Below are 144179 nucleotides of genomic sequence, written 5' to 3'. Positions count from 1 at the left end.
GCTTGATTGCAGATTAATTTAGTCATAGCCTGTTTAAGCTGACTTGAGATCCCTGCTGAAAGGGTAGCTCTAGCTCCCTCGTCTTGTTGCTCCGTGCCTGTTGTTGGCACCAGCACTGCTGCATGGGCTGGCCTGACTCACTGGTAGGTCCCAAAATTAGTCTGAAATGAAAAAGGGTAAGTTTTTTTTGTTGGATCTGCACATCCTGAGGTCACAGGATCATCAGTCACAACTCACAGGAGAAGGCAGAAACCTGCAGTCAGAGGAGCAGGAGAGGGAGATGACTTTCTACCCCTTTAGCAGCTGTTTCCAGTTAGGCTGACATAAGCCAATTTGTGAAACCTTAAGTGATCACCTGCTTCATGGAGAGGACCAGGGGGACCTAGCAAGTGTATTATGCTTTGATAAATATAGCAAGACCTTTCCTTAAATTTTGTATGGTAATGAAATAATTTTGTGTTTTACTTTTGCCAAGATGTTTCTCTGTCCTTAAGAGTGCTTTTGTACACCTAGCAAAGCACAGGTCTCCAGGGACCAGTGAGACTGGGGTGCAAAACTGGGGAACTGCCTGCCCCTGCCCCACCACTTAACAGAAAATGTGGGAATCCAGGACGATTGTAAGCCTCCTCTGCTAAGCGGCAAGGATGAGTTTGTTGAGGAGCTAGTAACACAGGGTGTTAGTTTTGGAAAGATACCTAACACCAGCAAGTGTCCTCACAGGATGGTGAAGGGATCATATGAGTCACAAGGATCTCTGAAACTCTGACATCCATGCTGTTTAGGAAGGCATGTACAGCCTGTGCTGCTTGGGGAGTAAGGGAAGAAAGGGCATCAAAACTACTGATAATGGGTTTGGGTATTCGGGGGGTTTTTGGGGGGTGGGAGCATATATCACCAAGATGAAGAGATGTGTTATAAGTGGTGGAATATAATTAAGAAAAGAAGAAACTGTGAATATGAGTTTTGGGAATAACTTCCTGACTGTGCATCATGTCCTTCTGAAGGGCTGGTTATGTAGCTGGGAGTGCTTGGGCTGCAAAGCTGCCCTGTGCTCACTGTGCTGCAGTGTGTGATTAGAATTAGAAACCATTATAACTGTAATGACTGAAATTGCAGCGTGGTGCATCTAGTCCTTTTGAACTCTGGATGCTGCATTTGCATATTAATATCTGAGAACAATTACCATATGTCTCCTAAGGGAAGTGGTGCCCCATCACCAAGCACCAGTAGGGCCTGATTTTCAGAGGCAGTGAGCAATCACCTATCCCATGAAAAACCAAGATGGAAAATAAACTGCAGATAACAATCAGGTACTGGCAGAGGGATAGGATAGGTGTGACCTATTATGGGTTTTTTTCCATCTCAAAATTTTATGATTTGGTTGTATGTGTTCACCTGATATGCTAGTTAATAAAATAAAAAAAAATAATATTGTGTGATCAACCCACACAGCTCCGTTCCTCAGTCAGTTCCTACACCTTTATTTCCCAGCACATTCAAAGGGCTTGGTTGAAAAAAATCCCTAAAGAAACCACAAGTGGAGTGATCATCACAACACTGCAAAGACTTGGTTACAGACAATTAATTTCTTTAGGCTAGATTATTCCCTGGGTTTATACATCTGTCCAAAGGAAACAGGCAGAATAAAGCATCTCCCACCTAATGCTGAGCAGCAACTACATGTTTGGGTTCAGGTGTGATGCCCGGGCCAGGCATCTGTTCTGCACACATCTTCACAAGAGCAAGGTCAGGTGAAGTCATAGCAGTGCTTCTCTGGCTCAGGCCATGGAAAAGGGAGATGGGAACTGCTCTTGAAAGTAAAAGATGCCACTTGCTTCCAGGAAAAGTCAGGAAAGAAAATATGACTCTCACTGAGTAAATTTGAAGGGTTTTTTTTAAGCAAGATAGCTACAGGTATCCTTTCAATCTAGCTCTACATAAGGAGCTCAAGGTAGTAAGAGGTCTATGGTCCAAATGTTTGTTTAGCAAAAAGTGTCCCTTTTTATAGCTAGGGAGCCTAAGATATTGTGGTAACAGTGTCCATCCTCCTATGCCTGCCACCTTCTCGTGAAAAAGCAGGCAAGTGCACTGAGGGTGCCTTGCAATGGAAAGGGATAGCATTGAAAGAGTTAAAGTTTTACTATTTTAATATGTTCTTGAGTATGTTGTTTTCTATCTACCAAATGCAATACAGCATAAATCATAAATATGACCTGGATCATTACCTGTATGTGAAAATGTACCCATGTGATCACACACAAGTGGTTTCCCAGAAAAAGCCAATTATCTTAACTATGAAGTCCAAACTTGTTAATCACTCCAGCATGCGTCCTCTCATTTTCTCATCAGCAATGTTTGATTTGTTTTCTCCAGCTGTTGTCTTAAGATGATGGAGCTGGAGACTTCATTCTTTTTTCCTTTAGTGTAATTGTAATTGTGTTTCTACTAAATAGATCCTGCTTTTGATAAATGAGGTGTTATGCTCATACCTCTGTGGAGCACTATGTTGTTACTTATTAAGGGACTTGTTATATATACAGGAACATAAAATGTGCTGTATTGGTTTTGATCACTTGGAAACATCTTGCAGTGGATGGTATCAGTCATTTCAGACAGAGACTCTCCTGTCTATCACTGTGCCATGTTGTATTCCAGACACAAATCTTTCTCAGTGCCTCAAGTGATGCAGCTGAAGCACTGCATGCAGAAAGCTGACTTATGACAAATGCATATGTGTGAGATGTGAGAGATCTAGCTGCAACACCTAGTCTTACTAAATTATTTCTGCAGTATGATATGCTTGAAAAGATTATTTCTGCAATTCCTTGAACATAAAATGAATTAATGTTTTTCTGTTTTATTATACACCTTTATTTTCTGCACTAATATGTAGAAAACAATAGTTTGCCAAAGGGAACCAGTATAATCCATGGATGAGGGAGCTCAGGTAGTGGTCTCTGGAGTTGTTTGCTCATAAACCTTTAATGCTACTTTGGGCCTGTTGGTTTTATTTCACTGTGTAGAAATCATAGCCCAGGTACTGAGTACCAAAGACATATAACACAGCTTTTAAATCCTGATACATGTAGCATGGTATGGAAGAGGAAAATTGCTGCTAGTAAGTTTTCCTTAATGTGTGTGCCAGGGAAAAACAGAAAAGAAATACTAATCTTCTTAAATTAATCACAACATTTTTGGGTTGGTGGTTTGTTTTTTTTTTTTTTTTTCCAGAAGTTATGTTACAAATAAGTAAAAGCAGCCATGACTTATAACTTCTAAAGTTTTAACATTTTTTTTAATTTTCTTTAAAGTTTTTTTAAACATGTATTACAATGTAAAAAAAATGTTATTTTTCAGTTTGGAAAAGATTTTTCTTTTTCCTTTTTTTCACTGTCCCCATCTGACTAGTGAGAGCACTTTGAACTTTTGAAACTTTCCCACTAGAAACTTGGTTGGAATTCTGATCACCGTGTCCACACAAATTGGCATCAGCAAAAAAAAGAAATGAGACTTCAGACTGGAAAGGTAAAAGAATATGAGTTAGATGTTTCACATCAGCTGGTCTTTTCAAAATCCATTCAAAACTGCTTAGGAAGGTGGCAGAGGCAATCTTTAAGTTGTTAAAAATGACATTCAAAAAAGAAAAGCAGAGATCTGGTAAACAGAAAAATATAAATACAGAAACTATACTTTAAAAGGGGGTAGTGAGGAGAAGATGACCAAGGCAAATATAGGTCCGGAAGTGTAACTTCAGCTTCTCCAAAATTATGGCTATGAATAATCAATCTATTTGCAAAGCACCTACAAAAGCCACAATGGATTTCCAAGCACCATTCCAACCAATTTTATTCTGTGATAGCATGACAGGCTGACACTTCTTTAGGAATAGGAGAGAGAATATGTTAGGTTCAGTGTGGTAGGCTTTCAACTTCATACTGCTTCGTAGGATACTTTCATAAACAAGGTATGGAAACATGGTCTTGACAAAATTACTCCAAACTGTGTTCAAACTGGTTGCAAAATTGTACTCCAAGAGTGGTTACTAGTGATTCACTGTCAAACTAAGTTGGATTTAATGTGGCTCCACTGTGACCTGTCACGGGCCAAGTACTATTCAATATTTTCATTAATGACTTTGCTCATGAAAAAAGAGAATCAATTTACTGAGTTTGTACATCATGCCAGCTGGGAGATGCAGTAAGCCCTTTGAAAAAAAGGATGAAAATTCAAAATTATGATTACACATCATAGAAGTGATCTGAAATAAGTAAAAGGCCGTTCCAGACAGACAAAAGCAAGACTGGTCGCTCAATACGTTGCACAAATACGCAACAGTTGCACAAATATGAGATGGTACATGACTTGATGGCTATTTTGTAGAAAAAAGGAATGTAACGTTGCAGTGGGTCACAGGTTAAACATGAGTTGGCAGTGCCATGCTGTTGTGAAAAAATAGATGAGAACATATAAATAGGTGTGACAACTGTGAGATAACAGCATTGCCCTTCCAGCCTACTCAGCAGCAGTGAGACTAGCTTTAGCTACAGTATCATGTCCACCTTTGGACACTGTACTTTAAAAAAACAAAACAAAACAAAAAAAATAAAACCAGGAGTCTGGTAGTGTAGCAAGAAGGGCTAGAGATCTAATACATATGTTTTATGAGGAAAGATTAGAAAATCAAGGTTATTTTACAGAAAGATGGTAGCAGTCTTCAAACATGTAAAAAGTTGCCAGAAAGGAGATAAAACTTTCCCCGTTTCCAGTGAGACTAAATGAGAAATAACAAGCCTAAACTATAGCAAATGAAATTCAGGTTAGATGTACGCAAGAGATTTGTGATGGTACAGATAGGAATCCTAACAATAGACATTTATAAGAACAGGTTAGACCAACATCTTTGGGGAATTACATAAGTGCAGCTGATCTTTCCTTTGGGTATGGGATGGACTGGCATGATCTTAGATCTCCTCCAGCTTGGCTTTTCATGACTCTGCAATACATCTTTGCAAGCCATGTAGGCTTTGATGAAACAAGAATGGCTGTATGGAAAATTTTTTTTTTCTAAAATATTTTTTCAAAATCTTTTGTCCAAGCTGCATGCATTAACAGTTCGTAAAGTTGCATTTTGCTAGGGTTTCACTGTTGTGTTTGGTCACTTGTTTCTATATTCTGCAAGAAATTATAGGTGTTTCTGGGACAGAAGAGCAGCACATGGACATACCATTTAAATTAAAATATGTGCAAAATTCAAACTGGCTGCAGAGGACAAGGGGGATAACAGACCACAATGACATACTCTAAGTTATGTTTGAGCCTCACCTATCTAACCTCTAAGGTAATTGTTTACTGTACTGTTTCCCTGCAGGTGAGTGATAAAGCAAGTTCAAGTTTTAAAAGGAATTAAGAGAGGTTGTTGATGTAATTAGATTGTGGGGAGCGCTAACCTAGATTGATCTATACTTCTACACTGGCAGCATCACGTGCTGCAAATAACTGCCCTTCTATCAACAAAAAGATAAGACAAAAATTTTCCTGTATGCATATAATGCTTATATAGCCCATCCTGGTGTAGTATCCTAAAACACCTTTCAATCCTGTCATCAAACTATTGCTGTCAGAAACAGAATTACAATTATCCTCTTTTTACACACCATTTATACACAGAAAATAAAGTCAAGATCTATTTGGTGGTTTTGAGATGCTTATGCACCTGTGTAGACGAGCTGAAGCAACTTCCTCAAAGTCATACAAATAGAGAGATCCTGAATGTGAATGCATCTGCCAGATACAGGCAGCTGCCCTGTGCTGGGATTGTTCTTTCCTTTCATTTAGCTGTCACAAACCACTAAACTGCCTAGTTGAGGCACTCTCATTTCTAGTGAAATGCTTTTGGTTTTGCTGAAAGTATTAAAAAAATAAGGTTTGATTATTTTTGTTTGTTTGTTTAAAAAAAAAAAATCTTATAAAAACTTGCCAGTCTGTGCAAAATGGACTGTGGTAAATGAATAGTGCAAGATTTTAGCAAAACAATAATAAAAAAAGACAAAACCTGAAAAATGCAAAGTAACATAGACATTTCTGGTTTGACAAAAAAGCCCATCCATCCAGTTAATCAGCCTGCCAAGTTGTTTTTTTTTCATGGAAATTTAAAACTTTTAGCCAATCCCATTCTTCTTGTTGATCAGTGGGAGACAAAGGAGTCCCAGTGGAAGGTGGATATGTCGAAGAAACAGTTTCAAAAGAAACAGAATAAGTTAAAGGAGTTTATGTTATTTTTTTTCCTTTTACATACCATGTGTAGATCATCTCTTTTGCAACACTCTCATTCTCTGGTTTCATTCTCTAGTTTCAGTCTTCACTTGAATTCTCAATAAGAACCTAAAGAGAGAAGAAGCTGAGAAATCTTACCCACCACTGAACTTCCATATCACTATCAACAAAGCAACAAGAAAAGGAGACCTAGCCATCCAGAATACAGCTGATACAAAGAAAATACATTAGCATCAATCTTCCGAGCTGAGTAATATGTTTGTTATTTAGGAAGATAGTTACAAAAGGCTGGCTGCAGCCTACTAAGACTAATCAGCTGAGGACTGTCTGTAGTCAATGAAAGTTTTGTGTTTGCATTTGGGTTTGGGTCTTGCAGGATATGTGATGCCTGTGTTGGGAGAGTCAGCAAAGTCATCGTGGGTAAGCAGCACACCCTGCACAGCACTCCAGGAGAAGTAAAAAAACCTATGCAAAGCATACACTGGCTCTGGTGTCAGACCAGATCAGTTTATAGCAACTATAGATAAGTGCTAATGACTAATTTACTTAGTACTACCAAGTTAGTCCTACTACTTAGACAAATCTCTCTCTACCTTGGTGTCTGGAGAATTTCAGCACAAAATCAAAACAGAGAGGATGATCCAAGAGTTAACAAGATGGAAACATCTTACTGAACTTGCCAGACCACAGCAAAAAGGATTTTGGATATCTAAAATTACTTGGCACCTGGTACTGTCATCCTCAGGCACATGAAACGATGTGGGATTTGGATGTGTCAGGAAGCAAGGACTGAGCCTCACGCTCCTATCTTCTAAGGATAACTTCTTCTCTTCCTGATGTCTAATACAAACTGGGATATGCCTAATCAGACCAAACAAAAGATGTAGAGATTAAACTGCACCATTACTATGCAGCAATGAGATGACTGGAGAAGATCTCTCACATGCAACAGCTTCATTTCCATGCTTAAAGGATTTACTTCTTTATTAGGTCCTCTTGAATCAGCATTTCATCCAGGGAAATTAAATGTATGTGGAAGAACAGTTGGCATCTTGACCACAAGCTATGCTATGGATGGAGATTTAAATACACAAGCCTGCAGAGTTAGATATTACTAATGAATGAAATAGAGCAGAAAAAACATTTGCATATGCTTACTCTTGCCAAAAATGTTACAGAACTCCTGAAAGGTAAATGAAGAGTATTTAAAAGATACAAGGAAGCCGAGCAATCATCAAATATAATTTCTCACAGCACTGCTGTTTCACTTCACAAGTAGACTATTGATTTCAGCAGTGTGGGAAAGGTGGCAGAATTATCTGCTTATAATTATGATGCTCACAGCTTTAACACCCTGTTATGTGTTTTCTGACATTCCGGGAAAAAATTTATAGCTTGTGAATTCCCCAGTTCTCTCCTGCTGCAGACCAGAAGCAGTCACGAGTGGTGGTGAATGGAGTCAAATCCAGTTGGTGGCCAGTCACAAGTGGTGCTCCCCAGGGCTCAGTGTTGGGGCCAGTCCTGTTCAATATCTTCATTGATGATCTGGATGAGGGGATTGAGTGCACCCTCAGTAAGGTTGCAGCCGACACCAAGTTGGGTGGAAGTGTTCATCTGCTGGAGGGTAGGAAGGCCCTGCAGAGGGACCTGGACAGGATGGATTGTTGGGTTGGGGCCAACTGTATGAGATTCAACAAGGCTAAGTGCTGGGTCTTGCACTTTGGTCACAACAACCCCATACAACAGTACAGGCTGGGGGAAGAGTGGCTGGAGAGCTGCCTGGCGGAAAAGGACCTAGCGGTGTTGGTTGACAGCCGCCTGAACATGAGCCAGCAGTGTGCGCAGGTGGCCAAGAAGGCCAATGGCATCCTGGCTTCTATCAAGAATAGCGTGGCCAGCAGGACCAGGGAGGTGATAGTGCCCCTGTACTCGGCACTGGTGAGGCTGCACCTTGAGTACTGTGTTCAGTTTTGGGCCCCTCACTACAAGAAGGACATCAAGGTACTAGAGCATGTCCAAAGAAGGGCAACGAAGTTGGTGAAGGGTCTAGAGCACATGTCTTGCGAGGAGCAGCTGAGGGAACTGGGGTTGCTTAGTCTGGAGAAGAGGAGGCTGAGGGGAGACCTTACTACTCTCAACTACCTGAAAGGAGGTTGTAGTGAGGTGGGGGTCAGTCTCTTCTCCCTAGTAACAAGTGATAGGACAAGAGGAAACGGCCTCAAGCTGCGCCAGGGGAGGTTTAGGTTGGATATTAGGAAAAACTTCTTCACCGAGAGGGTAGTCAGGCATTGGAACAGGCTGCCCAGGGAAGTGGTTGAGTCTCCATTCCTGGAGGTATTTAAAAGACGGGTAGACGTGGTGCTTAAGGACATGGTTTAGTGGTGGACTTGGCAGTGCTAGGTTAACGGTTGGACTTGATGACCTTAAGGGTCTTTCCCAAACTTAATGATTCAATGATTCTGTGATACTTTGGCATGAAATGTTCTATTTCTAGACACTGCTAAGGTGAAATTTTGCTTATGATTTCTCTGTAGATTTCATTATCATTTTAAAACCAGCTTCTGCCTCACCCGTCCTCAACTGCAGGAGACAGGAGGAGGGCTGAAGAGATGGTGCTGGAGGCAGCGGTCCTGTTAGGCCCCACCTTTGTGCACCAGGGATGATGGCACTACACTGGCACCATCCAGCAAGAAGTTTTAGTCATACCTAATATGGGCTGTGAATTGGAGTTGACTGCTGCAGATTAAAGACTCTGTATCCCAATTACTCACTGCTAAGGTTTCCAACACACCCAGGGTTTTCAATTTGTAATAAAAACACATTTTGATCTTGATTATCTGGAAAGAAGGCAATTTGTTAACCATGAACTGATAGGATTGCCTCTTGTCATACCAAATAGTTCAGCTGTGTTTTGAGAGCTTTGTAAATTCACTGTGGCACAGAAACTGGAAACATCTCCTGATTAGAGTTTTCCCTTGCATTTGCAGGGAAGTTGCCTGAAATCTAAGATGTGATGTAACTTTTCAGCAAGGATTTCAGTTGAATTGTCAGTGAAATGAAGATGTCAGGAGGAATAATAATTAAGAGGCATTTCAAGTTGGTTATGGGAGAAATCTTCACAAACAGCTATTTGCATTCACATGAAGTGCTTCAGATTAATATTTATTTAATTTTGAGCAGAAAACAGATTTACTTTGCTGTTGTAAAATGAAGTTGTAGAGGCACATGGAGAATCAGTCATCACAACTGACTGAGAAACCTCAAACCCTTCCCAGAAATTGACAAGAAGGGGCACACAGAAAGGCCAGGCAATGCTGTTTGATACTTGAACAAGCTTGTTGAACAACTTGAAGCAAACACCCTGAAATGAGCCCTATAGCTGGTATCTGAGCAACTCATGGCCATCATCACAGCACTCATCATCCATTGAGCCTTGCCTGGTGGAGAACAATGTATTTTACTGAAGACAAATCTGCACGTTTGCACAGGGGAGGACAGGGGCCATCCCGGGCCACACAGGCAGCACCAGTGTGAGGACGTTCCTGTGGTTTGTTTCTCTTAATCTGATACAGTTCTGTTCATCGTATGGAAGAATACAGGCTAAAAAAAACCCTGGCAGATAGGTGAAATTTATGAGGTAGTTCCAACTAGCAGTGGAAGAATTTTATAAATAAATGCAGGTGATCAAACATTTGAGAGGTTTTCACAAGAAAATGTCAGCAAACCACTATTTTTTAAATGCCAGGAGGAAAGATTTGGCAAAGTGAGCGCAGATCACTGGGGAGCTGCCCAGGAATAACATGTGTATCTCTGTGGCCTTTTGGATGCCTCTGAACAAAATCCCAGCAGTGAGTGAGTGCCTGGTGGAGGCTGGGCACTTGCCAGTACCACAGCATTTGCTGCAGAGTCCCTGTAGGTCACTTGTCCCCCTCCCCTGGTGCTTGTTTGGCAATGCTACAGTCACTTTTAAATCAGGTAGCCAAAAATAGCTGAAGTTTTTTCCTGAAGCGACTTTGTTTCTCTTGGTTTATAGGCTGTAGTCTTGCATGTTCTCGGTGGTGACGGGGCACAGCTTTGAGCAGAAGGCGTAGCTGATGGCTTTGCCTTCTCGGTCCCTCGTGTTCAGCCCCTGCATTTCCTTCCACATAAACTATGAAATGTTTGGCTGCTCTATTGGTGGCATAACCCAATGGTTACCTTGAAATATGGGTGCCAGACCACGCGCCTGGGAGGTAAACCTTTATCTCCTAGTAACTGTCCCGTCTAGTTTCTGTATATAAAATGTGATTTTCTTTATATCTGTCATTTTCTTGTCTCTTTATGTTACATGTGATGATGCTAGAGCAAACTTAATGAGGAGATGGTGAAGTTGCAAAAGGCGTCAGTTTATCTGATAGTATTTGTTTTCCCTCACTGTTCTTTGAAAAATAATTATATGTGATTTGCAATATTTGCTGTAGCCTGGCAATGTGTATAGCGGCAACAGATCAGATTCAATCTCAGACGAAGCCATCATCCTCAGCTAATGTGTGTGGGAGAGGCATGAAGACAACATTTTCAGCACATTTATTCAGTTATGTAAAGGCCTTTTAAACATTTTCCATTTATGGTCTCTATTTATTTTACTCTAAGTCACAGTGGTTTAATGTAAATCCAAACCATAACATATACCAGACAGCTCAGCCATAAATCAGACCAACCTTTGGTCTTTGTGCATTTCTTCTTTAATGAAATAACAAAACGTCCATTACCTGCCTTTTAAAATGAGACTTGAGAAAATAAATCATTTTGATTACTGCATAGAACAAACCAGTTCAGGGAGACTAGGTCTTTGCCCATAACAAATGCAGTAAAGGTTTAGAAACACTTCCTTTTAAAAATATTTGTACTCACCTTTTGTGTTATATGGCTTCAGTCGTGATTGAAAGGGAAAACATGGCAGAGAAAATCACTCCTGCAGTATAACTTTCAAACTCTCCAAAGTCAGGAGCACTGGAAGGCTCTTTTTGCAAGATTTCCATGTGTCTCATTAAAGGAGGTTTGGATGGGTGTCTAAATTAGGATATTTACTGAACTAAGCAAAACCTTGGCTCTACTGTAAACAAGTCATAGCATGAGTTTCAGCAGTGTGTGCTTCATCATTTATCTTCACTTTAGCGCTTCACTCTCTGCTCAGCTTTTCCAGTCACCATGTGCCTAACATATCAATCAAGAATTTATCCTTTTTTGTTAAACGTGTCAATGGTGAGTTACGTTATTTGGGCTCCAGCCTTGGATGTCAATGCTTTTCCTTCCTCCCTCTAGGCCCTGCACCAGAGGCACGAATCAGAACACAGACCACGAAGACAGAGCTCTAGGGAATGTAACCCAAACCCTGCGGTTTCCACTGAAGAGAAGCACAGCCCAGTGTGGACTGTGCTGGGTTATGCAGTGCAGTCAGGCCCGTCTGCAAGATGCACTCCATACATCTCCCCCAAAAATGAGCAGAAAAAGTGAGCAAGGAAACTGGTGATGCTGGTAAGAGCTGTGTTTTTAAGACAAGCATTGTGGTGAGCTGAGGCTCCCCCTGTGTCAGACTCAACAGGTTCAGCTTGGGTGTGGCTCAGGGCAGGATACAGCACTGGGGTGCCCTGGGTCATCGTGAGCAGCCAGGCTGGCTGCTGGAAGCAGGCTAGCCACAAAATTAGTACAGCCCCTCTGCTGAACTGCCTATGCACAGTGCCCGGTGCAGCACAAATGCATCCCAGGTGGTTTTACACTTGCTGCCCAGGGCTGTTGTAGCTCCTTAATTAGCAGGGTTCATGTCTTACATCGTTAGGTGGATCATTGCTCTGAGAGTCATGCTGTTTCTGGTGTTTGGATTGGCTTGCACACTTTTGTGTGGTGCTGCCCTTCACTTTGACAAACTGATGCATCTGATCAGATCTTTTGTCACTGTAATGGGACAATAAAAGGCACATGGACAATTACTCCCTAACTTGTCAATGTACGCAACCCATGCTGTAACAGAATATGTCAGCTGGGCATGCAGATGGACCTGCGGTGGCTTTCGTTTAGCCTGCTCAGGTACTGGTGGCATTTGAACTGGGAGTGTGTGGCCAACAGCCAAATTTTCCTGGGAAATGGGATAAACCCCTGGGCAATTAGCCCATGTAGTGCTCTGTGCAACCACAGCTGGACCTGCAAGCTCTGGGTGAAAGCAGCTGGGGTCTGTCTCCACTGCTCTGCCTGCTCTACACTGTTGGGATGCACCCGTGGTATCCTCAGTTCTCCTGGTGCTGACACCCATGGCAGAAAGGCAAGGGACGGCTGCGGCACTGGTGAGCCACTTCACTTTAACACCAATGGCCAGAGCACAGCCCGACCCCCTACAACTGCTCTCCACCTTTCTGCTGCAGTGCACCTCACATTCTTCTTTAACATAGTTCTTCCTCATTAGAAGGGGCACATTAAACCATGGTAAGCCATACAGCAGAAGTTAAGCCTCTGCCAGCTAACTGATTATCCATGTGGGTGCCTCCCTTTTAGCTGCAGGCAGAGCTGGGGACAGAGGTCAGTCCCCTGCTGAAGGTCTCTGGAGAGGTTCTCCCAAGAAACCAAGACACCGCATTGTCCTTCTGCCCAGGGGAGAAGTTGGGCAAGTCCCTTCCATGGCATTTCTAAGGGCTGTGCACTCTGGTGAGAAAAGCACAGATCTTTAAACTCCAAACTCCCAATATTTCAGCCCAAGAGGCTGGTCCCCAGGTCTGTTGAGTAGACTAAGAGCACAGTGCAGAGGGAGAGTGGAACTGCTGGGCCTATTTCTGTGTCAATGAAGACAGACTGAACCCTATATTACTTCTCTGTATTGACTTTATCAGATTGAAATCTGATGGGTCTGGTATATTTGCAAGAGCCTTGTGTGCATTGTTCTGCTGTTTGATTTTGATAAAATGTGGTATTGTACTTGATGTTCTTTAGCTACGTCAAACCTTGCTTCATGGCTAATGCATGGCATTAGTCCATACCACAAGTTGTGCAACACTTCGCAGCAAAAATATTGATGTTTCTTGGGGATTAAAAGTGTTAGTTCAGTGTGAGTTTAATGAAGGAAGGGAAGGCAGAATTGAAGGAAGAATAATTTCACTGCAAAATGAATTTTGGCAGGTTGATTATAAGGAGAAAGCCCCTCTTTCTTTACCCATTCAAGCATTATGCACTCATGTTTCTAGAAGAAAACCTTTTTTTTTTAACTTTTCTTTTCAGTTTTAATTTCAAGATGCAGCAAAACAGTAATGACAAAAAAGCAAAAATTTTTGGCTGGAAGCCCTTCAGAAAGCACATCTAACCAGGGCTAGAGGAGAGAATGAGAAATTTTACAGTAGCCAGTCTCTCTCCCAGTGGGTGTTTTCAGTAAAGTTTCAAGAACTGGGACAGTACCAGCCAGCATGAACTGTGCAGTGTTTCTCTCACCTGACCAAATTCCTATAATTCTGCTGAAATGAATGGGGTGATAGCAGAGGTGGATTTGGTCCATTCTGTACAGAGTTGGCACTTGGACGTAATCACTTGGGGAAGCTCTGATGGGAATAAATGCATATGGCCTCTGTGGCTATATCTGAGCTGCTAAATTAAATAGTGAAGAAACACTCCTCATTTGATCGTTTATGCCATTACACTCTCACAACTTCCCTGGCACATGTTTTGCCACATTCTCAAGCAGCTCCCAGCATTTTTTAGGACTAGCGACTCCCCACTAGCAGCCTGTGTGGGGAAAGGGAGTCTGATGGCCCCAGGGACCTCAGGGTTTATTTTGCCTGCAGGGGCATAGTGGCAGGATCTGCAAACTGAGTGGGCTTCCCAGTCCCAGGGAAGCAGGGGTAACAAAACCGGATGGCAGTTGGGCACCCCAGGATGAAGGCTGCCTTTTTAGCTGAGCCCTTGGTGAGCTTGCAGCACTGGGTTTTTGGTCTTTGGGGCAAGAACGTGAGATTCGTTTCCCCTGCAAAGTGCAAAGCTCGTTCCTACCTTAGCTGTGCCGAATTTATTCTGCTCCTTGTATTTCCTAGATAAGGAGGCTCCCGTGCTCTGGAGAGTAAGGACCAATGCAGATGAAATGGTCCTGCTTATAGAAGAAATGCTGCCTCCATTTCTTTAGGTAAATGCTCTCACATCCACCCTTTGGACTCTGATTCATGAGCTCTACCTATTCATGCTGGGCTGATCAAATAGATTAGCAGCATGATGGGCTGCCACACCTGTCTGCCAGGGGTTATTGCCCTGCAACGGGGGCAATGACAAGGCAGAGTATCAGCTTCTGATGCTCTCTAGGTCATAGGCTGATAAATACCCACAAATTGTTCCTTTGCTTTTGATTTGTATTACTCTGCCTTGAAACGTGGCAGTGTGGCATTGATTCATGAACCCTCAGCTGCAGCTAAGTAACATTTGAAATTTTATTTCCAGTGGAAATTCTTTGAGACTGATTCTGGCTTTTAATTGATTTTTTTTTTTTTTTTCTTTTCACAAAGCCCAGTACCTACTGAAACTAGCAGTTGCTACTCTGATGTTAGCCCTACTACTATTAACCACAATAATAACAACAGCAGTGAGTACCTACATGAACCACACAATGAGTTTATTAGATGCCACAAACACTTTTTATCATGCAATGCAAACGCTTGTGTCATATAGCCTAAATACCTTGACTCCAGCTAAAAAGCAGACCATTAGCTTGCTTCCAGACTATTTCTGAGTATCTGCAGAATAGCTTCAGGGTCAGAGCATTGTATGTCAGCCCAGAGCCGGGCTGTCTGAATTCAGCAGGCCAAAGAGGAATGTTCCACACTTACGCAACAATTTATTCCAGCGAGATCACTCCATCTTGCTCCAAAACCAACACTCATACATATTAGAGGAATCTCTACCCACCAGAGTTTGCATGTGCTTTTTTTCCTTATTAAATTCCCAGGTCCTCAGGTCATCATTTGCATTGTGTGTCTTACTCTCTTGGGCTGACAATGTTGCAGTATGAAAACACTGAGACTAATTGTTCTGCTATTACAAAGGCCTCTTGAAACAAAGCATGTTTGGAGGATAATTCAGAGCAGGAGCTCAGTACATGGGAAGTTCAGTTGTCCGAGTAACAGATACCACACGAGGTTACCAGTATTGGTTATATTAGTCTCTAGACATTTCAAGCCTTCATAAATAGAGAGGCAGCTTAGATAACCTCCATGAGTACCTTCCATATCTAATGCAATGAGCATATCATTAATTTATGTTTTGCATAACTATGCATTTTTTTCTGGAAGTAGGTCTACTGTTAGTATCTTTAGGAACATAAATTCAAAACTGCATTTAAGCACTGTGGATAAGTTGTGTTGAAAAGATGAAGGGAGGAAATCCTGCAAAGTCCAGTAGAAATCTTTTCAAGTCATGCATAAATACTTTTCTTTTTTTTTTTTTTTTATATAGGGTGTTGTAATCCATCCTCCTGAATTTAGAAGAACAATATTGCTGCAGCAGAACTTCATAGATTTTTTTAGGTTTTTACAGAAAGGTTAGCCATGAAATTCTACAGAATTTCCAGGAGGAAAATGAGAATGCCTTTATTATGACTATTTATCCCCAGGCTGTAGTAAGAGAAACAAAAACTTTAACCAGTGAAAGGGGAGAAAGCTGAACATCCCATTGCAGATTCCTTGCAAAACCCATCCTTTTCCTTTAGCTACAACTGTTAATTGGCAGCAAAGAAAAGCAAGCAAGGCTGCAGTGGAGCCAAATATAGCAGCAACCATATAAAGGGCCACTGCATTTTTAAAAGTAACTTCTATATTCATATGCCATAAAGGATTTTTAAACATAAGCTTTGATTTGTTCCAGGGAACTTTGTAGCTGCAATCAAAATGGAACAAATCTAGGAAGGTAAGAAATATTACTATAAATTGCTCAAATACGGAAGCAAAACAAGATGAAAAATAATTGTAGAAATCAATATGAAGTGATTTTAGAGAGTGTTTTTTTGTGCTTACATACATTAAAAATATCTTTTACTTCTCCCTAGTAACGAGTGATAGGATGAGAGGAAACGGCCTCAAACTGTGCCAGGGGAGGTTTAGGTTAGATATTAGGAAAAACTTCTTCACCGAAAGGGTGGTCAAGCATTGGAACAGGCTACCCAGGGAAGTGGCTGAGTCTCCATCCCTAGAGGTATTTAAAGAACGGATAGATGTGGTGCTCGAGGACATGGTATAGATGGACTTGGCAGTGCTAGGTTAATGGTTGGACTTGATGATCTTAAGGGTCTTTTCCAACCTTGACGATTCTATGATTCTATGATTCTTCAATAAAATGTGAGTAACATAGGATGAAGGAAAACTTAACTGTGATGCATCAATTCCAAAATAGATAGTGCAGAAGTTGTGCCATGATTTTACCCTGAAAGAAAAGCTGGAATACCTGTGTTTAAGCTAGTCTGTGAAATTTAGTATTTGATTCAGATGGACATTCCAGGAAAACTACTTCCACATAATACCTGAATAGTTCAACTACAAATGCTCTGGCAACTGTAGCAATATCCAATTCCAGCACTCAATAGTCAAGTAACATTATTTTATGGTAATTACCTTTGATAGCAATTCCTTGGTGTTTGTTTTATGTTTACTTTAAAGCAGGCTTATAATAAAGCATGCTCATAATGGCATGAATTTTTGTAATTACATATATTTACATACTGTACCTCATCAATGAAAAAAAAACGCAAATAACCAAGAGAAATAGTCATACTTAGCAGCAGAATAGGTAGGGGAAATTGAAAAACAAAAAGAAAAGATTTATCAAAAGCACCAAATCACATGGAAATGAACACTTATCTCTCTTCCTGCTGTGATGCCCAGATGAATAAACAAGAATTACTTTCCACTTTTTTCATTAACAGATTGTTTTGCAGAATTATACATGTTTGGTTCATTACTGAATTGTGAGCTGTAATTAAGGATTGCCTAGGTGCTGTGCAATCACCTGGTAATTCGTAGTGTTGTAGTGGCTCTCACATTAACCCCCCCACGTATATATGCTTGTAGTGCAGTCAGTGTTAGCAGCTAACTGATGGAGTAAATGAGCTGCAATTACTGCATGTGAAGATTTAATGAAGAGTTGTTAATACACTCTACAGTCATTACTTAAATTATGTACCTGTGAAGTGGAGCTTTCAGCCCGATCAGAGGATAATTTTGTGCATCATTTCTCTTTTTTAAAGGCCTGTTAATTTAGCATTCCTTAGTTGATAGAGTTGATCTCCATAAAAATACATGGCAAGAATTTGGTAGAAATGATAACTAATTGCATAATGCTTTTGCAATATGCATTTATATTGCACACATCGGTGCCTACTTTCTAACTGCAAGTTAGGAAATATATGTATGTATACATATCTGCCTTATATGAATGGGTGTATTTATTCACGTTTTTGAGAAAATTTTTAGAAAGGAATTCAAATATGTATACTAGTTTTAGGAGCATCAAAAAGTTAGGTTTCTTAATAAACAGCTTGTTTTCTTTCTAGAGGTTATGAATCACATTTTATGTTTCTTAACTACCTAGGAGTAGTTCATGAATAATTGGTCATGCAAAGCTGTGACACTTGGTTAAATAGCTCAGTCCTGGTTTTACCGCTTCAGTCCGTCATATCTTTAATTACCTTTATTTAGCTGATATAAATCACCCTAGAACACATGGTCTCCTAAGCAGCCCTATTTCTGTGTGTATTCTGCAAAGTACTGATTGCATTTCTCGCTGAAGTGCAAAACACAGCAGCTGTATCTCTTTTTCTTTGGCATGGTTACGGAAATCTTTTCCATACTTCTTAAGCCTTTTATCTAGAAAGAACTTGTTCTTTCTCCCCCTGCTCTTTCTTAGATGTATTTCACTGCATTGGTATTCTTGCTCAGTTGCCTTCTCATATAGGTACACACATTTTTGTTTTATGCAAAGTTCTCTGTAAGAATATGTCACCTTTTCCAGCACCTTCACTACTGGAACAAACTTCCTTTGATATGCAGCCCAAAATGCATTAATGCATTCTTCTCCCCTGTTTGCAATTGGATCTGTACTCCTCCATACCTAAAGAGCTTCGACTCCAAAATTGCCCAACACAGCCAGTCTCTAGCTGACAGCAAGATACTCTATATTTGAGAAAGCAATTCACTCAGAAGGGGTTTGATAACTTCAAACATAAACAACATTACAGTCATAATAAATGCCTGGAAAAGCCACTTGGCAACCTAACCTACTCAATCGGGTAGTTGTAATGAAAAAGTGATGATGGGTTAAAGTCATCGTAACTAGAAAAGCCAGTCAATGGCTGCCAAAAACACTCAAAGGGTAATGTGAATGTCACTTTCCATTTATTTTCTCATAATCTATCTGTCACCGTGGACAGACAGATTTGCTACAAAGGCTAGTGTCTGCAGATTAAATGTGATTAATTCTCCAAAATGAAAGGAGTGCACCTTCATGCAAAAAGTTAATTAGGTTCTAAAAATTGTCTTGCAAATCTGCAAAGGAAAGACAGACAAAAAAACAAAGAAGATAAACTAGTCAGATTATTTCAGGATGATAATTTAGCCAGATCTATTACTTCAAATTCTCTCCTCTTTTTTTGAATATGTTTTAACTTCTGTTCAAGGACTACAGCTGATTTTATATATATATATATACATGAATATAAACAAATTACTGTAGCTGAGAAGATGAAATCAGGTGTCCTATATTTCTCATTCTGTAATAGGCTTGTGATCAAGGACAAGGTATTTCATGTTTCTGTGTTTTGGTCTAAGTATATGTGAGGATTCAGACAGGCTTTCTCTCTCACTTCTTCCCTGTCCCCTCAAGCTTTCATCCTGTTTTCAAAATTTTCCCCTGAAACTTCCAGCTTGTGAGTAATATGGCAACATCCATAAAAACAATACCTACGATGAAAATATCTTCTAAGGGATAGCTGCATAATGTCAAACACATCAACAAGTCATTAACACCCTAAGCTTCTGATGCATCATCTGACATCAGCAATGTCTGCAATCAGACTGGCAGAGGCTGCTGTTCTGGCTGGTCTTGCTTTTTCAAATTCCTCTTTGCATGTTCACTGCCAACTGTACAAAACTGATACGCCTTTTTGATGAAACAAAGGAAATATTATTGGACAAGCTGCTGATAACAATATGTTGTTATTTGCATATCTAAATGCTGGCTTGTGAGTAAGTGCTGTAGACCTGGGAATGGGTGGGTTTCTGTTAGAGTGACTCAGACTGTACCTTTGCCGAGTACGGGAGCTTTAGTGAATAATAATCACGAAGTATCCTCCCATTGTATGTACACAGAAAGGTGGGAGCCACTCTTTCCAGTCCATGGAAACGTTCATCACTCAGTACATATAGGGAAAAGCAAGTTTTGCTCTAAAGTGAACTTTTCTTTGTGTTCCATGAAAACATCGATAATTTTCATCACAGAAAGTTCCGTGAAATTTTCACAGAGGTTTTTAACCAGGTTTGGAGTTTCTGATACCCAAAATTGTTAAGACTTATCACCCCACTTGAGTTTGCTTCTTTGATTTTTCTAATGCAAATGTGCCATCTTTTCCAAGCCTCAGACAATGCAGCTAACAAGATCATTTGTGCCCTAATCTGAATATACTACACCTTTCATTGAGATCTAGTTCCAATGTTTTCCCCTTCTTTCTCTTCCCTACCTACTTACTTACCTTACCTGCCTTTTATAGCATTGACCCTCCACCATTTTAGTGATAAATATCAATGTCCCCTCCAGCTTCCCTCCTCCAGTTCCTGTTGTGCTTCCAACATTTGATCTATTTTGCTAACAAGTTGATAAAGCTGCTCTCTTGCACGTTATACCGGGTACACCAGTGCTAATAGTGCAGGGCTATACACCTAGTGCTTATTTATTCCCTCCAAGCTAAAGCATGCACGTGGGAGTCAGCCTGGATAGAACAGCTCCAGGTACCCACCCTTTGAAGGGAAAATCCCAGGTAAAAATCAAAATGCCACAAACTCTTTATGACCTGTAGAACTGTTCCTTGCACAACAGGTGTTTCTGACACTGGAACTTCAGGTGCTTTTTGTACTGCTCCAGGCTTTGGAGATGGTCCAAAGCTGCTCTTGGAAGACCCTGGTGAGACATAGGTGTATCTTGCATGCAATGAACCATCATGTCACTTTTCCGCAGTCTCTCTGAACTCCATCATTTCCTAAAAAAAGACCCCTTTTTTTCCATGCTTCCTTCCAAGTCCTCTGATGGATGAAGATCTTTCTCAAGACATTACAGCTCTCTACCCATGGAAGAAATTAATTTGGAAAATGCAGGCAGTGAGGCATGAGAGAAAACTCTCCTGCCCTGCATTTAGCTGAGGAGCAGATGCTCTCTGTGCCATGCCGGGGCACAGACAGGGGAACACAAGTCCTGTGGCCCCATCATGCCCACACCCCTCCCAGGCTGTGGAACTGGGACATGGTGGTGATATGCAGGGGGCAGCATGTACCTGGGTTTCACCCTGGTGCGAATTTGTATCTGTGTAGCAGTGTCTGTAATTGGATTTGAGGGTTTAGAAGTTCCCTGACTCCCAGTTTGTATATGCATGCTTTACCTCCAGCAAAGCTGTCCAAGTAGTGATGTTATTAAGGAATCCTGGGACAGTGGGGTTGTGCTCATCGTGATGAGTACCAAGCCATGGAGATGACTCACCTGGAACTTTTTAGGAAGCACAAGAAGCAAGAGAGAAAAGGATAAATAAAGAATGGGAGTAAAGGAGCTGTGTGCAAATACTCAAGTCAGTGGCTGGCCCTTCTCCCCTGTGCAGTTCATGCAACACCCAGATCTTTCTACTGGCGTGCTCACTGTAAGAGTGCTAGTGTAAAAATGGACCTGGGTTGTTGTATGAATGCTGCATAGTAGACACATTTATCTGTGGGAGGTGGTTCTTGTCCTTGGTCTAACACATCTAATCATCTACTCATGGTCTATTCAGCACTTCATCTTTCCAAATTGCCATGGCAATTTAGAAAAATCACTATGTGAGCACTTTTACAGATAACCCTACAAAGAAGTGAGAGTATTAGGCAGTTGATGGACATCTCTGTTTAGTAGTGCTATTTTTAAGAAATATTTGAGAGGGAGCTGCTGCGCAGGGGTGGATGTGAAGCAGATGATAGCTCTAACCAGGGGGTGAGTCCTCCAGGCTCCTCCAGTGTGTGTGCTGAATACTAAAGTGTGCTGAGAGCCAAGTACTCCTGAATTCTCTGCTCTGCTGTGATCCAAAGTAGGCCATTTTCATGGTGCCCTGCAGGTCCCACTCTGCTAGGGCTGTGGGAACAACTGTAAAGCTGAGTTTCCAGAGCTATGCAGAGGGCAATCCTACAGGCAGCACCGTAGGTGCACCCATCCTGTTCCCTGGTGAGCTTCTGGAGGGTAGGGTATGAACGCTCTGACCTGGTCTGCAGGCAAGATTGAGTAGGTGGTGATGCCCTCTAGTGACTTCCCAAACAGAAAAAAGCATGGTGCAACTAACAAGGGAATGCTTTTGATCTAGTATAAGACCTCCGATGATAAAGAATTCAGGTCCTCGGTCTTGATTTTTTCTGTCTGACTGAATGCAATTATTGTATTTATTGCCAGCAGCATGTTAAATTGTTCCAACATAAAGAGAGCTTCGTGAAATATTGGGCTTGGTACAGTTTGAGTTTTCTCTCTCAAGCCTTTTTGTTAAAGAATTTAAGTTAAAGAATTTGTTTAAATTTAAATTCTTTGTTAAAGAATTTAAGTTTAAGTTAAAGTTTAATTTTGTTAAAGAATTAAAGAATTTCTTTTTGTTAAAGAATTTTGCTCTGTTAGAATAGGCTTATGCATAAAAGAAAATACATAGCTATACTAGTCCTCTTTAAATAAGGAAGGACCTCTTTATAACACAAGGGTTATGTTTTCATACAAACCTGCTTAGTCATACTACGACTGTTTCCTTGCCATGGGAATATTTGAAATTCAGATTAAAAAATATAGTAAGTGGATTTATTCCCTGCATTCACTTAGTGGACCTTGCTTAACTTTTTGGGATGTCTTCACAATTTCTTTATTTTTTCCAGTTGAGTTATGTGGAATTTGGACCAGACATTTTATAAGAATAGTGTTAGTTACACAGGCAGTGTTTTCGGAATGGAGAAGACGAATCATTTGTGAGGAGTGCAGGAATGCTGGATATAAAAGGTTGACAATCATCAGGTTTTCATTCAAAGGAGCTCTGATCCACTCACCCCTTCCTTTTGCTATGCTCTTAGCTTTTCATGAACCATCCATTCTGCAGAGACAATCATGCTTGCTCCCACATTCCTGTGTCTGTGCAGCTTTTCTTGTTTCCCCTATACATGAGCATTACAATTTTTAAAGCACTGCTTCCATTTGCTTACTACCTCTAAAAGAGCCTCTTCTGTGAGATCTACCACACATACACATACTAGTTAACTATCATTCTTGGATTACAATTGGAGTTTTGCTGTTTGGTACCCCTTCTCTTGAGAAGAGAGCTCTTTGGCAGAAGGACCTTTTTTTTTTTTTGGTGTGTGTTCTTATTACCAAAAATATGTCAATGCTAAATAAAAATTTCCAGATCATTTTGAATTTAAAAACTCTAGTAGTTTCTCTGGTTGTTTCACCATGGTTGTTCATGGCTTTGTTTAGTCTCAGTCTGAGGTGAAGGAGTAGGACAATGAGGAGGGGAAAACATATCCCCTTTGTGTTCGGCAAAGGAGCCACCACCCTACATCTTCAGTGCCTCTTACTTGTTCCCAGAACACATGAAAATGACCAAACTTATAGTAAACATAAATATTTTACCATGTACCAAATCTGCATCCTCCTTGTTTGCTTCACTCCCTGTGTCTTCAAATACTTACTCTGCAAGATCTCTAGGCGAGGACTGTCCTCCTGCTCCATGGGTTATACCCAGCCCAGCATGGCCCTCAGCCTTAGCTGTAGGCTCTAGATCAACTCCATACCAGTGAGTGATGGATTAGGTTGTGAAGGCTGCGTAAAAAGCCTATAGGGAAAGTGAGGAGCAGGTATTATTGGAGATGGGGGAGGTGAGAAGGGATGAAAAAGGGGAAAGGACATAGATGAGAATAGAGGTGATAAATTGAAAAATTTAGTGAAAAGAGAGATATGCATTGAACTTCTAATTCAATCAGGTTCTTTGTATCTCAATACTTCTCCCAAAAGCTGGGAAGCAGAGGGACCATGTTTGCAAGGGGTGAACAGTAAGGAGGGAGATAAGGGCAGAGAGAAACAGAACAAAGAAAAGTGTGTTGGAAATGGGGCAGACAAAAACCAGGTAAGCGTCACAAGGTACCCAAGCATTTTATCTTTGCTGTCACTTGCCAAATGACCATCTGAAATAATCAGAGGGTATTAACTAGATGATTAACAACAAGAATCCAGTGGGTGGAAAAGTGGGACAATCTGCTTATATTACGCGTGTCAGCACATATGACTTCTGTGCTAACTCAAGGCGTCTGTTTTGCCAGTCCTGGGTGTTCCTTCAAGCTGACAGAAAAGTGCTCTGGGTGGAAACAGACGTACTTAATTAGGAGCAACACCAATCCATATTTAATACTTACAGATTTCAATTAGAAGGGGGTTAAAAATGTGCTAGACCATGTACTAATAGGTCCTGTATGAACAGGACATCATGCCTGCAGAACCTCCTGTCTGGGAGGATGAAGTGAGGAGTGAAACACAGGGAGATGTCTCTATTTGATGTTTGGTGTCCTCAAGTAAGACTGTCAGTTATCAAAGTTAGTCTTATGCTTTGATCATGCTTTTTTTGGTGTAGGGGCTGTCTCTTTGTTATGTATACAAACCTTTTAAAAAACTAAGGCCTTGCATTGTTGGTACTACTATAATTCAAATTTTTTAATTAATAGCTTTTTGTGCACGGGTTATTTTTAAATATATATATATATATATGTATATATATATATATATATATGATGTTTCTGAAAAATTGAATGAGTTCATGCAGTCCTGGAAGAGGGGAAAGCAAACCTCTGCTGATGAGTTGGAATGAGCAGGTCTCTTCAGGACATGCGTTGCACAAGCTTAGGACTATTATATGGTCTTACTGGCCTTTCTGTCTGCACTTGTGGACATCCATTCAGCAATCGCTCTGCCTGATTGTCCCCTATGAAAGAGCATTCCTTACGTATGTGCCTCGCCATCAACAGAGGACTGTTCCAATACATTTGTTGTTTTTCCACATACACCGTTATTACAGAGGGTACAGGTGCAGGACCTCACACCTGTATGCCCATGTGGGGTGAGGAAGAAGAAGAAAGGTTTTCTCCGTGTCAGATAGAGTGGTGCAGAAGTAGAAAGACTTTCCTACATATAGGCGAAATATTGGAGCAGGGATTGATAACCAAACTGGGAAATCCTTCAGTGCTATGTCCTTTTTTGGGAAAAAATTATTGAATGAACTAGTAATTGACTTCTATTAGGAATTGTTGGGGAGATGTTGTTTAACTTATCCCAGAATAAGGGTTTACTGTGGACCTGCAAAATTTTATTTCAGAGTGTTCACAGTCCTTGTGTGTTGATGTGGTGGGGGGTTTGTTTCGGGTTTTTTATTACAAAGTAGTCATCTCTGAAACTCACGTCTTTAAAGTATCTCAGTGCAGGCAGTCAAATCACAGGGTTTCCAAGTTCCCTGTTTTTTCTTAGTTTTCTTTTGTTCCTGAATGTTGGGTTTGATGGATGAAAAATCAACCCTCATGTTTTCTTAAAGGCTATCCTACACTGCCTCAGTTAAGTTTTAACCAAAAATGCTGTTCGCTGCAGTTCTAGTGATCAGCTAAGAACCACTCCCAGACCTCAGGTAGGAATTGCTGTTCTAAAATATCCAACAAAAATACTGTAAACTCACCAGATACTGCAAAACAAAACTATAACCTTTGCTGTTCCTGTCATCAGGCTTACCAGAAGTTCAGTCCCTGAGTTACCAGCACAGATTCAGGTCAACTTCTTTTAATAAGGAGCTTTTGTTTTTATTTTTTCCTTCCTTTGGTCCTTTGAATGTCAGGAAAGTAACTCTTTTTTGCATATAGTGATTATTTAATTACTGGTTCTTCACAATTGCATCTTTTTCCCTGTTGTCTATATTGTCAGTATTTTGACTTGCTTACTTTTTGGGTCTTTGCTACTTCCTACACAGGGTAACTTTAATATCAGTTTTAACCTTTAGCATTTTATGCTTTCAGATCTACAGTTATTTTTATTTGTTAAAGTTCCTTTCATTATTTCAGCCAAGTGCTGCACTCAGCCAAGGTAAAATAATATAGGAAATAAACACAAAATTTTGGAAGCTAAGAAAAGTCCAGCTGTCCATATTATTTATATAATACGTGCTTTTTCAGGGCACACTTCACATACCAACTAGTCTGCCAAACACTTCTGTTTTTTTTTTTTAAAAAAAAAGGAAGTTATTTCTTACTGTTCTTGCTTTGGCTATAATGATGGAGAAATACAGAATGATATGATGGTGCTTGCACTAGACAGTTTATATTCTAAGCCTGAGATAAGAAATGCCAGCAGAAGAAGAAAATCACAAGATTCCAGCAATGTAAACATTATTTTCTTCAGTAGGCATTGCAGCTAAGGAAGATAAATGAAATTTTTGTGAATGAATCAATTTTTTATTTATGCTTTTTTTTTCATGCTGTATCTGAAAAAGCAGAATAGATAAGAGGAACGTATCACGTTTCCAAGGGAATCAACACTCAGGAATGGATGGCTTCTACATTTAAGCAAGTTATTCTTTGCCTGTTGTTGATATATCACAGAAAGATTGAAAGGAATAGGTCTGTGCAGGTAGAACCGGGAGCAGAGTTTGACTGGAAAGCCTTGATGACTGGTGAAGGTACACAGAAGGGCAAGGACTTGTGTTGTATTTGCATAACTGACAGTTGAAAAAAACAACACTTTCAATTATAAACTAAAAAGTGCACAAGAAACACTGAGATAGCAATTCCTTTAATCCTACACTTTCAGTCACATGATGGGACAGGACCACACTTTGAAGCAATCTCATTTTCTTCCCATAGATTGAGGATTCTGCTGCAATTCCCTAATTGCTGTGGAATGTTGGTAATAACAAGCAGAGCATTATCACTCCATCTGGATTGTACAGTACTAGAATAGTTTGCATTTCTTTAGTCTCATTTACCATGGGGAATTTAGACGTAACCCGACTGGTGAACCTACATGACTAATATTCCTTTTTTAGGAGTGCAGAAATTGAGACAAATGGTGCTGGGATTTTTTTCCTCCGTGCTGTACAGACTAGGAAAGCCTGAGATTGGAACAGGGTCTTCAAATCCTTAAAGGGTTAATTGCTTTAACCCCTAAACTATATGCACAGCTTGCACAAAAATCTTCATTTTCACCTTCAGTGTCTTGGGCATACTCTGAAGAAATTCATAGTAGAAACTTCTTTAATGGTGTAACACAGAACAAGTTTTCTCAAGCTTTCAAAATATATCGCATTTTTAAGAAATATGTAAGAATTTGTATGAATACTGAGAACATACATAATCTCTTATTCCTGAGACCTGCTTTGTGAATACTCTTATGGCTAGCATGGTTATTTGAGTGGTCAGTTCATAGTTCTACTGTTCCTTCTAGAGTCTACTTCTGTAACACACAGAATTCACATGCTGCTTAGCTGATGGTTTTGACTACATTGTAAGACAGCAAAAGATTTGAACCAAGGCTTATTTGAACCAAGTCAAACTTTTAATGCTATAAAATCTACACAGAGTATTTCTAAATACCACTTTCTTTTGAGCAAAATATACTAGGATCTTTACAACAAAATGCAGGATTTCAGTTTCTCAGAATTAAGATTTGAAAAAGGTCTTGACTTTTCCACTCCTTTAGCAGGTGGGATTTACAATTTAAGTGAAAGTGTGTCATGCTGACTATTTTTAAATGCTTTATTATTTATATCTCCTTTTTTTCCACTCACAACAAAGAAATATATGTAATACAAAAAAGTGGTCTGGATGGTGATTACCAGACAGTGGCAGAGAAAGAACTGAATATGTTAAAGACAAGAGGACCATGTGTGTGGCTTGAATTCTCCCTGTGAGATGCTCTTACCATGTTAAGGTGCAAGGCATTAGAAGCCACATGACAGTCTCTCCCTTGCACGCAAGTGTGCAAACAACTACATACCCTGTGTTTAGGAGGAGAAAATTTCGTAATTACATGAGTATTCTGTTTCCCAGTAGCAATTACCAGTACTTCTAATAGTGCATTATACATTATGACCCTAAAAGTGTGAAATCAGACTCACAAAGAAGTAACTTTTTGTCTGAATTAGCTGGTGAGAGCTCAGGACCCTGGAGGTGCCTATATTTTGTGTGACCCTATCCCCTTCTTGTTATTCTGAAGCATGTGTACTGAAATGACCAGCTCATTTCCCACAATCTATCAGCTGTCTGATGACCGCTACTGACCTTGACTAGAATGGAATGATTATGTAGCTATTTAGCTGTGGGAGATAGATAATGTTAGTCCAAGTTCTTGGCCATACTTCATCAGTTTCCAGGTTAGTGTAGGCAGGCATGATGAACCTATCACAGCTGTGATTTAACGGGTATAAACAATTAAGTAATTATAAATCGATGAGCTCTGTAACTCTGGTATTATAATAATTACATTTTAAAAGGCACTACTTAGTTACAACTCAGGGATTATTTACAGTCAATAATTAAGGTCAAACTGACTTCCTTCTGTTACACAGAATATTTGTATGAGCAGCATGTCAAACAATAACTAATTTAAGGCAAACCTAATTGCCTGGTGTACTGAAGTGTGTCATTATCCTAGAGAGTATGCTCTTGTGTCTATCACTGGTTATATTTTAAAGAGAAAATATGTCTTTTTTTTTGTAAATTTTCTTAATATGTTACTTTTGAGTTAGAATGGTATCATTTCCTTCAGGGTTATTTTTACTCAGCCCACAGGAAAGGGAATAAAGTTACAGCAAAAAGACTATGGCACATTCCATGTATGAAGCAATCCTATGAAGAAAGAATAGATGGGAAAAATTAGTGCAATCATTTTGCAGGATTATTCCCCACAGTATATTTCCCAGTGCTTTGTCTGGTCTAGTTTGCAAAGATGCAAATGATGTCGTTTTTATTGCTTCCCTTAGGGGAGATTATTCCAGTCTAATAACACTCACAGTTAGGAAATTTTACTGATGTTCAAACTGTTTTTCTTCACCTGACTTTACCCCATTGCTCCTAGTTGTAAACTCCCTCAGGCAATTCGGAATAGTTCCTCTCCTTCCTGGGTGTTCTGAGCCAAGCAACACAGAAGTATTTCTTTTAATCTTTCATCGAAGTCTATCTAAATGATGGAAGTTTGGGCCTTGGAGAGCCTCCAAGTTTGAACACAGCCTCTGATCACTGCCCTGTGGCCAGACACACTTGTGTGCAGAGGCACGTGTATGCACAAAATGCTTACCCCAGACAATGCCCCCACGGTACCCACTGACCAATGAAGTATTCTCTTGCAAATGGATTTCTTTTCCAGTTAGAAGAAAAGTCACCTCCAAGGCTAGTAGCCTTGAAGAAAGGTGAAGTCGTAGGGTCAGCACAGAGTCATAAAGGTGGGAAGGGACCCCAGGAAGTCTCTAATCTGACCCCCATTGCAGGGAAGGGTGAACTATGAATGCAGACCATGTTGTACAGGGCTTTGCCCAGTTGGGTCTCGAAAGCCCTCAAGGACACACAATCCCCAGCCTTTCATGGTGACCTGTTTGAACACTCCATTTTCTCATTGAACTATTTTTTCCTCATTGAACTATTTTTCTCATTGAACCCAGTCAGAAACTAATCTTGTACTTGGTAGTCTTCTGGGATTCATTTTACATTTGATGTACACTTTTCAGCAGAAACAGCAGCTGCAAAAGGTGGCAGCATGAAAAGTATCTCATGAGCTTTGAAAGGCAGCACAGACTTCTCCAGTTTCCTGTCAGATGAACATTGTCAAGCTACCTTCCCTCTCAGGGTTTTGCTTTCCTGTCCACTGTTAATTTGTTTAAATGATAAACCTGAAGAAAATAGTCTTTGGAGTAACATCTTGAGAAGGCATGATTAAAGTGGGCTTGTGTTAAAACGCTTTAGTATTTAGTCATATTATGAGAGCCATTTCATAAAACGTTCAAAATTTTGTGCTGTTTGATGAAATACCTAACATTACATGACCATTGGTGATCACACTGTGCAGTCTTTCTGCATTAGCTGTATGAAAAGTGGAATCTTCCACAGGAAATACCTTTCTTCCTGGTCATGATGCCTACATCAGATCACCTCAGTGACATCTCCTAAGGGGATTCACTTTCAGACCCTGGTGGTACAACTAACTTTGTTGGCACGGCCAACATTCCTGCTCAGTGCTCCTCTGTTTTCTCTGCTCTCCTACTGCTGAACAGGCACTGAGCCTGCCTCAGCTCCATATCACTAGTGCAAACCTTCTCCTCTTTTTCATCTCCATTGACACTTGATAATTCAGTCACCTACTGGTGCCCCTCCCTGAAATATATCAATATCTGGCAGTCTTGATTATCACCTTGGAATTGCACTCCTCTCAGCTGGACATGTCACTGATAAAGAGATAATACCTATCCTTTTTGCAACAGCAAGAGCAGTGAACATTTATTTATTTATTTATTTATTTTTAGCTAACAAGGTCTAGCTCTTGCAGTCTTTTGAAGACCCCTGCCCCTTCTTGCTCTCCTCTATGTCACTTCCAGGTGCCATATTTGTTGAAGTGGGGTTCCCAGTCCTAGTCTCAGTATTCCAGCTAAAGTCTTACTAACACTGAAAACTGATATTTCATGTGTCTATCAGGCTGTGCTCTGCTTTACATATCCAAGGATGACGTTAGCCTCTCTCATTTTTTTGTTGTGGCAGCATAATGTTTACTCAAGTGCAGCCTGTCCTTAGATAGATCCCCTGCCTCCATGTACTCAAAACTATTTTCTGGACAGTCATTCCCCATTCTGGTTTTGTACAGTTGAACACATCTGTGTAAGTGTAGCATCTTCCACTTGACCTTGTTATTAAATTTTATTCTATTTTTCTTCCAGTTTCTTGAATTTTCTTATTGATAATTACAGCAGTCAGCACTGTTTTCCGAGCCTGTTCTCTGTATTTTATTCAGAAGTAAGGGTTTAGTAAAATGGAACGTCAGTACTCCAAAAAACAACAGAACAGTTTGATTAACACATGTCATATGTAATTTTGTTTTGTAAAAGTCACAGTATTTGTAGTGGGGAAAATAGGCATTAGTTTAGGAAGAGATACATGTGAAAAGGGAATGAAATAGAATGCTTACTTTGTAAATAGATGCAATGGAAAAATGACACGTCCTTATAATATAAAGTTTCCAAAAACCAAGGATGAAGTATTTCATACAAAGACTGCCTAGGAAGCCATTTCAAAAATAACAAAATGAAAGAGTTAAGTTCCAAAGCAACTGCGTTTTTCTTTCATTTAACAAAAAAAATGGGTTTACAATAAGATTATTTTGTAGACGTCTACAGATACATATAGAACCCAAAATAATAACCAAGGAATACAGTAATATCCTTTAGCAGAAATATTTCAAAGGGGACAGGCTTTCCAAAAAGCTTGGCTTCTTTTTGAGAACCAAAACAACTAGCAGCATTCTTAGAGACTTTTAGCATGCATGGCTTTGAGCATTTCTGAAAATTTGCCTATAGATGTGGATGCTGAGCACCTGAAAAAATTATCCTTGAGCTCTTTGGAAAATCTGGCTACATTTTAGACAAATGCTGGTTCTATGATCTCTTGCCCTTTGATATACCAAAGCTTCACATTGCTATTTGATGAACTGCTTGTTGACAGATACTTATCTGTTTTTAGCTGGCTTAAAAAAAAATAAGGGGGGGAGAGGAAACGTGGATTTTGTAGAGATGTAGCTAAACTTCATATTTAGAGGGAAAGTCAAACAGCCAGCCAAACAATCAATCAAATTTCTCAGTCTCTTGACAGGACCTGGAGCATACAGTCCAAATGCAGGCCTGGAGAGTCTTTCTTGCACTCCAATTCTTAGTTACATCAAGGCTTCATGGTTTTACTAATGTTACTGAGAAATGTTTGCACATATTTTTCCACCATCAAATGGGGAGAAAACACAACAACCTTTTACGCTGATGCAGGGATTGATTAGCCAGTTTGGAAAGTATGTTACAGGTAAGTACCATAACTAATCCCACTGCAGAATAAATTGTTACTAATAAAAGAAATAAGAGTATGTATACTTGGATGTATCCAATATTTCACAAAGAAAGAGCTGATTTTTAAATATTACAGACAATTGCTATATTAATCTAAGTTTAGCATACTAAGGTTTCTGGATGGCATTCATGTTTTTCAGGTATACATTTTGACACAATACATCATTCCTATTTTCAGTCCTGCTAGTGCTAATGTTAACCTGGGAGTTCTTTTCCAGCATCCCACCCTCTGAAGAGCATCTAAAGTGAATGTACAGAATACCCATTCCTGGAAAACTCCTTGTCTATTAATTGACAACTAAAATCTTGTCATGGCTTTCCTGCATTTCTGAACATATAACAGCCAAATTGCAATCTGATGCAAACCCAGATTGGGTCAGCAGGAATATCTTGTTTGGCCTGAAAGTCTCCTAGGTGAAACTGTAAGGCTACCTGTTGAATTATACCCACAACTGTTACATGGGCAGTAGCCAATGCCTGATAGACTGCCTGGAAGAACACTGTTGCATCATTTCTCATCCATGTATATAAGAATGGCCCAGTTTTTTGAAGATATGCCTCTTTTGTTGTACTCATGGATGTTAAATTTACAAAAGTAGTAATTATTTACAGTGCTAGGTGGTTAACTTGTTCTTGTATCAACTACCAGTCCTATCCTGATTAATCAGTATTTAATTCTGCATTCCACATCTCCATTGACCTTTAAAAATATGTTTTGCTACCTAGCAGACAATTGAGTATAGTAGGAATTATTTTAGATCTTATTTGGCTGATTAATTCTTTGTTTTTCAACTTGGTGGGAAGGGTAGACTTGTTCAATGCATTTCTCAAAATTACATGAAAGTAGTTTCTGAGCAATAGAAGTGGCAGAACTGTGCCATGGGTGCAGTAATCTGGGCTTCATGATAGAAGATGACATTAATGCTTCTTTTTAGAAGTCATTTGTTTACTTATTCCCCGTAGCCTCTTTCCAAAGATTGTACAAGAGATACTTAGCTATAGCAGCAAGGTAAAGATATGATTGCATAATAGATGTGGTTTAGGATGAATTTTATTCTTTACTGAATCTTCTCACTAAATAGTGAATGATATGTAGCTGATGGAAGAGATACAGCAAAGAAAGAGCAGCTGGTGTTTGAACTGATTTTATGATATTGTAATTATGTTTCTAAACCTGTGCCAGGAGCTTTAACAACTTTAGCTAGGTTTTATTTTATGTGGATGTAAATAAATATTGTGGTTAATATGCCTGTTTCCTGAAATAAGACTTTATAGGTGTCAGTGAAAACAATGTAATTGAGGCCTAGAAAAAATAGGAGACTTAATTATTGGAACTGTGCATCTAAAGTAATAGGGTGCTTGAGAGGCTGACTGCGTAGCTAGGGAGGAGGTGTTTTAGCAGGCTATTTATAGTCCACCAAAGGGTCTGTATTTGTCTTTTAATAAGGACATGAAAGTCAGGAAAGACCAAATATAGCCTTTGAATACTTATGGCATGAACACATGGTGCAGACAATGATTGGAGCTAGCATGGGTGCATATTGTATGGATAAGTCATTAATCAATTGAAATATGTGTTGCATATTGATGGCAGAAGCCAAGCAGTAGGAAATGCATGGCAAAACGTAAAAGGAACAGATTAGATATAAATAAAGGAGTGGGGGGAGAAGAGATTTGCATACAAATTTTTTGACTCAGCTGCTTGAAATCTTGACCGGCACCATGCTTCATTACTTACTGTGCTACATCAGTAAAGGGAACCTGAGCAACAAATCTGGTCTTGATTTAAGTATGTCGTTAAAGGCGACTGGTGGGTGAAAGTTCCTGACTCGTGGGAGAGGGAGGGTCCTGCCAGGGATGTGGGGCTAATGGATGAACAGTCAAACGTGGAATAGCATCCAGGGACCCTGGAAAGTCAGTGGGAATGGGACATGGAGGGGGAGAAAGGATTTGCAGCTGTCAATGGCACACATATCAATTTTAGGGGAGCTTAATTTTTATAGTCTTAAGATTTTAACTTGATTTAAATCTAGGTGTTTATTTTAGTACAACATAAATCAGATAACATTATTAATAATATGACATTATCAGCTCCCAAATAACTGTTTTTAGCACAGACTGCAATTGTCTCCACTGAAAGCATAAAAGTAAGTGGGAAAGAAACAATCTTGTTCAACCCACAATGGAAAAGACTTGAGATTTTTGTGAAATGCAGTCATATTTTCTATTTCACAAAATACTTTTTGTCCTGTAAGGCTATATGAGATTATAACAAATCTCATAATTTCCCCTTTAAGTCTCCATGATGATGGTTATTGTGCAATTTGCATTTCAACATACAGTTATGCTTTCTGGACTCCAGCCCTACTGGAGCATGATCGACTTCAGGATAAACAACAACAAAGAGAGGGTATAATTATATGTACTCACAGAAGATGAAAACTAAAACTGTTTTCCAGTTCATAGATGTTAAATGGGCTTGAGTCAATTAGAAAAATCATCTTTCACCATAGGTTATAGCAATTAATTTATTAAAGTGAGGGGTGGTCACCTAGTGCAACTTCTTAAGCAGTTGTGCTTCTTTCAGTGATAGGCAGAAGTCTTAAATCTTTTCTCTGCTGCAGTACCTAGCAGCAGAAACTGGTCATTGCCAAAATCCATAAAGCTGATGCCTTATCCTCCTCTAAATCCCTCCTTGAAACCTTTTTCTGCTGTGATGCTCATGAACCACTCCCATCAGTTAGGCAAGTAGTGAGCTGTAGTGCAGTCTGTTTACTTTACAGTTATTCAGTCTTTCCAATCCATTCCCACCTTGTGGTTTTTCTGTTCCATCCGTCACTTTTATCCCAGCCGATAAGAACGCTGTTAGATTTCTGATGCAGGAACTCTTTCTTATTATTGTTTGCAAAACACCTAATTAAATTAAATCCTTTCATTTTGGGTTTCTAGGTGCAACTATAATATAAATAGTAAATAATAACTTTGTAAGATTAGCATTATCTCTAACCCAAAAAATCTGAAAATAAGACTTCAGTAGTAGGTGATTTGCAGTGCACTGGGAGGAACTAGGCAGCAGAGAAGGCACTGGGGTGCCACAACAGAATCTTGTCACCAGACAAATCATGTGCAGTAATATGGAGGAGAGATAACAGATTTAGGGAACTGTGCATGTGTAAGTCTACACAGCTTGCTCTCAAAACACTGTCCAGACTAGGAAGATAGAACAAAAAGTATTTCCATTGTAAGATGATTTTTAGTACAAATAGCAAATTAATTCCTCCATACTTAGGTCTGATTTATTGGTTGTTACTAACCCCTGGTTGACGTCCTGCACACAAAAGGCTTCCCACATTAACGGCGTTTAGGAATAAAATGTAATCTGGGAGTCCTCATGTTTGAACCACAGTAATATATCTTGTTCTGCAGTGAAAAGTGTTTCATCACAGAAGAGATCCTTAGTTAAACGTTACAGGAGAGGTTACAGGTGAAAGTCCTGGGTCATAACCTCAGTGTGACTTGACTTTTAGCATGTCACCTTGGCCATGATATGGATAATTGGGTCAAAACCAGCAATAAAAATGAATACACAGTGCATCACTAAGCCAGAAGGAGAATGTCTTTTGAGACCTCTGTGTAACTGGTCATACCTGTTCTAAAATGAGTACATTCTTTGAGAAGTATTAAAGGAAACTGACCTTACCTTAGTGTCTAATCGTAATAAATGACAGGCTGGGTTAATTATTACTTGGTAATTCTGTATTACAACTTTGTACTAAGGTTCATGTGCAGTATATTCTTTCATGCAGAACATAAAAGATGTAATTGTGTGCAGAGTGGGTGTGGTGTTTCCCTAGGTCAAGTAAGGAATAATTTGTTTATATACTTGCCCTGTATGAAAAAATCCATGCATACTGTATATGAATACTGCCGTTTGTAGGACTGTTTCTACTAGTTGTTTGCACAAATTGAGGACAGTCACTTTCTTAATGCTTGGCGTCACTTTTCTTCCTAGCCTGATATAAGGGAGCAAGATATAGATGTGTTTGCACAGTGCAGCAATAACTTAACAAAACCTCCCAGACCCAGTCTAGATCTTCATCCTTCCCCACTCCATACATCAGTATTTCTAAATTAGCTGGCCTGATTACTGCATCTTGTAGTCTTGTAGGACTTGTTAAAAAGTCAGGGCCCAGACTTTACTTCCAGGCTGTTGATTAGCCTTCCCCAGGGATGAAACAAAAAGTAATTTGTACTGAACCTTTTTTACTCAGCTGACTGAAGCTGATGTTCTGCCTTCAAGAAATCTGTTGTAGACAGTACCTCACTGGATCACTTTTTTGAACCAAAACATATGTGTAGCTTTTTTATGTGTTTTACATGTATAGTTGTAGCACCAAGGAATTTGTGTGAATTAACAGAGGCATTGGACATGTGGAATGAGATATGGACAGATGAAAGTAGAAGTCACTTTGGAAAACGTCAATGTAATTTTTACAAAAAAATACACTATCCTAGAAAGGGGGAATGCTAGGTAATCCTCAAGGATTTTGCTTATTCTTCTGCAAAATAGGATTCTTCTTTTTATTTAATCACCCCTCGTCCTCCCTGCCAAGGGTTCACAGGCACCTACTCTGCTCTTTGGGGATCTCTGCACTGTGGAGCTCTTATTATCTCAGAAAGGTCCAAGACATTTGGCTATACCACAAAGAAATGCAAGCAATTACAGGGGAAAGAAACTTACTCTTCCAGCATGGGGAAAATGGATGGTCTGCCACAGGGTACTCATTGTTTCATGACACAGCCACTGTTTTTTCTGTTATCAGCCATATTTAGAAAGTAAATGTTTTTCTGAGCTCTGCTATTTTTCTGCCCTTTAGATACCTTTGTTCTAAGTCCTTCATCCCATATTTTTTCTAATGTTTTCTTTTTTTTGTGTATGTCTTAATGTCCCCTTGATATCTTTAAGTCTTTGTCATGTTTGATTTTTTTCAATAGGCTTGCTTTTTCCATTTTCATTTCCTTTTTTTCCTTTATTCTCTACTGCATATTCCTCCTCCTTTTTCCCAGTATTATATTTATTTATTAACTGCACTTATGCAGTCTCATTTGAGCATAGAGACCTATTATATCGGTCACAGTCCACAAAGCACAGCAGAAAGGAATATTATCCTCCTTTCACGGATAAGGAAAACATGGCTCTGGCCAGTCAGTGTCTTGACCTAACCCATGTAAGGAAGCCAGATGCTTTCAGGCTTGAGACCATTTAGAATAGAATAGAATAGAATAGAATAGAACAGAACAGAACAGAACAGAACAGAATAGGATAGATTTCAGTTGGAAGAGACCTACAATGACCATCTAGTCCAAACGCCTGACCAATTCAGAGCTGACCAAAAGTTAAACCATATTATTTAAGGGCATTGTCCAAATGCCTCTTAAACACTGACAGGCGTGAGGCATTGACTACCTGTCTAGGAAGCCTGTTCCAGTGTTTGACCACCCTCTCTGTAAAGAAATGTCAAGTTACGTTTTATCTCCCCTGGTGCAGCTTTGAACCATTCCCACGCATCCTATCACTGGATCCCAGGGAGAAGAGAGCAGTACCTCCCTGTCCACTTTCCCTCCTCAGGAAGCTGTAGAGAGCAATGAGGTCACCTCAGCCTCCTTTCCTCCAAATTAGACAAAGCCAAAGTCCTTAGTTGCTCCTCATAGGACATTCCTTCCAGTCCTTTCACCAGGTTTGTTGCCCTCCTCTAGACGCATTCGAGTACCTTAACATTCTTAAATTGTGGGGCCCAGAACTGCACACAGTATTCAAGGTGAGGCTGCACCAATGCTAAATACAGTGGGATAATCGCCTCTTTTAACCGGCTGGTTACACTGTGTTTGATGCATCCCAGAATGTGGTTTACTCTCTTGGCTGCCAGGGCACACTGCTGACTTATATTGAGCCTGCTGTCAACCAGCACCCCCAGATCCCTTTCTGCAGGGCTGCTCTCAAGACACTCCTCTCCCAATTTATACGTGTGCCTGGGATTACTCCATTCCAGGTGCAGAATCCAGCACTTGGACTTGTTAAATTTCATTACATTAATCATTGCCCAGTGCTCCAACCTATCTAGATCTCCCTATAAGGCCTCTTGTCCCTCAAGAGAGTCAACAGCAACTCCCAGTTTCGTATCATCAGCAAACTTGCTAATGGTGCATTCAACTCCTGCATCTAGATCATTGATAAATATATTGAACAGAACTGGTCCTAGAATTGAACCCTGAGGAACACCGCTGGTGACCGGTCGCCAGACAGATGTAGCCCCATTTACTATAACCCTTTGAGCTCTGCCATTCAGCCAGTTCTTCACCCAGCACACCATGAACCTACCCACCTCACAGTTGGACAACTTGTCCAGAAGGATGCTGTGAGGGACAGTATCAAAAGGCTTACTAAAATCCAGAAAAACTGGGGGTTTAATGAGTCCCACTGATACAAGGCTACCAGTCATCTCTCTTTTTTTTTTTTTTTTTTTTAACACACCTTTTCCCTCTGTGTGCTCTCTCTTTTCTCTTTTCTTTCATACTTTTCCAGAGAGAACAGTTTATTCTCTATGGTTACTAACTGTTGGCGACTTTGCTGAGTAGATATCTTTCCACCCAAATCAGTGGCAATGATCTCAGGTTACAGGATGTTTCAACAACTACAGAACACCTGTATTGCATAACACAAGTAAGCTGAACAGTACACCCATCTTGAAATAACACTAGGCACACAAGTTAATTGCATAGTTACTGTGGAAAAAAAAAAAAAAATTATTTGGTGGTAACTAATCAGTGACTCTATCAGCAATGCCAGTAACTTGCTTGTTTAACTTAAGATAACACTTTCAGTGCTTGCTGTTTTCCGGTGATCATGTAATTGACTGGTGTGCAAACAAAATGACATTTTGGAAAAATTCTTGTACATAAAATCCCAAGCTAACACAGCAAGAAGAAGTTACTCCTACCACCTCTATAAACATTACTGACAACTGTTATCATAGCTTATTCAAAAATAAATGGGGAAAAATAGAGTAAGTGCCTTCACTGAATTCCACCCATGTTCTGCTGCAGAGCAATGGGGAAAGATGCACAACTGGGGGACAAGGAGGAAGAAAAAAAGTACTTGACTGACATGTACAAATGAAGATTAAATAGTCTTTTTGGTTTTGTTGTCCTTCTCTGTGGTAAATGATTTGGGTGAGGGAAGGTTATTTGAGTTACATGGTGAAACATATGCTTAGGTCTCTCTCATTTACAAAGCAAAAAGGACTACTGTCCTGTCTCTTTGAGTTATTACTACTTCTAACTCTCCAAACCTAAACTTCTGAGAGCAAGATAGAATCATCATCTGTTAATAGGAATGGAAATTAAATAATCAATGCATCTAATAATTAGATTCTAAGTTTTTAACATGGAAATGAATATTTGGTTGATAAAAGAGAAAACTGAACTTTCTAAAAATTAAAGAAAGAGCCATTTTCATCAATTTTCTTGAAAGCAGTTTTGTATCAATAGGTTTTCCCCAATGTATTTTAGCACCCATGCTTGCATGGGGACAGAAAGAACCATGGTTGATCTACATAAGGATCAACATCAAAATAAAGTAGGGCATGAATAAGAGGTTGTTTATTTAAGTCCTAAAGTGGATACTCCTATTCCAAGATAAATACTTATCAGTGTTAAGTCACTTCTTTGGACTAGAAGGCTCCAACATTTACAATGACGGTGTTACATGGGTACAACAAACTCCCTTCCTCTGATATCACACACTCAAAAGGGCTTTTTCTGCTTTTATTTCAGTTGAGCTTAACCCCTTTCTAGTCTGAACAACGTAGTATTTAATGCAGTAACATTACCATATTCACAAAGGGACAATATAGCTGTGTTACTGTATTGTCTCGAAATCGCATTTACTCATTTGTATGCATGTCAGCATCTGAAGCGGGCTTGTTATCATTTTTCCTGGGTGTTTGGAAGATTGGGATGCAGTGTCTTGAGTGTTAATGTAATACAGAGATCTTGCAGAAATAGTATCTACTAGAAGTTCACAGCAGCTGTTGTTCTGTCTGTATTTCGTTAAGGTGCTTCATTATTAATGGAAATTCTAAGGGAGTTGTTATCCCATATTAATGCATAACAAGAGATTTCAATCTATTATTGAGTCATAATAGCTACTGGCATGGTGCTTTATTCAGTAGTAACTGGTTGGAGAGCTACCTTTGGACATGTTCCTGCAGCAACACCCACTCTTCTAGGGAAAAGGATTATCAATGCAAATTACAGGGGTGTGTTTATTAAAGGTTACTAATTTGAAAAATGAAAAATTTGCCGAGATGGATGATTGGTAAAAGCATCTGTCATCCATTTCAGGACCAAAAGAAGATTATAAGAATTGTGGAAAGCAAAAGAGGTTTTTGTTAAGAGGGAGGCCTGGAAGCTGTAATTGCTCATTTCTTTAGATTAGTTCTAAAGTGCCTATTCAAACCTCCATTTCAAGCATCAAGGACTATTCTCAAGCATCTTAAGTATTTCTGTTAGAGGTATCTAATCCATAGGTTTTTCCCTTGTCCTATAAATTTCTCCTAGAGTTGTGTACAGTAACCAAAAGCCTTGAGTAACCAAGCACCTACATCAAGCCTAAGCACTTAGAACCAGAGTCTTGATATAGCTTTGGAGGGTGTGAGCACATCTCAGTCAGGCTCTGAACAAAATATTTCTCACAACTCAGTGACATGGAAAAGTAGCTTTTTATATCCCATATTATATAAATGACACTCATTCAAAAATCCCCAATACACTTTAATTCCTTCTTCTGCTGGAGAGTCTTTATATCTGCATCTCCCATGACAAAAGCTTTGCTGAGTGACAGTACTTTAACTTCCTTCTGCTGCCTCATCTTTCTCTAGTTCAAGCAAAAAAAAGGTGGGACATAGATTCAAGTATCTATCTATAAATTAAACACAGATTAGAATTCAAGACTTTCCCATGCAAGTGATCTATTGGTTGCTCGAGGTGCCCACTGCTATCTGTTTCTTAGCCAGTGAATAGTTTGATAACATCTTCAACAAGAAGAAATGAGAGCACTCCCTCCAAATTTAGAATAACTGAAGTTTTAGCTCTCTTCATGGAAATGGGAAAAACTTGGTTCGACCTCATTATGAAAAGGTACCAGGTTTTCATCATTCTGAATGAGACCATTCACTGCCTGGGTACAATTTGAAGAACCTGGTACTTCCTTCTCCTCAGGAATAAATTAGTAATCCCTGCTTACATTTTTTTTAGAGACAATGCTTAGGCATCCATCTTTAGGAATGGATTCTAGGCTGAGATTTCTCAAACAGGAGGAGGCTCCTCTCTGCTGTGTTCAGTCTAACACCCAGATATAGTTTAAGATTAAAGACCTACTGTTGTTCATGTTGTTTGCTACTGGTTGCTTATTCTACTTCACATACAGCTTGTATTTTAAAAATGTAAATCTTCTTACACCTTTGATACAAAAGTTTTTACAAGGAAGTCCATTACAAGTATCAGAAATCTACCTCCTTTTTTTGGACGGCACTTTCAAGCTTTAAGTGCTTGAAAGATGCATAAGGAAGTACAAAACCTTTACAGAGCTTAGATGGATCATAGATGAGTCAAAGACTTGATATTACTTCTCTGAACAGGAATTGATTTTTACCCAACCGGCAAATCCCACCTTTATCCTCCAAGAACTCAAGCATGGAAGTCATAGTTTTGGGGAGGATGTTGTGATTTTATAATGCTGTTGTGCTCATTTGAAGATTAAATTACCAAATAGGATATTTTAGATAGATAGTCCCAAGAGACTGTTTGGGTTACAAAAGCTAATTCCCAAGGACATATACAAATCCTGAGGAAGCGTTGTACCCACTGTCTTATCCTGAAATCACTGTCTGGTCTTGAAATCACTGTCTTATGCTCAGCCCCTAATTAATGGTGAAATTATCTCTGGCCTGATCTTAGCCTTTTTGACATTTTAGTCTTTCCACCCAATGTAAAGAACATAAGAAGACAGTGAGAATTTCCTCTGTAGACACTAGTAATATTAAAAAGTACAATTTCAGTGCACAGCTGACAAGGTGTGAAAATAAAACTCATGAAACTATCCTGACTTCAACTCCTCCTGGCTAACAGCATTTCAGTGATCGCTGCTGCACTTCAGCCGTATGTCTTTGATTTATTTCTTTGAAAACAAGTTTCTTCTCTTATTTGCAGAATTTGAGCTCTGTCATTTCCACTGGACTGATACTTCAGGATGAAGTAGGATGAAAACATTCTCTAAAAAAAAATACAGAAAAATAAAAATTATCTGTCTCAGTCAATTGTAATACAAAATAGTAGCTTAAGGATTTTAACAAAACACAAAAATGAGAAATATCCTGAATCAATTATTAGTTTCCTTTTTTAAAGGAGAGGATAATTACAACTGTAACTAAGCTGATGTTTGTGGGATGGACCATAAAGTTCTTGATCTCTCTATTAGCTTCTGAGTACATTAAATCTGCATCTATGTCTGACTGCCTGTTGTGTGATAAACTTAATCCTGTAATGGGAAATCTTCTTTTGACCTAGCTGACATCTGTAGCACAAGGCTAAGTCTGGCCACTTAGCTATTTAACTTTGTCAACTTCATGACACTTCTCCGGAGCTCTTCCTGGCTGCTTTTCTCTAACGGGTGTTTTATCTTTTTTTCATGTGCAAGATTATTTTTATGTTACATTCCCTGGTGTACTACTTTGAATTTCTGGAATTTTAACACCCATTCCCTATGGGTTTTAGCTTTCTCCTTGCTGTTCATCTGCACCGTATTCCTCTGTTCAGGAATCCTGTGCTCATTCCTTGTGCTCATGATGTAAACTTTTTACTGCATATGAATATTCTGTATTCCTTCTTTCATCCTGAAGCAGTTCTCATGTGTGGACACTTTTTCCATGGAGAAATCTTCTCAAAACTATCCCATGTGTTGTTAGGATCAATTTTGAATACGGTATGAGCTAAAAAAAATCAGAGACCTGTAAAGATAGGTAAGGCAGATAGGAATGTTGCAGAGATTTACAGAGCTTTGGAGGATTTCTGGAAGTGAAGCTGTGAATGGCCTATCAATAATAAAGGAACTAAGCAAAGTAATTTCAGGAATTTTTTTTTTTTTGCCCAAGAGGTTAAGCCTTCTGATAAACTTCATATACATTTCTGCATAGATTTCCACATACACAGAAACATGATTAGGGAAAGCTCATGACTTGCATAATGCTGTTATATGGCATAACGCCACAACTTTGGTCTCAGTGTTGCGGGGAACCTTTATCAAGTTAGAGTTAATCATAGAGTATATATTATGGAGAGATATTAAACTTAAATATAGCTGGAATGACTGTCTCCCATCCTTTGTCTCCCTATGGGAACAGGTTGCATGTATTCTCATTTCATTTTATTTGGTAATTAATTTTGTGCAATGTGAGTTTCAGGTTACACTAAGTTATCAAGTATTGTCTACTTGATTGGCCATTGTTATCTTCTGGTCTAATTAGAATTAGTTCCTCATCTTCAGTATGTGATAGTTTGGTTTTTAACATTTCCAAAATTTAGGAGGAATCTGTGTTGTATTAACTACTTAAAATGTCTAGCTCTTCTCTTTCAAATATAGCAGTCTTCCTTATTCAGGACTAGAAATTTCAAACCGGACAATACGTCTTAATGTAGGTTAGTATATGACTTTTTTGTTAATAATATTGGACTAACTATTTAGGCTAACAGGATTGTGCTGTTTTAATCATAGTTAAAGTACAGGAATACATGGTACTATTTTCTAGTGCAGTGAAAGTGTTTTATTAGTGCTTCAACTGCAGTAGACAGTGGGCATCATAGTATTCGTTTAACTGTGCTTATCTACTAAAGTTGCTACCATTGCTACTAAATGCTTTCTTATTTAGGTGTCTGAGACCTTAATTATATTCTCTCTTCTTGCCTTTCCTACAATTAAATAATTTGTTATCATAACCTTTGCCGTTCCCTCAGTTGAAACATTATTCCCCTCTTATGCTGTGGCTTGAGGCTTGATAGACAGAGCTGTCACTGAAATGCTATTGAATGGGTTCTCCTCCCTCTATTGCTTTTCAGAAACAGCAGCTGGTCTCCTCCTACTCCTACACATCTCTTTCTTTGTATCCGCATTCATTTTAACCATGGCAAGCAAGCATGACAGTAGCCTTCGGTTTTGGGCTTTTTTTTTTCTTTTTTTTCTTTTTTTCTGGCAACTGGACTTGCGGGTTCAAATAACTTACTCATCCACATTGAGTAAAAAATAAATAACCTTTCAGACACCTCTACAGCACCTCAGCCATAAGCCTCTAAGCATGTTTACATGGAGGAAGTATCAGGTGACAAGTGTGACGAATTCTTTACTTTGGCAATGGGATTCTCCAAATAAAAATTTAAAGCACACAGCTGGATTTAAAATAGAAGTTGGGGACCTCCAGCCCTGACTAAGTATTAATCTGTTCAGAAACATTTAAGTGCCTTGATTTTTAATTGCTAATGTACTTTCTCTTGAGGCCCTTCTGTTAAACTCCTATGTGGACACTCCTTTATTTATATACAAGTTGAAAAAACTACCTGCATTATGAAATCTCACTGGTTTTGTCTATATTTTTCATAGGTGTCATCCTGAACCCTTGTTTTTGTGGTGCATGCAATAAAATGATGACCCAAGAAGATGTGGTAGCTTGATTTTGAACATGTGACATAAGTCATAAAAGGAATATTTTTTTTTTTTTATTGTATGAATTAAGTTGCAGGGACTGTTAAGTTAAACTTAAAGTAACCCTTTTAAAAGTTGTTAAGGGTAATGAATTAGCCAGGAGGAGTTAGAGCCTGCTGCTGCCAACTAAAGTGCTTGGGGACTTGAGATAGAAGTGAACGATAAGAAGCAGCTTTCATGCATTCAAATAAATTACATGTTAGGCTTGGCTTAGTCCTGGCATCAGAATGATCTCTGGGGTTTTCCCTACATTATCTTAGACTATGATTATGCAAATATCCTTTTAATGTAGTGACTCCTTAACAGGAAATTAGTCTCATACTTGCTCATATGCTCTTGCAACCAACAGACATTTGCTTGCAAAATCCTAGTGTGTCTGAGGTACAAAAGGCACATTAACCCTTTAAGTACCAAAATTTTGCAAACGTGCAAATAACAGAACATGCTTGGATATGTCAGGGATGTAGCAGATGAACCAGGAAGGAGATAAGTTTCCTAACACAAAAATATTCCTGGGTTTGAAAGTTCAACCAGAATGCAAATTGTATTAAGTTTATATTTGGTTTCAAATATAGTAAGGAAAACAGGGGAGGGAGAAATATCTTACAGAAAAGCAGGATTAAAACTGAATGAAACATGGAAATGAGACAAAGCATAAGGACAAAAGAAATGTAATCATTAGTGTTAAATGCATAGCAACCTGCTGAGGCCAGGTAGTCTGCCATCATCATTCATGGATATAGACGTACTTATTGCAGTGATGTTTTTTTCAGGAACTGCACCAAAATGGGGACTGTGAGGGTAACCTGCTTTGTCTGGAGAACAGGAACTTAAGAATGGGAATCAGATGTTTCATGTGGAAAGACAGATGGCTGGTATCCTTTGCAAGGGGTGTGCAAGTCACAAAATTTGTGTTGTGTTACTTGTGGTAGTATTAATGTACATCTCTGAGTAAGCAAGAAAGCTCAGTTTTTTATTTCTTGTTTTTGTAAATCTCTGCTAGGTGAAATTACCTTGGGTAACCTTTTTCTTAAACTAAGGGTTTCTAGTATAACAGGTCATCTTTCTTTTTAGGAAAAAAATACCAGCTAAGCATTTGATGTCAATCTGGTATACACAAGTGGTAAATTGGCAGCTCATACTAGAAGTGCCCCCCACCCCTTTTCTTTTTTACCCCCGACTGAAACACAGACAGCTAAATCCTCGGAGTTACAGGGGAGCCTAATGAAATTAAGCACCTAACTTTCCAATGGGATTTAGGGTAGTATCTGATTCATTTAAGCTCTTTTGAAACTCCCATCAAAGTGAACTGTTCAAGGCATGACCTTAAGGTAACACCTGAATCAGCCACAAAATCTAGACTTCCAGCTCTTTGCTTTAAATCTAAGACCTATTCTTTCTTCTATATCCAGTGTATTCTGTTTGTAATTACCAGAAATTACCATTAGATAAATCGGAGCTAATCTGAAGCTCATTAAGGAGCAAGAATTTATGCCTAACCAAATAAATTCTTGTTGATCTGGTTTCTGGAGATTAAACTCTGTAATTTTATCTGTCATAGATGGGAGAAACTTGCTAGTACAATAGTACAGTAACTTAGAGTAAAAAAACCCAGCACACATACATAAGTACAGAGAGAATGGGTGTTTGCAAATGCTGTTCAGGCGATGTGAATTTCCACGATTGCCCAAAATCCCATCTAGTCAAACACGCTCAGTCCATTTTTAGTAATGAGCACGAGCCAGTCACTAGTTTTTTTCTGACTGCTCTAGCAAAATCTAGCAGATACTTGATTAAGTCTGAAGACATATAGGAAAATTTAAAAAATTACTATTTGGAATTGATTTTGTTTTCAATAGATTGAAATCCTACAAAATAGCCAACTGTTGTGGTACCACTAGAGGCTGCACCTCCAAAAAAATTTTGCAATGGTGCACTCAGTATGCTGAACCACTAGCATTCAAATTTAGTAGAAACAGGTCCCTGTGCTAATGATGTCAACCAAAAAATAGTGAAGTTTTTATTTACCATCTGATTTATGTAGTGAACCCTTGGGTAGTACCAGGATAAATGCCTGAGAGCTCTTTTTCAGACTCAGGGACTTAGACATTCACTCTTTTAAAAATCATGTCAGGTAGCATTCTTCTGGAGTAACATTAAGTGTTTAACATTAAGCTGACTTAAAATTAAACCAAACATACAGATTCACTGACTTCTATGAAAGCTTTGATTAGCTGGTAGCAAAGCGCAGTCACGGGCACCTCTATATTCTCTGTTACAAAAGTCTACCTCAGCTCAGAGGGCTGTCCTTGGACACAACCTGGGTCTGTAAGGCACAACTTTTATTTCACCTTACACGAACAAAACCAAAGCCTGCAAGGATTCACCTCCCCTTATAACAAAAGGGAACAACAAATTCAAAGTGGCTTCAAAAATTAAATATTCTCCTAATTTCTTTATTGCTTATGAATCTGTAGAGTACATGACTGATAACTTCCTTCAGCAGGGATACCTTAACTTATATCAGCTCAGAGGTTTTTAAACGATTTTGAAATTAAGAAGCATTAATATCAAACTATATATTTTCTTCTGTTCCTTGATGCAGAAGTAAGCCATCTAAAGAGCTCTAGATTTTTTTTGCCAGTTTGGCGTCTTCTGTAAAATGGCAAAAAATTGTTACAGACATATTTGCCAAAAACTGTATCAAAAAAGAATTTAGAGGAAGGCTACTGGTTTATTTGTATTGTTCCACTAGTCAGTGGGCTTTTTTAGATGTTAATTTTTAAATGATGATTTCAGAGTTAAAGGAAATAGGATGCAGGTTGTTCAGGCATTACAGCATTCACTAGAGGACCTATATTGCAATCATAACTGCTTACCGTAAGTTAGAGCTCTGTCTCTTAATGTTTCAAGATATTGTATTCTGCAGTTTTATTTCTTTCTTGGAAAGCAAGTAGGATGTTTGCTAGGAAATTACTTTTACTGGGAAATACTGGAACTTAATTAGTATTTTGGACGACCCACTTGAAATGGGAATTATGTCATTTTTACATAAGCCTATCTGGTGATACTAAATCTAGATAATCGGCTTCGATGGAGATCAAGTCTCTGCTGCAAACATATAAAAATATCTAGTTGGCTTATTAGCCTACAATTCACATCAGAAAATGATCTGGACTTAAAAATGATGGGAGTTTAGAAGCTTTAAATCATATGGGAAATTTTCATATTTTTGTTCTACGTAATTGGAGCTGACTGTAAGAGCTTTCTGAACACTGGGAAACACTAATCATTTCACAAGTTTATGAAGCCACCAAAGCTGTGAAGTCATTGATTTCTTTTTGAGAGCTCACACACAAACAGACGTGAGAAGAGTGTATTTAGCTCATTTCCATACCATTGAATGGGACTCTGAGCATCTCGGAATCCTATATGAAGGAACTTAACTACTTAATTACTACTATAGAAATTTGATATTTCACACAGATTTTAGAAAGGCTACAGAGTGGCACATTGTAGCTGGATGAGGAAGTGAGTATTTGTAATTAATGTGACCCCAGAGGAACATATTTGGCAAAAAATACCTCTCCTTGTGAGTGTTCTTTTGCAGTTTGTCATTATACATGCAGAACAAAACAACACCAAGTGTAAAATCATTTTTATCCTTACAAAACATCAGTATTATGGAATGATACAATTATGTCCTATTCTGACAGCATCATCAGAATACCACAGGAATTTACTTTTTGCAGAAATCTAGCAGTTTAAATAAAGAATTAAAGGTCATAATCAACAGGTGGCAACTAGATTTCAAGACTCCATGGATTGTAACATCAAGAAGTATTTTTGTTAGCATGCCCCATAGGGAAGAAAAGCTAATGGAAATACAATCTGCTTTCGCTTCATGACAGTTGCACCTCTGAAAGTTAGAGATGTGTTTTGTGCATAACTGGAGCAGAGGAGTATGCAGCCTGTCCAAAGTCACTCTCTGATCTAAAAAATAACATTTTTCACCCAAGTTCTTACTGCAATCCACATACACTCACAAGATGTGGAGTCACTGCAAAATATTTGCCACTGACAAGCAAGTGTCTAATAATGAAAAAATGTATCAATAAACATATAGTCAACAACCTGCAGTAACTTAGCGGTAACTACTATTTCACAATAATCAAGGTCACCCTCCCCCTAAGGTTGAAAGGTTGCACGCTGCAGGTACAGGCCTACGTACAGTAAGGAAGGACAAACGTGCCTAACCGTCACAAGACACAGATCTTAATGAAACCTGACAGTCTGTCAGCATAGCACCACTACTCTTTGTGAATTTTAAGAATCGGGTAGCACAAGTGTTTGGGAAGGGAGTTCAGAAATAAAGTCAATGGCATAAACCACAAAACAGTCAATTCTATTCTCATGTTCCTAAAATGTGTAAGGAAATCCAGAAAAGAACTAAATATGGTTATTCCTTTAATGTAAGAATAAATGGTAAAGATTTTGTTCAATTAAATTCACTGTAATCGACGCCGGCGAGTCTTGCAGTCCAATCATGAGGGGAAAAGGAGAGGCCTATCTGAACTATATGGCAATTCCTATAACAACTCTTCAGTTCACAGAATCATAGAATGTCCTGAGTTGGAAGGGACCCACAAGGATCATCGAGTCCAACTCCTGACCCTGCAGAGGACAACCCCAAAATTCACACCATATGTCTGAGGGCGTTGTCTAAATGCTTTGTGAATATTGTCAGGCTTGGTGCCGTGACTACCTCCCAGGGGAGCCTGTTCCAGTGCTCCACCACCCTCTGGGTGAAAAGCCTTTTCCTAATATCCTAACAGTTGATATCTGACTGACAGGAACAGGAAAATTTGAAAGCAAAGCTTAGGTACTTCCTATTGAGAAAATTTGAAGCATGCCAGAGAGGTGAGGGTATGTTGTCTTGGTAGATGAATACTCAGCGAGTTTCTGATGGCAGATTGTTCTATAATGAATCATTCCTGTGGAGTGGTAACTTCATCAGTGGAGGTCTTGATGTCATCTTTGACAGCTCCTGGTGGTCGGATAGCAGCAGATGCTGAACATGGTCTCTTGTGCAGCACAGACAGACAGCGCTGTAGCTACTATGAGGATGTGGAGACAAGAGGGATCTGGTTGCTGACAAACTGGCAGCATAGAAGCAACAACTCTGGTGGCTACACCAGGCTGTCATGGCACAGGTGACCGCATCTTACTGCTTAGAAACAGCCGGTACTCAGCAGGTTGGATCAGGTCAGCAGGTGCTTGCCTTATACCATGATGCCTTACTGAACATGAGTTTTGTCTGAGCCTAGTGGCAAACTGTTACGTGGGGACATGAATACCTATCAAGCCAAAGCAGGATGTTTTTTCTGTAAGTTCAGCACAATGCAATTACCAGCAACTAGAGAGACCAACGACATATCTTGTGCTATAATCAGTAGTCTGACATACGTAACTAAAGAAAAGCCAATGCTCATTAATGGGTGAAAAATAGAAGAAGTTTCTTCCTGATTTCTTGGTTTAGCAGAATACTTTCCACAGATTTCAGTTCTTTCTGAACTCTTCAGAACATCCACAGCAAATGCCTGTTCACAAGTAGCCGATTAAGCCTGAAAAATCATCTGCATGAAATGGGGGAAGTGCTGTCTGCCATCTCTGTCTTCAGCCATCTCCTCTGCCCCAGCTCTGGTTCTCTTTGGACTCATCTCTGAGTTGCTTCAATGTTTTACCAGTGGCTTATTAGGAAACAATATAATAACTTTCTTCCCCTGACTCCCACAGTAGTTTTCTCTTAGGCTGAAGAGTTAATTCACCTCCCAGAAGCTCAAAAAAGTGCCAGAGATAATGCAAGAGGGAAGTGATGGGAATACATGGCCTCTAGCAGAAAAGAAGGTCAACTGGTACTTACCCTGTCTCAATTCACCCTTGGGACTAGAGTCTCAATACTCAATCAGAAAGTTGGTCAATCAAGGCTTACACTGATGCCACTGGGGGGCCATTCCAGGAGATTTTGACAGAAGACACCAAGATACATATATACAAGATACATAAATATGTGAGACTATATTTTAATGAGCAGTTTGATTAAACTTACCTTAGGCTGGCTAATCATAGGTCATAAAAAGCTATTTTAAAGTTGTAACAAACAAAATCTTATTGAAAGTGAATTAATTTAAAGAGGTAAAAAACACACAAGACCCAGAGCAGTCTCTCTGTAACAACTTCCAAATGCACGCTATAAAATTATGTTTCCTACTCATTATAATGAGTACTACTACTCATTTGTTGGATGCGGAGGAGTAATGAGTACTACTCCCTCCTTTGTTGGATGCAGAGGGAAACATTGTCACAAAGGATGAGGAGAAGGTACTTAATGCCTTCTTTGCCTCAGCCTTTAATAGTCAGACTGGTCATCCTCAGGGTTTTCAGGCCTGAGCTGGGAGATGGAGATAGGATGCAAAGTGAAGTCCCAGTTGTTGAAGAGGTGGCAGCCACCCACCTGCTCCTCCACCTGAATGCTCACGAGTCCACGGGGCCAGATGGGATCCATCCAAGGATACTGAGGGAGCTGGCGGAAGAGCTTGCCAAGCCACTCTCCATCATTCACCAGCAGTCCTCGTCAACCGGGGAGGTCCCAGTTGACTGGAAGTTAGAAAATGTGATGCCCCTCTACAAGAAGGGTCAGAAGGAGGATCTGGGGAACTACAGGCCTGTCAGCCTGACCTCGGTGCTGGGAAAGGTCATGGAGCAGATCATCTTGAGTGCCATTACACGGCACGTGTGGGACAACCAAGGGATCAGGCTCAGCCAGCATGGGTTTATGAAAGGGAGGTCCTGCTTCACTAACCTGGTCTCCTTCTATGACAAGGTGACCCAGTTAGTGGATGAGGGGAAGGCTGTGGGTGTTGTCTACTTGGACTTTAGTAAGGCCTTTGACACAGTCTCCCACAGCATTCTCCTGGAGAAGCTGGCTGCACACAGCTTGGATGGGTGCACTCTGCGCTGGGTTAAAAACTGGCTGGATGGCTGAGCCCAGAGAGTGGTGGTGAATGGAGTCAGAGCCAGTTGGCGGCCACTCACGAGTGGTGTTCCCCAGGGCTCAGTGTTGGGGCCGGTCCTGTTCAATATCTTCATTGATGATCTGGATGAGGGGATTGAGTGCACCCTCAGTAAGGTTGCAGCCGACACCAAGTTGGGTGGAAGTGTCGATCTGCTGGAGGGCAGGAAGGCCCTGCAGAGGGACCTGGACAGGCTGGATCGTTGGGCTGGGGCCAACTGTATGAGATTCAACAAGGCTAAGTGCTGGGTCTTGCACTTTGGTCACAACAACCCCATGCAACAGTACAGGCTGGGGGAGGAGTGGCTGGAGAGCTGCCTGGCGGAAAAGGACCTAGCGGTGTTGGTTGACAGCCGCCTGAACATGAGCCAGCAGTGTGCGCAGGTGGCCAAGAAGGCCAATGGCATCCTGGCTTCTATCAAGAATAGCGTGGCCAGCAGGACCAGGGAGGTGATAGTGCCCCTGTACTCGGCACTGGTGAGGCTGCACCTTGAGTACTGTGTTCAGTTTTGGGCCCCTCACTACAAGAAGGACATCGAGGTACTAGAGCATGTCCAAAGAAGGGCAACGAAGTTGGTGAAGGGTCTAGAGCACAAGTCTTATGAGGAGCGGCTGAGGGAGCTCGGGTTGTTTAGTCTGGAGAAGAGGAGGCTGAGGGGAGACCTTATAGCTCTCTACAACTACCTGAAAGGAGGTTGTAGCAAGGTGGGGATCAGTCTCTTCTCCCTAGTAACAAGTGATAGGACGAGAGGAAACGGCCTCAAGCTGCGCCCGGGGAGGTTTAGATTGGATACTAGGAAAAACTCCTTCACCGAGAGGGTAGTCAGGCATTGGAACAGGCTGCCCAGGGCAGTGGTTGAGTCTCTTATCCCTGGAGGTATTTAAAAGACAGGTAGACATGGTGCTGGAGGACATGGTTTAGTCGTGGACTTGGCAGTGCTAGGTTAACGGTTGGACTCGATGATCTTAAGGGTCTTTCCCAACCTTAACAATCTATGATTCTATGATTCTATAATGACAATTAAGAGAATTTAAAAATACATATGCTACAGGCTTAATTTAAAAAAAAAAAACCAAACTATTTACACAGCATGAACGAATCAACAGTTCAAACAATGCTTTAAACTTCATACCTAACTTCTAATTAAGGCGTCATTCTCACTTTTTTTCCCCAAGAATAAAAGCTACTATAACTTTCAGAAATGGAGACCTAGAACAAGTTAAATGATGTAGAAGTAGAGCAGGATCAACAAATGCAAGTTGTTGAAATATGGATTTTTAAAGCACGCAAACAAAATGTCACATTAGTTCTCCATAGCTTTTTTCAAAATCTTTTTTTTTCATCTGAATTTTCATTCCTCCTACTATAGCATTTGACAGGATTCATTAATAGCAATGATTGTTCAGCATTTTTTTTGTTTTGTTTTAACTCTCCTTTTCTTCTTGGATATGTTTAACAGTCAAAACTGACTGCTAACATCTGTCAATCAGCTGAGTATAGCAGCACCCCCTTCTGGTTTTAACAGCCTGAGGTGGAATTTGGAACTCCCATCATCATGTAAGAAACCTGTATAGAAGAATCAAAATAAAAGTGAAAATATTGTAAAACTAGGTATTTAGTCATAAGAAATGGGCAAAAGGATATTAATGCCACTACATTAGCCCAACTTATTCAATTGCAGGGGCTGAGGACCAATTTAAAAATGGTTCTTGCAGGCCATGAGGTAGCTCTGTACAGGTGTAGTAGGCAGCATGTCTTCATCACTGTATGCAGTGGCAGCACTCCAAATACCTGTTCATGCAGAGACTCACTTGACAGCAAGCCTCCTGTCCCACTGCTCTAGTGTGGACATAAAGGCTAATGATCCAAGTACGTGTCTGTTCTGGGCTCCTGCTGCCTAAGCAGCCATTTGTCATCTCTTCTGACGCAAACGTGGTGGGTGGAGTGGATTATCTGATGGGCCAACTCTGTGCACCAAGTTAGCCCATCCTGTTTAATCAGCCCACCACTTTGGCCTAGCAGCTCCTTTATAATCTCAGTACTGGTATCTTTAAACTTGCTTAGATTTTCAGGAAGAAGTGTCCCAGACTCTGAAACATTACGCTACCACTGTTTTGCCATACCGAGCTGTATGTTGCTTATGTGAGAATTGTTTCAGGGATCCTTCATGTAAAGTACTGCCTGATCCTATTACCTATGTGCTTTTACTTTAAAATATTTGTTATGAAAACTTTCAAAGCATTGATCATTGCTACATTAGAAAACAGAAAGTCATGGTAATATGCTGTATGAGGTAAACAGGTGACAGTAATCAATGAAACTTAATCAAATTGCAACCAGCCATTTCTGCTGAAGGGAAAAAAAAAAAAACAAAAAAACAAAAACCAACACCAACCCACCATATAAGTAATACCACTGAGACAGACTGAAATCAAACCTGATCCTGCAAGCTGAAGAACAAAAGTGGGTGTTCAGGCATCTCTGTAGAGATTAGCTTACTAGGCTCGGGTCTTTTTTCTCCATTGGCTTTTTCTGGTAATGCTTGATACAATTCAGTTTTAAAAAGCAATTGCACTCCATGCTGTACATAGGTGTTAAAATATGCACAGGGCATACCTGACTATTAATACGTATCTTTTTGTTGCATTGTGTGGTAAAGGAGCATTATTTCAGGCATGGATACAATTGCAGTGGTAATGGAGTAGAGTGGGGGAGCTGTGCAATACTGAAGTTTCCTGAGTGGGAAAGCAGACTGAAGTGATGGTGTCATCTGTAGTCTCTCCCTCCAAACAGATCATCTCTACAGATAAATTCACACCTGAATATAAATGTTGTTGTCATTTACAAGATCCCATTTTCTCCTGCTGGATGTTTTGAAGGATCTAGCCCATGCTGCTTCATCTGCACTGCGATATCAAACAAGTAATCATAACACTCACACCTAAAATTAAAAGAAAAAAAAAGTGAAATGTAAAGTAAGGCTCAAGCCTTACCATGTTTTATGAGAATTAATAGTTTTCTTCCTTGAGCTTTACGTCACCAATGTGATGGTCTGACTAGACAGCTTTATTATAATTTATTTTCGTTACTGTGGTATGGAAAGTGCCCAGAATTTTTGCTGCATGATCCAGATTTGCTGCATTTCCATCAGCAAATGAAGAAGAAAATTCCAAAAATGGGACTAAGGAAGACTACACAAACAGTATTGGCAGGTGTCATATAAAAGCAGAGACTGACTGCAGGTTTTGTATGAGGAGGGACTCGTCCATATGAAAGCAAAATGTTGGCAACTCTATCAGCCAGCATTGATATGAAAGGAAAACCCAGCGGTGGAATCATGGATGAACCCATTCCCAAAAGCTCCCTATACATTCAGTGAGGCCAGAACTTAATGTTCTGAATCATTGTCCATGAGTTGGAAATACATATGACATTAAGGTCATTAAGATTTTGAGGTATAATGGAAAAAGATAGCATATTCCTAAACTGTACTCACATCGTTTTGGCTTTTTCCCATGTTTCTCCCCACACATAAACTCCGTGACGTCTGACCAATACAGCACAAGAGTCTGGGTATTTTTCCACTGCATGTGCCATTCTTTCCTTGAGATCCTTCTCTTCTGGTGTATTCTCAATAATGGGAACCACTAGTGTATCATCATATCTAAAAGAAAAAAAATCAATGTTTGTGTATTTAAAAAAACATTGTGTTTGCATGTACAAAGCTTTTCCCAAAGAAAGAGATTCTCCTTTGACTGTGTAAAGATGTTAACAAATTCTCAACACTAGCGATTTTACGCTCTTCTCTTGTGAGTCATGCTGTAACATAGGAACATCTCTCACTCCCAAACATATGCTATGCTGGCAATACCTGAGCTCCACTTGAGGCATAAAAAGAAAATAACACTTTAAGCCGTTTGTTCAGATATCACTTAGTAGCTGGGTCCCTTTACAACTTTTTCAGACTCTCTTCATCCTGTACTGGCATCACCTACAAGCTTTATCTCAGATTAAATTATTTAAAAGAATCACATCATGAAGAAGGAAATGACGCTGTTTGCTGAAGAGCAGAAAAAAAATAATTTAGGTAGTCCAAAAAGCCCCTGGAAATAAGATTGTCCTACTAAGGCATATAAATAGAAAGTAGAGTCAACATATGAAAAATAAATTCTCTGTGATGGAGTCATTGGTGGGCTATATGTGATTTTAAGAGAGCCTAAGAACCTCAGTTCCAAAGACAAGACGATGCATGTTACTCAGTGGAACTTGCCTAAGAGTTTCTTCTGAAGGAGGACTGGGATATTTGGCATTGTTTGAACCTTAATTAACACTGGCAGAAACTTGTTTAGTTTTAACAAGTCCCCAGTTCAGGTTCAGATTTATCATTGAGATCACATAGATATTTCATGAGAGGATGCTAGTAGTACTCAGTTTTACAAAAGAGAGAAAGAAAGTAATGGTAAAAATAATACAGCTTGTACTTTAAATCAGATATTCAAAAAATTAAAAAGTCTCATCCCTTACACTTTTCAGTGCTGAAGCTTTCCCAAGGGAGTCTATAAAAATAGTGAATGAAGAAAATTAAGCATTTTTTGTAGGTTTACTTTGACTCTTACATATTCGGATCATTAAAATTAGATTTGGAGTGTTTGCTACTAGTGAGGCCAAATGAGCTAAGGGATTGGTTTCCTAAGTTCTGCTTTCTACTTGGATGTGAGTTTGGAAGCAGGTATAAATACCATAACTCATACCTAATCATAAGCATAAGCTTTTTATCAAGAACTAATATCTATAAAAGCCCAACAAGACTCTGAATGAGTTAAATACTTGATATCTCTTTAGTTTTATTGAAATATAAGCAGCCTACATTTAGACAAACCTTCATATAAAATATCTTGGAACACTCTGAGACTTTCAAAGCTATTTACTACAGATTTAGTTCTCCTTCTACTGAAGTCAAAGGTAAAACTATTCTGGCATCATTGAGATCATATTGAGGCCAACAAATACTTCTGATTATCCTATCTGTAGCATTTTCCCAGATAGCTTCCAGAAAAGGTTTATGCAATTAGAAACAATATATTGTCAATCCTTTTTTTGAAAGATCCCATCCTGTACTATTGAATTTCTTTTGAATTCAATGGGGAGCCTCATGTGAGGCAAGACAGTGGAAGTATGGATGAATATGTACTTAGGAACCATGTAATCTGGAGCTTTGATTTCTGTAGTTTTTCTGGTAAATTAACAGGATGACACAGGACAACTCAGAGATATGGAACCCAATAAACACAACGTCTCCTGACTCACATTTAGGAATGCTTGAGAAATGCACATCCAAAAAAGAAAATTGTTGTGGATTTTTTTAAAACCAGTGTTGTTAGACAATTCAACATAAGGGGTGTCTCTTGCCACATTAAAAATACAAATGCTAATACTGACAAGAAGGTAAAGCTGGCAAGTCAACCAAAACTGAATAAAATATGCCTGGGCGTAAAATCACATGCCACACATATGGCTTGCTCCCTTGCCAAAGGGCAATAGTTAGTTACAAAAATTAAGATCAAAAAGTGGAAAGAATTTAGCATTTCAATTTTTCATCTAACTGTCACATATTATATAAATGTTGTTTGCGGATCCCAGTTCAACACTCTGTGGGTGGAGTCCTCAAAACAAGCCATCACATATAATTTGGAATAACTCAGCACTTACCTCAGAGCTCATCCTTGAAAAGTAATAACATTACCTTTAATGAGCTGTTTATTCTGAATTTTCTTTCAAAGTCTGTCAAGTAAAATCTGAAATCCTCCACTCTCTTAACATGCCCTAAGCTAGCACAGGCGGTGATATGTGAAGTCCATCCAAATGTAGTTTGTATGTTATCAATCCAACCTAGTGTTAGTTGGCTCCAGTTTCAGTTTAACATGGTATAGATGTGTTAACATCTCTGTTCTTGCCATATTTGTCAGGACATAGCCCTTTATTTGGTTTGTTTCTGTAGCTCAACAGACCACAGACTTGACATTACAAGATTTTATCTCAGATCTCTGCCATAGGCTTGAGACCTTCTTAGGGAAAGCCAATGATTGATTTATTCCAGAGGTCTTTTTACTTCTTATTCCTAATACTTTATATTACACACTTTAACACACATAACTCAAACAACTTGTCATCTATTTATATTGCTGAAAACAAATGATCAAAGCATATTTCTTAAATATAGAGAAGTACCGGTAATAGCCTCCTGAAGTACACTTCTGGATTCCTTTTATCATCTCCTGATGGGTAATACTGAACTCACTCCCTGGGTAAAGAAGGGTAGCCATAACGGCAGCCTTGGAATGAGTATGGATCACTGCTCCTGCCCCTAAGAACAGAAAAAGAAGAAAAAATATATTTGTAGAACTAATTTTAAAATGTGTCTATGAAGAAAATTTTATTCACATACTTGATTAATTTCCTTTGGCTAGGCATCTTAGCAAATGGCAATCTACTGCATTAGAGGAAAAAATATACAGCAACCTAAATAAAGGTATGAGATAATTGCTCATCTATAAAGGATAATTATGGATTGTCTTAGGACACTAGTGTTAACTTTTAGTTAGTGACAAATTCCAGGAGAGAAACTACTTGCACTAATTTAAGGAGAAACACCACTTGTACTTTCTTTACATACTGCAATGACTGAAACTCTATTAATTTTATCAGAGTTCTGAGATTCTAAAGAATTCCCAAACTTATTTGTGAAACAGAAGTTTAAAGACTTTTACTTTCTTTTTATGCTAGTACTCTTCTTCTATTATTCACCGATTCTCTGAAAAAATATTTATTGCTATCTTATTGTGTCACGATGGAAAGACAGGTAGACAATAATTATAATTTACTTATAAATTTGCAATGCTGCAAAAAATATGAAATGAGTTTTCCTCAGGTACACATGTAAGCTTCTTGTGCAGGAAGATCAGAAGAGACTCACTAAATCCTTTTTAAAGTAAGAGATGTAAATCTTACACAACAGCAAAAGCTCTCTATTACTGTCCACCTGCAAAAGAAAAGTTTCATACTTTTTTGACCTATCCATAATTTAGAATCTTTGATCACAGCCAACGGTTGTAAAAGGAGCTAAAACATAGCTGCCGAATAGGCAAAAATACTGGTATAAAACTGCTCTAAATCCCCCAGCTCCTCCCGCAACCTACTAATATACTGCACTAAAAATTAGTGCCGAAAAGATGATCACAGGTATAGCTACATGAGAAGATTAAAATGCAAATTACACTCACAGGATGTTACTACAGATTACCTCCCATTTTACATATTCCTTTGCAAATCGATTTATTTTATAGTTTCATGTTTATTTCACTGTAACTTCCATGTATAAAGAATATGGTATTGAATTTCAATTTTGTGGATGTGTATGTACAATGTTTCAGTCATTGTTGAACTAAAAACATTTGCTACGCACCTCTCATAGTGTAGGCATTCATAAAAAGAGGCGTGCACTGGCTTTTCTTTAGTTTCTTGTGTGGTGGAGGACCACTGATGTCCTGTTCGTTCATGTCACAAACAAACATATCTTCTGGCTGTAAGAAAGAAGGAATTATTTTGACCTGTGATGACCCAAATAGTTTTGTTTTCCTTCTAGGGAGACAAATATATACACCATATATTTAATATAGAATGTGACTTTAACTTTGTAGAAGTGTTGTAACACACCACATTTATTCTAGCTTCTAATACTATTTACTGACATTGTGTAATGTGAATTAATATTAGGTACTCCTTTTATTCAGACTGCTGCCAAGCAGATATTTGTAAAACTAAAATTTTCTCAGAAAGGAGAGAGCCTGTATCTAAATAACAGACAATAGATGAAAAGGAAAAGTAGTAACTGATTCAAAAAAAGAAATGTAGATGTACTTTTTCTTCCCCGCTTAAAGAACCAACAAAGGATATGAATTAAAACCTACATATAATATATTTAACTTGTAGAACTGTTTTTTTTAAACCTTGCTTTTAGTAGCTTTACATGAATGTTACTTTTGCATCAATCAGCTACTCAAATGAATTGTTCAGGGGAGCAATAGAACTTTCTTCTTTAATGTTTTCTTAAAAATTAGCAGGAAATACAGTTGCAAGAGATTTCCTAACTCATTGTGTTCAATCCACTGCTACTGCTAGCAAAGAAAGGTCTTGCCATGTTATGCCTTTGCCTGCCTTACTTGCTAACATCCCCAGCGAAACTTGGGTGCGAAACTTGGGCTGCGAAACCCCAAGTTTCTATCAGTGAAGAGATTCTTTTCACTTCTCATTGTATTTACCCTCAGATCTATAAAACAACGAATCCTTTCCACATATTATTCTATTCTGGGGGAGGTTCTGCTGCCATGTAAAATAGTTATTATTTACCATTCTCCCCCCCACTTACATTTTGCGTTTTTTTTTTTGACAGGAGACAGGTAGACAAGGCCACCTTTTCATGGGGAGAACCCATCTATTTACTGAGAATATCAAGACAAAGATGTGTAGTCACTCAAATGAAAACAGGGATGAGGTGTTAATGCTTAATTACGTATGTAACTTGAAACTGTAGCCAGACAGCTACAAAGTCATTCAAGCTTGACAAAGAATAAAGATGGACTTGAGTAATGTTCGAATCTCAGAGTCTTCTGTGTTAATTTAAAGCAAAGAAATCATTAAGACTAATCTACACTGGCCACTGAAACACATGTTCACTTGCTATGATAGTGGAGTGCTGCGCGAAATCCTCAGTTGTTTCAATAAGGCTGTCAACAGTACAAGATTCTAACTTTACACAAGGAAAAATGAAACCTTAAACAAAGGTACCTTCATCCATCTCAAGACGAGCTCTGAGGTAAAAATGCAGTTCAACGTACCTGTATTCTTTCCTTTTGGACTCCTGAAGGAGCAATGTAGATTTCATTCCTAAGAAAAGTTACAGACAGGGAAAATGGATAAACACAGGGTTATTCAACTGCATGGGCATTAGAGCTCTCGATCCACTGAAAAGGAAATAGCAAATCTAGCCCCTCATAGTTATTTAATAAGTTTCTTGCTCCTTCCATAGACTGACATGTAGATGTTTTTCAAAATAGAACTGAATCACACAAGGGCACATGAAATCTCTAACTTGCAGGGGTACAAAACCATGCTTTCAACTTGACAAGAGATCTGAAACACACACAGGAGTGCAGCCTTATTTTTCCTACAAAGGAAAACACACGGCCTCCCCCTGCAATAATTCCAAACTCAAATCCCCAGAATTCAGAATAAAAATGGAACAAGAGAAATTGCAAGCAGATACTGACCTATGACAAAACAGGTGACAAAACTATTACTTAAAAATCCACAGACTACCTACAAACAATATTAATTATTTGTAGTATTCTACAATGTAAACACTTTTGGGTTTTGCTATAACTATGTAGTTTAGGTTTTAAATGCATTTAGATATTTATTTGTATCGATAAAAAGATAACACTAATTCAATGCAATTAAATGACTGAAATTCAAGTAGAAGTGCATCACTTCTTGCAAGGTTTACATGAATAAAGACTATAAAAAATTGATTTCAATTAAAATTATTTTAAGATGGTATCCGAAATATTTTCAATAATAGCAAAAAAAAAACCCCAGATTATCTCTCTCAGTTGTAATCACTATTCACTTTCAACAGTAACATACTAAATTCAGGAGCACAGAGACATCTAGTGAATAATTTGTCAAATTACAGATATATTTCCTAAGGACCACGAGATTTTATATTTCTGGACAAGAGCACTCAGAAGAGCAATGAAGCTGGTGAAGAGTCTAGAGAACAAGTCCTACGAGCAGCAGCTGATGGAACTGGGGTTGTTTAATCTGGAGAAAAGGAGGCTCAGAGGAGACCTTATCGCTCTCTGCAACTACCTGAAAGGAGGTTGTAGTGAGGTGGGGGTCAGTCTCTTTTCCTAAGTAAGTAGCAAGTGAAAGGACGAGAGGAAATGGCCTCAAGATGGGCCAGGGGAGGTTTAGATTGGATATTAGGAAAAATTTCTTCACTGAAAGCATTGGAACAGGGTGCCCAGGGAAGTGGTTGAGTCATCATCCTTGGAGGTATTTAAAAGATGTTTAGGCATGGCGCTTAGGGACATGGTTTAGTGGTGGACTTGGCAGTGTTAGGTTTATGGTTGGACTTGATGATCTTAAGGGTCTTTTCCAAACTAAATGATTCTATGATTCGATGATTCTAACTCTTCCAAAAATACAACTCTTAAGATGATGTACTCTTCATAGTGGTAAAACGACTGTGAAGCACATCAAAATGTGGCTTTATCATATTTGTAATTGTTAACATTCATAAATTAACACTGCCAACATTGCATTAATTTAGTCTTAATTCCTGTGCATGAGCAAGATGATAGAGTGCAGCATATCGAGAAATCAAGTGGTAATCTGGTTACTAATGAAAGACATGCATTTTTTCTTAAAACAAATTTTTTTCTTTTTTAGAAACTAATCACAAAGGGAAAATCTGATGATGAGATTCAGCCTTTGAAATATAGGACACCTGACAAAGAATTCTACATCCATTTTTAATATGCTATCCCATATCCAAATTGGCATATTTGAGTAGTTGATATGAACTGCACAGTGAGTAATGCTGATTAGGATTAGCCAGTAAGCCCAGTTGTTAGAATTTCAATCAAATTTCAATTGTTCTTTCACTATTTCCTATGTAACAATTCTAATCTAGTCTTATCTCTGCCTCATAGCTATTAATTTTGAAACATAGCTACTGTTAGTGTAGGCTGTATTGTTATACAGCCACATAGATTACTATTCCTAGACCACCGACAATATTGGTACCAACTCAAATATGTGTTTTGGTGTAGTCTGAGCAACCAAGTTATAGAACTGCTAAGGAAAACTGTACTACTATGTTAGTGTATTCTCTGTTGACACCATTTGTCTTGCCACAACCAACATGAATCGCGGAGAAATGATGAAGAAAATAGGCTAGATTTAGCTACTGATGAGAAATTAGTGCTAGAAAGATCCTTCCATAGACGAAGGACTTTAAAAACAAGATTTAACCCTCTTACCATTCCTCTCATTACTATTATTGCTGTTGCTTTGCTTGCAAAATCAAGCAGGAAAGTGAAACAACCTGCACAAAGCCATTAGAACTGCACAAATATTAGCATTTAGAGGCTTTACTTCAGAGATATATACATATCATATATTTGAATAGCAATGGCTGTTTGTGTCTGCATGCAAGTGTATGTCAGAAAAATGAGATGTCAGACACTTTCATGTGAGTGTCACAACACCCTGTGACTGGGGACAGAAATGCAGGAACTGTGCACGGTGTTTTGCAGAATGAGGACTTCTCTTTTTTCAGTGGCCACTGAGAGGAGCTCTGTCTCCATTAAAAGCTTGGAAAGTATGAACGGGGGCAGGGGGGGAGATGAGCAAATTAAAAAGCAAAGTGGTGCTCCTTAATAGTGGATACACACCAAAAACTGTTCTGTTACCTGTCCTGCTTTAATTATATGTTAAGAATATCTCCTTAGAAATTATGTCAGTAGAACAGTAATTTCCTTCTTAAAGGAAATGTCTTGCCTGCCAAATGTCTAGGGTGGGATTCATCTCATCTAACCACAGGCATTTGAAAGCTGTGTGCCTGGTGTAAGTGACTCTAAACTCCATAGTCAATGAAATGCAAAAGGGGGAGTGCATTGTTCCTTAAAGACAATTTATCTACCTTAAACAAAGATAGGAAAAGGAGAGAAAAAAGTCACTCTCTGAAGTTGGCTCTCCCCATTGAAGGGACTGCAATGATTAATTCAGATTGGCCACCTCTCTTCTATACGGTTAAATTTGGTGTACTATTCATTTCCACCTCTGCCTTCTTGCTCACTATTGACTTTCAAACATTTGTCATGGATCTGAAATACCCTCACCAACTACTAAACACAGCCACCCTCTCTAACCATCACATTCTTTCTCTCTTCAATCTTTACTTACCCATGTTTCAAGCTGATTCCTCCACCGGTTCCTGTTACCCAGCCTAAACCATAGAACAGTCTACAAAGCTCTGGGATAAGATTTCTTGGATGTAATGTCTCCTAAAAATAAAGAAATAAATTAAAAACCATCAGAAACATCACAACCTAGAATTTCAATTCTGAAATTGAGTTTAAAGAGGTAGTACTCATACTGCAGTAAAACAGTCTGATTTATGCTTATGAACTTCAGTTACAAAATGACTGTGTGTTTGCACAATGCCCTTTACACTTTGCAGGGGTCATTCACAACTTGAAACAAACAAAACTCCCAAATAAAATGCATGTCTGATTATCCTTCACAGGAAAGGTCTCATCTCAAATTTATTTGAGTGCAGTGGCCCACAGGTATTACACCAGTGAGATCAAGTCATAGACTATCGCCATAAAAAAAGAAAAATAAATGCATCTAACATTATTCATTTTGAAAAGCTCAACTAATAACTTTTCCCATTGAATCAGTTTTCTGTAGGTTTATTTTGCATGATTTACAAATTTCAGTAGAACAGACTTTATTAGTTCTGTTATATATTTTTACATAGCAGTCAAAAATACCATAGAAAACATAGGCAAATTATCTGATGAACTTCACATTCCTACATTTCTACAATGTGAGGTTACCTCACATGCAGTTTAGCCAGAAGGCAAACTGCATTATTTAATATTTCTTTCAGAAGGAAAAAAAGTTCTTCATTTTTTCCATATTCCATTGTTCATTACATCAATAAATATAACTATATCTATTAACCAAAGGTATCTGTAGTGTCAAAGATTCATTCATAGTTAATCTAAAACAGAACGGCTTTACAGTATAGGCCAAAACTATTTATTGGAAATCCTAAACATTACTCTGCACTGAATATATAAAACTAAGAAAGCTGTACCTAACAGGCAGCAGTCTTTGATAAGTGAGTACTACATTGGAAAATTAAAAATTTTGAATGTTGGAATCATTCACATGAGAAATATAACCAGTATACACAGAGAAAACTGTGAGATGCTACTTTAATTCATGTTGCGTGCCTGAATTTATGCATTTGCATGTTGTCTTGAGTATTTCTTTTAGCTCATCTGAGAGAATAAAAAGCCAAAGTCTTCCCCCATTTACTAGTGTAAAATAAAAATTGTATGTGCTTTCACAAAGATCCTGATACAACTGAACCCCTTAAGTAAGGAATTAAACAGTAGAGAAATAGAGCAGTAATTTTATTTACATCAATTCATCTCCCTGGGATGGTGCAAGATTTCCACCTGCATTACCACAGTAATACAGCTGGTTTTGTTTCTTACATGGGTGTGTGACAGAAATCAGCAATTTAGCACAACAGATGTGCTCCTTGCATTGTTTTCAACAGAAAAACGGACTAGTTTTAGGAAGGCTAAACCCTTAGCTCACCAAATACAGTCCCCTGCTACTGCACCCAACTCTCACGTAATTCTTTTTATATATGCATTAAGGCTGACCAGTACTTCACACTTCAACTTAATAGTGTAGCACCATATTCTTCAATGGCACCTGTTTCTGAAACGATCATCTGTAAAGCACTGGGATTCAGTTCAGATGCTATTCCTGCCTGCCCTGATTTTGTTTCTATTATTTACAGTCTCTTTTAATATATTAAAAAATCATCTGTTTATTCATTTCAAGTGATAGAAACAAGACTCTAACCAGCACTCCTAGAAACTTATGTAAGAAGTTAAGATTGTTAAAGCACCATGGACCTCCATCAGTTCACATTACCTGAAACAAATAGAACAGGATATACAAGAGTACGTGAAGAAAAAAGACCCCAGGTCAAATAAGCAAACTCCTACATTCAGAGTGAAAAAAATCTGAAATCTTCCCCATTCACACAGCTGAAAATGAAACCACTCCTTTCCAGCTCTTTGCCACTGAAAATAGTAATATACATCAAGTATACTCTAACTAAACATTCCTCAAATACTAATGACTCTGAAATGTACTGTGAATCTGAAAATATTAATGCATGTTACGTATGCTTACAAATACAAAAAATAATGCATAGTATGTGTAAATTATGGGTCCCCGTTTTGTTGTTCTGATTTACTTACACAGAATTAATGGCTGTACGTAATTTTTATCTATTCACCTGTCACAAAACTGAGTCCCACAGTATCTTATTTTGACTCTTATTCAAAATGACATCACCGTGTATTTCTAACCTATGTACTACACCTGTATTTTTCATTTCAAAGAAAAATTATGTCTTTTCTAATATAAGCTTATTCCATCAAAAGTAAACAGGTTTATATTGCTATTATTTATTGAATGTACACAGCCACAAAAAAACTAGATTATAACACTCCTACAGTTGTTTCATATTTTCCCTGTTTGATGAATATAGATATTTACTGCAAAATTCATATTCATGAGAGAACATCAGTGCTTTTCAACACTTCAAATCATTAAAAAGAATTTTTAAAAGTTCAAATTCAGAAGCTACTTTCATCAAGAACATATGAAAATAAATATAATCAAGGAATTTCGACTATTTTTCTGAAGAATTCCAGGATTATAAATCTATCCTCAGAGCTTAACAGTATTTTTCCAGTATAAGTAAATACTGATTATAACCATAAACTATCCAAACAAAAATATGACTCTATTTCATATTTAAAATTACTGATAATAAAAATGACAGTTCTTTCCATAACTAAAAAAGGGTACTTGCTGGAATAAGACTGGGAGTGAACATTTGTGAAAGCAGTAGGCAACTCAACAGGATTACTCTTTGTCAAATCACAATTAGCAGTAATTTTAAATTTGATTTTTAAGTTGAAGTACAGATGCCATTGGTTATGTCTTCCTTCGTATCTCCAACTCAGGATCTGGCCCACTAGTTTTCTGATACAGCTAACATGAACAATTTAGCTTCTTTGCTGCTATGCTGTTACCATCTTAGCTTAAGTTTCTACATGCTGTTAGGTATGAAGGAAAACTCCACAAACTTCCATGAACTAAAAGAAGTGACTAATTTTTCAATCCATTAAATTAGTATTTTGAAAACAAATTTTCTGATAAATTTCTGAACAGAACCTGACTGAAAGTATTCACTGAAAATTTAGAATATTTCCAGCAGTCAAATCTTTTAAAAAAATTATTATTGTATTCTGCAAGACTGTGGTTGCTCAAGAAAAATTAGCTTTTTCCTATTTTATTCAAATTACTGTACCTAATATGATTTAAAAAACAAACCCACCTCCCAACCCAAAAACTCAGAAAACAATGTGGATCTAATATAACAGAAATCAAGGTGGACCCAGGCTACTTGTAGAACAAACATATTTGTAAAGGTTTTGGGGATAATTTTCAAAAGGTTTAAAACTGAACTACAATGTGGATATTTTAAGATATTATAGTAAATAAACAGTGCCTGCAATATGCATCTCCCTTTCATTAATTGCTTAGAAATCATATATTTTCCTCAGAAATAAGCAAAGACTACATAGACAAAGTCATACCGCCAATATTTCATACTGGTAGGTAGGATGATGTGGCTTCTTTGAATAGCTGCATAATGGTAAGTTTGATGTGGTCAAACAGATTTGTGCTACACTGTATACATAAAGTGAGAAAAGTACTGTTAATAAGCTGATAGATTTCTGTTTAAAATCTGTCTTTAGCATACAAATGGATCAAATAAACCAAAGTAGCAAAAATAATATCACGACCCTTTAAAAAAGCTTATTTTCTACACCTCCAGCACCATACAAGGCTTCTATAATGCAAAAGGGAGGGGTTTTAGGTGAGAAAAAGAAATAATTTTAAGGAAGAGATAGGAAAGCAATGTGGTGAGGATTCCTACTCTGCTTAAAAACCTCAGACTGTCAATTTTTATAGCAAGTACAGCCCTCCAACTGAAATTGATCATTTCTGGTGTGTCTTTTTTATGTTTTGAATTTTTTTCTTTTATTGCAGCAATTAGAACTTCAATAGTTTTTTTTAAAATGAGAAGTGATTAGTTGAGCTACTGCTCAGCTTAGTCATTTATGCCCATGAAAGGACATTTCCAAGACAAATTAGTTTAGCAGTAGGAACCCACATTAGTGGGGGGGTATTCTGTTAATACACACAGAATAAAGAGAACAAAAGCAAAAAATAAGTAGCACATACCAAAACTGGTAGGCAAGTAGTTACTTAGGACCAATACCTTTGCTGAAACATTAAGAAAAAAGTTCTATTGTCACTGTTCTCTCCCCCCACCCCAATACCACAGTGACTCTAAAGTTGAAGACTGAGTGATCCCTGATGGTCTAAAGTAAGACTGTAAGACTTAAGCCAAGGGGAACTGGGATTTTGTGAGCCCCTCAAGATTGTCTCCTGGCCCAGTGGCAGTGGTTCTGAGGCAGGAGACAGGGAAGATAAAGTGATGGAGATATCAGACTGGGGCAAGTTTAACAAGGTTTGGAAGCTCCTACTTTAACCTCATCTTTAAAACCTCCAATGACAGTGAGTCACAAATTCCTTAGGCAATCTGTTTAACTGTCCCAGGTTAGAAATATTTTCCTAATGCCTAACCTAAACCTTGCTTGCTGAAACTTAAGCTTGTTATCTCTTACAAAAGAGTTATGGACATAAAGAAGATATTTTTCCCTTTCATCTCTGTGACAACATTTTACATATTAAGACAAAAACTCCATTTGCTCCTCTTTGGTTTTTTTGACCGTGCAGATTCTTTCCATCTTTCCTGACAGGCCACATTATCTAGTCTGCTGATGATTCTCATCTCCCTGTTGTTGGTTCACATTGTTGATGCTTGGGTTGGTCTCTTGACCAGTTCCACACACAAACAGGAAAGGTATTTCAAGCATCATCCAGGTGATGCTCCCAAATGCTCTAGCACAATATCTGATGAAGTGCAGCACTGCTCAGTCGTGTTCAGTTTGCGATGATTTATAGTAATGAACAGTTACTAAACTACAAAAACCCCAAACAAACACAGCAAAAAACCAAAACAAACTAAACCCCCCCAGAGTTACCATAAATAAATAAACAAAAAGGGTCACAAGTCCTGTAACTGCAGCCAGACTCAGCTGGCAACATTTTAGACAGTGTAGTAAATTTCATGACATCTCTATAGTCTCTGCTAATGAGTAACTACAAAGCTTACCAGCTAATTACTAAGATTACAAGAATACCCTCAACAACTGCAATTGCAAACTGCTATCCTGGAGCACCCGCTGACGCAAGGTGCCCCTAGCCAGGCGGCGGGCAAAGCGCAGGTAGAGCGTGGGGCCGTCAGCAGCATTAGACGTGGCACAGGCGGCCACAGCAAGGCTGGGGCATGCTAGTAGGGCCATTACCGGTTCGCTGTCCCGCCTCAGGCCTCCAGGAGTCCCTCTCAGCAGGAAAGGGGACCCCGAGGCGCTCAGCAGGAGTTGACTGACCCTACAACACGCGCCGCCGGGCTGCTTTTAAAGGGGACGCTGCCGGGACGAGGCGTGCGCGCCCGCCCCGCTGCCAAGCCCTGCGCCCCTTTAAAGCCCACGCGGCCTACAGGGGCAGGTGCTGTGTGTGGGGTTCCTCATTACCTGCACTGTGTCGCGGTCGTTGGTAGCTGCCGCCATAGTGCCGGTCGGATGGCGAGTGTGGGGGGTCCTTTCTTGGAGACTTCTTTTGGGGCTCGCGTGGGTGCCTGTCTATCGCTCGTCTATCCCTGGCGCTGGGACATCGACGCGAGCGATACCCCGGAGGGCGTCGCGGAGCCTGCCCCGGGCGGAGGCGGACTGGCCGGGTGGGATGGAGAGACTAGCTTTCCCCCTCCTCATCAGGAGGGAAGGAAAGGGCCAGTAGCGGGAGTAGCTGGAGAGTAAATGCGGGCGCACCCCGAGGGCAGGCAGGCAGGGTTGAGAGAGGTGTGGGTGCGTCTGTGGCAGGTATTTGCTCGTACTTGGGGCGACAGAAACAGTCAGGCCCGAGCAGGCGAGGGGCTGAGCACCCACGGCTGGTGCTGCGGGATGGCTTGCTGCTGTGCCAGGTGCAGGCAGGTGGCCAGCAGGGCCGGGGGCGTTGGTGAAGCCGCTCCTCCGCGCTGAGGCGGCTTGGCCGCGGGGGGAAGCGTGCCGCTTTTTTTCTGCTCAGGCAGTGAGAGAGACAGCCCTAGCGCTGGGGAGGGCAGGGAAGCGAGGAGAGGCAAGATGGCAGCTTCCTTGTGGCTGAGCTGCGGGGGCAAAGGGATGGTGAGGCTGATGCTGGGAGGGCGGCCAGCTCTGGGCGCTGGCGTGCCTTTCCCCGCTCGGGGAGGCTGGAGGCATCTGCACGGGACCCGAGAGCTACTGGGTGAGTGATGGGCTGGATCCTGCACCCTTTGTTGATAGTTGCATGCCTGTGCCGTTGGGCCTGCTGCAGGTGTGTGTGGAGGAGCCGAGACGTTAAGTAAGGGATGAGAGTAGGTGGTGCTGGGGGATAAGTAAAGGCCGTGAAAGGTGGTGGGCAGGTATGAGTGCCTGGTGTTACCAGGTAGGTGTGTAGGGTGGCAAGGCTGAGCAGGGCCGTTGGTGTACTTAGCAGGAGAGACTGAGTAGCAACGACTGATTGGGAAGTGGATAAGAGGCTATGGAGATGGGTTAGTTTGGTAGGGTGCTGTTTAGTTTGGTCTCTGTAGGTACTGGAAGTACATCAGGAAGGGTATGGGCTGATGGGAGAGAATTTGGAGAGAGGTGTGAGAATTATTAACGGTCTAGAAAATGGGATCACTAAGAAAAAACTGAAGGAATTGGAGTCTAGGGAGGAAAACAGATTGATGGGAGATTAGGCCTTCGAATATGTAAATATTCTGTTGTGGATAAGGAAAAAAGTGCTTACAACTGAAAATACTTGTGTGTTTTCTAGGTGTAAGTATGGTTAAGTAGTGACAGAGAGTTTTTTGTTTTGGTGGGTTTTTTCAATGTTTGGAGATTCTACCACTTTTCTGTCATCTTTTTATGCTACAAACAATATTTCAAGTAGCTGGAGAAGGGCATGGAAGCTATATTTTATGTAATTTTTTTTTAAAGGAGAAATGGAGTTTGAATTTATTAATTGTATGTCTAGTATGCATTGCTACCTAGAAGTCAACCTATGAGGTTATGGCAACAGCCTTTCAAGATACTTTTTCTCTTCTCAGGAGTTTGTTGTTACAGAATTACCAGGCAGATCTTCTGCTTAACTTTCATATTTTCTTCTGTCTCTAAAAGATGTGGGAGGAGTTTTGGATGCTCGAATGAAATGTGATCTTTTCATTGCCTACTTGATCTGTTAGTTACAACTTGTAAAACATTTAAACAATAATCAGGTGCATTGTTATTAGGTACTAGTGTGATACTGAGCATAAAATACCCAAACTCTGGTTTTTAAGTGCATTTATAAAGAAGTGAGCTGTTGCTAACCTTGTGTAATAAAACTACATGCATTTTACAATAATACCCAGTAGTAGTTTAGAGACTTGTTAATCATTATGTTTTAGATCTCAGTACACCCTTCTTTCCTGGTTGTCTTTGCTGCTTTGCAGTATGAAAATCTTTTTCTTTGCAAAATTGCCTGATATAGGGAAGGCTCTCTCTGTTCTTGAAACAAATGTTATTTATTTTCAAATTTTGTTAGAAAAAATTTGCTTCCTTCTTCATAAAATAATGTTTGTCTCTTTGTCCAATGCAGGATTAGATATCTCTACATTAGTCTTATTATATAACTTTTTAAAGACCTCTTGTCTACAGTCCTCCCAGGCAATCTATTGTAGTACTTTATACCTTTATCGTGAGAAAGGCTTATTTATTATATAGCTGGAGTTAAATTATTAATTTTGGATATGGAAATTAGTGCAATTTTTTTCTTCCTTACAGTAAGCTTTTATGTATTAAGGTGGATATATCACCCCTTTAGCTTGTTCAGCCTTTCTTCATGGACTTGTTCTTTTGAACCCTCTTAGTATTCCTTACTGCTTTTCAATGTGGTGCATATCTCGGTGACACTGTTTTTCTTGGATGTTTATTGTAGCCTCTAAAATGAAATGAAGGAGAAAAGTCATAACTTCTCTGGTAAAATACAGCTCTTTTGGACATAAAACTCACTCTTGGTTTCTAGTTTGAGAATTTAAAGTCAGTTTTATTTTAGCATTAGTTTTATTTCTCCACTTTTCTGTTTCTGAACATGCCACCATTTGAAGTATTGGTTCATGTGAATCTAGTTTTGTTGTGTCACTTCAGTTTTTTTACTTCTCTATGTGTTTCTGTCCCTCTGTAGTGGTGGTAGAGGAGGGAGAAAGTCATTTTGCATAGTCAAAACAATTATTTCAAAACTGAATTCCTAGTTTGTTGGTTACAAGGAAGGAAGAAAAATAGAATGAACCTTTATGTTAGAGGTCTGACAACTTTTCTTTGTTTTTAATGTTTCTTAATCTTATCATTGTCAGGTGGGAGTAAATTCTCTGACTACAGAGTATGGCTTAGGAAGTCATGAAATATCTCTCTGGTGGGGCACATGAAAGCATTTGTCTTCAGTTCATTGCAGTTTTTTTGGTTTGACAATGCTGTAGCTGTTTCTATATTAAAGGAGGTCAAAAAGAGGCGATGAACCTGTGTTATGCTGAATAAGTTTAAGGACAAAATACACTGTCAATAGGATTCTTGGATTGTAGTTATAGAGGTCTACTGATCTGCTCTTCTCTTAAAGCCCTGCTCTTCAGTCTATTTGATACGCAGCCTAAATATGCATTGGATCTCTTCATGGAGAAGGAAGGAGACAGAAACGTGCCCAGATTCAACTTGATTCTTAATTGTGTCACCAAGAACAAATTCTCGTGGATACATAGAGGGTTTTCTTTAAAATAGCAGCTACTGTTTATATAAAGTTTTTTTAAGTCTTCCTCCTTTTTTATTCAGGTAATTGATATGTAATAACACAGTTAATGTTGATAGCAGTAGAATTAATGGATGATGACTGGGAGTTCAGAAGTTTCATATGCTCATGGCTCTAAATTCTATTATGCTGGTAAGCTCTGTCTTTGAGATTGTGTGAATTGCCACAACTTTTTGCTTACCCATAATGAAAAAGCAACAATATTTACTTCCCAGAGTGCTTGTAAGGACTGCCTGTACAGTGCAACTAACCTACATGAATGCAATAACTCCTTTTACTAGCATGTTTTTTCATTTGATGAGGGAAAACATTATCTGGTGAAGGGAATTGTTCATTGTAAGACTGCCTTTTTTTGAGACACGTTTAAGCCTGTTTTTTTCCCTGTGTATAGTCATTAACTGAAAAGTGGCTAAAATAGCTTTGAAAAGAGACTGTTGTAGCTAGTGTTCTTGTGTATCTGTTGCTGAACAAGGCTCTTAATTGCAACACTACTGAACTTCTCTGAACATAGGCATCTTTATGCTTGAGCATTAAATGAACGCACAAGGAATGGATAGGTTGGTGAGCGTGGAGAAAATGGAGCTGAAGTGCACCTCCTTTTTCCCTTTCCTTTGCATAAGCACTTGGATTGTAGTTCCGCAGTTGCTTTAACTCAACTTAAATTCTGTCCTAGTTCCCCCTGCCCATTTTGGATGTTGATTTTGTTCATACTGCTGTATGATGAGCCAGATCAGGAAGCTAACCTGACTGAAATTGTATTCGTTTTTGCGATCAGGTTAACTTTCAGCAAAATCCATTCCCTAGTCTGGATAACTATGCAGCATCATGAGTATTAGTACTACTGGTAGTATGAATAAAGGTGTGAACACGAACAATTGGGGCAGAAGACTGATCAGCTCCTTTTGGTTGTATCATGGATAGATATTAACTTAATGTGGAATAAGAGGCAGTCATGCATGGCTTAAAACTTTTTCCCTGAATTGACCCCATTCAAAATGCAATCATTGTACTGCCTTGCAAAATTAAATTTGTGATATATTGTAGAGAAGAAATGCTTTTCTTGTTTAAAAAGCAGTTTGATTTTGTAGCTATGAAATTACTTTAAAGCATCTAAGTAATGTTAATAAGTGTGTTCTCTAGGAAGCATTTCAGTGAACTTGACTGCATCTGACCTCCAGACAACTGAAAGTAATTAGAAATTGAGTTTTAAAATCAGTGCCACAGCATTGCCAAGTCTGTTACTGAAATCTTTTCTTGTGTATTGCTGTAATGGATGCTGTAACTATTATAGTTTTGTTGTATAATTCTGCATAGTTCGGATCAGGCCACATATAAGCGAGAAGGAAAAGGAAGTTCTGTGCAAAGTAAAGTAATAGAAGTAAAGCAATTTGTTGGTATACTTTGTCCACTTTTTTGCTGCTATGGCTATCCATGTTATCAACATTATTTCTAAAGATAAATCTCTTCCCTAGATAGCCCAATTTAAAAATGACTTGATAATTTATTACTTTTTTTAGTAATAATTTGTGTACTTGCTGCTGGATCTTCTCTCCTAACTTGATCAAAGGACCAGAATGGACAGTATGTTTTGTGGTAGTTGCTCATAACATGAAAGGGAAGATGTTACAGTGGCACAAATTTGTTGCTCAACTTTGTATTTATGCCAAAGTACGGAGCATGTTCTGGGAAATGGATCAAGTGACTCTTCACTGAAGTAAAACATGTGAAACACCATGTTTAAAAACTAACTTTTTTCCTCATTAGAAATGTGGAATGCTTTCACTTTTCTTCAGTGAAGTATGTCTACTAGTTCTATATAGTCCTAGATATTTGTGGGATATGACTTCAAAGTCATGTTTTGATAGTCAAAGTTGACTTGTCAAGTTAGACAAATGAAACAGAGAACACTTCTTTGCATCCCGTAAGGTATTATTTTCTACTTGCTGTTATCTGTAAATATTTTTTTTGAGTGAACATATATAGTGTAAAGAAAACTGTGAACTCTTGCTTTAATTTGTAGTATTTGAAAAATGATCTTAGACAAAACATGATTTGGTAAATAAACACAGGTAGGCATTCACAGAATAATATATATTGTTACCATAATTCATTTTTCTGTGTATTGGTCCAAGATGAGAGGTTGCAAGAAGAAACTTCTTAAAGACATCCTTGGAAGTAATTCAGATGGAGTTGCCTGTGTTATAAGGAACATTGTCTGGATACATTTCTAAGCATTACAGTAATGAGTAATATTAATCTGAGAAGCATTTAAGTACCATGGAAAGACTGAGACACATGTATATTTCCACATGTGGTCTTCTAGGAACATGACACATGCACACACTGAGCTCATTTCCACAGTTCAAGTGTTTTGGGGAGCATGATCCTGATTGCATTGCTGTCCTTGGGACTTTGGGGAATAAATAACTTGCTTTCTGCTCTTGGTGCATTTCAAATGTCAAGATCATTGATGGCTGCTGAGGTTGTTAGAGGTTTGCTACAATGTTTCCATTTCACATTTTTAAAAAAACTCATAGAATGTTTTGAGTTGCAAGGGACATTAAAGGTCATCTAGGCCAACCCCTCTGCAACCCTGTCCAACCTGACCTTGAGGGATGGGGTATCTACACCTCTCTGGGCAACCTGTTCCAGTGTTTCACCACTCACTGTAAAAAAAAAAAATTTTCTTCCTTATTTAGTCTGAATCTGCACTCTTTTAGTTTAAAACCATTACCCCTTGTCCTATCACTATAGGCCCTATTAAAAAGTCTGTACCCATCTTTCTTATAAGACCCCTTCAAGTATTGAAAGGCCACAGTGATGTCTTCCCGGAGCCCTCTCTTCTCCAGAATAAGCAATCCCAACTCTCTCAGTCTTTGCTTGAAGGAGAGGTGTTCCGTCCCTCTGATCATCTTCATAGCCCTCCCCTGGGCCCACTCCAACAGATCCACGTCTGTCTTGTACAGAGAATTCCAGAGCTGGATGCAGTACTCCAGGTGGGATCTCAACAGAGCAGAGTAGAGGGGCAGAATCACCTCCTTTGACCTGCTGGCCATGCTTCTTTTGATGCAGCCCAGGATACAGTTGGCTTTCTGGGCTGTGAGCACACATTGCTGGCTCACGTCCAGTTTTTCATCCACCAGTCCTCCTCAGCAGGGCTGCTCTCAACCCCTTCATTCCTCCAGCCTGTATTGATGCCAGAGGTTGCCCTGACCCAGGTGTAGGACCTTGCACTTGGCCTTGTTGAACCTCATGAGGTTCACATGGGCCCACTTCTTGAGCTTGTCCAGGTCCCTCTGGATGGCACCCCATCCCACAGGTGTGTCAACTGCACCACTCAGCTTGGTGTCATCTGCAAATTTGATGACGGGGCGCTTGGTCCCACTGTCCATGTCATTGATGAAGATATTAAACAGTACTGGTCCCAATATGGACCTCTGAGGCACACCACTCATGACTGATCTCTATCCGGACATTGAGCTGTTGACCACTACCCTCTGGCTGCGACCATCCAACCAATTCCTCATCCACCTAACAGCCCACCCATCAAATCCCTGTCTCTCCAATTCAGAGAAGGATGTTGTGGGGGACTGTTGTCAAAGGTCTTACAGGAGTCCAGATGGATGACATCTGTAGCTCTTCCCTTGTCCACTGATGTTGTCGCTTTATCATTGTCCTCGTTTCAGCTGGGATAGAGTTAATTTTCTTCCTAGTAGCTGGTATAGTGCTGTGTTTTGGATTTAGGATGAGAATAATGTTGATAATACACTGATGTTTTAGTTGTTGCTAAGTAGTGCTTATACTAATCAAGGACTTTTCAGCTTCCCATGCTCTGCCAGGTGCACAAGAAGCTGGGAGTGGGCACAGCTGGGACAGATGACCCAGACTGGCCAAAGGGCTATTTTAGACCTTATGACGTCATGCTCAGTATATAAACTGGGGGAGTTGGCCAGGGGGCAGCGATCGCTGCTCGGGGACGTGCTGGGCATCAGTCAGCAGGTGGTGAGCAATTGTAGAGTGTATCACTTGCTTTGTATATTATTATTGTATTATTATTTATTATTATTATTACTACTACTACTATTTCTACTATTCTATTTTATTATACTTCAATTATTAACCTGTTCTTATCTCAACCCATGAGTTTTCTCGCTTTTATCCTTCCAATTCTCTCCCCCATCCCACCGGGTGTGGAGGGAGTGAGCGAGAGGCTGTGTGGTGCTTAGTTGCTGGCTAGGGTTAAACCACGACAATCATAGAAGGCCACTAGGTTGGTCAAGCAAGATTTCCCCTTGGTGAAGCCATGCTGGCTGTCTCCAGTCACCTCCCTGTCCTCCATGTGCCTTAGCATAGCTTCTAGGAGGATCTGTTCCATGATCTTCCCAGGCACAGAGGTGAGGCTGACAGGTCAGTAGTTCCCAGGGTCCTCTCTTCTACCCTTTTAAACATGGGTGCAATGTTTCCCTTTTTCCAGTCGCCAGGGACTTCACCTGACTGCCGTGACTTTTCAAACATCATGGAGAGTGGCTTGGCAACTACATCATCAGCCTATTCCCTCAGGACTCTGGGATGCGTCTCATCAGGTCCCATAGACTTATGTATGTTCAGGCTCCTCAGGTGGTTTTGAACCTGATCTTCTCTTACAGTGGGAGGGACTTTGCTCCCCTGGTCCCTGTGTTGCAGTCCATCCACTAGAGATGTGTGGGAAGAGAGATTAAATAATAATGGAAATAGTTTTTTCCATTATTTCTTTGTAATGTCTTTAACTCTACCTAACATCTGAAATATTTATGGTTGAATACCTACATTATTTACCAGTGTAATGATTTAGTCTTTCATAATCCTGTAGCAATGAGAAAGACAAGGTCAGATTTATTGGATGTATTAACACTAACGAATTACATAACATGGGTGGACACTTATAATTCTCTTAAATCATTGTGTATTATTTGATGTTTCACTTCTTTGTCTTCTCTGAGGTCTTAAGCATGGTGACTCTTAGGACTTGGAAGTAAGGATGAGAAGCATTCTCACTCTAGGTGACGCGTGCTTTTCAGCTCAAAATTCTTCTATTTTTTTTTTCCTTTGCCCTTTTTCTTCCAGATAATGAGGTGTTGTGGTTTAACCCCAGCCAGCAACTAAGCACCACGCAGCCGCTTGCTCACTCCCCCCCAGTGGGATGGGGGAGAGAATCAGAAGGGTAAAAGGGAGAAAACTCGTGGGTTGAGATAAGAACAGTTTAATAATTGAAGCAAAATAAATTAGAACAGTTAAATAGGCAAAGCAAAAACCGTGCACGCAAACAAAACAAAACAAGGAATTCATTCACTACTTCCCATCAGCAGGCAGGTGTTCAGCCATCCCCAGGAAAGCAGGGCTCCATCACGCGTAACGGTTACTTGGGAAGACAAACACCATCATACCCAATGTCCCCCCCTTCCTTCTTCTTCCCCCAGCTTATATACTGAGCATGATGTCATATGGTATGGAATAGCCCTTGGGCCAGTCTGGGTCAGCCCTCCCCCCGGCTGTGCCCCCTCCCAGCTTCTTGTGCACCCGGCAGAGCAGGGGAAGCTGAAAAGTCGTTGACCAGTGTGAGCGCCACTTAGCACCTATTCAGAGACAGCTTAGCACTACTTAGCAAGAACCAAAGCATCAGTGTATCATCGACATTGTTCTCATCCTAAACCCAAAACACAGCCCCATACCGGCTACTAAGATGAAAATTAACTCTATCTCAGCTGAAACCAGGACATGAGGCAAAAAAGAAAAAAGGATTAATTTCTAAGTCTTTAAAGCTGTTCCTGCTTACTCTAAGCAATACAGCAACTGGAAGAAATTTGGTGGTGTTTTCTATTGAATGATAATAAGCCCTAATGCTGGATATTAGAGAAAAGGGAATATGAAGCAGAATTGATTCTTGCCATTGTGTACAGTGTACTTTCTATGTGTCTGTTTCTGTTCTAACTGAATACAGATTCAGATATAATAGTTCAAGAAAGAGCCTTAAAAATCAGTCAGGTGCTGGAGAACTACTCTTACATAATAGTATCTAAAAAGATATATTTATTTGGCCTCATAAGTATCCTTAAAAGTTCAGAAAGATAGTATCTCTTGTATTACAAGCTGTATGTCAGAATACTACTTTGGTATACTGGATCAAATTACAAGAGATGTAGTGTGCTGTGAAGCCAAGGAATGTGCTGTATCATGAACCCTGTCCTCAGAAGAATCCCACTTACATGACATGCAGGTTGCTGCTGTGCAGTGCCACTTCTTCCTGTGTATGGGTTTACTAAGAAGATTCAGTCAATTGTCAGACTGTGAAGTGATCTGCTAGCTAGCTGTGTCTAGTATACGGTGTTGCAGGGCCAGAGAGGTTGTGGTGTTGTGTTGCTTAAATACATTGGACTTTTCAGATCTTTTTATTTGGCTTGTTAAAGGAAAGAAAAGGCTAATAATTTACTTGGTCTCTGTATATAGACACTTACCCATGAGAAGGATCTCTGTAATGAGAAATCTTTCAAGCTTCTTAACAGAGACATAAGATCCAATCACCGAAACTTGAAATTAGTCAATTTCAGTCTGCAAAGTAGATGTAGTTTCCTAGCAGAAAGGATAACTAAACATTGGGAAAGGTTATCAGTGAAAGAGGTGGATCATCAGTGTCTGGAATACTAGGATCAGGGGGGCTTTATTAATTTAAGACATATGCTTTAGTCTGTCATCTGGAAAAAATTCTGCAGCCTGTGGCAAAGAGGAAGAGGAGAGGAGAAAGGAGGATGTAGTGTTTGTGGTAGATTAAGACCAACAAAACTTCTGGTTTAGGAATTCAGGACTCTGAATTCCCATTTCTTTTTTTAATATTTGAACTTTGGGGGAATGGGATTACACGCTTTGCCTTGGCATGCTCTTAATATTGCAGTTCAGCATGAAGACAGAGGTCATAATCAAGACGTAAGTATCTAGCCTTTGGTTAAGAGGCGGAAAGGGTTCTAACAATTGGCTAGATTCATTCTGCACACTTATACCGGGCTCTGTCCTCATACTTGCATGCCCGTGACTAGAAGCCTCAGGATGGATAAATACTCTGGGACAGAAGAGAAGATGCCTGCCTGGCTGGTACTCTAGTCATACATTCATAATCATACTGGTGACATACTGCATAACTAGGAAGAAAAACTATGGTAAATACCACTGAGGAATTTGTGGGTGGAGTTATACTATCCTCTGTTGCACATCATGGTTCATCAGCATGGATCATATCAATATGTCTCACCCAGTTTCTCATGATTGCAGCAGTTTTGGTGTCTCTTGAGGACTGAGATATGTATGTATGCGTGTGTTTGTGTTCTCTCCTCTGGGCTTGCTTATATCTGACAAGTTTTATGTTCAGACTTCCTTTCCTGCCAAGCAAGCAGGAAATGAGAGGACAAGTCTTTGAGACATGTCTTATGGAGTGAGAGTGTCCTGGAGTAAATGAGAGGCTGTGGCACAGCATTTTAACCAAGGTTTTGCTCAAAGAGACCCTGACAGGTAGAACTAAGCATATGCAGGGCCACGTGTGGAAAGCCTCCAAAAATTGAAAGCTCCCCAAAATGGAAATGTGGTTCGGTTTAGTACATATGCCCCTGATACACAAGAGACTGGGTATTAGCTGGCTCAGCTTTGAGATTTATAGCATTTTGGGGGTGAGGGGGGAATAAAACAAACAAAAAAACCCACAGCTTCATTCTAGCTGCTGATTTTTTTTTTTCTAATGTATGTTTGTATTTTATAGCTGATTTTTCATTCAACACACAATAGCTTGTGTGTAGTTGGAGCTCTAAGCAAGTTGTAGATTTTTTCTGTTTACATTTCTGTTGGACAAAAGTTATATAACTTTGTTTCACTTGCATCCACTGTAGGATTGTTCAGTAGGTCAGGCTGAACTGAGATGTACTTGAAATACTAGGTTTTATATTTTTAATAATGCACTAAGACGTGGTCGTGGAGAGTTTCCATTAAAAATCAATTGAATCAAAGCTGAAGCAGCGTGAGTACCTAAACTTGTCTTTGAGATCCACAGTTTCTATATCATATTTTTACTTAAGACAGAGTTTAATTTGCTTAATACTTGGTATTATTTTTTACTTCATACTCAAGTTGGCCCTTGTTCACTGTGTAACATATACGTTCTATACTTAGAACTTCTTAACCTTGTTTTCCTTGGTGCTCTTGGGAATGCATACTTGTAGGTAAGCTTAAAAAGAAGCATCATAGTGAATCTTTTGTTCAACTGTCTTTCAGATTCATGCACTTCTAGTTTCATTTGTGTTAAGCAGTTAACTGAGAAAATAATTATACTGAAAAATTATTTAGTCTAGATAATCATGTGTTTGTTTTACAGGTACACCTGGTATTAAAGTTCTCATGCCTGCACTTTCTCCTACAATGGAAGAAGGAAACATTGTGAAATGGTTAAAAAAGGAAGGTAAGATAGCATTTTCTGTGGCCACATTTGTTGTAATTCTTCAGCTATATAAATCTGTTCTGTAAGAATAAGATCATTCTTTCTGGTTGGAGTTTAGCATTTTGAAGCAAAACATTTGGTATATGGATGCTGTCTTCTTGAACAGCACCTGCTTTGAAATTGTTGGTTCTTGAAACTTTTTTCCTTTAGATGTCTTCCAAAAGGTTGCATTGATCATATTTTTGAAAAACTTCTGTTAGGCTGTTCCAGGGTGTGACTGTGTGTGTGTGTGTTGTTTTTAATTTCCACTGTTGTCATGCTGATCAGTAACTTTGGAAGTCTGAGAGCCTTTGACTTGGGGCAGGGTCTCTGTTTCATTATTCTACTGTGTTATGAAATAACATGAAAGGTATGGTATTTTTATAGTTGCTATTCAGGGCTTACTTTTTTAATATCTGAATTATAGTCTACAATTAAAACTGACAGAAAAATTTAAATTATTTTCATAACCCAAATTCCAAATGGGGAAGTCTTTCCAAAACAAAAAACAAACTACTCCTCCAAAAAAAGCCCTAACAATCTTGGTTATCTTAGGTCCTCTGTGCTCTGACAACTTGAAAGTAATGTATTTCTGTTAAAATATGTTGGAGCAGATAAATAGTCTGTGTGTATGTTTTGTCTTCACATAGGTTGTATGTAAATGAATAATGATCTGCAGAAGAATTGCAGTCCCTGTTCTGTCAGGAGACCTTTCTCCCTTCCCCTCCTATAGTTTCCCCTCTCCAGTTTAATATTAAAACTGGATTTTGGCTGTAGTTTTGGGTTCCAGGTAGCAGTTGTCTCTTGGTATAGGATGCATTGCAGAGTTTCAGATGGCTGTAGGGATAGATCCTGTTCTCAGACATCGTTAGGTTTGCTAAAGAGAAGAACAAGTTTGGAGGAAAGAAAATCTCTTAAAGCATATTATCTTTGACAAACGCAATTTGATGAGCTGTGTGTGTGTGTGTTGACTATTCTGCCTAGATAAGCCATTTCCTTTGGCTTACCCTCTAAGTGTTGATACAGCCTCCATCATTGTGTTACCGTGGTACTTTGCTTTTGAACGTTTTGAATACATTTTGAGAGGTGGCCAGAACTTGTTGCTCCAGGAGTGGACATGATCTTTTGCTTGTAAAACTGCTAGTAAGGATTTCTGCAGAAATTACTAGGAACAGTATGGCAGTCTATGTCTGTAAAAAGTAATTGCACCAATGTTCTTGAAACTTCAGTTAGTCAAGTATCAAGTCCAAGACTATGCAGAGAGAAAGGAATGATCCAAAGTCCTTTTTCTATTCATTAGTTGTCAATAACTGTAAGACATGAAAAATCAACAGTAGTCTGTTTTACAATAAATATAGCATTCAAAATTGCAAGAGAAAGCAAAGAAGAGAGCATGATAGGAGTTGAAGTAGATTCCAGTTTGCTCCACAATACAAATGAATCAGTTTTCCTCATAAGAAGGTCTTGGGACGCAACAGCTATGCAATGTTTTTTCTCAGTCTTTCCACTACACTTCCACCCCAACACAACAGGGAAAAAAAAAGCTTCACACCTATTTTAAATAAATTAAATTGAATCCTAATTGATGGTTGGACTTTGAGAGAAAACTATTTTAGGATTTTTTTTTTCTCTACATTCTATTTAGAAACAAGACCAAAACTGAATATAGTATATTGTCTTATTTGGCACATCTGTGACCATATTAGTTCCTTTGTATTTTTTTTTTTCCCTCTGACAGTCTGGAAAATAAACATAATGACAACATTAACAAAAGTGAAGATAAATTTTTGAAGAAAAAAGAAAAGCAATTTAATGCTTATACCTCTTCTGTCTGCAAGGGATGCTCATAATTATATAATCCTCCAGTGAGTTGGCTATCTAAATGTAGTGGCATTACTGAATATAAATGTTTGATAATCTCATATCCAAGAAATAAATATTTTAAAGCAATTTACAGAAGAAAGCTGATGATTGCATATGAAATGTTTTTCCCACTGTGTAACCAGCAGGGGTCAGTAGGATACCATTTTGATAATTTTTCTGCTCTTTGTGTAAATATCAAATGTTTTCATTTTACGGTTTCACAAATGGACAGATGATTTCAGTACTGCAGAAGGAAAAATGCTGAACTTAATTGACAGCTTTACTATTTTCTTCTAATGGTTAATGTGGTTTCTTATTAGTTCCTGTGGGTAATAAAGTCATTCTCATAAAAATAAAACTGTGTTTCTAGAAACTTGTATTTATTATGTATGAATTTAATGTTGATGAAAGATGGTAGGTTGACAGCCCAGGAGACCAAAATCCTCTTGTTATTGTGGACAGGAAACACAATATGGAACAGTGCTAGCAGTTTCCTCATGCAGTGTAACTGCTACCTTCTGAGATATCACCTCCAGAGACTTCAGTCTCTATGCTTAGTCAACTTTGATTTGATTTGCAAAGAGTACATTGAGGAATGCAGTTTGTATCTTGTGATTTGGATATTTTTCTGTCAGTAATTGAACAGAGCACACAGGCTATTGAATGCCAACTGAATGTGATCTCCTAGAGGGAAACTTGGCTTCAGTAGAGATCCTAATCATTCAGCCTAGCTATAAGAACTTAATTTTTAAAAAAATCAAACAAACCCCACCTAAGATTTTTCAAGGGCATTATATGTAATCTCAGACTTGCCATTCCCGCAACTACTGTTGCAAATGCTCCTCTCATTAGAGGTGATTATTAGTATAAGAGCAAAGATATGCTCTGCTAAAATGTTCTTTCCAATCCTGTCTATTGGGAAAGCTGATCTGTAATTGACATCAAAGTGGGCATTGATTAGCAGCTATCACAAATTTTGCAATCTCTAGTGAAAATAACTATGATCCTTTCTATTGTGCTGGGGTGCTGAAACACACATGAGTTTTTGAATGCTGCTATGAAATATTCTTCTTAAAATTGCATTTAATCAATTGCTTTCCAAACTTGCGACCACTTCTTGGCTGCAGCAGTGAAAGGAAAACAAAAAAAGTAGTGGAAAAGTGGTTTGTCTGGTTCTCTGAAGACTTTTCCTCTTGCCTTCCCTGTGCAAGGGAATCCATATCTTTCTGTGAACAGCCTCACATACCCAAGTTAAGAGAGATGTCATGTGTGACAAACACATGGATGAAGGTATTTGCCTTGGCTAGCTTGCACTGTTGGAGTTACTGCTGCAGGTTGCTTAGTGCTGAGATTTCTTTTTAATAGTGCAGAACATGTACAGTCTGATTGCAGGTTGAGAGAAGAGAATAATGAAGATATGGAGTTAAGCTCCTTTCTGCTTGTCTGTCTTACCTCTGTAGATTACAGAATTTGCCCAACAATTTGATTTCTTAGCATCTATGAAGTACTTAACTAATGATCTGATATATGGGCTACTTGAATTCATGATCCAATGGAATTAAAACATTGGTATAGAGCCTGGAATTTTGACTTCCTGTTATAAATTGTTTATGCTCTAGTTATTGTGAAGTGCAGTGCAGCAATTAGATTATGAAATTAAAAAGATCAGGTGCTCCTTTGTGTATTCCCTTGCCAAGTTCTGTAATAGGAACATCTATGACTTATCAACTAATGTAAGTCACTGAGCTTTGAATGTTTCCATTGTTTACTACTGCAGAGATCACAAAGATCATACAACACCTCATTTTCCACTTCTACTTCAGGTAGTCCTGAAACAGGAGGTAATTATTTAAAAAAAAAAAGTTTCTCTCTTACTTAAATGCAGGTGGTAACCTGCACTAGGTTTATTCTGATGCTTAAGTACAGCAGAGTGATATCAGGAATTAAATTAAATGCTTAGACGGATAATACTGTTGCAGCATTTCTGGTACTGGGAAAATCTTAAAATTTTACTTCATATAAAAATTGTAGTCATGTGTCAGGCTTGTATGTATTGTTCCTATTTTTCAGTGCTCTGAAAAAGGTTATGATATTTTGTTGGAGGACAAAACATTCAACTACCTCAAAGTTTTTCAACGTAATTTCAATTTTAATGTTCACTATCTAATCAGTATTGATCTGTTGAAAGAATCCAGACCCATAAGATCTTTATCGTGTGCTAGCAGATATAGATACTCTGCAAAAACAGAGGAAGAATATACTTCAAAATTAGTCATAGATTTGTGTAATGTAGCGAAAGCAATTTCTAACACTTGTGCATATTTTTATTTCACAAAGTATGTTTCCAAAAGACCTTTTTTAACTATATAGGAGATTGAGGAAACAAGCTTGCAGACATGCTTTCCAAAGAGATTAAAGTTCCTGAGGTTTTTATTTGAATATCTTCAGTAGTGTAGATACAAACTAGAGAACTGTGGTGCTTAGTTAAAGATGATGTTGCCTGTGATCATTGTCTTAAAAAAAATACAGTTTTAAATAGCTTGCTTTGACTTACGGCTAGCAATGAATATGGAAGGCTCAGGATTTTATTCATGGCAGTGTTACTGGGTGATGGTGTTGTGTACTTCCTCTTGGAAAACTTACTGTAAACATCAGTATTTGGAATGTGTTAATGTTCTGCTGCAGCAGTTTGTGTCTCTAAATCTTAGTGTTTTTATTTGGAAATTAAAGATACAATATGATAAGTAATGACGGGGGATCAACTAGCTATAGAATATATTAAAAAATGTAAAATGGCTGTGTTATATGGATAAATACCTATCTTCCATGGTTAAATATATCTGAAAGGAAGCTTAGGCTAAGTGTTCTTAAGTTCTGTTATATTTTGCAGGTGAAACAGTGAATGCTGGAGATGCATTGTGTGAAATTGAAACAGACAAAGCGGTGGTTACCATGGAATCAAGTGATGATGGCATATTGGCTAAAATACTGGTAGGGATTCTGCCTTTCTGAATAGGATGATATAACTTCTCGTCAGACTGTCATTGAGCATGTTGCCTCAAAAACTAGTTTACATAGCTAAATTTCCTTCTGCACAGCTTTCAGAATAATGCACTTACTTGCATTCCTAGTGAGAAATAATTGCTCTATTTTGTACATGTACTAGACTACTGGTACATGGTACTTGATTCTATATGTTTAATGGACTTTCAGTTAGCCTGATTGAATTATGTTGTTTTGTATGTTTTGCACCTTATGAATAATGTCCATGAAATATTGCAGTTTATGACATCTCTTACTCTGAGTTATAGAAAAACAAGTTACAATCGGTTAGTTGGAATATGGAATTTTGGATGGTACTCTACCCAGTATGTGTGATCTCTGTGCTAGATTATCTTGTGCTGGCCATTGAAGACGGAACAGTATACGAGGTGGGCTGACCCAGAGGACAATTCTTAGAATTATTCATTTCCTGTATTCTTAAAATTAGATTGATTAGGCTTAATATGGAGAATGAGAACTGGGATGAATGTGAAGTTCCCTGAACATCGTTTTGGAGTATTTGTGTGTATGTGCATATATAACAGAGATAATGCTCTGTTTGGGTTCCTTATTTATGTTTGGCTTTAAATCCTTTTCTGTACCAAGATAGAAGCAATAACAACTGGACTACAGAGATCAGGATGAAGCACTTCATTCTAACTGTCCATTGCTTAAGGTCTGCTTGCAAGTCCTGTGCTATTCTTTACATACTGTATTCTAGAAAGACAAGTCAAATTCTTATCTTTTCCTTTCTCCTCTTTTCTAACATTTTTGAAAAATGTTTCTAATTTCAAAATGACCTGATGTTAATTCCCATCAGAATTTTGAAGGGTAGGGCTGTAATTCTGAGGCCTTCTGTTGCTGCTTCTTTGTAAAAGTAAATATTACATTTTCTGAAAACTCATATTTGATGCCTAAAAATTAAGGGAGACCATATTTTTCTTGTCCCGAATACTATGTAATTTGGTCAGGGAGGTCTCATCTAGGGAATATCTACACAAGAGGTGTGGATTGCATAATTATATATAGGCATACTGGTATTAGTTGCAGCCTAGCTACTTAGGAAACAACAGAATGGGCATACATACAAACTAGTTCCTGGAACCATTAGCATGCAGGAGAAAATTTTACCCTGCACCCAGTGATACACATGTTTCTGCTGCTATTACAAAAGCTATTTGGGTTGGTATATTAGGTTGCCTATCTCTGCTACAGTTGCTTTTTCTTACTACAGCATGTATTTGCATAGTTATCCTTTGCAAGAAAAGGGAGAGTAGTTTCCTGTGTGGCAGCATTTAAGAAGTGATGGTCTGTTTAGTATCTTCCTTTTTTGTATAAGCAAAAAGAACATCCTTTACAAAAATGAAAGAATCAAAATAGGTGGAGGGCTGGGTGGGGAAGAGAGGTGATGTAAGATGGAACTCAGCTGCCATGAAGTCTATCAGGGCTTACAAGGAATTGTTACTGATGTTTAATTCCTACAGGATAACCTGCATTTTAAACACTAGTTTATATATACAAGTAAGAGTTTTGTAAAGCTTTTCTTTCTTTTAATTTACACTGCTAAATAGTAATTTTTCCCAGATGTTCAGGTTTTTTCTAGCACCTTGAAACTTCTGAGTTTTTGTGTTCAACTGTGGAGCAACACATGTAATAAGCTTCAGAGAATCTATTCTACTATCCCAGGACAAATTCTCACATCAGTCATATTTTTAAATGATTTTGGTCTCCATATAGTTATTTTAATAATTGCTGGGTGAGTAATGCTTTCATTATTTTTAATTCTCTCGTCGTCAATTTCAAACGTTTCTGAAAATTATTTTGCATCTAATAGCCTTGACAAGAACTTGTGCAACGTCTTAATTTTGTTTTAATATGAAGTACCTATTCTGCATTTACAGATACTGTTTTATTTGACTATGTGAAGAGGAGATAGGAGGATTGTCTCTGTCCAAAGTATTAAAGAATGATTCCCAGAGAGACATTAAGAAAAGAATAACACCTTCCAAGATTGATTTTTCAAGTTTCTTTAATAGTAATTCATGATGACTACAAGTAGCATTAGTATTTCAGAAGCTGTGTTTTTTCCTGTTTCCTGTCTTGTATTTGGAATGCATTCCAAATTCCAAAATTTTTGTGTGTATTGCTCTTTTGGCATGTTTTTTGATAGATCAAAACCAGACTCTACAGCAACTGTATGGTATCAGTACAGAATCATAGAATCATAAAGGTTGGAAAGGACCTCTGAGATTGAGTCCAACCATTAACCTAACTGCCTGCTCCACCTCTAAACCATGTCCCTAAGCACCATATCCACACATTTTTTGAACACTTCCAGGGACTGTGATTGCACCACTTCCCTGCGCAGTCTGTTCCAATGCCTAACCACTCTCTCCATGAAGAAATTTTTCCTAATATCTAATCTAAATCTCCCCTGGCACATCTTGAGCCCATTTCCTCTCGTCCTGTTGCTTGCTACCTGGGAGAAGAGACCAGCCCCCACCTTGCTACAACCTCCTTTCAGGTAGTTGTAGAGAGCAATAAGGTTTCCTCGAGCCTCCTCCAAACTAAACAATCCCAGCTCCCTCAGCCACTCCTCATAAGGACAGATAGCAATCTATCCATTTCTTGATGTAGAGGGCAACCCCTCCACTCCTTCCTTGTCTGTCCCTTTTGAACAGCTTGTAGTCATCAATAGCTGCCCTCCAGTCATGGGATTTGTCCCACCCAGGCAGCTCTCCAGCCACTCCTCCCCCAGCCTGTAGCGTTGCATGGGGTTGTTGTGACCGAAGTGCAGGACCTGGCACTTAGCCTTGTTGAATCTCATACAGTTGGCCCCAGCCCATTGATCCAGCCTGTCCAGATCCCTCTGTAGAGCCTTCATACCTTCAGGCAGATCGACACTTCCACCCAACTTGGTGTCATATGCAAACTTACTGAGGGTGCACTCAATCCCCCATCAAGATCATCGATAAGGGTATTGAACAGGACCGGCCCCAACACTGAGCCCTGGGGAGCACCACTCATGACCAGTCACCAACTGGGTTTGACTCCGTTCACCACCACTCTCTGGGCTCGACCATCCAGCCAGTTTTTTACCAAGCGCAGAGTGCGCTTATCTAAGCTGTGAGCGGCCAGCTTCTCCAGGAGAATGCTGTGGGAGACTGTGTCAAAGGCCTTACTAAAGTCCAAGTAGACAACATCCACAGCCTTCCCCTCATCCACCAAGTGGGTCACTTTGTCATGGAAGGAGATCAGGTTGGTCAAGCAGGACCTTGCCTTCATGAACCCATTGTGGCTGGCCTGATCCCCTGATTGTCCCACACGTGCCGTGTGATGGCACTCAAGATCAGGCTGACAGGCCTGTAGTTCCCCAGATCCTCCTTCTGACCCTTCTTGTAGATGGGTGTCATGTTAGCTAACTTCCAGTCAATTGGGACCTCCCTGGTTGACCGGGACTGCAGGTAAATGATGGAAAATGGCTTGGCAAGCTCCTCCGCCAGCACTCTCAGTATTCTCGGGTAGCCATCTGGCCCTATAGACTTGTATCATGGAGCAGTGACACTCAGCTTTAGCCAAGATACCCACGTCATCCAATAACAATCATATTCCAAGAGCTGAGTCTGGGAAGAAGATGCCAGGAGGTGGAAAGTAACTATAATGTCTTTCAGATTAAGGAAAGAGAGGCAGCTTTATTGGAGTAACACGAACAGATTATTATGCAAGCCCAATCTTTAATGGATTCCTTTAATCCCCCTTTTTGGAATCTAGAAATGGTGGGCTTAAGTATTAGTGTACAGAATAGATACACAAGTAGGCTTTTATTCCAGTCTCCTAAAAAGTACAGCAGAAACCTGATGTTTTGTAAACTGAAATAACAGAGGAGCAATAAGATCAGAAATTTTCTGATTGTTTTCTTTTCCTAGTTCAAGTATGATCCTTAATAGTCTTCCTGCAGTATCCTGTGGATATTTCTGCACATATATATTGGGTGTTCAGTAGATGTTTGTCTAAGGTTTATAATATTAAGTTGTCTCAGATTTGTGGATGGGGAGATGATTTCTTATCAAAAAGACTGTCCTTTCAAAGGCCACTCAAAAGTTTCAGACGTGATGTAGTTAATTGAAAATTAAGACTGTTTTATGCATCTGAGTTATCAGCACCCAGCTGAAGTTTGCTTACTTCCTAAAAGAAATGAGGCAACGATTTTATGTTCTTTGATGCCAACTACAATTCTACACCATCTTGACTGAGTTCAGTATGGAAAACTGATTCTAAGGAACACACAGTCTGGCTAACGCTTTGTTTTATACCTTTAAACGTAGAAGGTTTGTTAGATTAAATTAATTTGACTTCTGTAACCCTTCTTGTTTTTTCTTGACTGTATAACTGAAGTATGCGTGGCTTAAGAAAGAGCAGACTAACAGTAAAATAGGTACTCATGCATATGTTCCTTTTCTGTCTGAATAGGTCTTTTAATGATCACATCTTATTCAGTGTAAAATGCAGTAAAAGATTAAATGACCGAATGAAAGTATTAGAAGGGTAGTTTCAGAATGGTGATAATTCTTTCAGTAGAGTTGCTTCTTAAATTAACATTGACTTTTTTGCCTGAAATACTTATTAGTTCAATTTGGACTAAAAACAGATGATGAATGATTGTTTAAGAACTGGGTTTAATATCCATTGCCATTTTCTCATTCATGACCTAAATGAGAATAGGTATGAACTGAAACTACTTTGTATAAAACTTCCCGCAGAGTAAGCCAGCATAAGTTCCATCCACCTTTCTTCCCAGTATAGGAAATAAACCTCTACTTTGGTATATGTGTGTTAGTGACTAAAACACTGGACTGCAATGGCAACAGCTCTCAACTTTATTCCTCTGTACTGTTAATCTCCTCCAATTTTTTCTCCATGTCATGACTGATTTGTGCTTTGTTGGTTTGTCAGCAAAGTTAGGATCTTTTTGGCTCTTCTTGGCTATGCGTACACACAGTAATAGAAGTATTGCAAAGCTACTTAAGCTACTTATTTCAGCTCTTTATACATCTGAGCTTCTGGGGTTCATTGAGATCTATGCAGAGAGGTTTTCTGGTATTGTGAATTATGAAGATGTAGAAGTGACTCAAAAATCCAGGAGATGAAAAGTTAAGCAAAATAATAACAATAATAACATTCTGAGCTGCAAAGGCTGTGTATTTAAAAACATGGTTTGTTTGTTGTACACCAAAAACGTGTACTCTTTTTAAAAGTAGTCATCCGGACTGGAAACTTGGATTGGAAAATAAGGAATGCTGGAGTTTTCACATAACTGTCTTGGAGTGGTGAACATGAGAAAAAACACAATTGGCTTGCCCTGAAGAGTGAGAGTGGACAACGTTGATGGCTTTGAATGCTCATATAATGCTGGGTTATAAACAAAGCCTAACTAGTATAAGTGTTGTGTTATGTTTCTGAAGGCTCAACCATCCCTGTTGGGTTTCTGCATGTGTTATCATAGCGCCATTAAAGCACTCTGACACCAAAATTGTGGTAAGGACTTGACACCACAGACATGTCCCAGTGCTTCTTCTATTCAGTTACAATATGTAGACTACTTTTGAAAATAAGTGTTCTCTGTTGTATGTGCAAGCCTTTGTACAGGAAAGAGAAGACATGCCAAAAAATTTGGTTTATTCTTGTTTTAGAAAAAAAAGTTAACTGCTGCACATTAATGTGTTATGGGGTATATTTTGAACTTGGGGGACATACTGTTTTGCATCATCATTGATATGGATCAAACATCTGAGTATTATGCTGATAAACATAGTTTTTTCTAAATACCTTTTTCAGTGCCAAGTATGATAATGCTGTAAAATTATTAGTGACTAACTTCAGCATTTTGTATGTTTATACCTTTGTTTTCTTTTGGTTTTTCCAGTTTTTGTGTTTCAGTGACTAGGTTAGGTAGGTTGTGTTCTGGCTTCAAGCTGCTTTTTTTATTTGATTATGAGTACGTGGTTTTACAGATCTCTTCATCAGTGCGCCTTTCTGTGATAGGATCTTCAGCCTTAGACAAACCAGTTCAGGACTTTTGGCATTCTGTCATCCCCAAGTACTTTAAAGTCATCTCAATAAAAATAAAAAGTCCATCAAGTCTTGATGGACTCCTCAGACTTTCTTCTCTCAAATGAAGCTTTTCAGAATATTATTGGAGAAGAATGCATCAAGAGATCAGAACAAGAAATATTGAACTAAGTCTTAAATAATTTTTTCAAATATAAATAGAAGTAGTAGTAGTACACTAGAATTTTCCTAGTGTTCATGGGGGAAAAAGAAGCAAACTGACAAAACTGTAAATGTGAGATGTTTTAATCAGAACATACTGAGAACAAATTACCTTTGCTGTTCCTTCTTAGGTCTAGTGTTGGCTCTTCTAGAAAGGGAGCTGGGTAATCCTGTGAAATCTGATACATTCTGTCAGTGGAGTTAACAGTGTGCAGACAACAATCTTATCTGAGTAATAACATTCTAGTGTTTGCATATGCCTAGTACAGTCTTTACAGCATTCTGTTTCATTTATTAGTGTTTAAGTGCCTAGAAAACCTAATTAAGGTAGTAAGAACAGTGTGATATCTGATACTATGTGTATTTTTATTTTGAGTGTCTTTGGGCTTTTCAAATGATAAGTGATTTGCATTTTCTTGTGTAAAATGTCAGCATTGAAGATACATACCAGCTCCATTTGAGGCAAATGTTCGTGCAATATGGCTTTATAGTGGAAATATAATGTCCATTTCCTTTGTTAGGAAATCAACTCTGCTTGGGCTGGTACAGTCTAAGTTGTATTTGACTACCTGTGGTCCTAAAGGGCTATCTTTGTGTTTGGCCTGATGCCCTGGAAACGTTGTTGTTTTTGAGAACCTGAAGAGTTGTGCTTCTGCAACTGTTTCAGACGCTGTAGGAGGAGCCCTTCATTAGGTGGTTAAGTTAACATGATTGACATGCCTTTATCTGCCAAAGCATCAGAGATATTTTGACTGTGATACAGATGTCCTTTTGTTTTAAAAGGAATATCTAGAATAGATTGGCCTTATCCAATCTAATTAGGTTATATTTGTATTAGACTATATTTATCTTTTAGTAAGATTACTCTTCAAATGTTCTTTGAAATAGTAATTTACATACCACATAAGTGCTATCACTTTCTTGGTGGACAGACTTGTTATATGGCACCAGTTATGTTAAAACAGACAAACTTAGAGGTGGAAGTTAGTGGAAAACACATGTTATCTTTTTCAAAAAGAAGTAATGGGGCACTGCTATTGTTGTGGGGTTTTGGTCTCATTCTGTTCCCTTAGCTTCTGAATTTACAAGCTTGTGTTTTAAAAAGTAACACTGCTAGCTACAGGGTAGATACCTCAAAGTACATCTGCTCAATGTGTCCAGCAAAATTTTCAGGCTCTGTTCGCAAAGATTAGGCATCCATATTTGTTTTCAGTAGCTAGTGTGAGTTTATTCTTGGAGGTACTCAGTAGTCTGTAACTTGCTTACTTTGATTTCTGAATGCTAACTTTAGATGTATGGGATTTCAGGGCATAAGTTAATATTCCTCACCTTATAATAGCAACTATAATTTTAGTTATGAGTCATCTTATTAATAGTAGGAACAAAATGGGATATTTTCTTGATGAAGTGTCATTAATATAATATGCCTGAAAATTTCACATCTACCATTTTTAGTCATATTAGTCTAGACAGCACAATATGTAACTTAATGTTCTCATTGCCTTAAATTTAGGTGGAAGAAGGAAGCAAAAATGTACGCTTGGGTTCACTAATTGGTCTGCTGGTAGAGGAAGGACAGGACTGGAAGCAAGTTGAAATACCAGCTGATCATAGTGATCCATCTTCTCTGACTCCACCAGCACCTGCGCTTACCTCAACTCCAGCAGGTCCTTCAGTTTCAGCCCCTCCTAAACTGGAACATCAACCTGGAAAATTGCAGTAAGTTTATATATTTGTTAGGAAATGGAACTCTTATTTAGTTAGATCAGTACAGCTGAACCAAGAAGAATCTTTTGTCCGTTTTTACTTAGAATTAAGCTGTTAGTTTAAGAAAGTGTTTCAGTATGTGTGAGGTAATAAAGCTTGCCTGCCCAGAATATTTCTTTGCTTGTAAGCCTAATAAGTCAATTCGAACAACATAGTTTTATTAAAGCACCTTCTATGGACGTGCTTTTACTATGACATACAATTGCTTTATGAAGGATTCTAAGCTTAGATTAGGAAGAAGTTGTGTTTATATATGATAGACACTAATGCTTATGCATCAGATGCTCAGTTTACCTATTACTTGTTTTCTGTTTCTTTTTTAGGAGACAAAATAAACAAACAAATGGCACACTCCAAAACCCTTCCAAGCTCTTGCACTTTTGATATTAGAAAAAAATTATTCTTATTTTCATAACAATGCCATGCAAAAAACTCAAAACTGGGTTTAGGTGCTCTTTGTTAGTTTTGTTTTGATCTGTTAGCGTACTCCAAGCATTGCAAACATCTTAGGGGGAGTAAATTAACTCCAAAGTGTTAGTCAGGTAACAGTAATATATAAATCACTGGTTTGTGTCACAGGATGTACCTTATTTGGAGGTATCGCTCCTTATTTGGAGTGAATTGCGATAACACAAAAGCTGTAAAATTACAGCCTATTAAAGAAAAGGAAGCTAATTTTGATAGCAGCGTGTGCTGTGCAAACTGTTTGGGTTTGGTTGGTTTTTGTTTGTTTGTTTTATTTTCTGTTTTGGTTTTCCGTTTTGTTTTTTTTGTTTCTCCAAACTTCATTATCTTTTCTATCTGGTTTGCCATGTTTACTTTTTGCTGTCAGCATTTAGGCTTTTCTCATGCAAGTGGAAGACAACTAATTGACGTCACTGCCTAAACATTGCCTATAGTAGGACGACGATCCAAGGAAAGGATCCTTGAAAGGATCCTTGAAAGGTCTTGCATTTTAGTGCCAAAGAACATCAGAAGTGTATCTGTTTCACTGCAGCTGTTAGAGATGTATTAGCATCTTTGGAATCAAGTGATCATTTATGACATGGTTTTTTTTGGCAAGGGTTTATGGACAGTTCTTAAAACTCAGTGTGGTGAAAATATAGTCTCCTTTAGGAAATAACGAATTGGAGATTTTGTGGAAAGACTTGAAACCAAGTATTTATTCTTTTATGAAAATGTTGCTGCTTTTGTCTCTTAAGGATTCTGAAATCTCTTCTCTACATATTGGGGTTTTTCCTCATTTCAGAAAGCAAATTATGCTAAGGTGCACTGCGTGCTCTGTAGCTATGTACTGTGCTTTGTAATTGATCACTGTTTATGTTTCCAGGCAGAAATGTTACCATTGAGCATACCCCATCTAGGTCAAGATGGCAGGTACAGGTTTACTAGTATTATGGTATATCTTGGGTATAGGCTGATTAAAATGCTTGAGGGTGGGAGGGCTTAATATTTAGTCTTCTAACACAGATACCGAATTATGCAACTACATCTGTATGGCTTTTGCTTTCTGAAAAAGTAGCCATTTCATTAAATCAAACCTATAAAATAAAATGGAAGCTAGGGCAAAGGTAATGTTATAATTAGAATTAAGCTGCATTAATGATGCAATTACAGCTAGCCAAACAAATAATAGGGATGAGCCACCCTCTTGTCTGAGCTCCTGAAACTCATTTTTTAATGTTACTATAACAAGCAGGTCTTAAAAAATGTATTTGGTTCCTCACTGATGACCTTTTTGCAGAAGAATCCACAAGTATATTGCATTGCTGCTGTAAGAGGAAAGCTTGGAGATGAGTTTTCCACTTTATTTTGGTCTTTTTAAGGACATTATTTTGTTTTTAAATTCAAGCTTGCGTTAAAGCTTGGTGAAGGGGCATAATCTGACTTCAGCATTAGGATCACAGCCTTTGTACAAAACTGTTTTCTTCCTCAGCTGTTGCTTCTGAACTAGAGCATATATTGTATAGTTTCTCTTGGTATACATTAAATGAAATAAGTTAATCTTACTGTTTAAACAGTTTATTTTTCTCCTCATTTCTTTAGGGTTCGCTTAAGTCCTGCAGCTCGCAACATTCTGGAGACTCATGGACTAGATCCAAGCAATATTACACCTTCTGGGCCTCGAGGAATCTTCACTAAAGAGTATGTAGATATTTCAGTAAAGCTACAACCTCATATTCCCTTATTTCTTCCTTTGAACCTAGAGCAATCTCCATGAACTTGAAAAGTCCATTTATTTAAAAAGCCAAGCTTTTGTTGCAGTTTTTTCTATGGGGGAATCGCTTAATTAAATCTGAAAAACCTGTTGAGAAGGTATGGAGAATAGGTTAGGAAATATTGTAAGAAGCCTTTAATTAAAATAAAACCTTTTTGTTTTTATATCCCATCTGAGCTGAATGGTACTGCTCTCACAGATCTTGCAGCTCAGCCTGATGGTGGCTATCAACTTCTAGGCACCACTGTTAGCTACCATTGTGGATCTCAAGAATTTTGCTATTGAGAGATGTATTCAGAGCCAAAATAAAATACCAGTGGCGTTTTTTCTTCAACTCCTTTTCTTAAGTGAGTTCAGATCTTTTGCTTCTTTCACTGAAGTTCAGTTATGAAGTCTGTCAGGATTTAATTTGTTCCCTTTTTTATTAGGCTGGGGAGAGCAATGAAGTGTAATGGTAAGAAATCCAGCATTTTCCTCCCATCTTTGGGTTTTTTCCCATCTTTGATTTAAAGAATGTTTGTTTACAAACCTGTGGTTTGTTATGATCAGGCTTCTAGTAGTTTAGTATACTTTTTGAGTGTTCTGATGTAATGATTGGCACTCAAGCCTTGGAGTGAGGAACCTGTGTATAAAAACCTGTTGTGGTAGATCCAGAGCCCTTAGCCTTGAAATGGTGCATTATCTTCACATTAGCGTGTATGTTATTGAAGGATTGAGGATTTTGGCAGGAATACTTATTTTTGTTCTCAGTAAAATTATTCCTTTTGACAAATGCCATCATTCATCTACGCAGACCTTGTTAGCTGCTGTAATTTTAGTTCCGTTCAAATACGACCAAGTCAGTGTAACTTGGAATTGAACCCAGAGAAGCAGTGGAAGTCTACCGTTTTTTCAGAACTTTTTCCTGTGGTATTTGGCTGAGTTGAGATAAAATAAGGAGTTGAATAAATATAATATACTATGTAACAGCAAATTATCAGAGATAGTTTTTTCTTAATTATATAAGTGTAGTGGTAATTTATGGTGTATTACTAGGCTGTGGCAGGTGGAAACCCTCTAGGACTTTGAGCTACCTAATTAACATTCCCTAGTTGTCATGGAGATGTACCAAAGATTTTTTTTTTTTCTGTAGCTATGAGAATTATCTAACAAATCTTCTGTTTTTCAAAACTGCTTTCTTCCATGTAAAAGATTTGACTTGGAAATGTCACTTTAAGATACAGACTGTCTGGGATTTTTTTAAGCATTCTTTTGAAATGGTGTTAATCTTTCAGATGCCTGCAGGCTCTGCTATTATGTTGTAGATTTTTGTAGAGAGCTGCTTCAGATATTCAGGGAAATATTTCTTTTGCTAACTTGAGATTACTGTTAAAATGCATGCCATGCTTTATAGCTGAGTGGCTCATGGTCTCTTTTCCAAGTAGGCTAGTGATTGATTCATTGAGGGAGTGTTGCAAGTTCACTTTTCACTTTTAAACTCTGAGTTACCTTATTGAACAGGGCTCATGCTCACCAGATTACAAGAAACAAAGAAAGATAGTGAGTACTGTAAGCGCGCAAGATTCTTTCCCCCCAACTTTCTATCTTTAAATTCAATTCACTGTAAAACTTTGAACAGCAATAGGAGCTTTCACTTAATAGCTTTCTCTGGCATAATCTCCTCCCTTAGTAGGCTGATACTTCATTTCTCTTATGTATCTGTGCAAGGCTGAATTACTGTTGTCTTCTTCCTGCTTGATTTTGTTTTATGGCGTAGCAGGTTTTTTTAGTTTTAAGCAATATCCTCTGCTTTCTTCAGAAATATACTAGAAAATTGATGTGTCAGTACAAAGTAACTCACAACTGCCGTCAAAGATTGCACCATGTTCCTAGTCATCAGCTCAGACATTGTTTGGAAGAGCTATATTAAAATTGTTGATTATTTCAGACTACTTCTGCCCTTTCTCATCCTAATTACTAGTGATCTAGGTATTTATAAATGCAACCATAACAAAAGTGGGGGGGCTAGTTACCAATAATAACTGTTTTTTTCTGAGGCCGTGTTCCTCCCATCTGTACCTTCCTACCAGCTATCACTAAGTTGGTGTCATTTGGTATCTCAGAGCTGCTTAGGCATTCACATTTTTGGCTTGCAAATAAGGCACAGCACGCAAATGTAGTGCTGGTTTTCCAGAGAGTCATTTCACATGACTTATGGTGTGATCTATGCTGTGTGCAATTTGTCAGCTGCCATTTTGGAGGGATGAGTTCCTTCTATAAAGCTGATAGTGCAGTAAGTCTGATACCCAGAAGTTTCTGATGTGTAACATTCTCTGCTCACCTTTTTCTTTCTTCCAGGAAATCTATGAATTGAGTAGTCAGATGTTCAGATGAAAGGGGATTGGGACAATTTAGTAACAGTAACTGCCACTAGAGGAAACTAGTGTCAATCTGTGCACCTCCTGTTGCACCATGGGATCCTTAGTGATTTTTAGGTGTGTGTATAACCTCTAACGTATCAATTTCAAACAAAGGATATTTTGAGCACAAAATACTCAGTTTACTTTGGCCATTCTTTGGATTTTGGCTAACATGAAGTGGAAAGACTACACATTTCTGTAGTAGTGGTAAACTGAAGTGTAATAGAGTTGCCACAATTTGCATTCTTCTAATAATAACAGTTTTGTAAGGCATATTTTTGTTTAATGAATGTTTACCAAGCTCTGGTATCTTTTCTGGGGAGCAGACTGCTCTCTTTTATGTTTGTTATCCCTCTCTCTCATCTTTCTGCGTTACTATCCTGTGTTGATAGAGGTTTATAGAGTAGTTGGAAAGATGTGTCCAACCCTTCCTTTTCCAGTTCTAATAAAATGTGTATTTGCCTGACTTGTACTGAAATCTGTTTAATTTGCTTTGCTTTGCTTTGGTGCCTCCTCCAACTCTACTTATATGCAGGCTTGCAGTCTTGGACCTGTGACAGTCATAACATTGCTGTACCTATTTTTCTTAATCAGTTAAATTGTGTGGAATTGGTGGAAGGGAAATTATTTTTATATCTATGTATAACAAGTATTTATATAATATATATATATATACATATATAAAAATCATATTTCATATATATTTTATATATATTTATATCTCATACTCATACATGAGTTTCTAAATCCTGAGTGAATCTTCTAATCTAAAAATAACCTCAATTTTGTCAATACGTATTTCAGTTAACACACTGAGTCACCAAAATTATTAAAGCATTTTGACTTGGCTATGATAGGTAGAACCATCTGGTTTTTGTCATTTGCATAATATATGGAAGTAATTTTAAAGCATTTCCTTAGCTTTAAAATATATAAGAAGCTATAAAAGCTTTATTTTATGTATTATGGAATATAATGAGCAGATGGTCTGTCATATGACTGCCAAGTTAAAACCCTTAAGTAATTTTTGGTAGCTTCTAATATGTTAACTAGGAACATTGCATTGTGTCATGCAGTGACTTTTTTTGTCTCAAAATGTAGGCTATGGGGTGATTTTTATTCAATGAAATCTATTTTTCCCCAATATAGCAGTTATCTTAAATACTAAACACTTATTTTATAACAAATTTTGGCTAACGTGTTAATCCAGGAAAACAAGTAACAACTTTAATAATGACAAATTTACATCCTGAGCTCAGTCATTTATTTTTGTTTGCTTTTAATATCATTTGCTGAAATATGTATTGAATCTAAAAATAAATTAAAGCAAGTCAGCAATCAGTAAAAGGCATTATATAGAACATACAGAGCTTTTCAGTTTTCAGTTCTTGGTCCTGGAGTGCGACTTTGTTAGGAAGAACTAAGAATGCATAATGTTCTGAGATTTTGTCCTTTCTACGAAAATTTAACAACACAAACTACTGACTCTCACCCAAGAACAGACTCACTCAAGCAGTAATCTAATGAAATTAATAGCTTTGTTGTTTAGTATTTATGGCTTATGTGTCGAAGCCATGGTATGGTTATAAGTAGTCTGTTTTTTACATTTTTAATTTCCTCTGCCAGTTTATGTAATAAAACCTTGTGTACATCAACCTTTGTGCACATGCTGTGGTGATGTCTTCATGAAGTGATAGAGATTTATCTAGGGTATATGATACAGACTTTTTTTGTCAGATCTGGAGCACAGCTCTTCTAAGAAGTCGCTAGTATAGATACAACTGCAAAACAGAAATTTTGCTATAGCTTATTTCCCTTTCAATTGGCAGTAGTAGCGTAAATGCAATCTTTTTTGTTTAGCTTCATAGGTGTTAATCTTTAGCATGTTGCTCTATAGATACAATGCACATAGGGTAGAAGTAGTATTATAGCGTAAAGACAGGAGTTTACGTATGTCTGTCATACTCTGCCCACAAGAGGGAAGTTTTGTTGTGGTAGTTATATTGGTGTAAAGACCCTGGGGTCTTTATACTGCTTTATGCTTATAGAGCAGTCAAGGTTCTGCCACACCTGGGACTGTTAGATGTTACTCAGGTTTTAGCTTTTGTTCTTTAATGTGGTGCTGTCTTTGAAATTGCTTATGAAGTATGGACTTGTATACTTTCGACAGCTGCTTGTGCATATTTATGTCAGAAAGGTACAGAAAAATGAATGATAAATGTACTATGTGAGCACTAATTAATTAACTACATTAAATCCAAATGATTATAAATGTAACATGAAACAGCTTTTATTTGAGACTTTATAGCCTGAGTAAGTGTACTCTGATGTTTAGAAGAATTGTTAGTGCAATTCACAAATTACCTTGTACACTCACAATTAGTGATGATGAATGTTATGCTTCTCTAATACAAACTTTTTCTGTTACTGCATATTCAAGCCCTTTCATTCACAGACGTTAATGAGACTTTACTAAAAAGGTATCACAAAAGAAACATAAAATTCATATCAGTTAATAATAATCACCTTCTTAATGTTTGGTTTGACAACAAAAATTTAAATGCATGGAAGTGACTAATTATAATAGTAATACTTTGGGAATTTTTGAAATAGTTTCTTTGTCAGTATTTCACTGTGTTTAATCACCAGGGATGCTCTCAAACTTCTGCAAGAGAAGCAGAAGGGCAAACCCAGTGAATTGAAACCTGTGGTTTCTCCAGCTTCTCCCCAGCCTTCTGCTTCGGAAGCAACAGCTGTGACTTCTGCTTATCCAAGGCCAGCAGTTCCACCAGTTTCCACACCAGGACAACCTGCTGCACTGGTAATGTTTCTGTTAAGTCCTCAACCTTGCTACAGCTAAATATTGGTATGGCTACTTAAGTAGCTGTATGAGATTTCCAGAACTGGAGAGCCAAAGGAAAGTAAGGCTACCCAGATGCCAAGCCCAGTCATGTGCAGTTTTTAGTATGTTTGTGTCATTCTAAAGCAGTGTAATTCAAACTGCAGAGCTTCAAAATTATGGTCTGCACACTATTTTGTGTAACTTGAAAATTGAAGCCATGAAAAAATTTACATTGCAGGCCTTGGAAAGGGGAAAGTCAGAGAGGCAGCAGTTTTATTTCAGTCCCCAAACAAGAAGATGCCTCTAGTTTGGAAATCAACAATACGCCCTTTTCCTCAATCCCTGCAGGACCAATATGTCAGTGTGTATTTCCAGTGTCGGAGAAACTTGAATCCTGATTTTTTTTCTTTTACTGTACTTCATTCATTTGCTTTCCTGCAATATAAGTATATGTAAATGTCCACTGATGAGTTGTCAAGAAGCAAGGAAGAAAAGGGCTTAGTGGTTGCTTCGAAGAGTAATTTTGCAAACTCTAGCACCTAAATACAGTTTCTATGCTAATTTGAAATGTTAGAAATACCAGAAATTATTTTTTAAAGAATAAATGCCCATGCTGAAATGCATATGAGTAGAAATTGAAAAGCTTTTGTGAAAAATGGTAGGAAAAACCTTTCTGGCTCTAGAAGTAAATGTGAAGTGTCTTTACAGGCTGAAGTTTACAATGTAGCTACAATTCATAATATCCAGAAAACGCTCCTTTTTTTGCACTGTACAAAGAACCAAACAAAGCACAGAAAGCTCAAACTTTTTTCCATCACAGAAAAAAATGTTTCTATGGTTGCACCAGAACATACATATTGCAATTTGTGTGTTGAGTACTACTCAGTATATAGTATATGTGGTATAGATTAGGTATATAAAATAATGTTCTACAGTATCACTTTTATTCTTGCTTTCTGTAGTCACTGATATTTCAAGGGATTCCTTGGAAGTTGACTTGGTTCTATGAAGAAGTTGGGAAAACTTCTGCATTGAAACATTACTAAATATATCTGGAAGGAGAGGGAAGAATAACAAAAAAGACATGCAGTAAAGCCTGTCTTAAGGAACCACTCGGGGAACTGAAAAAGCATTAGCTTACTGAGGAAATACTCTATTACAATTTAAATGCAATAAAACATATTCTAAGCAATATGCCAGGTCTGGCGGATGGAACAGTGCTTATATACTCTGGCTGAGAATTAATGCCTGAGAATTTGGAAATATTTTTTAAGCAGTCTGCTAGAATAGTAGGATTAGTCCTATACTGTAAAGTGAAATTATCTTTATTCTATAAAACATGTTGTGTTGATCCAAGTTAAGTGGAATAGACTAGAACACTCAATGGTCTTAATTTTAATTTCAGTAGTTGGAATATATCACTTTTTGATAATCTAGGGGATATTTGAAGTGAGCAGGAGTCACTGATGATAACGCATCAATGCTGGAGTCCTGTTTCAGCAAAGGGGAAGTATGTTTACTCTTTTGATATTTAATATGCAGCATATGATTTCTTTCAGGGCACATTCACAGAAATCCCAGCTAGCAACATCCGAAGAGTTATTGCTAAGAGATTAACAGAGTCTAAAACTACTATACCTCATGCATATGCTGCTACTGACTGTGACATTGATGCTATTTTGAAATTAAGAAAAGAATTGGCCAAAGGTTAGTGATTAAACTGATTTACTATAATGTGTGGTACTAATGCATAGTATGTCTTGCTTACATAATCTTGCCGAGGAGGTGTAGGTTTTTGTATAGGCAGAACACTATGCATTCAAATAATCTTTTTCAGTATTCTGTATGTTGGACTCAAGCTGTAGTTCCCTGAGATTATTGAATTGGACAACTTATAAAGATAAAGGAAGACAGAGGTGTTACCAGCTAACACAACACTCTGTAGATGACTGCAGTTGAACATAGGACTATGCATTGTCTAGTAGGTTTTTGTTTCTTTCCATCCAGATGCAGCAATATTTAGGTTCTTGATGGTTAAAATCTCAAATTATTCATGTGAAAAATAATAGGGGAAGCTTCAAATTAAAATACACTCATGCTCTGTCCTTCTATGTACAATGTTAAAGTTAAGTTTTGCTGGCCTCTTTCTTGAATTTACTGGAAAAGGAAAGCTAACGCAGCCTCTCAAATTCTGAGTGAAAATGGCTTTATCCATGGTGAGGAAAGAAAGCAAGATTTTATCACATGCCAGCCAATGCATGGTAAATGCTTCTTGAAGGCAAAGTAATGGTGTTAATGTGAAGGAGGCAGGGTTATCTCTTTCACTCGAATTTATATATATGCTTACAACTATGTTAAGCTGTTGGAATAGAAATCTGTCCTATAGAAAACTGGATAATTTTAAAATATACATTGAGAATTGGATTAAAAGCCATGAATTTCAATATATATGTATGTGTAAATCCCAATTTTCATAATGTGTCCACTGTGTCTTATTTATACAGAAATGTTTTTATATAAGATTAATAAATTAAATTTTCCCGTTTTGTCTCAACTTGTATTCAGTGAAGTGACTTATTTAGAAAAAGTTGTTGAAGTTCAAGGTCATAATCAAAGATTGCTTTGTTTTTGCTAAAACAGTTCTTGTTTTTGCTGAAACCAGCTGAGTGTACTGGGCAATAGGATGTTTTAATAGTTTCAAAATTAACTATGCAGACTAGAATCTTCTTTCCCAAATCTTAGTTCAACAAGCTATATATGACATGCATTTTAAAAAACAAGAGGATTTTTCAGTAGAACTCTATTCAGGCAGGTACTTCATTTTCATGCAAAATATCACAAAAGTGTTGTTTGCTTAGTGCTTTTTTGTTTAAGGACTTCTACTTAGTTGGGTAAAAAACCTGAATGAAATTTTTTATTGCTTTAACATCATAATCTTCATTTAAATAAACATTATTATATTTAGAACTATTTGGTCAATATACTGATTTTAATGTTGTCTACAGGAAGTTGCTTCAATCTTATAGTTCATGAAGGCATTAAACCAAAACCTGTGGAAACTCTTTAGGAAAGCATTGTTTTATATTAGGTCAGTTCTTGCAATTGCCTGCAGTTACTAGCACTTTTCATTCTTTTTTCTTTTTTTTTTTTTTTTTAATTTGGTAGCTGGTTTAATGTTCTGTAAAGAGGACAGCAACACAGTGCAATCTATTTATAAATACCAGTGTCAGAAATATTAAAACAAATGCTTTCATAAAGCTTTGACATCTGTGAGTTAATTTGATCAGCCAGATTTACAGCTGAGTAGGTTAGACTTGTATTAATCTAGGTCATCTTGCTCTTCAGTAACTCACCTTAAGTTAGAGGATTTTCTAAAAATTGTATTTTTTTGACTCAGAGATATTTAAGCCTGAGAAAAAGTTTATTTTGTAATGTAATGTTTTTTTCCATCACACTTTCATAAGGCTATTTTCCATTAAATACACATCTTGAACAAGAATTTAAAGGACTATAATGAAATAAGATCAGAGAGAATTGTTGAGCAGTTGCACTGTAAGACTATTTTTTCTCAGCAAGATCGTATCTCTGTCACCAATCTGGTAGGCTGTCAGAAAAAAATGAATGAATGAATTCACTATCATTTTTCTGTCACACCCTCCATCTTCACTTATCTCTTAAGCTACTTGCAGACGTTATAGATTTTTTTGAGAGGTTTTTCTTCTCAGAAAAGCTGGATTAAACAGTTGAAAACCTGTGCTGCATGTTTCTGTCTCTGTAGTATCTTCATTCCCTATGATGATAAAACTTGAGTTATTTTAAGCTATCCCAATCCAGTGATACATTTTGGCATCAGACCTGTAAAACAGTTACACAAGCATAATTGAGGTGATGTTGCAAAGTAGGAAGCAGTAACTGAGGGGAAGGAAGACAGGCCTGGGTGGGGGGCAATGCCTGCCTTCAATTCCCTGTTTGTCCATGGAATTCTAATTCTAACACATTGAGAAATGAGGTTTGGCTGCAGCTGTCCAGGAGGAATAGCCTTCTCAGGAAATTTATCCACTTTTAAGGCAGAACTTGATAAATTAGTCAAGATCATGTAGTATGATTACCTGCAATATCTGTAGGTGATTCTTCTGGTCTTAAGTTTCTATAAAATGTGGAATGTTCTTCACAAAGAATAATATTTATTTCTAATGTCTGAGGTTAGCAATATTGTTTATTGACTTGACAGTATCTTATCACTGCCTAAAATGATGTGACATCTGTTGTGTTTTATCTGCGGGAAATCAGTTGAGATCAGTTGATGTCTGCTTCATCAATTGCAGCCAAACTAATTAGGCATAGCTTTTTAAATTAATTTTCATTCTTTTAAAGGAGAGATCCCTTTTCAAATCAATTTGGAAAATATTGATTACTTTTTCTTTTGATAAGTTTAGCTAATTATGCTGGTGAATTAATTGTTTGTTTACAAAACTTGACTTTTCAATATCCGCAAAGTTTAGATGCTATCCCAGGCACACAGATTAATTTCTGTCACGTTATAAATTTAGTTTTCATTCATTCCATGTTATGGAATCTCATTTTCCATACTGTTCGGGCTGCATAAGCAAGTAGTGAAGTTCTGTTTGCTGAAGGAGACATGCACGCATACACCTCATAGCCTGGTACTAAGATTGTTACTTGGGTAAAAAATTCTTAAGGCCCATTATTTTATAATGAGGAGAAAACAGGGGTTTTTTTCTCCTGCTGTACTTCTTTTTTTTTTAAAGACCAAAGTTTGTTTCTAAAAACATTCATGGGAGAATACAACTGTCTGCACAAGAGGAAGGTACATAAACAATCTCACGTAGATTCTTTTTGGTATTGTTCAATTAGTCCTTTTTTCTGGTACCGTTTAAATCATTTGTTCTCAATAGTTCAGCTTTTAGATGTGTATCCTCATTATTATACCAAGTAGTAGAAACAGAATTAATAGCGTATGCTGTTTCAGACATTATCACAATAATGAAAAGTGAATATTTATAGGTCTAAGGCAGTGACACGTGACACTTCGAGTTTTGTTCTAAAGCTTCATCATTGCTATCATGGTTTGAAAGCTTATAGGTTCAGGTTCAAATGATAGTTTTCCAAAGCCATGTGAACTCTGCATTCAGTATAGCATAGCAGGATAGTTTTAATTTACATTTTTATTACTGTACTGATTGAGAAACAGAGTGCTTGCTTCTCCTTTATTGAAGCATATAGAGAAGAGCAAGAGTGTGAAAGCTGGGGCCAACTATTGCTGACATTGCTGTGACTTTATTTAACCTGCACAAATTAAGTCCAGTTCTGAGAAATGCTGCATATTCTAAGGTTTAACTGAAGTCTGTGAAACCTAGAGACTCTTACTCATAGTATCAGGCCACAAATATCTCCACATTTGTACAAGCCAGTTAGAGGAGTCTGAACACTAGCCAGGAAAACTGACCCCAAATCACAAGTCTGTAAAAAGAGAAACACTGTTAATGATCAGTTATTGCACATTCATTCAACTTGAGTTATAACATTTTACTGAACAATTTTTTCAGGGGCTGCATGTGGTAGTAGTAGTAAAGAAAAAAATCTACCATTTAGCATTCTAAATTACCTTCAGCATTTATGTCAGTTTTGAGACTTTAGTTATCATCAGTCGGTTAGTACTTTCAAAGCAAAATATAGTAATGACTTCTAAAAGTCATGAAAGAGTAAGAGGACCTTTTTAAGTTAAAGTTTTCTAGGTAGTAAGTGCAGCTATGTTTAACAAAACTTTTGAAAGGATGAAGAGCCTAATCCAAGCTGACAAGAAAGAAAGCTTGAAAGATTGATGGGAGGAAATGTGAGTTGTTACAAAGTATTGCTGTACAGCTAAATGCTGCATTTCTTGAAAATAAGAATGAGGAGGAAATAAGACTAAAGGAAGAAAAGACATCAGCTTGGAGGGCTTTCAGTGTAAGTAGTTCTGGAGTTGGGATAGTGAATTTGGTGGGTCCCACAATCAATTTTTGAGGTCTGTTCTAGAAGGTGGTCCCCCTGAGGTGTGGTTCTGTCAAATTGCAGTAGCTAAGCAATGTCTTAGAGAAACTGTAAATGACAGCCTGGAAAAAATGTGTATCATGTATATTTAATTTTTTTAATGTTAAGATTATTCTTTTACACATAATTGGAAACACAGTATTTTAATCAATATGATTGGTGAAAATAAAGCTTGTTTTTCATTTGATGCTTTACTGAAAATGGAAATTAATTAAAGCAAATCTGAAAGAAAACATGTTGGTTTCATAGAAGTGATGAGTCCAAATAGTATTTCAGGTAATTTTTTGGGGGTATCTGCAACTTGAAATGTATTTGAGCATGCTAGAGGTAGAAGACTCAGTTTGGACTGTCAAATAAAAGATGTCAAATAAAAGAAGAAAGGGAGAGGGTGTCATTCTTTTCTAGCTAGCAATGAGCAGTAATAAAACAGTTTGTGGTTTTGTGAACAGATACCCTGATGTCACATCCCTTTTCAGTTCTTGAAAGAAAAGAACTGGGTACCAAACTTTGGAAAACAGATGGATGTGAATCTTTAATTGATAAGGCACTTGGGCAAATGCACAGGGAAGTAAGAGTTGTCATTTCTTGGTATCCCAGGGAGATATATAATGTGCCCCTTTATTCTTAGGTGCAAAGTACTGATAACTTCTCTGTAATAAATAATTTGGTAGAGAGCAAAATATGGTTTTCTGTCACTCAGGAGACAACTATCAGTTTTAAGTTAATGAAATACAAACTCCAAAGTCACATAAATACTTCTGACCAGTGACACATTGTGAATTGGTAATCTTAAAGTAATATTTTGGGTGATGATCCACAATTAGTTGTTCTTCAAGCAAATTATGACAAAATCTTTCAGTGATTTGACCAAAATGTTTTTGGTGCTGTTTACCTGTCTTTATTTCTTCTTACAAGTTGTTTTTGTTTGTTTGTTGGGTTTTTCTAGCATGATGGACAATAGCAGTAGAACAAGAGTTGTAAGATATCTTTAGTCTTTATGGGTTTGGGGGGAGGAAGGAAGGGGTTATTGTTTGTTTGTTTGTTTTACAAAAAAATGGTATTGTAGTTGCCCTAGACAGCGTACCTAGGTCTTCAGAAGTTTTCTTAGTCCAGTCTGTAAATGATTTGTATGACAAGACTGACATAACTCAAATGAGTAATATTCTTGTATTCAGGGAAAGGCAGGCACATTAGCAATCCAATATTCACTGTATGTTATTCCAGATATAGCTGTAGGTAGGCAGGTTTTTTGTTGTTGCCCCACCCCCTCCACCCCAGAATAATACTATAGCTTTTATATGTGGCATCTCTTCCAGCTTAAATCTTTAATAGGGTTCCCCCACTTGGGTCATCTAGATGCTAGTGCTCAACAGTAGAAGGATTTTTGATTTACTGAAAGCCTTGCCTCTGGGGCAAGGTTAAAAAACAGCTTTGTTGTTATCACAGTGCAACATCAAAAAGTATCTTCAAGGTCCAAGTTAAATTTCTTTACATGAACAGGTTATCGTGTGGATGTGTAGAAAAGGGTTTTCAAGGTTAACCTAATGAAGTTAGCCTTGAAAGATTCTGTATACAGAGGTATCAGCTAGGTTTTAGACACACATAAGTGTTCATGTAGTGATATGCCTGTCTGACAGTTGATACTCTTTTCTCTCTCCTTGATCCATGTTTTTGTTGATATAACAAAAGATCTGCTTGCAACCAGGTATTTCTAGCAATTTAGACTGTTTTGTTTTTCCTGGGGCTATCCCAATATAGAGATCTTTTGATGTGGCATTATAGCACAAGACATAAGGCCTCTAGGGTACTTCATAGTCATTTGCTGTTCCCGAGGCTTTCCCTGTGAGTGAATTTTCTTTCAGCTTAGTGTCACAGAGCTGTACACCTAGGGACTAGAATGCTGACATTGGAGGGCTACTGTTACGTACTGGTGGCTAGCCCACACTTGTTTATCCATTTGTGAGGTCCTAAATTAAATTTGACTGGTATATTTAGACTTCCTAGATGATGATATAGGAGCTGCTTCTCCTTTCACTGGAGTTTTGAATGTCTGCTTTTTAATGCAAGAGTACCCAGGTGACCTTTCTACCTGATTTATTTTTTAATGATATCTTATTCACAAGTTAATGTCAAAGACAATTTATAATGTTGATATTTTCTTTAAACCAGCAGCAGGTCATAACAAATGAAGTAAAAACTTGTCTTAGGAATGCTGCCTTAATTTTTTTCACACCTCTCCTGCTGGTGTGGATTCTTAATGAATATTCTTTTTTAAATGTAGGGATGGGAAAGAGCCATATGTCTTTGCATAAAATTGAATTGCAGAGGTTGTCCTGGTAGATGTTTGGGTGGTTTTGTTTTGTTTTGTTTTTTTCTGATGGTGGTTTCTACTACATGATGAGATGTAATGTGGAAGTTTTATGGAACATTCCCTACTGTAAGCTTCTTTGTTTTGGGGGTAAAATACAGCAGTTATTCCTACTGTAAACTTCAATGATTGAAGGTAAAATATTATCAGACATGCTTTGTTTAACTGTACTCCTATATTTTCACTGTATTCCTGCCCCCTAGCGGACAGTGACATTTTTGCCAAGGGGTAAAAATATAATATATAAATCAAAATATAAAATACCAAAATATATTCGATGACCAAGATACAGGTTTGTCTGATGTGAAATTCTGTTAATGCAACATAGTACTTGCAAATTCCGTTGTGTTACATTAGAATTCTGGCTCTCTTATGCATAGATTGCTAATCATGGCAAATGTTGCAGGTCAGTTATGTGGTAAGTGGATACTTGATTCATTCCTCCAAATTTATGATCACTTAAGAAGATTTCACTTAATATAATTATCTATAAATAATTTTCCCTTTACAAAAGCATTTCTAAAGGTATATGTATTACATGCCATAACCCAGACTCGAAAATGAAGTAGTTTTGCATCTTAATCTGTTCAGCTGATAACAGTGATGATGGTGGTAGAGTAATGTACGCTTTTTTATTGTGAGAATTATGCATTTAATATTGTGTAAATACTATGCATCTTCAGGATGATCTTGTAGCAACTGTGGCATAGTCTGCATTGTATCTGTAGTCTTTGCTGCTTCTGCCAGTCCTAATATTAGTAATTTCCAAGTCTCCTAAAACTTGGAAAAAAAAATAATGCAGTGCAAATACAGCCATTGTTTCCATCCCTTCTTTCTCCTGAGCTTTTGGGGAAAGGAAGCAAATGTACTAACTGTTACGCAGTATTTCTTAGGCTCACATCAAAAAAATCCAGTCCTCTCAAGGTTTTTATCTGCTTCTGCCTAATGCTGCCTTTTTTTGTATGTAGCTTTGCTTTTAATTTAACAACTTTATCACTCATATTATTTTGCAGCCTGCTTTAGAATATATTGTTAGCCCATTTTTAAGGATTGACAGATGCCTTTGCCCTGCTAATTCTTACATTACAAGGCCCCACAGGTTACTGGAGAATAGCATACTTCTGATTTATAGCTGAATAAAAGCTGATCTCCTCAATTATTCCAGTTATGCATCACACTACATAAAGAATAGTAGTCTCCAGTATTGTCTCTGTATATTTAGATCCTACAATAGATTTCTACATACACAGTAAATATGTAAAGCATAAAACACATATGGGCTGCTACTTATAAGAATGAGTAGTAACACTCAAGTTTGCAGCTTTTTTGACCTTCTAGTAACAGCTAGCAAGAATGTCTCTGCTCAGGAGACTTTTTGTTGATGACACTCCTTTTGTCCCAAGGGAGAGAAAGGTTTTCTTGCTTTTATGATTGTAGTTTGAAGATGACTTTCTGGCAATGTTTCAGAGAAGCAAATCTGCTGATTCACTGGAATCTTGTCGTCACAAAAATGCTGATAAACAAATCTTACAAGCAGTGATTGTCTTTTTTTTTTTCCTTTTTGCAGATGACATTAAAGTATCTGTAAATGATTTCATTATCAAGGCAACTGCAGTTACTCTGAAGGTAAGTGAATAATTTGACTTCAAAAAAAATACGTTTTATAGTAAACTGCCAAGGAGACAAGGGTATTTTATGAGCCTATATAGAGATATGAACGTGATCATAGCAAGGCTTGTAATTCTTTATCACTTATTGCCAGATTTTTTTAAGCTCTCCAGGTAAAATTCTCTAAAGATCCACTTAGTACAGCTGTCATCTGCAGATAACAGTAGATGCTTTGTCAGCAGACTAAAACAATTGGCAAGATAAGTCTTCTGTTCTTTGCTGTTGCATCTTATTTTCTCTTACAGTTATAAACAAATATTTATCCAAGTCTTATACCAATCTTGTTTATTACCTCAGATGTATTCTGATGGCATATTCAGTGACCTCTGCTTTGAATTAAAAATTCTTCAGGCAACCAATCTTTGCTCATTGCTAAGAATTGTCATCGTTCCTTTTGTCAATGTAAAAGTTAAAGGATTGCAATACATCCTAAAGTTAAGATCTTAAATTTCATTAGAGTCTACTTATTCCATGCCACGCTACAGAGGCTTCACAGTCTCCATAAGCCATTTGCGTATTCTCTGGGTAGAACTGGATACATTGGCTTCCAATTTGTGTTGATTGGTCTGCTTGGAAAACAGTCCCAGTGCCACTTAATTTTTTGAAACTGAAAGGTTTCAGATATCCTTCTTTAGGAGAACTCCCACACTTTGGACCTGTTTCCTCTTAGTCCAGAGTGTCTCAAATATAGTCGCTTGGAAAACATAATGTGAAATTAATTTTGTTTTCAAACTTGTGAAAAGAAAGAACTGTGATGGTTTCACATAGATGTGGAGTGATGTGGTTTTGGTTTAAATTCAGTTTGCACTTAATTTTAGAATGTCATAGGTGGGAGCTTTGACCAGCCCGAAGGCTGGTATTTTTAAGGCTCAGGAGGAGATAGTGTCTTTTAGTGATCACTAACAGCTGGAAAAGATCTGTCATGTAGAAAGGTAATTAAGGGGGACAATGCTTGATCCTCGAACTATCCTATGGAGTTTGCCATCATCATCAAGGCAATGTACTTCTGTATGACAATGAATGCAGATTTTGAAGTTTGGTATTGCCATGGATTTCTTACCTGTACCTTCTTGATTGCACAGTGATCGCACCTTCTAGCTATATGGTAAATGCCTAGAAAAGCTAAACTTTTCTGATATCATTGAATCGTTTGAGCAGTGGCTTCTAAAGGCTACAAACAGACAAGATAAAGCAGAACAAGGATCCAGACTAGTTGCATTACCTCACAACAATATAAAAACATCAGAAAGGGAGTGAGAGCCATTTTCCTCATTTGTGAGGATTATTTTAACTATTCAAAAGCCAAAGGAGGAAGTTATTAAGTTGGGGAACTATTCCCATGGATGTATGGAATTAAGAGAGAACACTGCACTGGAATGGACTTGAGACATTTCTAGACAAACATGATCAAAATATTAATGTATAATTGCAAGAGCTATAGATTAATGTATAATTGCAAGAGCTATAGATTTTGACAGAAAATAGATTCTAGGCAGTTTTATAACCAAGTGCCTGAGAGAAATTCTGTGCATTGGATAGACTGGAACAAACTTCCCAAGTTATTCTATATGAGAAACAGGAGGAGCTAAATATACTTGCTATGCATTTGTTAGATGTGAACATAGCAAGGAGCTTCTTTTTGTCGCCTAATGAGACCTTATGTGAGGAAATGATGACATCCAAAAATTACTGTGAACTGCTAGCTGTGAGTGTGGGATAACAAATTTCTGTACCAGAGAGAGATGAAAGGAACAGGAGACAGAAAGGAATGAAAGATTAGGTTTTGTGTTTTTCTCTTCTACACAAAAAAAGACCAGTCAAGAAAGATAATGAGATATAATCCTAGTTTACAATTTGTCTATATGTGAAAGAATGACTTGAATACAAGCATTCAATATACTTTTTATTACTTCTGCTTATATAATAAAAGTTTTTTGTTGTTATTTGTGAGTTTTTAAATTGTTGTCTGGAACTTAAAAAAGACTAGTAGCTTCCTGTCCATTTAACTATTAGTCTGCTTTGCTGTACTTTGAAGGAACATACATGTGGATTATGCATGTTGCTCATTGCCATTATTTAACACAAAATTTCTTATCTGCCATCACAAAATGACCTAACCAATGAATTCCGTAAATATGATTTCTCTTTCTGATATACAAATAAAAATATTTATTCCTTTTCCTAGTATTTTCAGCTGACACTTACAATACAGAATTTGAATCTTGACCTTAAGGATTAGATAGTTCTATGCTGTGAATATGAGAAAGTCATCTGTAGAATGTAATTTTTAACATCCTTTTCCTTAAAGGAAATTCAATAGACAAACCTAGTAAATGATAATGCATACAGCTTTGTAAAATCAGTGTGTCTTTGGTTATAAATGAGTTGGTGGTCCAGGTCTGATTTTGAGAAGCTGGAATTCTTGTGCATTGGGTTATAAGAAATTGAGGTGTTTTGTTTTCTGGGTTTTTTGTTTGCTTGTTTTTTATGGGACATTAATACTGTGCTTGTATGGAAGTAATCATTAAACTATTCTGTCCTATTCTATTACTTTGTTACAAATATATGCTAGCATTTGTTTGACTATTAAAATAATAAATTTAAAAAAAAATTAACTCAATATACCAGGAAATAAGTTCATGATCAAGCTCATGTCTCAACTACTTTCTGTCAGTGTTTCAGGAAAATATGTGGACTACTAGTTAAAAAAGAAAACCCACCTCCACCTGCTCCTCTGCACCTCCAGATTCAGTGGTGTGAATACATTTGCAAGTTTAAATTCAAGGCAGTTTCATTGACTATTTTCTGAGCGCTGGTCCAATAATATTTTTTAATTTTTTCTTTCTGAACAATGCAAGACATGCTCTTCTAGCTTGAATGAACTGACAGTGGCTGGTTGGACAGTTTTGTGATTGTTTGACAGACACCTCAAGATACTGCCTGTAGCAGTTCTTTTAATGTGCTAAATTTCTCCTGCAAAGTTCTTAGGATCACAAGTCCAATTATGAATTCTACTTTTTGGCTTGATCTCGCCATTTGACAGCCAGAGGTTTGTGAATGTGCCAGTGGGCTCACCAGATGATAGCCCATTAAAACAATTCTGGCTTTCTGGAACGAGGAGGGAGGAGTAAGGGAAGGAATGAAAGCTTCCAGGTTGATATCCACAAGTGGTTGGGCTTAGTGACAACAGCTGCTATAGCAGCCATCCTTTAAAAATAAACAGTCCTTCATTGCTGAAGTGATGGGAAAAATAACACTGTCTGGTCTACATCAAAATTAAGGCTATTCTAATCATATTGAAGTTGATAGGAGAAACTCCTTGTCCCTACCATCTCTTTTGGATGCCTTATATAGAGAGTCATACTTGCACAATGCCCTCTTGAAGGCACCTTACAACTGTGTATACTGTGGGACTTTCCTGAATTTTATTTAACTTGCAAAGAGGAGTACTAATGTCCTTTTTTTTTTTTTTTTTTTTTTTTTAAATATACATTCTGGTGTTAAAGAATAGGAATGGAGAGTACTGTTACACCGCTTCTTCTAGGAGTGGAGTTAGTTCAGATAGGGAGATAGATAGTGGGGTTAGTTCAGATAGGGATAATGTGTCCCTTCCATAATTTTTTTCTGGAATACCTTCTCCACTGTGAAGTCAACTTCCTAATTTCATTAAGGTCACTAAATATTAATCTTGGATTTATTGGAAATACTACTTTTACAGTATCTATAACCAGTTACCTGAGACTTCACTTATATGTTGGGTTTTTTCCCCCCCAAGCTGCTTCAGCTTTATGTGGTAAACTCAAAAACCTCATTGAAATTATCAGTAAACATTATCTCAATTTTAATTGAGTCCACACAAAAAAAAATCTGATTCATTTTAGGAGAACCTCATCTGAATAACAGCGAGTGTACCTGCAGAATATTCTATTTGTAGCTTCCTTTGTTGAGAGTCATACTTGAGACATGAGTGGAAAACAACATGTGGGTATAGTAGGATGTCCATTTCCATGCTTTTTAAGTCAATATTCTGTGATTTACTTTGGGAGAGAAATGACACTGCTTTGTAGCTTTGAAAGCTAGTAATCTGTAAGGTGGTATCAGTGACTCCTGAAGGAATTTGTATGCTTTTGTTAATTTTTTTCCAGCAGCACCAAAAAACCTGGCTGCCCTGCCATTTTCAGTTCCTGGAGCATACATTCATGCTTTTTGACAAAGTAAGTTTAAATAAAATAAAATAAATGCAAGCTAATCACGTACATCTATTCTTAGACCCTCACAGTGTTTTTTTTTGTCTTGCTCATGGCAGTCCTGGTGACAGATGTGACCTGTTCTTCATTTACAGACAGCAGTCTGTGATGCACAAATTAATTTGGTGAATGCCTGTATGTAGCTATGTGTCTTGAAGGATTTTCTTTTTTCTTGACAATTGATTGCACCATTGTTCTTTTAACAGATGTCTTTTTTTACTCCCTCTTCTAGCAAGTGCCAGATGTGAATGTAACATGGGATGGAGAAGGCTACAGGCAGCTGCAGTCCATTGACATTTCTATTGCTGTGGCAACAGACCGAGGTCTCATTACACCAATCATAAAAGATGTTGCTGCCAAGGGAATAAAGGAAATTTCTGCCTCTGCAAAGGTAGGTCTTAAACGTACGGTAAGCTGAGGAATATAGTAGCTGTATAGTTTTTTGTAGCAGAAAATGTAGCATGACCCAGATACACATCAGTAATAACACAGGCAGTTTCAAAATGGATCTAAAGCAGTTTCAGCATTCCTTAAACTTCAAAATTATTATTAATGTTGCAACTCTGTTCATTTTTAATTAACAGTAACTTAGGCATCATGTTATTTAGTTGAGTGCTGGCTAGACTGTTTGAAAAATAAACCTGTACAGGCTTCTGCAATTTAACATAGTTGTATTTCTTTAATCCTCATGGGAAAGCTAGATAATGTTAATTTCTTTATTTCCGGTCTTTGGGTTTGAGATTTTGTTTGTTTGGGAGGTTTTTTCCTCCCTTTCCCAGAACTTTGCTTGTAGCTCCTTGTGTTACTCTCTGTGCAGTTATATTATGGCACGTATTTCTGTCTGCATTTTTTTCAATATGCAGTTCAGTTGGGAATGTCACCCAAAAGGTAACATTAAACTCCTCAGACTGATGAGCAGTATTTTGCATAGACCAGGTGCCAGTTAGAGTGGCTTGAATCTGTGGCAGTGGTTGCCAGCCACAGTAGTAGTGCTTTGTGGCAGGCAAAAATACGATGAATGATGAAATGCCCCAACACAAGCCTTTTTTTGTCATTTAATGAGTGCTAATCAAAGGCCTACATTATCTGAGGAATGCAATGGAAGTACCTGCTAGGGCATAAAACTGTCCCAAAACTAGACACGAGCTGCACTTTGTAAATTTTTATCCTTTACCAAAAACTACAGAAATCATAATAGTCTGTGTTGGCAGAGGGGAACAACCAACAAAGTTGTAGCAGAAAAAGGCGTGTCATGCCACAAAACATTCATAATTGGATGTTTTTAAGATTTTTCCAGTCCATATTGCTTACTTCATGTTGAACATGTTGTAAAACCAAATCCTTTCACTAATATAATAGCCAGCCCAGGAGGAAGGTCAGCTGAGATTGTTACATTATTCTGATTAGTGATAGAATGACAAGAAAAGCAGCATTATGAGAAGTGAAGTATAGGTTGTGTTTTCATTATAATCCCCAATACCCGTGATACTGTGATGCAGTATTACAAACCTCTCTTACCATGAATTAGTGTCCTGCAGTTCCCATGATGGGAATGTACACTTGCATTATGTTTAATAGGGCTATGATAAAGTAAGCGTTCCCCTTTCATTTCAAATGGAATGTATGTAACATAGGTCACACTATGCAATATGAAAGTCATTAGGTCACATAGATTACAGGTGTCCACACCAACATAATTTTGCTTTTCAACTTCTTCAGTGAATTATTGAGATAAATATATACCTGGCATGCACATGTGGGAGGCACAGACTGAAACTGCAGCTGCTTCTCTACTAGTCTCCCTGTAGTTTGGCAGGTGCTTTCTTTGTGTAGATTGCTTATATGTCCCCTTCTGTTGCATGTTAATATTAACTTCTTTCCAGGTCATGTGCACCCTCGCACCATATTTTCATCATTCAACTAATGCAATTGCACATATGCACTATGCTCGTATTGACCGTATTGTGTGAACGCTGTTCCTGTGGCTATTGTCTTCTGCTTCACTAATTATTCAGAGATGAATAAAAGCCTAAAATAAAATTCAGTGTATCCTTTTAACTTTTAAATTCACAATTAGGGTGTCAAAGTTTTGTAAAATCTGGTGTAAGCTTGAATTTAATGAGTGATTCATTACAATGTGATTCTCTTAAACTTCTTGGTGTTTATTTCTAAGCTGAAGTCATTGCAGTCATTAAACTACCATGGCCTTTCAGAACCCTGGCCTGAAAGATGTTCAGAAATGTATACAGGGAAGGCAGTTGTTTACCATGACCAACAGAGTTATATTACAATGTGAAAGGGGATTAATCCATATCACAACTATAACTACTAACCAACTCATTATCCGTGTGGAAGTTTATCTTGTAATGACTCTACCTCCATCCACATGCAAACAAAAATAAGTCAATTCAATTATACTTTCCACTTATAGACTCTGCCCCTGAAAGGCAGGGGTGAGGTTTTATAGAAATTACCTCTTGGTAGACTGAATTGAGTGCTTGACAGGGTATTCATAGAATGAATGTGGAAAATCCATGGAAAGCAGAATAGGCAATTCCTGGAAATCAATCTAGAAATTAAAAAAAAAAAAAAAAGTCAGTTCTTAGAAAGAACATGGAAAAAAAATCCTAGAAAACAGTGGTAGAATTCCTAAAAAGGGAGTGAAAAATTCCTAGAAAACAGAGGGGATTCATGGAATAATCTTCTCCAAGAAAGCTTCACAAATATGTTATATCACTTTTTTCACGTTGTGATGAAGTAGATTTTTTGGGATTTTTTATTCACTTCCACTGAAATTTCCCTAACATAATTAAATGATTGGAAACTATCATTAGTTTTATTACTTTTACCAGAAGAAGGAAAATATAAACAATGTTGCTTTTATCAGTCTTCCCAGAAGCAGTTCTGAGTCTATTTCTCTGACTGTGCTTTTGGAAACAGTTGTTTGTTTGTTTGTTTTGTCTTAAAGTGTCATAATGCTGCAGTTGTCACACCATGACGTTTTCCATGTGCTTTTCCACCTGTGGAATAAATATGGTACAAGCCAAAACCACTAAATGTATTCTGCATTAATAGGATAGATCATCTGTCCTGCATATATTCCCACTTCAGTCTCTGCTGTCAGTTGAAGAGCTCCTCATTTTGAAAAGGTTGCTACTAATGGAGAAGTCATCTGACACATTTCCAGTCACCACCTTTTCCATTGGGTACTCATAGGGTGTTCGGTATGGGTTCGTGGCTGAATAACTGGCTCTTGACCCACCAAAGAGTGCCGTTTCTCTTGAGGTCCGCACTGTCCTTTCTTCCTTATGTGACAACTACTGTAAGAATTACTCATCCTGATTCCCACTGCTTCCATCTAAGGAGACCTCTGAATTAGAAATATCCTAGGGGGGAATAACGTTCTGTTTCTGTGATCTTATCTTTGAACATAGTATGAACTTCTTGGGCTGTATTTTGAACAAAACGTTTGTGGAAAGTTTCTACTGCTATATTTAGAAGTAGAAGAGTGTCACAAATGAAGCAGAGGTCACAGGAAGGGTGGTCTTTAAGGTGGTTGAATGCTTAGCTGGAAGAAATACGTTCAATCTGCTAGAAGTTCTGAAGTGGTACATGGCAGTTTCTTTAAACAAATATGTTAAGAAGAATACTGTGAATTTGTCTTATCAGTATTTTGCTAGATATTTTTAACATATGGTGGTTCCATTGTGAAAACTGGAGCAAGGTTTGTGAAGTGAGAGAACAGCTCTTATTGTCTCTTATTTGTAGCTGAGTCTCTTTGCCAAATCATTGCAGCTACAACAACAATGTTGCTGAGGTGTTTCCCTAAATCCAAAAGCAGATGACTTTTTAATGGCTGTATGGTACTTATGTCTTACTGAAGTAAAAAGAATTAGTCTATTACAACACTTTAATTTCTTTCCTCTCTCTCCTTTTTTTTCTTCTTTCATTTTCCTTAGGCTCTAGCAAAGAAAGCAAGAGACGGAAAACTGTTACCGGAAGAGTACCAGGGAGGATCTTTTAGGTAAAACTCTCTAACAGTATTTAATATATGCAGTGTTTGTTCAGAGCTAGTTTATCCTCAGCTGTTCCACTGTGTGTTCATGCGTTGCCTTTTAAAATCTTGCTCCATTTAGGATGAAACTCCATGTGACAATTCTGAGGGCCAAACCTAGGCTGAGTGTCCTGTATCGGGGGAAACAATTATTTTGGTACAGGTTTATTTCATCTGAGCCTAGTGTGAAATTCATGTTTTTCATACTGAGACTGATCTGACTTTTTTGCACCTAACTTTTCCCAATTGCAGAATAATGTTGTGTGGTTTTGTTTTTTTTTTAAATTGCATTCTGTAGTTAGGAAAACCCATTGATAATAGTTTTAAAATATTTTAAAAGGAGTTGTTTGGCAGAGGTATCACAGCAGATAATGATGTCCAGTTTGTCTTCAATTCACTCTTGAGAGGAATGTCTCTGGAGGGGCAAAAAAAGTTACAGGAAAGTTGTGGTGTTAACTCTTGTAGTTTACTTTTAACTGAAACATTAAAAACTGAGTAGATCAATTTTAAATAGTAGCATATATTTAGTAAATTTTTCTATAAAATGTACTCTGCAAAAAGAGCTAGTGAACTCAGTGATGAGAAATAAATGCCATGTGTAAAACACTAGCATAAATGTAGTGACACAGTTACATAATTAATTTCTTTGACTTTTTATACTCCCCAAGTTTCTAAAACTTTTCATGTACTGTGTTTTCTTTTTTATGACACAGTATCATCAAGCAACATTTTTTGTTATATAAACTTCAGCTTAGCTCACTTGTCAATTTTTTAAAAGCTAGGTCTGAATGCTTATGTTAATCATATCTTCTGAATAGATAATTTGTGATGCGTAATACTACAGACTTCTGCAGAAACATTGCTGTAATGTATATTAAGGTGCCTGGGTTGCAGCTGTCTGGAGTATGTGGCTCTCATGCTGGAGGAGTGGTCAAAAATCTCTAAGCCTTTCAGCAGAAAAAATGGAAACACAGAAATGGAGGCTTGGATGTCTTCATCAACACAAATGGCCCCTGAGTGTGAATAATTGTGGGTATTTCACTGGTAACAGATGGCAGTAGTGAGAACAGCTGTGTGAGATGTGACCAGGTGGATAATCTGCTCAGCCTGGCGGCAGAGCTACAAGAGAAAGTAGAAAGGTTAAGGAACATCAGGGAGTCTGAGAAAGAGATAGACTGGTGGAACTGCGCTCTACCCTCCCTGACACAGGAACAGCCACTAGAAAAAAAAAACAAGATCAAGGGGATCCTGTATCCTCCCCCTGCCAGGCTGAAGGCAGTTGCTTAAAGGAAAGGAGTGAATGGAGGCAAGTCCATGCTCGAGGCAGCAGATGAACCCCCTCCTTCCCCACCTTGCCTTCCCAGGTACCTCTGTACAACAGACGTATGAGGCTCTGGATGTGGAAGATGTCAATAGATGTCAATAGATGATGTGGGTGACAGTCCATCTACACCAGAGGTGTTGCCAAGGTCAGAAAAGCCTACCCCCTGTATCACAACCACCTCCACGAGAAAGAAAAGACAGGTTAGAGTTGTTGGTGACTCCCTTCTGATGTGAACTGAGGGTCCAATATGCCAGACAGACCCTCCTCTTAGGGAAGTCTGCTGCCTCCCTGAGGCCTGGGTTAAGGACATCACTAGGAAACTTGCTAGCCTGGTATGGCTCTTGGACTATTACCCATTACTGCTTTTCCACGTGGGTGGTGCTGAAGCTGCAACACATAGTCCAAGGGCAATCAAAAGAGACTTCAGGGCCTTGGGATGGTTGGTAAGGGAATCTGGAGCACAGGTGTTTTTTTGGTTTGTTTTTTTTTTTTTCTCTCTCCTTCCAGTTGCAGGCAGTGACATTGGAAGAAAAAGACACACCCAGTCGATTAATGCATGGCTCCATGACTGGCGTCACCACCACAATTTTGGGTTTTTAGATAAAAACCCCATTTTTTGGGATGGCCTACACGGCACCAGGCTTGCTGGTGTCAGATGGGATTCGCCTTTCTCAAAGGGGAAAGAGGGTCGTTGTTCATGAGCTAGTAGGGCTCATTGACAGAGCTTTAAATGAGACTTGAAGGGGGAGGGGGATAATATCAGGCTTGCCCATGACAAGCTGTGGGATGACATGCCGAGATTAGAGGGATCAGGTAGCAAGCAAGGGCCCTCAGCCTGCTGCTCTGAGGTGTGCTGGCTACACTGGAGCACACTTGAAGTCTTACGGAGATAAGCCAGGGGCTCCTGAGGTAATAGGAGCCAACAGGGAAACAGAATTCAAAGGAATTAAGGGGTGTTCCTCTAAGAAGGTGACCCGGCCGACATCCCAGCTGAAGTGCCTCTACACCAATGCACGCAGCATGGGCAACAAGCAGGAGGAGTTGGAAACCACCATGCTGCTAGAAAGCTACAACCTAGTTACCATTACTAAAAGTGGGTGGGACAAATCCCATGACTGGAGGGCAGCTATTGATGACTACAAGCTGTTCAAAAGGGACAGACAAGGAAGGAGTGGAGGGGTTGCCCTCTACATCAAGAAATGGATAGATTGCTATCTGTCCTTATGAGGAGTGGCTGAGGGAGCTGGGATTGTTTAGTTTGGAGGAGGCTCGAGGAAACCTTATTGCTCTCTACAACTACCTGAAAGGAGGTTGTAGCAAGGTGGGGGTTGGTCTCTTCTCCCAGGTAGCAAGCAACAGGACGAGAGGAAATGGGCTCAAGATGTGCCAGGGGAGATTTAGATTAGATATTAGGAAAAATTTCTTCATGGAGAGAGTGGTTAGGCATTGGAACAGACTGCGCAGGGAAGTGGTGCAATCACAGTCCCTGGAAGTGTTCAAAAAATGTGTGGATATGGTGCTTAGGGACATGGTTTAGAGGTGGAGCAGGCAGTTAGGTTAACGGTTGGACTCGATGATCTCAGAGGTCTTTTCCAACCTTAATGATTCTCTTCTATGATTGTGAAGAGCTGTCTCTGAAGAATAGCCACAAATGGGTTGAAAGCTTATGGGTAAGAATTAAAGACTGAGGCAACAAAGGGAACCTTGTGCTTCGTGTCTACTACAGACCACCCGATCAAGGGGAGCCTATTGACGAAGCCTTCTTACTCCAGCTACAAGAGGCATCATGCTCGCAGGCTCTCGTCCTGCTGGGGCACTTCAACCACCCCGACATCTGCTAGAAAAGTAGCACAGCAAGCTGTAAGCAATCCAGGAGATTCCTGGAATGCATTGAGGATAACTTCTTAGGCCAGGTAATAGACAGCCCTACCAGAGGGGATGCGATACTGGACCTGTTGGTCAGCAATGCAAGTGAGATAATCAGTGATGTCAAGACTGGAGGCAGCCTGGGCTGCAGTGATCACACACTGGTGGAGTTTGCAGTCCTGAGGGATATGGGTCAGGCGAAGAGTAAAGTCAGGACCCTGAACTTCAGGAAAGCAAAATTCCAGCTGTTTAAGGAATTAGTCAATAGGACCCCCTGGGAAACTGCCCTCAGGGACAAGGGAGCAGAACAGAGCTGGCAGATCTTTAAGGACACTTAAAGATGCAAGAGCTCTTGATCCCCAGGTGTTAAGATAACAGGAAAGGAAGGCAAGAGACCAGCATGGATGAGTCAAGACCTGCTCAGTCAAACTAAAGGACAAGAAGGAAATGCACAGGCACTGGAAGCAGGGACAGGTATCCTGGGAAGAGTAGAGGGACACTGCCCGGTTGTGTAGGGATGGGGTCAGGAAGGCCAAGGCACGGCTGGAGCTGAACTTGGCAAGGGATGCAAAGAATAATAAGAAGGGCTTCTATAGGTTTGTCAGCAGAAAAGGAAGGTCAAAGAAAGCATACCCCCCCTGATGAGCAAGACTGCCAAACTGGTAACAACAGATGAAGAGAAGGCTGAGGTACTCAACAACTTTTTTGCCTCAGTCTTCACTGGCAACCCCTCTTCACACACCTTTCGAGTGGATGGACCACAACACAGGGGCCAGGGGAGGAAAGTCCCTCCCACTGTAAGAGAAGATCAGGTTCAAAACCACCTGAGGAGCCTGAACATACATAAGTCTATGGGACCTGATGAGATGCATCCCAGAGTCCTGAGGGAATAGGCTGATGTAGTTGCCAAGCCACTCTCCATGATGTTTGAAAAATCATGGCAGTCAGGTGAAGTCCCTGGCGACTGGAAAAAGGGAAACATTGCACCCATGTTTAAAAGGGTAGAAGAGAGGACCCTGGGAACTACTGACCTGTCAGCCTCACCTCTGTGCCTGGGAAGATCATGGAACAGATCCTCCTAGAAGCTATGCTAAGGCACATGGAGGACAGGGAGGTGATTGGAGACAGCCAGCATGGCTTCACCAAGGGGAAATCTTGCTTGACCAACCTAGTGGCCTTCTATGATGGAGTGACTATATCAGTGGACAAGGGAAGAGCTACAGATGTCATCCATCTGGACTCCTGTAAGACCTTTGACAACAGTCCCCCACAACATCCTTCTCTGAATTGGAGAGACAGGGATTTGATGGGTGGGCTGTTAGGTGGATGAGGAATTGGTTGGATGGTCGCAGCCAGAGGGTAGTGGTCAACAGCTCAATGTCCGGATAGAGATCAGTCATGAGTGGTGTGCCTCAGAGGTCCATATTGGGACCAGTACTGTTTAATATCTTCATCAATGACATGGACAGTGGGACCAAGTGCCCTGTCATCAAATTTGCAGATGACACCAAGCTGAGTGGTGCAGTTGACACACCTGTGGGATGGGGTGCCATCCAGAGGGACCTGGACAAGCTCAAGAAGTGGGCCCATGTGAACCTCATGAGGTTCAACAAGGCCAAGTGCAAGGTCCTACACCTGGGTCAGGGCAACCTCTGGCATCAATACAGGCTGGAGGAATGAAGGGGTTGAGAGCAGCCCTGCTGAGGAGGACTGGTGGATGAAAAACTGGACGTGAGCCAGCAATGTGTGCTTACAGCCCAGAAAGCCAACTGTATCCTGGGCTGCATCAAAAGAAGCATGGCCAGCAGGTCAAAGGAGGTGATTCTGCCCCTCTACTCTGCTCTGTTGAGATCCCACCTGGAGTACTGCATCCAGCTCTGGAATTCTCTGTACAAGACAGACGTGGATCTGTTGGAGTGGGCCCAGGGGAGGGCTATGAAGATGATCAGAGGGACGGAACACCTCTCCTTCAAGCAAAGACTGAGAGAGTTGGGATTGCTTATTCTGGAGAAGAGAGGGCTCCGGGAAGACATCACTGTGGCCTTTCAATACTTGAAGGGGTCTTATAAGAAAGATGGGTACAGACTTTTTAATAGGGCCTATAGTGATAGGATAAGGGGTAATGGTTTTAAACTAAAAGAGTGCAGGTTCAGACTAGATATAAGGAAGACATTTTTTTTTTACAGTGAGGGTGGTGAAACACTGGAACAGGTTGCCCAGAGGTGGTAGATGTCCCATCCCTGGAAACTTTCAAGGTCAGGCTGGATGGGGCTCTGAGCAAAGTGATAGAGTTGAAGACGTCCCTGCTCACTGCAGGGGGGGTTGGACTAGGTGACCTTTAAAGGTCCCTTCCAACCCAAACTAGTCTATGATTCTATACAGATTAATCTTTTTTTTCCACTCTTCGCAGTAACTATAACAAAAAGGAGGAGATGGTAGGCCAGCTTTCTCTATAGACAATCTGTCGCAAGAGTCCAAGCCTTTCCTAATATTCCCACTTGGTGACACAGGCAAAAATGTTCACGGGAGAAAGGCATGTGCCTGAGTGATGTCTAGATGCTGAAATTGTATCACTTATCATCTACCATTGTAACTTAAAAGTTGTGAGGTTCAATCTAAAAGACATTGGGTTTGGAACAGGGACAGGCAAAGTTTATCTGAAGATATCACTTTCTTGTCTTACTTTCTGCCTTTACTGTGTGCAATGCAAGGATATATTACTGTAAAGAAATGGGACTTTTAAAAAGGTGCATTAGTTGTAATTGCAAAAATCCCAAACCCTTGAGAGTCTGAATGTCCCCAACTGAAATCCAGTTCAGATCTATGTTAAAGTTAAATGGGTTTGGCCTTGGGAGAGAATTAGGTCATTGAATATAGATTATTTCTTCTAGGGGATATATAATTTCTGATGTTACCAATAACTCTTTTCTCTTTCATTTAGTATCTCCAATCTGGGCATGTTTGGCGTCAATGATTTCACTGCAGTCATAAACCCTCCGCAGGCCTGCATCCTAGCTGTGGGCCGAGCAAGACCAGAGCTCAAGATTGTGGAAGATGAAGAAGGGAATGAGAAACTTAAGCAGTATCAACTCATGACAGTGACTCTTTCAAGTGATGGTCGGGTAGTAGATGATGAACTGGCTTCAAAGTTTCTGGAGACCTTGAAAGCCAACATAGAGAATCCAGTGCGGCTTGCCTTGTGTTAAACTCAGTGAAGACTGCTTCTTGTTTTGACAACATAGATAACTGTTATGTACTTGGGGTTGCTTTTCTGTAGAGTGGAGTAAAGAGTTACTGTGAGATGTACAGTTGAAATATTTAATTTATTGAATTAACATCAAAACCTATTAATTTTCATGCTTTTACTCTTTTGCAATGACTAGGTTTTATGCTGTAAAACTAAAAGACTTTAAAGTTAACATACTACATTTCTTTAAACACTTAGTACTAATGGCACGTAACACTTGCATAGGCAAGTCAAGTCTCATCTGTAAAGGAAAATTCAAGAAAACCTTGTGAAATTTAAGTGGGAATCATAAACTAGTTCGGGTTGGAAGGGACCTTTAAAGGTCACCTAGTCCAACCCCCCCTGCAGTGAGCAGGGACGTCTTCAACTCGATCACTTTGCTCAGAGCCCCATCCAGCCTGATCTTGAAAGTTTCCAGGGATGGGACATTGTCATGGTTTAACCCTAGCCAGCGACTAAGCACCACGCAGCCGCTCGCTCACTCCTCACCAGTGGGATGGGGGAGAGAATCAGAAGGGTAAAAGGGAGGAAACTCGTGGGTTGAGATAAGAACAGTTTAATAACTGAAGTAAAATAAATTAGAACAGTTAAATAGGCAAAGCAAAAACCGTGCACGCAAACAAAACAAAACAAGGAATTCATTCACTACTTCCCATTGGCAGGCAGGTGTCCAGCCATCCTCAGGAAAGCAGGGCTCCCTCACGTGTAATGGTTACTTGGGAAGACAAACACCATCATACCCAATGTCCCCCCTTCCTTCTTCTTCCCCCAGCTTATATACTGAGCATGACGTCATATGGTATGGAATAGCCCTTGGGCCAGTCTGGGTCAGCCCTCCCCCCGGCTGTGCCCCCTCCCAGCTTCTTGTGCACCCGGCAGAGCAGGGGAAGCTGAAAAGTCCTTGACCAGTGTGAGCGCCACTTAGCACCTATTCAGCAACAGCTTAGCACTACTTAGCAAGAACCAAAGCATCAGTGTATCATCGACATTGTTCTCATTCTAAACCCAAAACACAGCCCCATACCGGCTACTAAGATGAAAATTAACTCTATCCCAGCTGAAACCAGGACAGTATCCACCCCTTATTCCATACCATTTACATCATGCTCAGGTCCCACATTATCCAATACATTCTCTTTGACCACCACCCCTGTTGTCCCAAAAATGTCCATTGAGCTCATTTAGTCCATGACTTTGGGCTCCATCTGTGATAGTGGTCACTCAGGACAGGAGAGGTGGTGTGTTGCGTGGAGTTATTGGGCACCAAAGCCAGCTCAGGTCAGGTCACTGCTGCACTTGCACTGCTTCTTGTAAGGCTTCTCCTCCATTGGTTCAGGTGGTTCCTGCTATGGTAATTCCTATAACATGCAACTCAGATCATGGGTTACAACAATTTAAAGGTATTTCCATCACAATCTCCACCCCTGGCCCCTTTGGGCCAGGTTTAACATTGCAATGAACTCCTCCCCTTACTCCTAGCCTGGCTAGCAACAAGGGGTTCCTGCTATAGTAATTCCCATAACATGCAACTCAAATCCCAGGTCACAACAATTTAAAGGTATTTCCATTACAGTCTCCACCCCTGGCCCCTTTGGGCCAGGTTATAGGGTTTAACACTGCAATGGAGTCCTCCCCTTGCCCCTGCTCCGGCATGGGGTCCTTCCGACAGCACAGTCCATGAACTTCTCTGATGTGAGTCCTTCCCACGGGCTGCAGTTCTTCACTAACTGCTCCAGCGTGGGTCCCCCACAGGGTCACAAGTCCTGCCAGCAAACCTGCTCCAGCGTGGACTCTTCTCTCCACGGGTCCACAGGTCCTTCCAGGAGCCTGCTCCAGCACAGGCTTCCCATGGGGTCACAGTCTCCTTCGGGCATCCACCTGCTCCAGCATGGGGTCCTCCATGGGCTGCAGGTGGATCTCTGCTCCACTCTTAACTTCCATGGGCTGCTCTGACATGGGATTATCCACGTCCACAGACACTTTGGGGTGTCGTGCTCCCGCAGGAACTCGTCCACAGGTCACAGTCCCTTCGACTCGAGTTCACACTGGAGTTCCAGCCTGTCCAGTACAGCAGCACAGAAAACCAGCAGCAATGCCCTGGCCATCTGCTAGCCCAGGCACGTGGCCATTGCTGTTATCAAAATGTTCCCAGGCACAGCACAGTAAGATGATAAGCAGTACAGCAAGCAGTAAAAGCAAAAAGCAGCCACTAACAAGCACTACACTCTAACATACAGTAAGGCAAGCAAGCCCCGTGGCAAGCACAGAAGCCTGCCGATTAACAGCTAAACAGCAATAACAGCTATAAATTCGATCTAGCGCATTCCAATTAAATCTGTTGTTATCTCGAACCCTTCGAGCCCCACGTTGGGCGCCAAAAAGACTGTCGTGGTTTAACCCCAGCCAGCAACTAAGCACCACGCAGCCGCTTGCTCACTCCCCCCCAGTGGGATGGGGGAGAGAATCAGAAGGGTAAAAGGGAGAAAACTCGTGGGTTGAGATAAGAACAGTTTAATAATTGAAGCAAAATAAATTAGAACAGTTAAATAGGCAAAGCAAAAACCGTGCACGCAAACAAAACAAAACAAGGAATTCATTCACTACTTCCCATCGGCAGGCAGGTGTGCAGCCATCCCCAGGAAAGCAGGGCTCCATCACGCGTAAGGGTTACTTGGGAAGACAAACGCCATCATACCCAATGTCCCCCCTTCCTTCTTCTTCCCCCAGCTTATATACTGAGCATGACGTCATATGGTATGGAATAGCCCTTGGGCCAGTCTGGGTCAGCCCTCCCCCCGGCTGTGCCCCCTCCCAGCTTCTTGTGCACCCGGCAGAGCAGGGGAAGCTGAAAAGTCCTTGACCATTGTGAGCGCCGCTTAGCACCTATTCAGCAACAGCTTAGCACTACTTAGCAAGAACCAAAGCATCAGTGTATCATCGACATTGTTCTCATCCTAAACCCAAAACACAGCCCCATACCGGCTAGTAAGATGAAAATTAACTCTATCCCAGCTGAAATCAGGACAGACATCTACCACCTCTCTGGGCAACCCGTTCCAGTGTTTCACCACCCTCACCGTAAAAAAAAAGTCTTCCTTATATCTAGTCTGAATCTACGCTCTTTCAGTTTAAAATCATTACCCTTGTCCTATTGCAACAGGCCCTGCTAAGAAGTTTGTTCTCTTCTCCAGAATAAACCACCCCAACTGTCTCAGCCTTTCCTCACAGGCGAGGTGTTACAGCCCCTTGGTCATCTTTGTGGCCCTCCTCTGGACCCACTCTGACAGATCCATGTCTTTCTTGTGCGGAGGACTCCAGAGCTGGACGCAGTACTCCGGGTGGGGTCTTTCATGTGCTGAGATGGGATGCTTTATTTAAGGCCTAAATATCTAGCTTTTAGAGTGAGGAAAGCAAGAATCATAATTGAGCAAAGTGCTGCTATGTGTTCTGGTCAATACTGAGATAACGGAGTAGCTAAATTATGTTTCTGCAATAGAAAGTTTTCCAATTTTCAGAAGACTTTTCTGGCATGTTGTGCTATCCAAAGTAGATTGAAATAAGGTTTATAAGATTTTGACAGATATTTCAATGGCTTCCTAAATAAAAGCAAAGACATTAGAAACTGAAAAAGTTTTGTTTAATTTCATTTACATCACACATTTAACTGTTCTTTATCTTCTCCTTTAGTATAAGCTACATTGAAGAAAACAAAGTGACTGTGGAGATGAATGGAGAAAAGAAATGAAAGGAAATTCTGAGAAAGACTAAATTAGATCATAGATAAAATAGCAGTTTCTCACAATGTTAGGTAATCTGGTGATCAGCTTCATTTGTATAATTAGAATTCATTAAAACACATTTAGACTGTAGGTGCATCTATTTTTTTCCAGTATTTTAAGATAACTGCATAATCTAATGCCTTGCAGAGGGATAGAGAAGAGAATAATCTTGTCTGAATAAATGCATTCTCCATAAAGGATGGAATCTCAGCGTCATTGATTTTTAGTTTTTGATGGAACCAACGTTTAGTGAAAACAACATTTTGTCTAAAAAATTAATAGGTTTTCCTTGACTTAATTTGGAGACAATTACATTTTCTAAATTTAGAAGTTGCCCCAACTCAGATATCTTCTTCAGTACCACAAAATATAAAAAAAATATTTTTTTCAGGTGCTCTGTGATATATTGTGGTTAATTTAAAACCCAAGTTAATTGTGCCAGCAGTACTGTGATGAAAAACTAGCTTTGATCTCTCAGCCTCATAGAGGTTCCAGTATCAAAGGTCAAATTTTGTACACTGAATATTTGCTGATTAATGCTGTTCTTCTCACGGATAGAATAAAGATGTAAGTAGAAGGTGTTTTATCATCAGTGTATATTGAACTGTAAGTCGGAGGCTTAAGTGCCGTGGTCTGAAGTTTAAATTAACAGAAGTAGATTTTTTTTTTCTTATATATAAATATGGAACCATGTGTTTTATGTGTTTGTAATGAAATAACGTCTTTTACAGGAGCTGGTGAGAATATAAATAGTAGAATTTGTGGGAGTTTGTCTTATTCTAGTTTGTGCAAGTACTTTTTTTAAAGATTTGGATGACTTGTTTGTTGAGCTGCTGCCATGATTAAAAAGCTAATTGCAAGACAAAACCTTTAGTTAATACTGAGTTGAGAGTTTTTGCTAAATGAGTTTGCTTCTTTGGCTTGTTCTGATATCATAAATTTCATAAACTATTAATCTAACAGTTGGGAGAGATTTTGATTACCAAATCTAGTTTACTGTGCAATAATGGACATGTCCATTCTGTATTTCCAGGAGTTTCTCACTGATAAATTATATTCAAGATTGGGTGCTGAAGATTAATTTGCAATTTTAAATGGTTAACCATGAATTTTTCAGAAGTTGTTTGTCAATTCTGTATTACTTTGAAGGGAAAAAACCCACCAGTTTGTATAGTGTCCTTAACGTACAAGAAGTTCTCATTGTTTGCATAGCTAAATCTTGTTCTGCCCAAGAGAATTTGCAGACTTACTTAAAATCTGATACACTGGGTTTTTTTTGTACTTAGTGCTCTAGTGTTGTCATGTGCTCCCCAGCATTTGTATATTCTACTCTTTAGCTGGCCAATTAAGGGCTGCATGACTGATGTTTACAACTATAGTTTTGCATGTATGTGTTCATGTAGTGTGAGTCAGTATGTTTTGCTTTTGGAGCCACTGGAAGGCGCTATTGTATGTAAGTATAGAATGTTTATCATGTCTCATTAGTGTGGGTACTAATACAGCCATTATACTTTCCCTGTTCAACACAGACAGGTGAAGACAACACAACTTTTTCTCCAGGTTAAATAAACCTTTACAACTTTTGAACTAGGCAAATCTCAGTAAGGCTAGTACGAGCTTTAATTCCAATTTCTTTACATCTGACTACTTGCCAGCATTGTTATTTGACATAAAGGTGGATGTATGTGATTTGTCAGTCATCAGCCTGTGAAGGAAATCTGTGGAATTCAGACATGTGATAGCAGTCAGATCTCCTTAATTCAGAGTAATCGTACCATTTGGCAACATCTACTACTTTAGCAGAAGTGAGACAACAAATAATTGCCCATACAGATTAAAATAAAACATTGAATATCTTCCTGAAGAATTTAGAGATTTGGGGATGGGGGCAATGGCCCAGAAGGTGAACCGTATGAAATGGTTATGCTTTACACTTGAAGCAAATTTGCCTTGAAGTAAAAATTTCACAGATGAAAAATATAACTTTTCATGGTTTATTCTTTCAAAAGTCTTCTGTTAACATCTTTTTACATACCTAGGCAAGAAATACCATGAAGAAATTATTTTCTTGAAGAATTAAAAAACAAAAATAAAAATTTAAGGAGTATGCTACGGGCTGCTGGAAACGTCTGCCTTTAGGATATGCTTGGGTAAAATTACTTTCTTCATATCATTTTCCTTTGCAAGAGGCATAGTTAGAGAAAAATAAAGGATAGCTATTTTGGGCTTTGTGATTGTTGGCAAGTATTGAACTGTGTCACACTTTAATCCCTAATTATGCTGATTTTTTTGGATCTTTTTTCCTGCAATGTATTCCTTATGAAATAAAATTGCTGTAATTAATCTGCCTACATGTAATCCCTGAAAAAGCCACACTCCTGCAAAGTGAATGCTCAGTGCTATTTTCACCTAATCCTTTTGTCCATGTGCTCATCTCCATCCATACAAAATACAGTAGACACTTATTTCAAATAATGATTAGTCCCAATGGATACAACAGAATTTTAAAGTTGAGTAGGAAGCCAAAACGTGACAAATAATCCAAGAAACTTTGTTTCGAAGTCTGAACACGTGCTTTTATGTGCTGTGCTGTACAGAAAGTTGCATATTGATTGCATTAAAGTATATGCAATTGCAGGGTGAGTTAGGGGGAAACTAATTCAGAATTGTTGGAACTAAGTGTCATGCTTGATGTGTTTTTCATATGCGATAATTTGTGCCATAAGATGACGGAAAATAAAGTGCTATTAGGGTTATGGTGGTGACCTGCAGGTTTGAAACTGATTTTTTTTTATTATTATTTATTTTCTTGGCTTTTCTTGCATGACTTCTCATTTTTCCACTGAGTTTTTGTCCAGGATTACATCAGACCATAACAAATATTTTTCTTCTCCCTAAAATCCACTGAAAATGTTGTGCATTGTTGTAATTTCTTTGAAAGTAGTGGAAATAAAGCACATATAGTAAATAATGGTTGCACAATGACCAGTGCCATGTAATGTCTGTGTGTTCAAAAGCCTCTTTGATCTGTTTTCAGATCAAAAGAAACATTGCCAGCAGGTCGAGGGAGGTGATTCTGCCCCTCTACTCTGCTCTGGTGAGACCCCACCCGGAGTACTGCGTCCAGCTCTGGAGTCCTCCGCACAAGAAAGACATGGATCTGTCAGAGTGGGTCCAGAGGAGGGCCACAAAGATGACCAAGGGGCTGTAACACCTCGCCTGTGAGGAAAGGCTGAGACAGTTGGGGTGGTTTATTCTGGAGAAGAGAACAAACTTCTTAGCAGGGCCTGTTGCAATAGGACAAGGGTAATGATTTTAAACTGAAAGAGCGTAGATTCAGACTAGATATAAGGAAGACTTTTTTTTTACGGTGAGGGTGGTGAAACACTGGAACGGGTTGCCCAGAGAGGTGGTAGATGTCCCATCCCTGGAAACTTTCAAGGTCAGGCTGGATGGGGCTCTGAGCAAAGTGATCTAGTTGAAGATGTCCCTGCTCACTGCAGGGGGGGTTGGACTAGGTGACCTTTAAAGGTCCCTTCCAACCCAAACCATTCTATGACTCTGAAATCTACCACTCTTGAGCTATTTGTTCAATTTGAGCTTATGCTGATTATTGTTTCTACTGCTGCAAGGTTAGTAAATAATTTGTTAGATCATTATACCAATTATTCTAGTAATGGAAGTAACTTCTACCGCCTTTCATGTGGTAATATTTCAACTTAAGTTCTGTACCACTTTCATGTTGTGGAAGGACCTTTTTTCAGCCTCTTGTTAACAGCTGATTTGCCTTAACTGCTCTGATTCATCCTATTTTATTCTTGAACCTAAGTTCAGAATGATTTTTTTTTTTCAAGGCTTTGAATTAAAATATCCCTTCACTTCTTATGAAGTACTGCAGCACAACTAGTAAGTTTAACTAGCCATCCACCTGTTCTTAATATTTTTCTGAGTTTTCCAGATCAGGAGAGATTCTCATCTAGTACTATAGTGCCTCATGGATCAGAAATACATAGCTATTATTTCCTTTACCCTGAAGGCTGCTAATAAGCAGTGAAGCATTATCATTTAATAAGTGTCCTAGCACCTACAATTTCCTGTTGCCCCAATTCTTGTTTGTAAACTGCTGTTTGCATTTCCTTTTTTTTTTTTGTTTAAAGATGTATTGAATTACATGTGAATTGTCACATGGTACTTCGTAAGTAAGAAAGATGTAAAAATATGGTTGCTCAGTGTATGTTCTTCTTGGTATGCCTATGCTGATGATGGTTTTTCATTTTCCTTAAAGTTTCCAAGTATTAGCTAAATGATATTCCAATAAAATTAGATTAATATTTTGATAATCCTTCCAAAGTAATTTAAACGTTCTGATCCTTCCCTTTTAGTCTTTGTGTACTAGGTTAAGTTTTAGAAACTTCTAATTTACAAATGTTTCCTTTTTTAATTCACCCCAATGACAGAGTTGAGTAGAGATTTCTCTGTTAATTTTAAGAGGCAAGGTCAAACGCTTTGAGAATGTGTCATTCAAGTTAAAGTCCTAGCAATCATTTAAAAAATATGCCAGCTAGATATTGTTCTTGCAAAAGAAGGAGTCTATCTAAGATGAGCATGACATTGATCTCAAGATGCAAGGAAGATGAGCATTGCTTCAGTATCTTTAAAGGATGTTAGCATAATAGAGATGTATCTTTGCTGTGTGTACTGTCAGTTTCCTTTCTGACTATAGTAATGTAGCATGAAAAATGAAATGTTGTTCTACAGGAAAGTGCATGAAGTGTGCTTTTTGCTTTTGCTGTATTTTGTAAATTACCAGAAATATATGTATATTTATCCAAAATTTGTTTCCAAGACAGTGTATTAATCAGCCTATTAATCTCTGCACATAGAACTGTTCACTGAATCATTCTTCAGAAACGAGAATCAAGGTACTGATGTACTCCTTACCGGTGGATTTCCTTGGTATAAGCCTTGATGGTGCCACTATTTTTGATCATTTCAGTCAATGTAAGACGTGTTTTAAAGGGAAAACTGAAATACAGAAAGGCCAGCAGAGGGCAGACTGAGCAGCCTGGTTTTCTGACTTTCTGGCTCTCTAAGTGTAAATATAATTACCAAACTATTTTAGTATGTAGATATTCTTGAATTTAAATTATAGCTTGATGGTTTGGTGTTTGGTTTTGAAATGTTTCAGAAAGCACTTGACATAAATAAAGAAGGAATAGTAAACACTAACTTGCCTTGATCTGTTGGAATTAGGATCAGACAGAAACCTTTGTCATTGTATGGCACTTCCTGCAGAACTGGATTGTAGAATCATAGAATATCTCCAGTTGGAAGGGACCCATAAGGATCATGGAGTCCAACTCCCTGCTCCTTGCAGGACTACCTAAAACTAAACCATATGACTAAGAGCTTCATCCAGATGCTTGTTGAACTCTGACAGGCTTGTTGCTTCCCTGTGCAGCCTGTTCCAGTGTCCAACCACCCTGTCAGTGAAGAACCTTTGTCTAATGTCTAATCTGAACTTCTCCTGATGCAGCTTCGTTCCATTTCCTCGTGTCCTGTTGCTGTTCACCAGAGAGAGGAGATCAGTACCTCCCCCTCCACTGCCCTCCTTGAGGAAGTTGTAGACTGCCATGAGGTTACCCCTCACCTTTCTCTAAGCTGAACAAACCAAGTGACCTCAGCTGCTCCTTATAAGTCTTACTCTCGAGACCTTTCACCATCTTGGTCACCCTCCTCTGGATACACTCTAATAGTTTGATGTCCTTCTTATATTGAGGCGCCCAAAACTGCATGCAGTACTCAATATGTTCTTAGTTAAGCATAAGTTTTAAACTTATAACCTCTTGTGATTTGTTTCTTTGTAATCATGCTTGTAAAACAGGAGGATATTCATGGTAGCCTGCTGGAGATTTCTAGACACATGCTAACCAGTAAACGTTCCAAGAAACACAGAAACTTAGGATTTGGGTGAAGACCCATGTGTTGATTAAACTGGGGTGCAAATCATTTACTTGACTGGCTACTTTGAGTGGTTGCTTTACTAAATCTGCCTAACCTGTATCAGTGAAAAGCCATCACTGTTTGCTTGAATTCAGTTTGCACTCCTTCCCTTTGACGTCAGTTTTGCTTTGACTTGTAGATATCGCAGTGGATAATTATTCAGATACAATAACCATATTGTTCTTCCCTCTCTCCACAATAATTGTTCTACCTGGCAAGTTAAACATTTGTGTTATTATGAGAAACAACTGGCTGGAAAATGACAGACTTTTCTGTTTGCTCATTACCTGTACTAAGGAAAATGATTCATGCTATGTTAATGAATACCACTATTTATCTCCTTAAAGATTAGAGATCAGGAGAAGATTCTCTTTTATACCTTAAAAGTTCCTCTCATGTGGCCTAGACCTAGATAGGGAAAAAGGGCAGCTGTGAAGATTTTTATTTCTGCTCACTGTTGTATGAAGAATATACTGAATTGTTAGTGCAGCAGATCTTCTCTGTCCTACAGTTTCATGATTTTTGCATTGTCTATGTAACATTCATTACAGTGTGCTGTTTGCTTCAATTTGCAGCAATCCAAGCAATTGAACCTTGTAGGATACTCTCTGTTGACCTAGTCATCAACTAATTTCTGTGTCAGCTGCCTATCTTAAGAAAATATGTGTAATTATGTTTCATTTTGCAACTTCGGTGCACTTTTGATTTCTTCCCTGCCAAATAAATTATAAGCTTAAATGTTCATGGAGGCTGTTTGCTTGTGCAGTTGCTTATGCTTGCTATATTATATCCCAGTCTCTATTGGCAGCATGCACTGAGTTTCTCTAGGTTTCAGCAGACAGCATCACGTTGTTTCCTCTTCCTTGCAAGGAAAATAGGAACTATAACAGATCCCTTGGTTGATTAAGAAAGAAACTCTTCTTACACTTTTCTGAAGTGTGAGCCTTCTGGCTTGTAGTGTAAATTTCAACCAAATATTCTGAGCGCAATACGTTGCTTACTCACTTGCTCATTTTGGCAAGGATTCTAAAGTACCTTTACTATTCACTTTATAGTGCAAGCAATACAGATTCAAATGAAAATAATAGTCACATTTTTTCCCCCAAGAGTATTTAGAGAGGCAAGTTATGTACAGAATTATTTTGGAGTGAATTCACAAATGAATTGGCTGTGCCTACAGAAATTTATCAGATATTATAATATCTTGCATTTCCCTGTTGACAAATACAGAAGAGTTACAGCTTTTTCAGGCACATTAGGAGTCCTTCCTCTGTCCATTCTATTTTGAACCTAATCTAGCTATCCTTGTCTTCAAAGCAGGTGATGTCTTACTCAAGCTCATAACAAGCACTAATGACTCTCCCAGCCTGGAGCAGAAGAGACATTTTTGGATGTGCTAAATTATCCTAAATAATGCTCTAAGGCATCTCCTTGGCTGCTTTTCCTATATATTTGTATGCTATCTGACAGGCTTCAACCACGCAGAAGGCCACAGAGAGTCTAGGCCCTCTTATTGAAATGGATAATACTAATAAAGGAGAAGAAAAGTGATTATTCACTCCTTTTCACAAGACTTTTGTTAATAGCTCCATTCCAATGCCTTTAGCCACAATGCGTCTAGTTTCATTGACTGTTAGTCAAAGGAAAGGGTTGACGTTTTACCACAACAGAATTACTGCTGTGTTAATACTTTTGTTTTCAAATAAGACGGCTTTTCCCTATTGTGTGTTGACATGATGATTGTGTTAATCTTTAGTCTGTGATACCCTTAGCTGTATTAGAAGGGAAGAATGTTGCTTATGAAGGTCAATACTCACTGTTTACCTGGAGATTACCAACTGCATTTTTACTAGTAGCACTGCTGCCGTTACAAACTTATGAAACTGAATTGACCTATCAGGAGTGTCTTAAATATTATTCACATGGCTTAAATATTAAGATCTGAGCTGAGAGAGAGAAGTGTTTTAGCCAAAGACATCTTTATTTTGGAAGACAATCCCTATTGTTCAAGGTAGAAAAGATGAAAGAACGTCAAACGAAAGTAGTGTTTTTCACCTGTACTTGAACATCTTTTTTTGTATAGCATTATATCTATTTTAATGATTATCAAGGAATGCCTGGATTTTTTTTAAGCCATAAAGTATAAGCAGATGATCTCTGTCCATGTAATTGCCTAAGCAAACTCTGAAGGAAATAATACTTCAAAACGTTAATATTCCATCCCATGAGAAAGGGAATTTTACTTCTTGGACCTCCTTCTAAAGCATGTGTGCAGACTTAGCTTGTGTGCCTGTGCATGTATATATCTCTTTATGTGCTGAGATGGACAGGTAAAGAGGGCCAGCTGCTATTTCTACCACATTTGTTAAAGCCTTTCAGATTCCGGCTACAGGATGAACAGAGAGAAAAGCTTCTGAATCCTCCTGCTGAGACTTCAACATTTCTGCTTTAATGTATGTGTGTCAATGTATGTGTATATAGGTACAGCATTGGGGGAGGCCTAAGAGAAACCTGTCCTGATTACGTTTGAAGAAAGTAATTGCAAAATTGCATCTGTTGCTCAAACACAAGTAATGAGACAGTTGAAATGATAGCTAGGAGCAAATAGTCTTGGCTAAGAGAAGATACCCTGAAGAATCTATGAAGCAATCTTTGTGTAAGAAGCAGCTTTCCCTTATACATATCTTATCACAGTATTTTGGGGTGATGTGGTTGTGGAAAGAGTTGTCTTGTGTGAGAATAATGTGTCTAGTGTTCTTGGAGAAGTTTTAAACATTTATTTTTGTTAAAAAATAAAAGGAAATCGACTAACCAAGCAAAACCTGCAACTATTGCAGAGTACTTTATTAAGTCTGTTGATAAATCTATGAATCCAGAGACGAATATTCTAGAAATCACATGGTATTAGGACTGATTTAGGTATAGGCTAAGCCATTATTTTCTATGCACTTTTCTAAAACTGAGTCCCATTTAATTTTTAAGCTGTTTAATGTGGTGATTGTCTGCTTGTGGATGTGCACTATATCCGACTCAGTAGTGTGTGTATACCATTTATATCAAAGTAATTAGTCGTGGATGATAATGACCAATTTACTTTTAATTTCAGAACTGACTAGACAGGCATCAATGTCACAGGAAATGCCATCTTAAAAAAAAAAACAACACAACTACTGAATAGCCACATTAGCGGGTAGTGCTTGCTCCACTGAGATAACAGTTTCCCTAATTAGTGACAGAAAGCAAGAGAGATTAGGACAGGAAAACAGTAACTGTGGAGAACTCAGTGGCAAAAGAACTCTGGATTCTTGCATACCTAAAGACTGGGGGATGGGGGTGGTGTTAGTTTTGGGTTTTTTTTCAGTTTTCAAATTAACTAAACACAGAAAATTTTAGCTTTGTCTTGTTAAGTGACAATTCTTTTTAATACCAGCCACAAGTTCTAATTACAAACTCTGGAATATGTTTTTCTGACTCTGGAAGTTTTAGGGGTTTCTTCTGAAGTTTTTGTGATATTAAAAATAAATGTTTTCATGTGGTCTGCTGTTATTCTTGTGGTTATGTAGAATGTTTGAATGGAGTTTCATAAGTAAACAGCAGATTAAACAATTATAGATTGCATTTTTTTTCCTTAAGGTATGCAACTTCTAGATAAATTTTCTGGAGTAGATCTCCATGTCACCAATGGTAGGAAATGTAAAGGTGACCTTTTTCTAGGCTCTCAACCAGGTGAGAACAACACCTAATTTTCTTTTACTCAATTTTTTTTTCATTTAAAATTAGTTTCAATGTAGTGAAAGAATTAGTGGCCTAGTTTACCAAAACTATTTATAAATACGCTGATGTTTTCACAAAACTGTGGATGTATATCTATAGTTAAAAATGTTTTCATTAGAATTGCTATGAACATTTCAAAGACATTAATTTGCAGAAGTTTTGATTTAGATGTAGATCTATATAAATAATAAAACATATGCATAAACATTATTTTAGTACTGACCACCACTTTTTAAAATAAGAGCTCATTTATTTGTCAGTTGTTTAAATCATTTGAAGAATTTCCTATCTGGCAATGCTTAATCAGTTTTTCCAGCAATCTCAGAAAGCCTTGGCTCACCTCATCATGAATTGCTAAGAACTTACATTATCTCTGAAATCCTTATACAAAAAGACCTTTTTAAGGATCCCGTAAGTTTGAATAGAATAATTTTAAAAACGTTTTTGATTACAATTAAAGCCTATTTGGTCTTGAAAGAAAACTTCAACTTTTTTGAAGTCTGGAGGAGTAAACTTTATCAGAAAGAGTTAAAATTTTTAAGACTTTCTGTCTATCCTTTCTTTAGTAACTGTTTTCTTGCTTATATGTAAATAGAATTCAGAGTTGTGAAATGAAAATACTACTGGGACTGTCCACAGAGGTGCCAAGAGACGGAAAAGATGAGGATAGCAGCACCAACTACATCTTAAAAAGCTGCCTTTGGCTTCCAGTGATACTGTGAAACATCAGTAAGGAAGCATATGTCCTTTGTGTTCACCTGTCTCAGGTCCCCTGGCGCTCAGTCTCATCTCTTTCAAGGAATCAAATTGTGAGAAGACAAAGAAAACAACTGACCATACAGCAGAAAGCTGAAGCATCTTTCAATCATTTATCAGCAGTCCTGGCTAGCTGGGGAGGTCCCAGTTGACTGGAGGTTGACAAATGTGATGCCCATCTACAAGAAGGGCTGGAAGGAGGATCTGGGGAACTACAGGCCTGTTAGTCTGACCTCATTGCCAGGGAAGGTTGTGGAGCAGATCATCTTGAGTGCCATCACGTGGCACTTACAGGAAAACCAGGTGATCAGGCCCAGTCAGCATGGGTTTATGAAAGGCAAGTCTTGTTCTATGACAAGATGACCCGCTTGGATGGGTGTACTCTTCGCAGGGTAAAAAACTAGCTGGATGCCCGGGCCCAAAGAGTTGTGGTGAATGGACTTAAATCCAGTTAGCGACCAGTCACAAATGGTGTTCCCCAGGGCCCAGTATTGGGGCCAGTTCTGTTTAATATCTTTATCAATGATCTGGATGAGGGGATTGAGTGCACCCTCAGTAAGCTTGCAGACAACACCAAGTTGACCGGGAGTGTTGATCTGCTGGAGGGTAGGAAGGCCCTACAGAGGGATCTGGACAGGATGGATCAATGGGCTGGGGCCAACTGTATGAGGTTCAACAAGGCTAAGTGCCAGGTCCTGCACTTGGGTCACAAGCAGCCCATGCAACACTACAGGCTTGGGGAAGAGTGGCTGGAAAGCTGCCCGGCAGAAAAGGACCTGGGGGTGTTGGTCGACATCTGGCTGAATATGAGCCAGCAGTATGCCCAGGTGGCCAAGAAGGCCAATAGCATCCTGGCTTGTATCAGAAATAGTGTGGCCAGCAGAACTAGGGAGGTGATAGTGCCCCTGTACTCAGCACTGGTGAGGCCGCACCTTGAATACTGTGTTCAGTTTTGGGCCCCTCAGTACAAGAAGGACATTGAGGTGCTGGAGTGCATCCAAAGAAGAGCAATGAGGCTGGTGAAGTGGTCTAGAGCACAAGTCTTATGAGGAGCGGCTGAGGGAGCTGGGGTTGTTTAGCCTGGAGAAGAGGAGGCTGAAGGGAGACCTTATAGCTCTCTACAACTACCTGAAAGGAGGTTGTAGCGAGGTGGGGGTCAGTCTCTTCTGCCAAGTATCAAGTGACAGGACAAGAAGAAATGGCCTCAAGTTGCACGAGGGATGTTTAGATTGGATATTAGGAAAAACTTCTTCACTGAAAGGGTTGTCAAGCATTGGAACAGGCTGCCCAAGGAAATGGTTGAGTCCCATCCCTGGGGGTATTTAAAAGACGTGTAGATGTGGCGCTTAGGGACATGGTTTAGTGGTGGACTTGGCAGTGTTAGGTTTATGGTTGGACTTGATGATCTTAAGGGTCTTTTCCAACCAAAATGATTCTATGATTCTGTGATTCTATGATCTAGTTTAGCTACCTGGGGACATTATAAAGATTAAGGTGAGAGAAATTTTGCCAGAGAATTAGATTTACATTTTCCTTGTGACGATTTCAGCAGGGTCCCTGTACATTTAAGGTAACAGTTTCTCCACCACCGTAAATGTGAAGGCTGGGTATTTCTGGTGTGGAGCTTATTCTGACTGGGGTAGAGATATTCTAGAGGCATTTTGTTCTTCTTTGTTAGAAGTAAGTCTCGAAATTTCAGCCAGTTTGTGAATCATATACTTAAGGCAAAAAAACCACAGCCCTGCTGCCTCATTTTCTGTAAGCTTGGGTTGCCATCCTTTCTCAGTCATTAGCTCATCTTCCCACTGGCTTTGAAAATCCTTGCTAGTGCTGCTTCTCCTTGAAGCTGTCTTCTATGCTTACCAGCCCTGTGTCAAGAACTGGTTGATATATATCTTCACAGATTCTGCAAAAGGAGAAAAGCAGAGGCTTTAAGTAAAAATTTGAGACTACTTTATATATATATTTGTGAATGTTGTATTCATTTGCCTATCAAGAAAACTCTGAATGGTTTCTTTTGAGGCCTGTGAAGCAAGAGGAAGTATTTAACTGATTACTTTATTTCCTCCTTTGTAAACTGTTCACTACCCACTGTAATCAGCAGAATTTGCTGCCCCTTCAAAATAATTCCTTTGTCCATCTGTAAACTGTTTTAATTCTTCAAGATTCACTAAAGCAGGACTCATTAATGTAAAGCACATACAGTGTTCTACAGTTTGGAGCAGGGTACCTGTAACTGTTGCCAAATCACTTTGTTAGAAGCTATTTACTGAGAGATATATAAAATACACCATTGTTGAAGCTAGCATGGTTTTAATGTGCTTTTAGTGTTTTAAATTTTTTTACCCCCCAAATTGCATATTGGCATTGTGGTGGCCCTTTACACACAAAAAAAAAAAAAAAAAAAAAAGAAATAGCTAAAACAATAGGGGACAATAGCTGCTAGAGGCCAGGTGGGATTTCCAAAGGTGTCTGAAATAACACTGAGGCTTGGGTGTAAACAATAAACTCTCATCACTATGTTACATCACTGAGTAAGCATGGTGAGAAACCACTATTAGGTTTTGACTTGCTGTTTCTTGTTTCCCTAGAGAATTAACTTGAATGGTTTTCTTTTAATTGAATATTTGCTTTTTGTCGGGACCTTTTGTGCTTTCACTGCAGTGTATAATATAAAAAGAATCAATTTTTCCTTAGACTTGGAGACATGTTTCTAACAACATCAGTAGCTGTGCATGTCCTGAAGATAAAGAAAGATACACATGCTACATACCACTTCTGCATTCCTGACAGAGAGCTGCCTCGTACACAGGTAAGAAATTAGCTTGCATGCTACTCTCAAAATGAGAAACAAAGGACTTGCTGGAGAATAGCTTAATTTGATTATCTTTCTGATAGATTTCAGATCATTTATAGCAGTGAACTGAAGTTCAATGAAATAGAAACAGCAGGAAAGAGACACTTTTATCTTCACTTTTGATTAAATCTTATCCAATCTTCAGCATCAACTACTGTTATCTATAATTTGGAGATTTGGATCATGAATCAAAGAGGAGGAAAGTTCTGTCTAGTAACTTCTGGCAGAAAGCTAAATGTTTACAGATGACTGTTGAGTTTTAAATGTAGGTGCCCAGGAAACTCCAAACTGCAAACACAGTCTCACCCCAGATTTCCAAGGACTGCCTGCTTACCAGGTGCTTAGCAAGTGATTTACTGAGGCATATGAAAGAAAATGCAGAAACTTTTTAAAATCAGGAACTGAAAAACATGTAACTGCTACTAAAACTGGGTAAGATGTGTGCAAACAATAAATTAGAAGTGTGCTCTGATTTCATATTGAACACATCCAGCCAAGAAGACAACCGGAGTCCTTTATTGAGTATTTATATTGGAAATAAAAATTAAATAGTGCTCCTCAAGATAACTGCATTACATAGAAAATTAATATGAAATATAGTTACTTCCTCTGTGTGAATTTTTAGATTTTTTTTTAAATGAAAAAGCCCTCAACCTAGACATAAACAGAGAAGAAAATCCTGCTATAAGGACATGGACTTTTCTCAGCATACCTGACTTTCCAAAACCTAGGAATAATTAGGTAGGCATCTTTTAAATACTTTTCATGTACACAGTAAAACATTTCTTTAGTGAATAGTAGGCTGACACTACAGCAGGAATGCAGTAGGGAAAAATGCAAGAGAT

General features: G+C 38.7%; 2 protein-coding genes across 14 annotated transcripts; one reads left to right on the top strand and one right to left on the bottom strand.

Annotated features, from left to right (window-relative positions):
* Nucleotides 1–39594: 39594 nt before the first annotated feature.
* APIP (APAF1 interacting protein) lies at nt 39595–69298 on the bottom strand. 6 transcript variants are annotated; one of them, XM_082318113.1, is made up of 8 exons: nt 69145–69266; nt 63554–63654; nt 60421–60469; nt 58989–59106; nt 57755–57890; nt 55023–55190; nt 54345–54467; nt 39595–41974 (listed from the first exon to the last, which is right to left on the bottom strand). In XM_082318113.1, exons 1-7 carry the CDS (start codon nt 69178–69180, stop codon nt 54368–54370), a joined length of 708 nt encoding a protein of 235 aa, XP_082174239.1. In that variant the 5' UTR covers nt 69181–69266; the 3' UTR covers nt 39595–41974; nt 54345–54367. The 6 variants fall into 6 exon arrangements, 4 of the variants coding, with proteins under 4 accessions (XP_082174239.1, XP_082174240.1, XP_082174238.1 ...); XR_014228854.1 differs by having other exon boundaries at nt 41920–41974; nt 50377–54467; XR_014228855.1 differs by lacking the exon at nt 39595–41974 and adding an exon at nt 48134–53092 and having other exon boundaries at nt 54143–54467.
* Nucleotides 69299–69749: 451 nt separating this feature from the next.
* Nucleotides 69750–133047, top strand: PDHX (pyruvate dehydrogenase complex component X). Of its 8 annotated transcripts, XR_014228853.1 has the most exons (13): nt 69750–69892; nt 80838–80921; nt 85693–85793; nt 93628–93833; nt 95928–96026; nt 101148–101319; nt 102900–103047; nt 111327–111385; nt 115907–116065; nt 119634–119698; nt 121093–121197; nt 121560–122965; nt 123211–123563. XR_014228853.1 is itself a non-coding variant. In XM_082318110.1 (11 exons), the coding sequence occupies exons 1-11, from the start codon at nt 69751–69753 to the stop codon at nt 133016–133018; spliced, it is 1272 nt and encodes a 423-aa protein (XP_082174236.1). In that variant the 5' UTR covers nt 69750; the 3' UTR covers nt 133019–133047. The 8 variants fall into 8 exon arrangements, 4 of the variants coding, with proteins under 4 accessions (XP_082174236.1, XP_082174233.1, XP_082174235.1 ...); XR_014228850.1 differs by lacking the exons at nt 121560–122965; nt 123211–123563 and adding an exon at nt 125860–125933; XR_014228851.1 differs by lacking the exons at nt 121560–122965; nt 123211–123563 and adding an exon at nt 125860–125922 and having other exon boundaries at nt 121093–121252.
* Nucleotides 133048–144179: the final 11132 nt, after the last annotated feature.

Source organism: Platalea leucorodia, assembly GCF_965183815.1.
Source record: "Platalea leucorodia genome assembly, chromosome: 7".
In the NCBI taxonomy this organism is placed as follows: Eukaryota; Metazoa; Chordata; class Aves; order Pelecaniformes; family Threskiornithidae; genus Platalea; species Platalea leucorodia.
The sequence above is the reverse complement of the archived record's forward strand: the minus strand, read 5'-3'. Positions and strand labels throughout refer to the sequence as shown.

Coding starts and splice junctions, on each gene's coding strand:
- APIP (XM_082318113.1), bottom strand. CDS start 69,180: ATGGCGGCAGCTACCAACGACCGCGACACAGTGCAG. Junction 63,655..69,144: donor ACGACCGCGACACAGTGCAG/GTAATGAGGAAC, acceptor CTTTATTTTTAG/GAGACATTACATCCAAGAAA. Junction 57,891..58,988: donor GAATGCCTACACTATGAGAG/GTGCGTAGCAAA, acceptor TTCTGTTCTTAG/GGGCAGGAGCAGTGATCCAT.
- PDHX (XM_082318107.1), top strand. CDS start 69,751: ATGGCAGCTTCCTTGTGGCTGAGCTGCGGGGGCAAAGGGATGGTGAGG. Junction 96,027..101,147: donor CGAGGAATCTTCACTAAAGA/GTATGTAGATAT, acceptor TTTAATCACCAG/GGATGCTCTCAAACTTCTGC. Junction 101,320..102,899: donor CAGGACAACCTGCTGCACTG/GTAATGTTTCTG, acceptor GATTTCTTTCAG/GGCACATTCACAGAAATCCC.